Source organism: Salmo salar, chromosome 23, assembly GCF_965601325.2.
Source record: "Salmo salar chromosome 23, fSalSal1, whole genome shotgun sequence".
Lineage (NCBI taxonomy): Eukaryota > Metazoa > Chordata > Actinopteri > Salmoniformes > Salmonidae > Salmo > Salmo salar.
Window position 1 is genome coordinate 6,918,915 of NC_138313.1, and position 144,179 is coordinate 7,063,093.

The 144,179-nt window shown below is 42.7% G+C and overlaps 2 protein-coding genes across 5 annotated transcripts; one reads left to right on the plus strand and one right to left on the minus strand.

The window, feature by feature from the left end:
- Positions 1-6,319: 6,319 nt before the first annotated feature.
- On the plus strand, positions 6,320-52,806 carry LOC106584005 (protein Niban 1). Of its 2 annotated transcripts, none has more exons than XM_014168735.3 (15): positions 6,320-6,603; positions 30,657-30,787; positions 31,008-31,136; positions 31,319-31,439; positions 34,014-34,178; positions 34,670-34,785; positions 35,308-35,412; positions 35,509-35,671; positions 36,884-37,071; positions 37,333-37,479; positions 41,384-41,494; positions 41,629-41,736; positions 48,648-48,759; positions 48,912-49,120; positions 51,975-52,806. In XM_014168735.3, the coding sequence occupies exons 1-15, from the start codon at positions 6,549-6,551 to the stop codon at positions 52,005-52,007; spliced, it is 1,893 nt and encodes a 630-aa protein (XP_014024210.1). In that variant the 5' UTR covers positions 6,320-6,548; the 3' UTR covers positions 52,008-52,806. The 2 variants fall into 2 exon arrangements, with proteins under 2 accessions (XP_014024210.1, XP_014024209.1); XM_014168734.3 differs by having other exon boundaries at positions 6,322-6,603; positions 51,986-52,806.
- Positions 52,807-54,791: 1,985 nt separating this feature from the next.
- Positions 54,792-99,900, minus strand: LOC106584006 (kinesin-associated protein 3). Of its 3 annotated transcripts, XM_014168740.3 has the most exons (21): positions 99,687-99,900; positions 98,603-98,734; positions 97,512-97,654; positions 90,315-90,367; positions 90,016-90,157; positions 89,134-89,233; positions 88,512-88,636; positions 88,153-88,251; positions 87,782-87,960; positions 82,620-82,782; positions 76,387-76,487; positions 72,739-72,847; positions 72,537-72,649; positions 68,213-68,378; positions 66,003-66,128; positions 65,622-65,720; positions 63,027-63,112; positions 60,300-60,489; positions 59,008-59,101; positions 56,708-56,757; positions 55,506-55,597 (listed from the first exon to the last, which is right to left on the minus strand). In XM_014168740.3, exons 1-20 carry the CDS (start codon positions 99,725-99,727, stop codon positions 56,745-56,747), a joined length of 2,274 nt encoding a protein of 757 aa, XP_014024215.1. In that variant the 5' UTR covers positions 99,728-99,900; the 3' UTR covers positions 55,506-55,597; positions 56,708-56,744. The 3 variants fall into 3 exon arrangements, with proteins under 3 accessions (XP_014024216.1, XP_014024213.1, XP_014024215.1); XM_014168741.3 differs by lacking the exon at positions 56,708-56,757 and having other exon boundaries at positions 54,792-55,597; positions 59,012-59,101; XM_014168738.3 differs by lacking the exon at positions 56,708-56,757 and having other exon boundaries at positions 54,792-55,597.
- Positions 99,901-144,179: the final 44,279 nt, after the last annotated feature.

Sequence of the window (144,179 nt, forward strand, 5' to 3'; positions counted from 1 at the left end):
TCATTGACTATAACTGCCTTTGAAGTGAGGGATCTAACATTAAGTAGTCCTATTTTGAGACGTGAGGTATCACAATCTCTTTTAATAATGGCAGGAATGGAGGAGGTCTTTATACTAGTGAGATTGCTAAAGCGAACACCGCCATCTTTAATTTTGCCCAACCTAGATCGAGGCACAGACACGGTCTCAATGGGGATAGCTGAGCTGACTACACTGACTGTGCTAGTGGCAGACTCCACTAAGCTGGCAGGCTATTTCATTGTAGAGCTAGAGGAGTTAGAGCCCTGTCTATGTTCGTAGATAAGATGAGAGCACCCCTCCAGCTAGGATGGAGTCCGTCACTCCTCAACAGGCCAGGCTTGGTCCTGTTTGTGGGTGAGTCCCAGAAAGAGGGCCAATTATCTACAAATTCTATCTTTTGGGAGGGGCAGAAAACAGTTTTCAACCAGCAATTGAGTTGTGAGACTCTGCTGTAGAGCTCATCACTCCCCCTAACTGGGAGGGGGCCAGAGACAATTAATCGATGCCGACACATCTTTCTAGCTGATTTACACGCTGAAGCTATGTTGCGCTTGGTGACCTCTGACTGTTTCATCCTAACATCGTTGGTGCCGACGTGGATAACAATATCTGTATACTCTCTACACTCGCCAGTTTTAGCTTTAGCCAGCACCGTCTTTAGATTAGCCTTAACGTCGGTAGCCCTGCCCCCTGGTAAACAGTGTATGATCGCTGGATGATTCGTTTTTAGTCTAATACTGCGGGTAATGGAGTCGCCAATGACTAGGGTTTTCAATTTGTCAGAGCTAATGGTGAGAGGCTTCGGCGTCTCAGACCCCATAACGGGAGGAGCAGAGACCAGAGAAGTGTCGGCCTCCGACTCCGACTCGCTTAATGGGGAGAACCGGTTGAAAGTTTCTGTCGGCTGAATAAGCGACACCGGTTGAGCATTCCTACAGCGTTTCCCTCCAGAAGCCATGAGAAAGTTGTCCGGCTGCGGGGACCGTGCGAGGGGGTTTATACTAACGTTACTATCTGTACTTACTGGTGGCACAGACGCTGTTTCATCCTTTCCTACACTGAAATTGCCCTTGCCTAACGATTGCGTCTGAAGCTGGGCTTGCAGCACAGCTATCCTCACCGTAAGGCGATCATTCTCCTGTATATTATAAGTACAACGACTGCAATTAGAAGGCATCATGTTAATGTTACTTAGCTTCGGCTGTTTGAAGTCCTGACGAACCATGTCCAGATAAAACCTCCGGGGTGAAAAAGTTGAATGAAAAAAGTTGAGTGAGGGAAAAACTAAAAATATACGGTAATGAAAAAGTAAAAACCGTGAAGTAGCAAAGTAAGATCGGCAACAAAACGCACAGCAGCACGTAAACAAGTCTGCAAGTTGTGACCAAGTTGTACTCCATCTCACTAGATCAGAACAGGATGGATCAACAGTGATTGATATTACTGGTTTTTATCCAATAAAAAAGGATAGTTGTGTTTTGCTGCGTAACACACTTAAATTATTTGTCTTCCAATATGATGTGGATCATTGTCAGGTTATTTGATATATATACGCTTCAGTTACAAAATAACACCATGGTCTTAACAACATTTTAAATTGTTTTTAAATGTGTAGAATGTGTTTGTTTTGGGTATACACTTGTAAGTTAACTTATGTAATTAGACAGTCACAGAGGATTCTCTTCTGAATAACTGGTCAGTGCATAGCACTTTCCATTCAGTTTCAGCTTATCCATTGTTCACTAGATATATCAATGTAATTACACCCAACACAATGTTGAAAACAGAATGCTTCCCACCACTAGATCACATAACTAGATGTGAGCTGGACGTGATCCTAACGCTGCCACCAATGTAGTGGAAGAAAGTGAAAGCTGCAACAGACACTCTAACCAGGGTTCATTGGTGGCAAAGTGAGCACTAATGGCAGTTGCATTGAAAGCCTGGTAAGCCCTTGGGCAGTGGCAGTAGACCTACAGTGGTAGCATATGCCTTGTTACAATAGCCTAAGTATATAACATGATTGAGACAACCATAATAATCCCCATGAAACGGCCTTGGAAGTAACATACGTAAGTGTAAATCAAATAAAATGTTATTGGTCACATAGATGTATTTAGCAGATGTTATTGTGGGTGTAGCGAAATGCTTGTGCTTCTAGCTTTGACAGTGCAGTAATATCTAACAAGTAATATCTAACAGTGTCACAACACATACCCAAAATACACATAAATCTAAGCAAGGAATGCATTAAGAATATATATACATATACACTACCATTCAAAAGTTTAGGGTCACTTAGAAATGCCCTTGTTTTTGAAAGAAAAGCTAATTTTTTGTCCATTAAAAGTGACATCAAATTGATCAGAAATACACTGTAGACTTTGTTAATGTTGTAAATGACTATTGTAAACGGCTGATTTTTTTATAGAATATCTCCATAGGCGTACAGATGCCCATTATCAGCAACCATCACTCCTGTGTTCCAATTGCACGTTGTGTTAGCTAATCCAAGTTGATCATTTTAAAAGGCTAATTGATCATTAGAAAACCCGTTATATCTGGAGTATTTCTCCTGTCTTATCCGGTGTTCTGTGTGAATTTAAGTATGCTCTCTCTAATTCTCTCTCTCTTTCTCTCTTTCTTTCTTTCTCTCGGAGGACCTGAGCCCTAGGACCACGCCTCAGGACTACCTGGCCTGATGACTCCTTGCTGTCCCTAGTCCACCTGGCCGTGCTGCTGCTCCAGTTTCAAATGTTCTGCCTGCGGCTATGGAACCCTGACCGTGCTACCTGTCCCAGACCTGCTGTTTTCAACTCTCTAGAGACAGCAGGAGCGGTAGAGATACTCTCAATGATCGGCTATGAAAAGCCAACTGACATTTACTCCTGAGGTGTTGACTTGTTGCACCCTCGACAACTGTGATTATTATTATTTGACCATGCTGGTCATTTATGAACATTTGAACATCTTGGCCATGTTCTGTTATAATCTCCACCTGGCACAACCAGAAGAGGACTGGCCACCCCTCATAGTCTGGTTCCTCTCTAGGTATTTTCCTAGGTTCTGGCCTTACTAGGGAGTTTTCCCTAGCCACCGTGCTTCTACACCTGCATTGCTTGCTGTTTGGGGTTTTAGGCTGGGTTTCTGTACAGCACTTTGAGATATCAGCTGATGTAAGAAGGGCTATATAAATACATTTGATTTGATTTGATTTGAAAACCCTTTTGCAATTATGCTAGCACAGCTGAAAACTGTTGTTCTGATTAAAGAATCAATAAAACTGGCCTTCTTTAGTCTAGTTGAGTATCTGGAGCAGCAGCATTTGTGGGTTCGATTACAGGCTCAAAATGTCCAGAAACAAATAACTTTCTTCTGAAACTCGTCAGTCTATTCTTGTTCTGAGAAATGAAGGCTATTCAATGCGAGAAATTTCCAAGAAACTGAAGATCTCGTACCACGCTGTGTACTACTCCCTTCACAGACTGGTGCAAACTGGCTCTAACCAGAATATAAAGAGGAGCGGGAGGCCCCGGTGCACAACTGAGCAAGAGGACAAGTACATTAGAGTGGCTAGTTTGAGAAACAGACGCCTCACAAGTCCTCAACTGGCAGCTTCATTAAATAGTACCCGCAAAACACCAGTCTCAACGTCAACAGTGAAAGAAACAAGCCTGAAACCTTGAACAAAGACTGTTGACATCTAGTGGGAGCCATAGTAATTGCAATCTGGGCGATGGATTTGGATATGCCCCTATACTTTCCATTGTAAGAGCATGGGCTCTTAAAAAAAAGAATTCTGGTTGTTTTTTCTTTGGATTTTCTCCTACCATATCTATTGTGTTATAGTCTCATGCATTATTTTTAACATTTCTACAAACTTCAAAGTATTTTCTAACCAATGGTACCAATTATATGCATATCCTGGCTTCAGGGCCTGAGTAACAGGCAGTTTACTTTGGGCACGTCAGTCAGGCGGAAATGGAGAGAAAAGGACCCTAGCCTGATTTTAAAATGACATTCATAAATTTTCAAGCCAAGCCTTCGATACTGGGTAAGCCTACAGGATAGGGAGGGATGTGTTTTCTGTTTGTCGAGATTGACATAGTTTATTTATTGTAGTGTTGAAAACCCAGACCATGATAACAAAGTGCCTGAAGTAGGTGTTTTGTTTATTGGTTGTGTGATGCATTGGCACAGAAACCTGTTGGTGGAAAATTTGTTGCATATACAGTGGAGAGAACAAATATTTGATACACTGCCGATTTTGCAGGTTTTACTACTTACAAAGCATGTAGAGGTCTGTCATTTTTATCATAGGTACACTTCAACTGTGAGAGACAGAAAATCCAGAAAATCACATTGTATGATTTTTAAGTAATTAATTTGCATTTTATTGCATGACAAAAGTATTTGATACATCAGAAAAGCAGAACTTAATATTTGCTACAGAAACCTTTGTTTGCAATTACAGAGATCATACATTTCCTGTAGTTCTTGACCAGGTTTGCACACACTGCAGCAGGGATTTTGGCCCACTCCTCCATACAGACCTTCTCCAGATCCTTCAGGTTTCGGGGCTGTCGCTGGGCAATACGGACTTTCAGCTCCCTCCAAAGATGTTCTATTGGGTTCAGGTCTGGAGACTGGCTAGGCCACTCCAGGACCTTGAGATGCTTCTTACGGAGCCACTCCTGGCTGTGTGTTTCGGGTCGTTGTCATGCTGGAAGACCCAGCCACGACCCATCTTCAATGCTCTTACTGAGGGAAGGAGGTTGTTGGCCAAGATCTCGCGATACATGGCCCCATCCATCCTCCCCTCAATACGGTGCAGTCGTCCTGTCCCCTTTGCAGAAAAGCATCCCCAAATAATGATGTTTCACGGTTGGGATGGTGTTCTTGGGGTTGTACTCATCCTTCTTCTTCCTCCAAACATGGCGAGTGGAGTTTAGACCAAAAAGCTCTATTTTTGTCTCATCAGACCACATGACCTTCTCCCATTCCTCCTCTGGATCATCCAGATGGTCATTGGCAAACTTCAGACGGGCCTGGACATGCGCTGGCGTGCGCTGAAGGATTTTAATCCATGACGGTGTAGTGTGTTTCTAATGGTTTTCTTTGAGACTGTGGTCCCAGCTCTCTTCAGGTCATTGACCAGGTCCTGCCGTGTAGTTCTGGGCTGATCCCTCACCTTCCTCATGATCATTGATTCCCCACGAGGTGAGATCTTGCATGGAGCCCCAGACCGAGGGTGATTGACCGTCATCTTGAACTCCTTCCATGTTCTAATAATTGCACCAACAGTTGTTGCCTTCTCACCAAGCTGCTTGCCTATTGTCCTGTAGCCCATCCCAGCCTTGTGCAGGTCTACAATTTTATCCCTGATGTCCTTACACAGCTCTCTGGTCTTGGCCATTGTGGAGAGGTTGGAGTCTGTTTGATTGAGTGTGTGGACAGGTGTCTTTTATACAGGTAACGAGTTCAAACAGGTGCAGTTTTAATACAGGTATTGAGTGGAGAACAGGAGGGCTTCAGAAAAACTAACAGGTCTGTGAGAGCTGGAATTCTAACTGGTTGGTAGGTGATCAAATACTTATGTCATGCAATAAAATGCAAATGAATTACTTAAAAATCATACAATGTGATTTTCTGGATTTTTGTTTTAGATTCCATCTCTCACAGTTGAAGTGTACCCATGATAAAAATGACAGACCTCAACATGCTTTGTAAGTAGGAAAACCTGCAAAATCGGCAGTGTATCAAATACTTGTTCTCCCCACTGTATTTTATATAATTACAAATGTGGCATCAACATTTTTAAAATCTGATTCCCCCTAGCTGATCATTGTCTGCAACCAGCTCTGATCGTGAAGTAATGCAACAGGCAGGGCGAGTGAGCTCATCTGTGGTGGTCAGCTAACTCTGAACCTTCAGACGTAGCCCTGCCTGGCATCAACTGTGCCACAATAGCATGTTGCAAAGGTGATATCAACATTTTAAAACGTAGGGTCGCTACATTTATTGTTATTCGTGGTCGTAAACATTATATTGAGTTTATTACAAGGGGAGGGTCATGTGAAAATATTTTTCAATTTGGGGAGGGGGTGATATTTTTTATGACAGCTTGAGTTGGACAAGCCCCCCCCTAAATTAAAGATTGATTGAGGCTGCCTGCTCCCATTTTGTGGGAATCGGCTGTCTGATGTCTTGTATTTTCCAAACCAGACTGAGGTTATTATTTTGCCTCCTGGCGTGAAGCAATACGAATCTACATCTTTAGGGGCCGATGAATAAACGAGATGATGAACGAGAACGAGGAAGTCGCGCTTGTGGGATGGGGAGTTCACAATAACAGCTGGACTGTCCACTCTATCCACGCCCGCTTGTCATTGAATGACAGTCACTGAGCAGGAAGACAGAGAGAGGCGTCTCCACCGTGCGGCGCCACGATCGATGCGACACAGTACACCTGAGGAGTGAACCATACCTGCGGAGAGTAGACTCTTCTCCAAAAGCAGCCCGCCAACATGGGGTTATCGCCTTCTAGTCTCCTAGATGAACATGGATCCAACTACATACGAGGTAAAGGAACACTTTTCCAAAATGATTACGTGTGCTCATACTTTGTCTGCTCCAGACGCGGTTGCGTGGTAGTCTATACCTGCGAGAGTGGCAAGGTTATGCCACTCTGTTTTCCGCTGACAAATTTTACAAACCAATTTATTGAAGTTTTTTTTTCATTCACACCGTCTTCAATATTTTGTTCCACTGTCGCATAGGCTGCTACCCACTGGGCACAGACGTGAGTATAACGTCTAGTTTTGATTTAGGTTCATTTGGTTGAGTTGTCAAATAAGGTTAATTCAACACAATCAACAAAAAATGCCGTCCTGTTTTTGGATTTAGGTTAAATTGGGTGTAAAAAAATCCGAAATTCCCTTATGTTAATGACTTTTTCAAATACAATCAGTTTTCCACATTGATTCAAAGACATCATATATTTTGGGGGGGTTGAAATGACGTGGAAACAATGTTGTTCAACCAGTTTTTGCCCAGTGGTTAGCTTGATTTGGTCTTTCTCAGTGGAACTGTTTTTTTCTATTCATCATATCTTATCACCTGATATGCTTGGTCAAGAAAATACAAATACAGTGCCTTCGGAAAGTATTCAGACCCCTTGACTTTTTCCAAATTTTGTTACGTTACAGCCTTATTCGAAAATTGATTACCAAAAAAAATCATCACCAATCCACACACAATACCCCATAATGACAAAGCGCAAAAACAGGTTTTTAGAAATTTTTGCAAATATATTAAAAATTAAAAACATAAATACCTTATTTACATAAGTATTCAGACCCTTTGCTATGAGCTTCGAAATTGAGCTCAGGTGCATCCTGTTTCCATTGATCATCCTTGAGATGTGTCTACAACTTGATTGGAGTCCACCTGTGGTAAATTCAATTGATTGGACATGATTTGGAAAGGGTACACACCTGTCTATATAAGGTCCCACAGTTGACAGTGCATGTCAGAGCAAAAACCAAGCCATGAGGTCGGAGGAATTGTCCGTAGAGCTCCGAGGCAGGATTGTGTCGAGGCACAGATCTGGGGAAGGGTACAAAACATTTCTACTGCATTGAAGGTCCCACAGGAACTCCATCATTCTTAAATGGAAGAAGTTTGGAACTACCAAAAACTCTTCCTAGAGCTGGCCGCCCGGCCAAACTTAGCAATCGGGGGAGAAGGGCCTTGGTCAGGGAGGTGACCAAGAACCGATGGTCACTCTGACAGAGCCCTAGAGTTCCTCTGTGGAGATGGGAGAACCTTCCAGAAGGACAACCATCTCTGCAGCACTCCACCAAATCAGGCCTTTATGGTAGAGTGGCCAGACAGAAGCGACCTCTCAGTAAAATGCACATGACAGCCCGCTTGGAGTTTGCAAAAAAAGGCACCTAAAGAAACAAGATTCTCTGGTCTGATGAAACCAACATTGAACTCTTTGGCCTGAATGCCAAGCATTGCGTCTGGAGGAAACCTGGCACCATCCCTACGGTGAAGCATGGTGGGGGCATCGTGCTTGTGGGGCTGTTTTTCAGCGGCAAGGACTGGGAGACTAGTCAGTATTGAGGCAAAGATGAATGGAGCAAAGTACAGAAAGATCCTTGATGAAAACCTGCTTCAGAGCACTCAGGACCTCAGACTGGGGCGAAGGTTCACCTTCCAACAGGACAACGACCCTAAGCACACAGCCAAGACAACGCAGGAGTGGCTTCGGGACAAGTCTCTGAATGTCCTTGAGTGGCCAAGCCAGAGCCCGGACTTGAACCTGATCGAATGATCTGGAGAGACCTGAAAAAAATAGCTGTGCAGCAATGCTCCCCATCCAACCTGAGAGAGCTTGAGAGGATCTGCAGAGAATAATGGGAGAAACTCCCCAAATACAGGTGTGCCAAGCTTGTAGCATCATGCCCACAAACAAATTAAAAAGGAAAGAAATTCCCCAAATTAAGTTTTAACAAGGCACACCTGTTAATTTAAATGCATGAAGCTGGTTGAGAGAATGCCAAGAGTTGGCAAAGGGTGGCTACTTTGAAGAATCTAAAATCTAAAATATATTTTGATTTGATTAACACTTTTTTGGTTACTACATGATTCCATATGTGTTATTTAATAGTTTTGATGTCTTCACTATTATTCTACAATGTAGAAAATAGTAAAAATAAAGAAAAACCATGGAATGAGTAGGTGTGTCAACTTTTGATTGGTACTGTATGTTTGACTAACACTTGAGGATCCTACTAAGTAAAAAGATCAAATCACCAATTGCTTGGTCAATGTCATCTGAGAAAGATCAAAAGTTCAAAATCTGCAGGAGGCGTGGATGGTCACTGGTGTGATGTGATGTGGCTGTAGGATACGTCATGCTACATCACTAGCCTGAGACAGACTGGAGATATGGAGAGAACAGCAAATAAATATACATCGGAGCATAGGAGGATGTCATGGGAATTATACAGTAGCCTCATAGAACCTTCCTGAAAGAACCTTTTGGAGTTTCACCCTAGTCCTGGTTCTGCTGTTTGTCTGTATCTGGCAGGGCTTTATCAAGTCAGGTCACCCCTTCTAGCCTTGCAGGCAGCTGAAAAGTGAGAAGCAGTCAAAAGGTTCCTGGATCTGTTTTACCTTTCTCTATTCAGGTTACCATGGTGTCTATTGAGAAACATATGGGTGGGGACTGTGGACAAAGGATTATTATCTCTCTCTTTCTCTCATTCATTGTTTGTGTGTGTGTGTGTGTTAGCAGGTGCTAATGGACAGTGCTTTCGGATGTTAAGCTTTGGCCATGTCATTCTCTACCATAAACAACTATCTGAAATGAATAATAACATAGATTTGCATAATTGTACATTAATAGTGATGCGCCGATATGACATTTTTGGCCGATACCGATATCCAATATTTTCCTTGCCCCCCCAAAAAACGATATCGATACCGTTAACCGATATTTAAAATTTTAGCTGCCTTTTAAGCATTCTAGTACAGTTAAATATTTAACACACACACATGGACGCAGCGGTCTAAGGCACTGCATCTCAGTGCAAGAGGTGTCACTAGTCCCTGGTTTGAATCCAGGCTGTATCACATCCGTCCGAGTTTGGCCGGGGTAGCCCGTCATTGTAAATAAGAATTTGTTGTTAACTGACTTGCCTAGTTAAGTAATTTTACACACACACACACACACACACACACACACACACACACACACACACACAGACACACACACACACACAGACACACACACACACACACACACACACACACACACACACTGACCAAAACGTTATTTTGTTGGCATTTACATATGTCCCCATTACCAGTAAAACATAATCAAAACCTCTTTCTTTCACTTACTTGCTGTGCTGTTTCGTTGTTCATTTGTTTAGTCGTTTCATTCTCAACCAGGATTTCATCATACATGTCAAGCAGTGAAATTTCAGCTCTGTCTGTCCATGGCCTCTCTTCCTCTGTGCGCACTGTCACTGTGTCTGTTTCCATCTTGTCCAGCTGTGTATGTAACATTTCACATAAACCCTGTTTCTTGTCTGCATCGAAGTAGCGGTCCTTGTACATAGCATCGAGCATGGTGGCAACACAGTAAAGAGAGAATGCCACCGAATCGCTTGTGCACAGTCTGTCGGCAGTTTTGCTGAACAGGCTTTTCAATGCCACGACAGAGCGTATCACGTTGTTCGAATGGAGCTAGCTAGTGTGTTCATGTTTCCATGTTTCAAACATGTTCTGAAATGCCATTGAAATGGCAGCAGCGGTATGACAAGCAGCACATTCATGAGCATGCAATACGACTTTCCTCAGTACGAAATCCTTGACGACCCACTGTGCTGTCAGACTCAGCATGCTCATGGGGCTGATATCGCTGGTCCAAATGTCAGTCGTGAAGCTAATAGCAGTTACTGTGTAACTCCGGTAGGACAACATCTGAAAAATAGCGCACTTGGTAGTGTGTAACGATGTTCGACCAGTCGTCGAAAGCCAACATCACCCACGACAGAGAACGGTTGATTGTCAAGGGCAATGATTTACATTATCTTGCCGTTAATGGATTTCGCCTTTGAATTGTCTCGCGGAAATTTTCTTTCTCTTTCAAATGACTGCTCGACTTGTTGACTGCTCAATCCACACAGCAGACATTGTGGACTAGGTCAGGAATGCTGTGTTGCAGGTGTAGCGCTACATTTTACGTGGCATCATTACGTCATGTACCTACGTTATATAGGTATGCACATCAGCTTTGACATCAGTTTTGCACATTGGCGTTAAACTAGACATTGGGCCGATTCCGATATGTTAACCGATATACCGTGCATCCATTCAAATTGATGCTAAAGATTCCTTTACATATATGATATGACAAAGAAAAAAGGTCAGATGAAAGTATGTGAGTTAAGTCCGTCACTGAGGTGTAGATCAGGGTTTCGCCCTAGCAATACACAGCTGATTTACAGGTTTTGGGAAACCCTGCTCTAGATCAATGTAAAGACCCATCCCCTGGAGAGTGAGATTTCTCCAAGGTTAAGGAAACACTCACTGTTGAGAGGCCAGGTTAAGACTGAATAGATAGAGAGAGAGACTAGAGAGAGAGAGACTAGAGAGAGACTAGAGAGAGAGAGAGAGAGAGGCTAGAGAGAGAGAGAGAGAGAGAGAGAGAGAGAGATGCAAGGACTGACCATCCATGATATCAAAAGGATAGTTTTAACCATGTTTTGAAGCTATACAGTGTTTATACAGTGTACAAACAATGGACTAAACAAGCTTATTTTGGGTTCTGATGGGGTAAGACCATTGATAAGCGAATGAAGCATTTATAAGTTAGATTCTTCAAGAATCTATGGCTACATATTACTAATTGTACTGTTCACAAATTGATAGCATAATTTATACATAATGTCTTAACACATTATCATAACCATCTACACAAATTATGTAACGTGATCACATATAACCATGTCTCATCACTGTTTTATTGTGACTAATGAGTCACAAGAGCTGGATAGTCTGCTGACGATTTTTTTCACACAAAAAAGGGTGTGTTTCGGCACTGCACAGCTTTAGCATTATCTGTGCCTGACTTACCTATCCAATTACGTCTACAATTGGGGTAGGTAAGGTGTCTTATTGAGAAGTTGAGAAGTACCAAAGATATTGCCTATGTGGAAGAATTTAGCAACCGACATTGTTCTAATCTATTCTGAATTCAGCTTTCATGTTCGTTGAACCGAACTAACATCATATGTGTAACTTCACATCAAGAAATGCTCATGTCAGAAAACTCTCCGAATTGCGATCTGCAATTACACCCTTCTTGAAAAAGTGGCTGTTTATAAATGAAAGTGACTCTGTTTTAATTTTGATTGAACCGAGCCAAACTACACTGATTCAGGTGAAGGGAGAAATCCTCATTCTATAGGGCCAAACATTAAAGGAATGCCGGCTGGTATGTAAATGTCAGTTTTCCACACAGGCAAGCTGCAATGTGTTTTTGTTAACATGATGCCAATGTATGGTACTGCTACGACACAAGACACATTCCCATTATCAATGACCAGGTTTGGTTCAGTAAGACTTTGTATGACAGTGGTGCTGTTGCGCCTTCTTCACCACACTGTCTGTGTGGGTGGACCATTTCAGTTTGTCGTTGATTGTCGAGGAACTTAAAACTTTCCACTTTCTCCACTGCTGTCCCTTCGATGTGGATGGGGGGTGCTCTCTCTGCTGTTTCCTGAAGTCCACGATCATCTCCTTTATTTTGTTGACGTTGAGTGAGAGGTTGTTTTCCTGACACCACACTCTGAGTGCCCTTACCTCCTCCCTGTAGGCTGTCTCTTCGTTGTTGGTAATCAAGCCCGCTACTGTTGTGTCGTCTGCAAACTTGATGATTGAGTTGGAGGCGTGCATGGCCACGCAGTCGTGGGTGAACAGGGAGTACAGGAGGGGGCTGAGCACGCACCCTTGTGGGGCCCCAGTGTTGAGGGTCAGTGAGGTGGAGATGTTGTTTCCTACCTTCACCACCTGGGGGCGGCCTGTCAGAAAGTCCAGGATCCAATTGCACAGGGCGGGGTTTAGGCCCATGGCCTCCAACTTGATGATGAGCTTGGAGGGTACTATGGTGTTGAACGCTGAGCTGTAGTCAATGAACAGCATTCTTACATAGGTATTCCTCTTGTCCAGATGGGATAAGGCAGTGTGCAGTGTGCAGTGTGATGGCGATTGCATCATCTGTGAACCTGTTAGAGCGGTATGCAAACTGAAGTGGGTCTAGGGTGGCCGGTAAGGTGGAGGTGATATGATCCTTGACTAGTCTCTCAAAGCACTTCATGATGACAGAAGTGAGTGCTACTGGGCAGTAGTCATTTAGTTCAGTTATCTTTGTCTTCTTGGGTACAGGAACAATGGTGGCCACCTTGAAGCATGTGGGGACAGCAGACTGGGGTAGAGAGCGATTTAATATGTCCGGTAACACACCAGCCAGCTGGTCTGCGCATGCTCTGAGGACACGGCTAGGGATGGCGTCTGGGGCAGCAGCCTTGCAAGGGTTAACATATTGAAATATTTTACTCACGTCGGCCACGGAGAAGGAGAGGGGGGGCGCAGTTCTTGTTAGTGGGCCGCGACAGTGGCACTGTATTATTCTCAAAGTGGGCAAAGGAGGTGTTTAGTTTGTCTGGAAGCGTGACATCGGTGTTCGTGACGTGGCTGGTTTTGTTTTAGTAGTCCGTGATTTCCTGTAGACCCTGCCACATACGTCTCGAGTCTGAGCCGTTGAATTGCGACTCCACTTTGTCCCTGTACTGGCATTTTGCTTTAATTGCCTTGCTGAGAGAATAACTACACTGTTTATATTCAGCCATATTCCCAGACCTCTTTCCATGGTTAAATGCGGTGGTTCGCGCATTCAGTTTTGCGCGAATGCCGCAATCCATCCACAGTTTCTGGTTAGGGTAGGTTTTAATAGTCACAGTGGGTACAACATCTCCAATGCACTTCCTTATAAATTCACTAACTGAATCAGCGTATAGGTCGATGTTATTCTCTGAGGCTGACCGGAACATATCCCAGTTTGCGTGATCAAAACAATCTTGAAGTGTGGATTTCGATTAGTCAGACCATCGTTGAATGGTTCTAGTCACTCGTACATCCTGTTTAAGTTTCTGCCTATAAGACGGTAGGAGCAAGATGTTGGTTGGATTTGTCGAAGGGAGGGCGGGAGAGAGCTTTGTATGCATTGCGGAAGTTAGAGGAGCAGTGGATTACCCCCGCACGTAGTGCAATCAATATACTGATAGAATTTGGGTAGCCTTGTTCTCAAATTTGCTTTGTTAAAATCCCCAGCTACAATACATGCAGCCTCAGGATATATGGTTTCCAGTTTACATAGAGTCCACTGAAGTTCCTTGAGGGCCGTCGTGGTATCTGCTTGAGGGGTAATGTACACAGCTGTGATGATAACTGATGAGAATTCTCTTGGAAGGTTATATGGTTGGCATTTGATTGTGAGGAATTCAGGGTCAGGTGAACAGAAGGACTCGAGTTCCTGTATTTTGTTATGATTACACCATGAGTTGTTAATCATGAAGCATACACCCCCGCCCTTCCTCTTCCCAGAGAGGTGTTTATCTCTGTCGGCGCGATGCATGGAGAAGCCCGGTGGCTGTACCGATTTCGACAACATATCCCGAGAGAGCCATGTTTCTGTGAAACAGAGAATGTTACGATCTCTGATGTCTCTCTGGAAGGCAACCCTTGCTCGAATTTTGTCTACCTTGTTGTCAAGAGACTGGACATTGACGAGTAGTATATTCGGGAGTGGTTGGCGATGTGTACGTCTACGGAGCCTGACCAGGAGGCCTCTCCGTCTGCCCCTCCTGCGGCGCCATTGTCTTGGGTCGGCTTCTGGGATTAGATCCATTGTCCTCGGTGGTGGTCCAAACAGAGAATTTGCTTCGGGAAAGTCTTATTCCTGGTCGTAATGTTGGTAAGTTGACGTTGCTCTTATATCCAATAGTTCTTCCCAGCTGTATGTAATAAGAATTAAGATTTCCTGGTGTAACGATGTAAGAAATAATACATAAAAAACAGAATACTGCATAGTTTCCTAAAGGACTCGAAGCGAGGCAACCATCTCTGTCGGCACCATCTCACAAGTGATAGGCTAATATTGTAACTCATCAGACTATTCTTGATTTAATCTTGTCTTTACATTAGAGGTTGACCGATTATGATTTTTCAACGCCAATACCGATACCGATTATTGGAGGACCAGAAAAGGCCGGCACCGATTAATTGGCCGATTTAAAAAAATAAATGTATTTGTAAAAATGACAATTACAACAATACTGAATGAACACTTATTTTAACTTAATATAATACAACAATAAAATCTATTTAGCCTCAAATAAATAATTAAACATGTTCAATTTGGTTTAAAAAATGCAAAAACAAAGTGTTGGAGAAGAAAGTAAAAGTGCAATATGTGCCATGTAAAAAAGCTAAGGTTTAAGTTCCTTGCTCAGAACATGAGAACGCAGGACACGCTAGATAAACTAGTAATCTCATCAACCATGTGTAGTTAACAAGTGATTATGTTAAGATTGATTGTTTTTTATAAGATAAGTTTAATGCTAGCTAGCAACTTACCTTGGCTTCTTGCTGCCCTCGCGTAACAGGTAGTCAGCCTGCCACGCTGGCTCCTTGTGGAGTGCAATGTAAGGCAGGTGGTTAGAGCATTGGACTAGTAACCGGAAGGTTGCAAAAACGAATCCCCGAGCTGACAAGGTAAAAATCTGTCGTTCTGTCATTGAAAATAAGAATGTGTTCTTAAAACCTCTTACATCTAGACGTTCCGCTAGCGGAACACCTGCTCCAATATCCAATGATAGGCGTGGCGCGAATTACAAATTCCTCAAAAATACAAAAACTTCAATTTTTCAAACATATGACTATTTTACAGCATTTTAAAGACAAGACTCTCCTTTATCTAACCACACTGTCCGATTTCAAAAAGGCTTTACAGCGAAAGCAAAACATTAGATTTTGTCAGCAGAGTACCCAGCCAGAAATAATCAGACACCCATTTTTCAAGCTAGCATATAATGTCACAAAAAACAAAACCACAGCTAAATGCAGCACTAACCTTTGATGATCTTCATCAGATGACACACCTAGGACATTATGTTATACAATACATGCATGTTTTGTTCAATCAAGTTCATATTTATATCAAAAACCAGCTTTTTACATTAGCATGTGACGTTCAGAACTAGCATACCCCCCGCAAACCTCCGGTGAATTTACTAAATTACTCACGATAAATGTTCACAAAAAACATAACAATTATTTTAAGAATTATAGATACAGAACTCCTTTGTGCAATCGAGGTGTCCGATTGTTAAAATAGCTTTCGGTGAAAGCACATTTTGCAATATTCTGAGTAGAAAGCCCAGCCATCACGGCTAGCTATTTTGACACCCACCAAGTTTAGCCCTGACCAAACTCCGATTTACTATTAGAAAAGTTTGATTACCTTTGCTGTTCTTCGTCAGAATGCACTCCCAGGACTGCTACTTCAATAACAAATGTTGGTTTGGTTCAAAATAATCCATAGTTATATCCAAATAGCGGCGTTTTGTTTGTGCGTTCAAGACACTATCCGAAGTGTAAATAAGGGTCACGCGCACGACGCATTTCGTGACAAATTTCTAAATATTCCATTACCGTACTTCGAAGCATGTCAACCGCTGTTTAAAATCAATTTTTATGCCATTTTTCTCGTTAAAAAAGCGATAATATTCCGACCGGGAAAGCGTGTTTATGTACAAAAGAGAGAGAAAATAAAAGCATGGGATCCCCTCGTGCACGAGCCTGAGTCTCATAGTACTGTGACTGGCCACTATCCAAACGCGCTAATGTTTTTCAGCCAGGGGCTGCCTCGATACATTCAGCTTTTTGCCGCCTTCTGAGAGCCCATGGGAGCCGTAGGAAGTGTCACGTAACAGCAGAGATCCCCTGTATTGGATAGAGATAATCAAGAAGGCCAAGAAATGGTCAGACAGGGTACTTCCTGTACAGAATCTTCTCAGGTTTTGGCCTGCCAAATGAGTTCTGTTATACTCACAGACACCATTCAAACAGTTTTAGAAACTGTGGGGTGTTTTCTATCCAAAGCTAATAATTATATGCATATTCTAGTTTCTGGGCAGGAGTAATAATCAGATTAAATTGGGTACGTTTTTTATCCGGACGTGAAAATACTGCCCCCTAGCCATAACAGGTTAACTGACTTGCCTAGTTAAATAAAGGTGTAAAAAAATAAATTAATAATAAATAATAATTAAAAATCGGCCACAATCGGTGTCCAAAAATACCGATTACCGATTGTTATGAAAACTTGAAATTGGCCTTAATTAATCGGCCATTCCGATGAATCGGTCGACCTCTACTTTACATACACTAAATAATAAATGTGTGACATTTATTTTGATTTAGAATGGACCATTATCATGCACCTGTCTCGAAACAGGGGCAGTCGGAAAAAATGCATGTCATCTATTCACTTAAATAGTGAATGGAGGACGCTATGCCCCGTAGTTAATTTTCATGCCAGCCAGGTAGGCTATACTAATGTTATAAAGATAAGCAATGCTCTTAATATTGGGAAATTAATAAATATATTATGCCTAGCCTATAGAAAGCTGATGGGATCATTCTCCTTTTAATAGAAGCCACCACTCTGTTTTCTCTCGCAATTGCATAGCCTATAGAAATGTTGCGCAACATGAGCTCATGGGCTCTCATTAAGTGTTTGATTAGATTTTTGATTACATTTGCAATGCTGTCAGAGTGATTAGAGGGATAATAGAGTGCTGAGTACCAGGCAGTTAGCAAGTTTGGTAGACTAATAATGACCATCAGCAGCATCAGAGCATGGAGGAGCCTTATTACCACAACTAAACGGTCACGTGGAATTTGACTGCCTTCATGACTTGTGACCTCCTGTGTGGCGGTAATACGGTCACCGCAACAGCCCTAGGCACACTACGTCATTTCAACATGGATAATTGGGTAATATTTTGATAAAGAAAAACCCTTGAATGAGTAGGTGTGTCCAAACTTTTGACTGGTACTGTACATTTAGGTGGAAGTGACCAAATCCATTTGAGATTCTGTGCAGATTATTACAGCAATTGTGATGATCTCCAGAGTCCTGTGAGGACCTACGTATGCTATCTTGAACATGCCCACAAACTGGTTGAATCAACATTGTTTCGACGTGGAGTCTGTGGAACATACTTTGGATTTGAAAAAAGCATCAATTGTTTAGAGGGTAGAATTTCAATTTCAATCATTCTTATGATAGCACATTGTCACTGACTATTACAAATGTAATAGCTGGGCTGTGCTTGGTTTAAACCCTGGATGGGAGACCGAAGGGTATCTGTAGATAGAAAAATGATCCAGTGGGAGGTGCTGTCCAGCCTATTGTTATTTTCTGATAGTGGATAAAACATTGAAGATCTGACGTAGTTAAGGGTACGAATTCAACATATTCTATATAAAGTTTGTCTGTTGAAATTTGGTTACCATGATGACAGTCCTGTGTTTGAAATTTCACCCTCAAAACAGGCGATGACTTTTCTCAAATCCAATGTATTTTCCAACAAGATTCCATGTCACAATACATTGACACAATGTCGATTCAACCAGTTTGTGTCCAGTGGGCTGTGACCTCTTGAGCAAGAGAGAGTGCAAGTGTCAGAGAGACCCAGAGAGAGAGAGAGAGCGCAAGTGTCAGAGAGACCCCGAGCGAGAGCCACAGAGACTGGATGACTTTGGGCTCAATAAAGAGAAAATGTAAAGCTTCCAAAGCTCGTAGTGAAACCGGGAGCAGTATCACACCCCAATAAATGTGAGCTTAGCAGCTCAGGTCTGGCTAGGACCAGGTGGTGTTTAACATATTTGTTCTCCACTATCCTGAACTACTTATACATTGTCTTGCAGGTTGTAATTCTAAAGTTGTGCTGCATACAGTAGTTGTAAAGAAAATACACTTATTGTCCACAAAAGCCCTCTTACTCAACATCCCAGGCGTTTCCTCATTGTGAGGACAAAGATGTTTATTATAGTACACAGTGCAGAGATATTTTTCATTGGGGAAATATTAGACTTGCTTCTGGCTGTCATTCAATATCAATGTTCTTATTACACACATGAATCCCAGCATCCCATGGCACCCTGCTTTGTCATGTCTACTACTGCTGAAGCCTGCAGTGAAAACATGTCACAGTCAATACATCACTTGAGGTCACCAGTACAGCAACACTATTGCTAACTGATACTGAGGAGCAGGTCATGACGATAATAGAACACCTCACAATCTCATCTGAGCACAGAACCTTTTTTACTGTGATAACACCTACTCCACAGAATTAGGTTCCAGAACCTCCTTTCCATAATGCAATAAATGGGGTTGTGGATGGATGTAAATGGTATAGCCTGTTGAGCTTGCCCTCCTTCAACAGAACACAATTTACACACAGTTGAAAACTCCCCCCTGTGAGCCAGCTCTGGATTGGCCAGCCTGATCGCTGGAAGCTTAGTATGTAAAACCACAACTGTTTATCATTATTTTACCTTTCAAAGCTCAGCAGATATGCAAACGCTATGTGACAGGCTGGCAGCCAGCGGGGGAGTGTGACTAGTAGGGTTGCACATTGAGGAATATTCAGGTACAAACTTTCCCTGGGAATAAACAGAAATATGCAAAAAATATTTTTTGCATTGGATATATTTCCATATCAAATGGAGACATACAAACCTTTTACCTTAAGTAGACGATTGCAAATGATTAAATCCTTCCAATAGAAATAAATGTAGTTACAAATTGAACTTTAATGAAATTAGTTGACTCTTCACATGGGATGATTTCACTGAACAAAAGGGAATATTAAATGATCCATCGCATCTCCCAAAAACATTTTCAGCATACATCTGTTAAATGATAGTCTAGAAACTAAAGCTCTGGTTGTCTTCCTCTCGGGCTTCGATGTCTTCTCCCTGGACCTCCTCAATGTCCACCTCTTGAACATCAGACTGAGGCCTCAGCTTCACTGTCACTTTCCAACCTTGAGGATAGATCGTTGTCCGGCTCAAAAATCCTCAAATTTTCCCAGATGGCCACCAATTTTTCAACCCTTGTATTGGTCAGCCTGTTGCGTGCTTTGGTGTGTGTTCCCAAACAAGGACCAGTTGCGCTCTGAGGCGGCTGATGTTGGGATTTGGAGGATGATGAGGCAACAGGGGAAAGAGCCTCAGATCCACAAAGTCCCTTTCACCAGGTGGCTGGTGAGATATGTTGGCACGACTGCCATATTGCATCTCCATCCCAAAGCCCTTGTGTTACGCACGCCTCTTGGAGGGAACGCAAAACCCTGCTACACTCACCTCCCCATGGAGTGAAAGAGGTATGTGACTGTAGATGCAGGAAAGGATAAGAGGCAGAATATATTACCGTTAACAGGGAATTTATTTCTTCACACGGTAATTTGGGGAAAAGGGTCTGGACAGAACCAAAGTAAAGAAAGTAAAAGAACCCCTTCTACCTACAACTCAACTAACTAGCACACTAACCAAGTACAGGGGATGGGTCGCTCAGGTCTTACCTAGTGTGCATAGACATAGTACATACTAGTATATCTATGCCCGCAGGCCTCCTGCCAAAGCACTCCCAAGGTGCCTTCCCCCCTGGGATCAAATGAAACAGAATAATACAAACTTAAAGTGAACAATTTCACTAATCAAAAACACAGTCCTATGGCATACACAAACATCAGCAGTACCGGCTACAAAATCATTTACAAAAATTCATACAGACCAACAACAAAATACAGGACATACCAAGAAGCTCCCTCCTCCTAAAAAAAAAAAAAAAAAAGAACACTGGCTTTTAAAGCTGCAGAAGGAGTCGGTAATTGAAAACAGCTGTATCTCCTGACGAGAGGGCGGGGTCAGAGCTCCAATCATCAATGGGGCCAACCAATCAGCTTCTTAGGACTACAGGAAGCCATTTCCTGAAATACACACATAAACACATACAAACCCACAACAACACAGAAACTGGGGAACGTAACACCTTGCTTGGAAGTGTACCTCGCCAGGCTACCAAGAACCTTGCCCACATCCAGGCCTAGGTGGCGCGGGACACGGTAGTGATGACACAATAGGCCTTGTTGATCTCTACACCAGACAGGATGCTCTTGCCAGCATACTTGGGGTCCAACATGTACAGTACACTGTGGCGTATATGGGCTTCAGGCAGAAGTCTTCATGCTTTTTGATGTATTTCAGAACTGCAGTTTCCTCTGCTTGGAGCAACAGTGAAGTGGGCAGGGCAGTACAAATTTCTTCTCTTACATCTGCAAGCGGAGTCTGAACATCAGACAGGATAGTATTGTCTCCCTCAATCCGTGCAATGGCTACTGCTATAGGTTTCAGGAGTTTCAGGCTGCTTACCACTCTCTCCCAAAATACATCATCCAGGGGGATCCTCTTGATGGGGCTGTCCATATCGGCAGACTGTGATATGGCCATTTCTTGGAGAGACTCCTTCCCCTCCAGGAGACTGTCAAACATTATGACAACACCACCCCAACGGGTGTTGCTGGGCAGCTTCAATGTGGTGCTCTTATTCTTCTCACTTTGCTTGGTGAGGTAGATTGCTGCTATAACTTGATGACCCTTCACATACCTAACCATTTCCTTGGTTCTCTTGTAGAGCGTATCCATTGTTTTCAGTGCCATGATGTCCTTGAGGAGCAGATTCAATACATGAGCAGCACAGCCAATGGGTGTGATGTGAGGGTAGGACTCCTACGCTTTAGACCAAGCAGCCTTCATGTTCGCAGCATTATCTGTCACCAGTGCAAATACCTTCTGTGGTCCAAGGTCATTGATGACTGCCTTCAGCTCATCTGCAATGTAGAGACCGGTGTGTCTGTTGTCCCTTGTGTCTGTGCTCTTGTAGAATACTAGTTGAGGGGTGGAGAAGATGTAGTTAATTATTCCTTGCCCACGAACATTCGACCACCCATCAGAGATGATTGCAATACAGTCTGCTTTCTCTATGATTTGCTTGACCTTCACTTGAACTCTGTTGAACTCTGCATCCAGCAAATGAGTAGATTAAGCATGTCTGGTTGGAGGGGTCTATGCTGGGAGAAGAACATTCAGAAATCTCTTCCAATACACATTGCCTGTGAGCATCAGAGGTGAACCAGTTGCATACACAGCTCAAGTATGACATTCATCAGCATTTCTCTGACTACGTTTCTCCATTGAGTCAAAAAAACTTCTGATTCCAGGAGGACCATGAGCTGTTGCTATCGATAAGGTGTCTGATTCATCATTTTTCACATCAAATAGAAGTAGAGGGACTTTTGGCAGAGGTTGCTTGTTGTGAGCGCTGAGGGAACTTTATGCACTTGGCCAGATGATTCTGTATTTGGCACAGTATTTGCAAATGTACACAGCTTTTCCTTCTGAATTTGCTGTAGTGAAATGTCTCCACACATCAGATAGTGCTGTGGCATTTTCAAATCAAAGTCAAATCAAAGTTTATTTGTCACATGTGCTGAATACAACAGGTGTAGACCTTACAGTGAAATGCTTACTTACAAGCCCTAACCAACATTGCACATTTTAAGTAAAAAATAGGTATTAGGTAAACAATAGATAAGTAAAGAAATACAAAAGAAAAGAAAACAGTAAAATGACAGTGAAAATAACAGTAGCGAGGCAATATATAGGTGGTACCGGTACAGAGTCAATGTGCGGGGGTACCGGTTAGTTGGGCTAATTGAGGTAATATATACATATAGTTAAAGTGACTATGCATAGATGATAAACAGAGAGTAGCAGCAGCGTAAAAGAGGGGGTTGGCGGGTGAGGGGTGGCGGGACACAATGCAAATAGTCCGGGTAGCCAATGTGCGGGGGGCACCGGTTAGTTGGGCTAATTGAGGTGATATGTGCGTGAATGTATAGTTAAAGTGACTATGAATAGATGATAAACAGAGAGTAGCAGCAGCGTAAAAGAGGGGTTGGCAGAGGGGGAGTGGCGGGACACAATGTAAATAGTCCGGGTAGCTATTTGATTAGCTGTTCAGGAGTCTTATGGCTTGGGGGTAAAAGCTGTTGAGAAGCCTTTTGGTCCTAGACTTGGCGCTCCGGTACCGCTTGCCATGCGGTAGCAGAGAGAACAGTCTATGACTGGGGTGGCTGGGGTCTTTGACAATTTTTAGGGCCTTCCTCTGACACTGCCTGGTGTAGAGGTCCTGGATGGCAGGCAGCTTAGCCCCAGTGATGTACTGGGTTGTACGCACTACCCTCTGTAGTGCCTTGCGATCGGAGGCCGAGCAGTTCCCGTACCAGGCAGTGATGCAACCAGTCAGGATGCTCTCGATGTTGCAGCTGTAGAACCTTTTGAGGATCTGAGGACCCATGCCAAATATTTTCAGTCTTCTGAGGGAGAATAAGTTTTGTCGTGCCCTCTTCACGTCATTTTCCTGTAAATATTAGAAGAAAATGAGTAAAAAAATTATAAATACAATTCCATGTACAGATAAATATTTAAGCAGTTAGATTAAACTACTCGTCTGTAAGATAAATGTTTTAAAATGAAACATGTATGGAAAGCAGGCTCAAACAAGCTAAAACCCACATGGTAGCAAAAACTAACTAGCAGTTATTGTTAACAAGTTAGAAATGATTTAAACACACTTTGCTGTAGGCTGCTATTTACTAGTTAACAAAAAAGTATTCATGTCATATAAAATATATTCACCCCATCCAGTATTGTAATCAAAATTTACCAGAAAGCATGTAGTCCTTGGCTCCGACAGTGTAGTAGTGTGGGCTCAATAGCATCTCATTAGTGTGCAAGATCTTGAGAATCAGCTGTACATGTGATGGAAGAGTGCACTGCACATGTGATGGAAGAATGCACTGTGCATGCAGAGGGTTACAATTCCATTGAATTGGGGATAGTTTAACCAAAATATGCCACAAGACCTAGAATTGCCTTATCCCACAAAAAAATGTTCACTGTTATAAGCTAACTTTTTTATAAATTTAAGCAAAATTCCCCCAAATTCCAGGGCTTAACTTTGAAAAAATTGTGAAGATTTACCAGAAAGTTTCTGACTCTTTGCAACCCTAGTGACTAGCAGTTTGTCTTGTTGACACAAGCACACACACACACACACTACTTCAGAGGCTGAGCATAAGGTCCTCAGAATGTCGCCCACACAATGACTTTGAGACGTGACAGAAACATTCATTTGTGTGACAAAAACATTCACTTTCCTTTACTAAAACGTGACATGAACGTCAAGTATGCTTTAGCATCTTTACTCTCTAGTCTAGGGAGAATGGCTTTATAGATTAGGTTATATGGATCAAGTGTTTGCGAATGTGACATGTCATGTAACCTACCTACCACTTGTGGGAGTTCATAGTCACACACTATTTACAATGCCATCAGAAAGTATTCATACCCCTTGACTTCTTCCACATTTTGTTGTATTACAGCCTGAATTCCAAATGAATTAAACCATTTTCTTCTCTCACCCATCTACACACAATAACCGACAATTACAGCTGTAAGTCTTTCCGGGTAAGTCTCTAAGAGCTTTGCACACCTGGATTTTACAATATTTGCCCATTATTTGTTGAAAATTCTTCAAGATCTTTCAAGTTGGTTGTTGATCATTGCTATAGTGCCTTGCAAAAGTATTCATCCCCCTTGGCGTTTTTCCTATTTTATTGCATTACAACCTGTAACTTAAATTTATTTTTATTTGGATTTCATGTAATGGACATACACAAAATAGTCCAAATTGGTGAAAAAATAACTTGTTTCAAAAATAAAAATGAAAAAATGGAAAAGTGGTGAGGGCATATGTATTCACCCCTTTGCTATGAAGCCCTTAAATAAGATCTGGTGCAACCAATTACCTTCAGAAGTCACATAATTAGTTAAATAAAGTCCACCTGTGTGCAATCTAAGTGTCACATGATCTGTCACATGATTTCAGTATATATACAACTGTTCTGAAAGGCCCCAGTCTGCAACACCACTAAGCAAGGGGCACCACCAAGCAAGCGGCACCAGGAAGACCAAGGAGCTCTCCAAACAGGTCAGGGACAAAGTTGTAGAGAAGTACAGATCAGGGTTGGGTTGTAAAAAAATATCCAAAACTTTGAACATCCTACGGAGCACCATTAAATCCATTATTAAAAAATGGAAAGAATATGGCACCACAACAAACCTGCCAAGAGAAGGCCGCCCACTAAAACTCACGGACCAGGCAAGGAGGGCATTAATCAGAGAGGCAACAAAGAGACCAAAGATAGCCCTGAAAGAGCTGCAAAGCTCCACAGTGGAGATTGGAGTATCTGTCCAAAGGACCACTTTAAGCTGTACACTCCACAGAGCTGGGCTTTATGGAAGAGTGGCCAGAAAAAAAGCCATTGCTTAAAGAAAAAAATAAGCAAACAAGTTTGGTGTTCACCAAAAGGCATGTGGGAGACTGCCCAAACATATGGAAGAAGGTACTCTGGTCAGATGAGACTAAAATTGAGCTTTTTGGCCATCAAGGAAAACGCTATGTCTGGTGCAAACCCAACACCTCTCATCACCCCGAGATTACCATCCCCACAGTCAAGCATGGTGGTGGCAGCATCATGCTGTGGGGATGTTTTTCATCGGCAGGGACTGGGACACAGGTCAGAATTGAAGGAATGATGGATGGCGCTAAATACAGGGAAATTCTTGAGGGAAACCTGTTTCAGTCTTCCAGAGATTTGAGACTGGGACAGAGGTTCACTTCCAGCAGGACAATGACCCTAAGCATACTGCTAAAGCAATACTCGAGTGGTTTAAGGGGAAACATTTAAATGTCTTGGAATGGCCTTGTCAAAGCCCAGACCTCAATCTCAATTATGACTTAAAGATTGCTGTACACCAGCGGAACCCATCCAACTTGAAGTTGCTGGAGCAGTTTTGCTTTGAAGAATGGGCAAAAATCCCAGATGTTAGATGTGCCAAGCTTATAGAGATGTACCCTAAGAGACTTGCAGCTGTAATTGCTGCAAAAGGTGGCTCTGCAAAGTATTGGCTTTGGGGGAGTGAATAGTTATGCATGCTCAAGTTTTCAGTTTTGTGTCTTATTTTGTTTATTTCACAATAAAAAAAAATATGTTGCTTCTTCAACGTGGTAGGCATGTTGTGCAAATCAAATGATACAAACTCCCCAAAAATCCATTTAAATTCCAGGTTATAAGGAAACAAATTAGGAAAATTGCTAAGGGGATGAAAACATTCGCAAGCCACTTTAGCCATTTTCAGGTCTTGCCAAAGATTTTCGAGCAGATATAAGTCAAAACTGTAACTATGCCACTCAGGAACATTCACTGTCTTCTTGATAAGAAACTCCACTGTAGATTTGGCGTCGTGTTTTAGGTTATTATCCTGTTGAAAGGTGATTTCATCTCCCAGTGTCTGGTGGAAAGCAGACTGAACCAGGCCTTCCTCCAGGATTTTGCCTGTGTATAGGTCCTTTCCATTTATTTTTTATCCTGAAAAACTCCCCAGTCCTTAACGATTACAAGCATATCCATAACATGATGCAGCCACCACTATGCTTGAAAATATGGGGAGTGATTCTCCGTAATGTGTTGTATTGGATTTGCCCCAAACATAACACTTTGTATTCAGGACAATGAATTGCTTTGCCACATTTTTTGCAGTATTACTTTAGTGCCTTGTTGCAAACAGGATGCATGTTTTGGAATATTTTATTCTGTACAAGCTTCCTTCTTTTCACTCTGTCAATTAGGTTAATATTGTGGAGTAACTATGATGTTGTTGATCCATCCTCAGTTTTCTCCTATCACAGTCATCCTCACTATTTTTAACCACTTAAATGTAACTAAACATAATCAAAAATGTAATCTACATAATCCCCAAAAGTTATTATTTATCATGAGAGGGCCATAAACAATAGCTAGTAATGCTGCGTACTCCAAGAAAGCTTAAATTCTCACCTTTCTGATAAAATATTTATAAATTGCAGTCACTTTTGAGGACACAAGCTCAAGTACACAGTACAAATATGATAAAAATATGAAAACATTAAATATTTGATATTTTGTATTTCCTATTCAACAACACTGTATGAACAAGGCTTGAACGTTTTTATAGTGCGGAAAGTATTCAGACCCCATGACTTTTTCCACATTTTGTTTTGTTACAGCCTCATTCTGAAATTAATAGAAAACAATTCTTACAAATGTATTCAAAATAAATAACTGAAATATCAAATTTACATAAGTATTAAGACCCTTTACTCAGTACTTTGTTGAAGCACATTTGGCAGCGACTACAGCCTCGAGTCTTCTTGGGTATGACGCTACAAGCTTGGCACACCTGTATTTGGGGAGTTTCTCCCATTCTTCTCTGCAGATCCTCTCAAGCTCTGTCAGGTTGGATGGGGAGTGTTTCTGCACAGCTATTTTCAGGTTTCTCCAGAGATGTTCAATTGGGTTGAAGTCCGGGGTCTGGCTGGGCCACTCAAGGACATTCAGAGACTTGTCCCAAAGCCACTCCTTCGTTGTCTTGGCTGTGTGCTTAGGGTCATTGTCCTATTGGAAGATGAACCTTCACCCCAGTCTGAGGTCCTGAGCGATCTGGAGCAGGTTTTCATCAAGGATCTCTCTGTACTTTGCTCCATTCATCTTTCCCTCAATCCTGACTAGTCTCTCAGTCCCTGTCGCTGAAAAACATCCCCACAGCATGATGCTGCTACCACCATGCTTCACCGTAGGGATGGTGCAAGGTTTCTTCCAGACGTGACACTTGGCATTCAGGCCATATGTTGGTTTCATCAGACCAGAGAATCTTGTTTCTCAGGGTCTGAGAGTCTTTAGGTGCCTTTTGGCAACTCCAAGCGGGCTGTCATGTGCCTTTTACTGGGGAGTGGCTTCCGTCTGGCCTCCATCTCCACAGAGGAACTCTGCAGCTCTGTCAGAGTGACCATTGGGTTCTTGGTCACCTCCCTGACCAAGGTCCTTCTCCCCCGATTGCTCAAGTTTGGTCGGGTAGCCAGCTCTACGAAGAGTCTTGGTGGTTCCTAACTTCTTCCATTTAAGAATGATGGAGGCAACTGTGTTCTTGGGGACATTCAATGCTGCAGAAATGTTTTGGTACCCTTCCCCAGATCTGTGCCTCGACACAGTCCTGTTTCTGAGCTCTACGGACAAATCCTTCAACCTCATGGCTTGGTTTTTGCTCTGACATGCTCTGTCAATTGTGGGACCTTATATAGACAGGTGTGTGCCTTTCAAAATCATGTCCAATCAATTGAATTTACAACAGGGGGACTCCAATCAAGTTGTATAAACATCTCAAGGATGATTAATGGAAACAGGATGCACCTGAGCTCAATTTCAAGTCTCGTAGCAAAGGATCAGAATAATACGTTTTTATTTTTGCAAACATATCTAAAAACCTGTTTTCGCTTTCTCATTTTGGGGTATTGTGTGTAGATTGATGAGGAATAAAATGTGTTTGATTCATTTTAGAATAAGGCTGTAAATAAACATTTGTGGAAAAAGTCAAGGGGTCTGAATACTTTCCAAATGCACTGTATATGCTTTTTTAAATATACCATAATCAATTTATAAATAAAATGAATAACTATAAGATTTCACCTTCCTTATAACCGTAAAATACATATTTGTATGTTTAGTGTTAGAGAAAATGTCCGTATTTTCTAAAGGTCTTTCTTGATCAAAACGTCTGCCCCCATCGCTGTGAATGTCTCACGGAGCTCAAGCTTGGATTCCTGAACTCGCCAGGAACTCACCTTTTATTTCATATTAATATTGTCCGTCTATGACAAACAGAACGTGTGTTTTGTTAAAAATCTATGAATTGTTTTAGATGAATGGCTATAAATTGATCTGAATGTGTTACGGTGATGAAAGCACTCTCTCCTGCTGCGCTACAATGTAAGGATTACAGGCATGTGCTTTGTCAATGTGATTTAAGGTTCAGCCAGGAGTTGATGGAAAGTCGGAAGAGCGAATTAAATGGTAGGAGGGACATCCCATCTTTCGAATTTCACATCCTACGTCACACAGGCTCAGAAAATATACTACTGTGTCCGTGTAAACCAGGGCTATCGCTTAATGCAAGATCTACAGTGTCCACAAATCGATTTTTAAACAGGGTACCTCACATCTATGCGTTAACGTCACCATTGGCCTCATGGTGAATCCCTTAGCAGTTTCCTTCCTCTCCGGCAACTGAGTTAGAAAGGACGCCTGTGTCTTTATTGTGACTAGGTGTATTGGTACACCATCCAAAGTGTAATTAATAATGTCACCATACTCAATGGAATATTAAATGTGTTCTTTTGTTATTTTTACCCTTCTGCCAATAGGTGCCCTTCTTTGTGAGGCAATGGAAAACCTCTGAAAAGTTGAGTAAACTAAAAAAGGCTGTGAAACCAGTTACTTAGTAATAATAATTAGTTGAAACAACTACATTTTTTTACAGTGCAGCCTGCCCCAACACCAACATTATACACACCTGGAGAAGGGTGCTGCACACACACGTAGAGAGACACACCACACACACACACCTGAGAAAAACACTCACACAACTCAAACAGGTTGGCCTAGGTAGGTCAGGGACATCCAGGTATATCAGGTTGCAAGGTTATGAAATCTAGGTAGTAAGCTTATCATTTGTTTGATACAAACAATCTTTTCATTCACACTCTAATGTATCCATACGCACGCACACACAAACAAGAATCTTGAATGAAATGGAAGCAATTGCATTACAGGTTGGGTCATAGCTCTCGCCCACGAGGAACGGTAGGAAATCCACTCCCGTAGCCAGGGGAATTTGTATACCAGAAATTATTTATTTTACTTATGTGTGTGTAAAATGTTACTGTTCTCAGATGTTTTATTAATAGATTTTAGATTTCTTTGCTAAATGCGATGTCAATTTTTTTGCTGGAATGGATTGTTCATATCCTGTATATTTGACTGATATGTGGTTGTCTCACCTAGCTATCTTAAGATGAATGCACTAACTTTGATGTTGATAAACCTAGTAGCACTACTTATTTCTATAAAAGTGAGGCGGTTATATACTGTAACGTTATGCAAAAAACATGATTATTTGTCTCTCTAAAATGAAACCATCAAGTGATAGATTTGAACCAAATACATGTCTGTCATTGAACAACCCCATGTCATGATTAGATAGTGAAAAAAATCTATCTATTTCATAAGTTCTTTAAACAATAAAATCTAATATGCCAACTTTAAATATATGAATTATCATTGCCTTTACCAATTCTTCTACTAGTATTACTATTACATCTGCTACTACATACTGTACACTGAATGTACAAGACATTAGGAACACCTTCCTAATATTGAGTTGCACCCCCTTTTGCCCTCAGAACATCCTTAATTCGTCGGGGCATGGACTCTACAGGGTGTCGAAAGCGTTCCACAGGGATGCTGGCCTATGTTGACTCCAATGCTTCCCACAATTGTGTCAAGTTGGCTGGATGTCCTTTGGGTTGTGGACCATTCTTGATTCACATGGGAAACTGTTGAGCATGAAAACCCAGTAGCGTTGTAGTTCTTGACACAAACCGGTCCACCTAGCACCTACTACCATACCCTGTTCAATGGCTCTTACATATTTTTGTCCCGCCCAAATACCCTCTGAATGGCACACATACACAATCCCTGTCTCAATTTTCTCAAGGCTTAAAAATCCTTCATTAACCTGTCTCCTCCCCTTCATCTACACTGATTGAAGTGTATTTAACAAGTGACATCAATAAGGGACCATAGCTTTCACTTGGATATACTTGGTCAGTCTATGTCATAGAAAGAGCAGGTGTTCTTAATGTTTTGTATATTTAGTGTATAATGCCATTTACTGTATGTTTGGGTGATGTTGTTTTGTAGGTTGTGCAGAGGCGGAGTTGAAAGAGTTCAGTCCCCACTACAGGACACAGTACTCTGTGGTCTTCTTCTCCCAAATCCAGGATGAGCTGGAGCAGCCAAAAGAGAAAATAAAACAGCTCCTCAAACAGAGGGTAAGGGGGTGTGTGTGTGTGTGTGTGTGTGTGTGTGTGTGTGTGTGTGTGTGTGTGTGTGTGTGTGGGTGTGTGTGTGTGTGTGTGTGTGTGTGTGTGTGTGTGTGTGTGTGTGTGTGTGTGTGTGCGTGTGTGTGTGTGTGTGTGTGTGTTCAATGAATCTCTCCATTGATTACCGCTGAGGACATGGTATCATGACATAATCTCTGTGTTGATCCAGGGTCCTCCGGAGGCGGGGGAGGTGCTGTATGAGGAACAAGTCCTTCATTTTGAAGCAACCAGGAAGTGGGAAGAGAGGTACGTGGTGGTGCGTGGCAACTACTGTCTGGAGTGCCACAACAGCTTTGAGGTGAGCAGAACACTCTTATGACACTCTTTTTAACAGCCATAAGGAGGACATAGTCATTGGGGAGACATTTTGTCTGAATAGGGGAATGAATAAGCAGCATAAGGAAAATGTATACAGTATTTGAGCTAAATAAATAACAGAAAAATGGAAATAGCCCTCGTGCAGTGACTTCTTTCTTCCAGACCTTTGTGAAGGGTGTGCCCCCGCGCCACAAGCTGCTGCCAACAGGGGGCACAGTGCTTACCACAGAGGAGAAATACATGGCCATGGTGGACAAATGCTTCCCTGTTTCTGAAACCAACAGTGAGTATATCATGTAATAGGATGTCCGTTTTGGGCATCGCCTTGAGCTCATCAATTTTATTATCCAGAGATTGGACATTAGCGAGTAAAATACTCGGGAGTGGTGGGTGGTGTGCACGCTTCCTAAGTCGGACCAGAAGACCGCCTCAAGTACCTCTTCTCCTGCAGCGTTGTATTGGGTCAGCATCTGGAATAAGTTCAGGTGCTCTGGGGAGAGCAAACAAAGGATCTGCTCCAGGGAAGTCGTAATCCTGGTCGTAATGCATTTTTTACATTATTTTTTTTTACATTTACATTTACATTTACATTTTAGTCATTTAGCAGACGCTCTTATCCAGAGCGACTTACAGTAGTGAATGTATGCATTTCATTTCATGTATTTTTTAAATTTTTTTTGGTGGAAGTTCTGGTGAGTTACAGCCGCACTAATATCCAATAGTTCTTCCCGGCTGTATGTAATAACACAAATAAATTCCTGAGCTAATAACTTAAAAAAATTGTACGTAATCAAACAAAATACTGCACCGTTGCTTAAGAGCTAGTCGCGATGCTGCCATCGCCGTCTGCGCCATCATCCGATGCAGGTCATCTGATGCAGCACTCCATCACTCTCCTTCTTGGTCAAATAGCCCTTACACAGCCTGGAGGTGTTTTTGAGTTATTGTCCTGTTGAAAAACAAATGATAATCCCACTAAGTGAAAACCAGATGGGATGGCGTGTCGCTGCAGAATGCTGTGGTAGCCATGCTGGTTAAGTGTGCCTTGAATTCTAAATAAACCACTGACAGTGTCACCAGCAAAGCACCCCAACACCATAACATCTCCTCCTCCATGCTTCACGGTGGGAACCACACATGCGGAGATCATCCGTTCACCTACTCTGTGTCTCACAAAGACACAGCGGTTGGAACCAAAAATTGCTAATTTGTACTCATCAGACCAAAGGACAGATTTCCACCTGTCAAATGTCCATTGCTCTTGTTTATTGGCCCAAACAAGTCTCTTCTTCTTATTGGTGTCCTTTAGTAGTGGTTTCTTTGCATCAATTTCGACAATGAAGGCCTGATTCAGTCTCCTCTGAACAGTTGATGTTGAGATGTGTCTGTTACTTGAACTCTGTGAAGCATTTATTTGGGCTGCAATCTGAGGTGTAGTTTATTGACGATTTCTGAGGCTGGTAATTGTAATGAATGTATCCTCTGCAGCAGAGGTAACTCTGGTTCTTCCTTTCCTGTGGCGGTCCTCATGATAGCAAGTTTCATCATAGTGCTTGATGGTTTTTGCGACTGCACTTGAAGAAACTTTCAAAGTTCTTGACATTTTCCGTATTGACTGACCGTCATGTCTTAAAGTAATGATGGACTGCTTATTTGAGCTGGTCTTGCCGTAATATGGACTTGGTATTTTACCAAATAGGGCTATCTTCTGTATACCAACCCTACCTTGCCACAACACAGCTGATTGGCTCAAACACATTAAGAAGGAAAGAAATTCCACAAATTAACTTTTAACAAGGCACACCTGTTAAATGAAATGCATTCCAGGTGACTACCTCATGAAGCTGGTTGAGAGAATGCCAAGAGTGTGCAAAGCTGTCATCAAGGCAAAGGGTGGCTACTTTGAAGAATCTCAAATATAAAATATATTTTGATTTGTTTAACACTTTTCTGGTTACTATATGATTCCATATGTGTTATTTCATAGTTTTGATGTCTTCACTATTATTCTACAGTGTAGAACATAGTAAAAATAAAGAAAAACCCTTGAATGAGTAGGTGGGTGTGTGTGAGTATGAATGTGTATGGCTTAAGTTACACGCCCTGTCTGTTGCTACACAACATTGCGAACTCACAATGGTAATCCCTTCTCGCAGACAGTCTCTATGTAGGGTTTGCTTGGTTTCCTACTTGTCTAGTGAAATGTCAATGCAAATACCCTGGAAACTGGCCTAAAACCTGTTCAAACCTGCCCACAGGGACACAGATGCGTAGGGAAACCAGTCTTTATAGCCGGACTGATAATACCATTCCATCCACTGAGCACTGACACATGCTGTGTCTCTCTGTTGGCAGATTCTTTCATTTTGTTTCTGTTGCCATTCCGAACACTTATTTTGAAAGTTGCCAAATTTCAGTCGAATACTTTGTTGTTCCCAACTCCCACCTCAACTGCTTTTAGATGTGTAGAGAGCACAGTGAGTGGGTGTTCGTTTTTTAGTCCTTGCTACTCTGGGAGAAGCAGCATTACCTTTCCTATTACAGACGGTCACAAATGCAGATAAAGGCTGTTGTTTTTATCACATTTGATCATATGTTTTCTCATGAGAGATGAATACTACCTTAAAATAGATACTTGATCATCAAATGTTTCGTCCTTTGGAATAGCCAGTGTGTTCCTCTAGAAAAACCAGGCAGGCTGGTGTGCGTGTGTGTGTGAGGGTGAGTGTGTCTGTCTGGGTGCGTGTGTCTGGGTGGGTGGGTGGGTGGGTGGGTGTATGTGTGGCCCAGCATGATGTGTGTAATAGTAATAGCCAATGTGGTATGACCAACATGATGATGTGTGTTTCCATTGCAGATGTGAATGAAAAGTTTGCCCCTCCTATAATCGGCATGCCTGGACAGTTCCCTGTGTACCTCAGGCTTCCGTACCGTAGGGATTACTACTTCTGCTTCCGACAGGATGCTCGCCAAGCTGAATTCCTCTCCATCCTCTCTGACTGCATCCGCCACCAGAACCAAGGTAACTAACCAGCCAGAACGAACGGTTACCATGGTAGCAGGTTCGCCACACCAGCACTGAAGCAAAGATGCATAGGCATAACTTTTAATAACATTTTCATGTAGGGTCTCCTGGGGGAGGAGAGCAAACACAAAGCTCAGTCAGAACTAAGGCCAGGGCTGTGCTCCAATTCTCTACCGTTCACTCTGAAGTGTGCAGTCACTTACCCCCCTCTCTCGTGTGTATGGGACATTGGGACATAGTGGAAACTCCCTCTAGCCCATATTTTCACCATGTTTTGTTAGTGCACACTTTGTGGAGACAAGTGGGCAATTGGAACACAGCCCAGATCTGACTTCCTTGTTAAAAGACAGAGAAGCATCACACATTTCTTCCCACTCCTGTCTTCTCTCTACCTTTCTCTCTCTCTCTCTCTCTCCCTCTCTCTCTATCTCTCTTTCTCTTTTGCGCTCTCTCTCTTTATCTCTCCACTTTCTCTCTCCTTTTCTCAGACTTCCTAAAGAAGAAGACAGTTGAGGTGCAGGCCTTCCTCAAAGCAATCCACCTCTATAGACAGGAGAAGGGCAGCTATGACTCCTGGAAAATGCTGATTGGCAGTGACGTCAGGGTAGGTTACTGGGTCAGCTTCTATGCTTAAAACACTCACATCAGCAGATACTGATTCCCTTGACACTCTTTCTCTCTCTACCCCCCCCAATCCCCTGTTAGTTGATGGCAGTATAATTGGGCAATTGTGTGGTCAGGGAGCATTTGTGATAGCTGGTTAGGCTACCAGGAAGTTAAGTTAGAGGTGCAGGAAACAACCCCTATTACTGCAAGGAGGCCGCCACTGTCCTACTGCACTCGCACACCTCCGCATTCACTTATTTGTGCGTGTGTGTGTGTCTGTTCTCACACCTCTCTCATCATAGCTTAGTACATGCGTTGAATGTTTTCAACGCCAAGTGTAGAGATGTTGCTCCCAGAGAGTTTTGCTCTGTAGTTTCACCATGTGTTTGCAGTATTACTCACCTGCATGTTTTTCAGGGGTAAATCAATCTGCATGTTGTCATATGATTTGGATGTTTGATATGCATGGTTCGTAAGATTTGTACAAAAACATTGTGTGTTTGTGTTTGTGTGTGTATAGGTATTGGCCAACCTGGTTATGGAGGAGCTGTTGCCCTCTTTGGAGAAGGACATGCTTCCTCATCTAAAAGCCAGGAAGACAGAGAGGAAGAGAGTGTGGTTCGCTGTGAGTCACGCTACCAATACTAAAGTATGATGATAATGATGCGTGTGCGTGTGTTTATTTCCTTAAATCCTAACCCCTGTCTATTCTGCACCACAGACAGTAGAAGCGGCCTATTTCCTGGTGCAGGAGTGTCTATTTAAGGGTATGTCTGCTCTGAAGGAGGAGTGTAGGAAGGCAGCTCACCAGCAGGAGGTGCTGATACGCTCTGATATGGACCAGATCCTCAACTCCAGAACCTACCTGGAGGGAAAACTACGAGGTACCGACTAACCCTGGAGAGAGAATCAATCCAAAATCTGCCCCCATACTATACTCGTATACGGGTAGGGGTTAGGGGTTCATTTAGAAATCAGCAAGAGAGTTAGGGCTATGCAGCTCTCAGTCACTACAAGACAAACAAATGCAATCCGTTACTTGTAATTTGTCACATGATACTGTTTTACATGAATGCATCCATATGAGCATGAACATGGCAGGTTAACTGCATGTATTTGTGTGTACTTGTGTGTGTGTGTATAACTATACTTGTGGGGACCAGAAGCCCCCACAAGAATAGTGAACTAACAAAAAATTTGACTAACTGGGGACATTTTGTTTGTCCCCACAAGGTCAAATGCTATTTCTAGGGGGTATAAGGTTAAGGTTAGAATTAGTGTTAAGGTTAGAATTAGGTTTAGGGTTAGTGTTAGGAGCTAGGGTCAGTTTTAGCGTTAGGAGCTAGGGTTAGGTTTAGGGTTAACGTTAGGTTTTCGGATTAAGGTTAGGGGTTAAGGAAAATAGGATTTTGAATGGGACTGAATTGTGTGTCCCCGCAAAGGTTAGTTATACAATAATGTATGTGTGTGCGCACATGTTCGTGCGTGCTTGCGTTTGCGTACGTGTGAGATTGTGTGTGTCTGATTTCAGGGGGCTGGGTAGGCCTGTTGGTGATCCAGCAGGGCTTAGGTCAGGGTGTGGTATTGGGGCGTTGGTGTACATTATTCTTTTGTTCGATTCAGTGTTGTTGACACTGATACCTAGCTAACTCCCTGTGAGAGTGAATGTCTCTGTGGGGACAGTAAATGCCACCCAGCAGATTTGATGACTGTACACTGGACTTTATTAAATATTCATGCCCAGGCAGTTTATACATAAGCCATGCCAATACCCTCCAATGAACGAGTTACAATTATCCATTTTAGTCAGCAGCACTTAAGATAGATAACTTGTTTTATATACATTAAACGCTGTTTTTATTGCATTAATGGAACAGGAGCACTATAGATTAAATCCAGAGAGAGCTTAAACTATGATTCAATGTACAGTACTGTATCTTGTTCTATTGACCAAGTCCTAGCTTGTGGTCTGATGCATGAACCTACGAATGTATCTGTCCTCCTGTAGCCAGTTTATCAGAGCAGCTAATGAATGTATCTGTCCTACTGTAGCCAGTTTATCAGAGCAGCTAATGAATGTATCTGTCCTACTGCAGCTAGTGTATTGGAGCCAGCAGAGAAGTTCTGTTCGGAGGGCGTGCAGCCCTACCTGGCCTCCGTACTGGAGGAGCTGATGGGACCAATCAGCTCAGGGTTCCAGGAAGCACGGCTCCTGAGTGACAGCCAGATGGACCAACTGTGTCAGGACTTCCAGGAGGGCGGGGTTACCAATGAACTCAAGCAGGTGCAAACTTCCTCTCCTCTTCTCATAAACAGTCCTGTCTGAGCTATCATTTACTCAAACTATTGACCCCCACTTTGTCTGTTGATCCCGCTTGCTCTTTCTTCTCACCTTTTCCCTCTCTCCCTCACCCCTTTTTTCTCTTTCTCATCTATTCCCTTTTTTATCAAACTCCATCACCTGTCCTCCCTTTCTGTTGCTTCCTTTTTCATCACCCTCTCTCTCCTTCCTCTCATCCCCCTCTTCCCCTCTCCCTCTCTCCAGGCCCTAGCTAAACTGAGTAGGCCCAATCTGTTGAGTTGTTACCAGAGGATCAATTCTCTCCACGACCAGCTGCACGACCTGCAGGAACGCTTTGGCTTCTCCAACATCAGCAGCCTGGTCCACAGCACCCAGATAGACCTACAGCAGGTAAACATTACGCGCACACTAAGTGACTAACTAAGATTTTCCACACTTTAATACTCATCAGACAGTCTCAGTTGTTGTGAATCCGACAGAAAGTGTTGACCTGTTGATGGTGATGAAAAATAATAGCTACAGAACCAGTAAAAGGTTTGGATACACCTAATCATTCAAGGGTTTTTATATATTTTTACTATTTTCTGCATTGTAGAATAATAGTGAAGACATCAAAACTGTGAAATATGAAATAAACACATATGGAATCATGTAGAGACGAAAAAAGTGTTAAACAAATCAAAATATATTTTATATTTGAGATTCTTCAAAGTAGCCACCCTTTGCCTTGATGACAGATTTGCACACTCTTAGCATTCTCTCAACCAGCTTCATGAGGTACGTACATACCCCAACCAGAAGCCATGGATTACAGGCAACATCCGCACTGAGCTAAAGGCTAGAGCTGCCGCTTTCAAGGAGCAGGACTCTAACCCGGAAGCTTATAAGAAATCCCGCTATGCCCTCCGACGAACCATCAAGCAGGTAATGCGTCAATATAGGACTAAGATCAAATGGTACTGCACCGTCTCTGACGCTCTTCGGATGTGGCAGGGTTTGCAAACCATTACAGACTACAAAGGGAAGCACAGCCGGGAGCTGCCCAGTGACACTAGCAGACCAGATGAGCTAAACTGATTCTATGCTCGCTTCGAGGCAAATAACATCGAAACATGCATGAGAGCATCAGCTGTTCCCGGAAGACTGTGTGATTACGCTCTCTGCAGCCGATGTGAGTAAGACCTTTAAACAGGTCAACATTCACAAGGCTGCAGGGCCAGGCGGATTACCAGGACGTGTACTGTGAGCATGCGCTGACCAACTGCGAGCATGCGCTGTGCTCAAGAACACTAAGGTAACCTGCCTAAATGACTACCGACCCTTAGCACTGAAGTGCTTTGAAAGGCTGGTCATGGCTCACATCAACACCATTATCCTAGAAACCCTAGACCCACTCCAATTTTGCATACCACCCCAACAGATCCACAGATGATGCAATCTCTATTGCACTCCACACTGCCCTTTCCCACCTGGACAAAAGGAACACCTATGTGAGAATGCTATTCATTGACTACAGCTCAGCGTTCAACTGAAGCCATCTATTTTGTGAAGTGCACCAGTCCCTCCTGCAGCAATGCACCCCCACAACATGATGCTGCCACCCCCGTGTTTCACGGTTGGGATGGTGTTCTTCGGCTTGCAAGTCTCCCCCTTTTTCCTCCAAACATAATGATGGACATTGTGGCCAAACAGTTCTATTTTTGTTTCATCAGAACAGAGGACATTTCTCCAAAAAGTACGATCTTTGTCCCCATGTGCAGTTGCAAACTGTAGTCTGGCTTTTTTTATGGCGGTTTTGGAGCAGTGGCTTCCTCCTTGCTGAGTGGCCTTTCAGGTTATGTCGATATAGGACTCGTTTTACTGTGGATATAGATACTTTTGTACCTGTTTCCTTCAGCATCTTCACAAGGTCCTTTGCTGTTGTTCTGGGATTGATTTGCACTTTTCTCACCAAAGTACGTTCATCTCTAGGAGACAGAACGCATCTCCTTCCTGAGCGGTATGACGGCTGCGTGGTCCCATGGTGTTTATACTTGCGTACTATTGTTTGTACAGATGAACGTGGTACCTTCAGGTGTTTGGAAATTGCTCCCAAGGTTGAACCAGATGTGGAGGTCTACAATTTTTTTTTAGGTCTTGGCTGATGTCAGGATATGCGTGAATGGCTGTAGGAAGTCAGGCGCAGGAGAGCAGATAGTTGGTAGCAAGACAGAGCCTTTTATTTGGCGACCCAAAAGCACATGGCACAAACTAACACGAAATACAAATAAGGGTTTAACATAACACAGCTTAACCAGCCTAACGTGCGCATACATGAACAGATAAACAATACCACACAAAGACATGGGGAAAACAGAGGGTTAAAACACAACACATAATGAGGGAAATGAGAACCAGGTGTGTGGAAAAAACAAGACAAAACAAATGGAAATGAAAAATGGATCGGTGATGGCTAGAAGACCGGCGACTTTGACCGCCGAACACTGCCCAAACAAGGAAAGGCATCGACTTCGGCAGAAGTCGTGACAGCTGATTTCTTTTGATTTTCGCATGATGTCACGCAAAGAGGCACTGAGTTTGAAGGTAGGCCTTGAAATACATCCACAGGGACACCTCCAATTGACTCACATTATGTAAGTTAGCCAATCAGAAGCTTCTTAACCCATGACATCATTTTCTGGAATTTTCCAAGCTGTTTAAAGGCACAGCCAACTTAGTGTATGTGAACTTTTGACCCACTGGAATTGAGATATATTTAATAATAGGTGAAATAATCTGTCTGTAAACAATTGTTGGAAAAATGATTTGTGTCATGCACAAAGTAGATGTCCTAACCGACTTGCCAAAACTATAGTTTGTTAAGGATCCCCCCCTTTTTTTCAATTTTCGCCTAAAATTACATACCCAAATCAAACTGCCTGTAGCTCAGGGCCTGAAGCAAGGATATGCATATTTTTGGTACCATTTGAAAGGAAACACTTTGAACTTTGTGGAAATGTGAAAGGAATGTAGGAGAATCTAAAATAATAGATCTGGTAAAAGATAATACAAAGAAATAACCAACTGTTCTTTTTAATATTTTTGTATCATCTTTGAAATGCAAGAGAAAGGCCATAATGTATTATTCCAGCCCAGGTACAATTTAGATTTGTCCACTAGATGGCAGCAGTGTATGTACAAAGTTTTAGACTGATCTAATGAACCATTGCATTTCTGTTAAAAATGCTGTATCAAGACTGCCCAAATGTGCCTAATATGTTTATTAATAACTTTTCATGTTCAAAATGATGCACTCTCCTCAAACAATAGCATGGTATTCTTTCACTGTAATAGCTACTGTAAATTGGATAGTGCAGTAGGTCAACAAGAATGTAAGCTTTCTGCCAATATCAGTTATGTCTATGTCCTAGGAAATGTTCTTGTTTCTTACAACCTCATGCTAATTGCATTAGCCTTCGTTAGCTCAACCGTCCCATGGAAGCGACACCGAACCAGGAAGAAGATAACAAGACATTTGTGGAGAGGTTGAAAAATGAGTTTTAATGACTCCAACCTAAGTGTATGTAAACTTCCGACTTCAACTGTAAAAAATAATTTTTAAGTGGCTGTCCCGGCCAAGTCTCTCATCGAAGGCATTGAGTTCCTCCAATGTAAGCATTGGCAGTATAGGTTCTGTACATGTACATATTACCTCAACTAACCGGTGCCCCCGCACATTGACTCTGTACCGGTACCCCCCTGTATATAGTCTCACTATTGTTATTTTACTGCTGCTCTTCAATTACTTGTTACTTTTATTTCTTATTCTTATCCGTATTTTTTTTAACTGCATGGTTGGTTAGGGGCTCGTAAGTAAGCGTTTCACTGTAAGGTCTTCACCTGTTGTATTTGGTGCATGTATTCAGCACATAGGGGCGGCAGGTAGCCAAGTGGTTAGAGCGTTGGTCCAGTAACCAAAAGGTTGCTAGATCAAATCCCAGAGCTGAGAAGGTAGAAATCTGTCTTTCTGCCCCTGAACAAGGCAGTTAACCCACTGTTCCTAGGCCGTCATTGTAAATAAGAATTTGTTCTTAACTGACTTGCCTAGTTAAATTTAAAATGTTTATTTTTAAATGTGACTAATAAAATTGGATAATTTCATAGTTTTGATGTTTTCACTACATTCTACAATGTAGAAAACAGTAAAAATAAAGAAAAACTGAGTAGATGTGTCCAAACTTTTGACTAGTACTGTATGCACGGTGTGTCATTGACTGATGAGCTCCCGGTTAATTCCTCCATGACCTGTGTTCAGCTGGTGGAGAATGCAGCGTACACATTTCATCTGCTGCTCTACAAGGACATAGAGGACAACCCAGGCAACGCATGCTCTGCCATGGAGAAGTCCAGGCACAGGGTGCTCAAGGTACACTGCTTATTCATTATTACACATCTGTGTCTAAAGCACAGTTACTTCACAGGCATACAGAGGAACTCACTGAGACGAGCACTGATCAAAATGAATGTTTATTTGCTGATTAAACTCTCTATGTGTTGCAGCAATATGACTATGACAGCAGTACGGTGAGGAAAAGGATCTTTCATGAGGCCTTGGTGGGGATCACTCTCCCTCACATCAAGAAGACCCTGGCCCCCACTTACAAAACAGTGAGTCAATACACACACTTTACCCTTTAACCTAACACTAGAACAAATACACATAACCTGGCCCCCACCTTGTAGCAACTTATAATGTAAAAACTGCCAATGATGTAATAACAGTTAATAATGTAGTATATTTTGCATTTATAATGTAATAAATGTTGATAATGTAATAAATTGCCAATAATGTAATAAATATGCTCAATGCTTAACGTAATAGTTTTTCACATAATGTAATAATTAAATTATTATTATTACATTCTGCGTTGATTATAAAGTGGTAAAAAAAAAAGTGATCAATAGTGTAATAACTCACGTCAACACCCTTAAGGCAGTGGTCACCAAACCTTTCTGAGCCAAGATCACTCAGGCCGGGATCTACCGCTCAGAATTGGTTAAAAACTATTAAAAACAGTTTTGTAGCAATGAGGTTTGTGCAGTAGGCTATAGTCCCAATACATTATGACTGCGTATTGGTTATGCTTGAATTGCCCTGGCAATGTTGTTCTTCTCAGACCATTTCAAAATTATATTTCAAAACTTCAGGTATATGATCACACTGGTAATAGATCATAGTTTGTTATATTAGTTGTGAGACACAGTTGAGTGATCATAAATTGAAGTATATCATTTGCTTTCATTATTTTACTGGACTGATGGTGCCTGCATCTGACGGTCAGTCTCAGCGGAGGGAGAGCATCAGAGGGTCCGCCTCTGCTTCGAACACACCGACTGTGTAATTGCGTTTTGGTACACCAGAAGTACATTCATTTCCAATGGAACGCTGAGTTTGCCTTGCAGCATTTCGTTGCAGAGCCAGTTGCAGTGCGTTCGGTGTGATACATACGTTCGATTTATCGAATATATGCATCAAATTGTATGCGTAGACTTGACAGAAAGTAGCAAAATGTGAATGTTGAATTTTTGTTGCACACATATACAGTAAAATATGTGGGATTACATAATAAAAACAGTTTGATTGCATAATTTCTTTACCTATTTTATTCATTTATTTGCCAAGTAGCATACATATGTATTGTGAGCCTATAAAATAATTTCCTTTCAAAATGCATAATTTTGGAGCGAAATGCAATAACAAATAGCCAAGATAGCAGAGAGTAGTCTCTTTGAGACAAACGTTGAGGAAGTGGTCTTGATTGCGCTGTTGGGCCGGGACCAGCCCCGTCGAAAGTGCAGGTCTATGTGGGTCCAGAGATGGTTGAAGTTCCGAAAGCAAAGTTCCACCGTCTCATCCAAGAGCTTCGTCTATTTGGAGAGGAATTTCGAAGTTACTTTCGTCTGGACCAAAGCCAGTTCGATCACCTGCTCCAGATGGTTGGAGGCTGGATCGCCCAGATGGATCCCAACTACCGGGAGTCCATCAGCCCAGTTGAAAGCCTGGCGATTTGTCTCCGGTAAGCTCAATTCTAGTGAATTTTTTAAAGCCTTTGATACTGTAATTGATTGATATTAGATATATTTTATGTGCAACCTAGCTAGCTAAAGGGCTCTCTAGTTAATAGCCCTCATGTGACATCAGATGTACTTTTACAGAATGTTCATTAGGACTATAACTTTTCCCAAAGTTGGTTTTAAAATATTTTTTAATGATGCAATGTTACCAAATGAAAAGAAAGTTGGGGTGCCTTCTGCCCTGATAAAGGTTGGCTAGTCTTCTCCAGGACCACTTGTTGTTCAAGACAGTTACAGTCATTCATGACATTCTTATTGGAATCACATACACTCTTAGAAAAAAGGGTTCCTATAAAGTGTCCTTCTTTCCCCATAGGATAACCCTTTTTGATTCCAGGTAGAACCCTTTGGGGAAAAGTTTATACATGGAACCGAATAAGGTTCTACCTGGAACCAAAAAGGGTACTACTCTACCTGGAACCAAAAAGGGTTCCTCAAAGGGTTCTCCTATGGGGACAGCCGGAGAACCCTTTTAGGTTCTAGATAGCACTTTTTTCTAAGAGTAGAGTTGGCCTGGGCTACAGTTTATTGATACAGTCATAGACTGAATTGTACTGTTTCAAGGCATTGTTAATGAGGGTTGATGAGTATTACAATATAATTTGTAGAGCACAATAAACTGTAATGAGGTAGGTACACTACTGGTCAAAAGATTTAAAACACCTGCACAGATTCAGTTAGGTAAAGGAAGCAAACTAGCAATGTCGAAACTGACTACCTGTGCTGTGCCTCCTTATTAATACATATACAGAACCAATCAAAAGTTTGAACACACCTACTCATTCACGCGTTATTTTTTATTTGTACGATGTTCTACATTGCAGAATAATAGTGAAGACATCAAAACTATGAAATAAGACATATAGAATCATGTAGTAGCCAAAAAAAGTGTTAAGCAAATCAAAATATATCTTATATTTGAGATTCTTCAAAGTAGCCACCCTAATGCGTTTGAGCCAATCAGTTGTGTTGTGACAAGGTAGGGGTAGTATACAGAAGATATCCCTATTTGGTAAAAAACCAAGTCCATATTATGGCAAGAACAGCTCAAATAAGTGAAGAGAAACGGCAGTCCATCATTACTTTAAGACATGAACGTCAGTCAATATGGAACATTTCAAGAACTTTGAAAGTTTCTTCAAGTGCAGTCACAAAAACCACTAAGCGCTGTGATGAAACTGGCTCTCATGAGGACTGCCACAGGAATGGAAGACCCAGAGTTACCTCTGCTGCAGAGGATAAGTTCAATAGAGTTACCAGCCTCAGAAATGGTCAATTAACTGCACCTCAGATTCACAGAGTTCAAGTAACAGACACATCTCAACATCTTCAGAGGAGACTGTGTGAATCAGGCCTTCATGGTCAAAATTCTGCAAGTAACCACTACTAAAGGATACCAATAAGAAGAAGAGACTTGCTTGTGCCAAGAAACACGAGCAATGGACATTAGACCGGTGGAAATTTGTCCTTTGGTCCGTAGTCCAAATTGGAGATTTTTGGTCCCAACCGCATGGGTGAACGGATGATCTCCGCATGTGTATTTCCCACCGTAAAGCATGGAGGAGGAGGTGTGATGGTGTGGGGGTGCTTTGCTGGTGACACTGTCTGTGATTTATTTAGAATTCAAGGCACACTTAACCAGCATGGCTACCACAGATTTCTGCAGCGATACGCCATCCCATCTGGTTTGTGCTTTGTGGGACTATCATTTGTTTTTCAACAGGACAATGACCCAAAACACACCTCCAGGCTGGGCAAGGGCAATTTTACATAGAATTAGAGTGATGGAGTGCTGCATCAGATGACCTGGCCTCCACAATCCCCTGACCTCAACCAAATTGAGATGGTTTGGGATGAGTCGGACCGCAGACTGAAGGAAAAGCAGCTAACAAGTGCTCAGCATATATGGGAACTCCTTCAAGACTGTTGGAAAAGCTTCCAGGTGAAGCTGATTGAGAGAATACCAAATACCAGTGTGCAAAGCTGTCATCAAGGCAAAGGGTGGCTATTTGAAGAATCTCAAATATAGAATATATTTTGATTTGTTTAACACTTTTTTGGTTACTACATGTTTCCATTTGTGTTATTTTACAGTTTTTATGTATTCACTATTATTCTACAATGTAGAAAATAGTAAAAAAAAAAAAAACAAAGGAATGAGTAGGTGTTATAAAACTTTTTACCGGTATTGTATATGAGTAGATAGAATATGTGCGTGGAATTTCAAGTTCGTCACAATATTGATAAATGTTTTGAATTTTATTTCACATTCTTGGAGACCAACTGTCTGGTTGGTGAATACATGCCTGTCCCCAAGGAGAAAGACTGGAGGGCCATCGCTGCCGAGTTCCTGGAGAGGTGGAATTTTCCCAACTGTCTTGGCTCCATTGACGGGAAACGTAGTAATCCTGGCTCCACCCTGCTCGGGTTCGCAATTCTACAAATACAAAGGTACATATTCAGTTGTACTCTTGGCTGTTGTAGATGCCATCTGCTTCCGGTGTCGTGTTTCCGTGTCGTCGATGTTGGTACTTACGCCAAGGGAAGTGATAGTGGGACCCTCCAGGACTCTGCCTTTGGCCAGGCACTTCAGGATGGCACCCTGGAGACTCCACCACCTGCATCACTCCCTGGGGCTAAAGACCTGGGACCCGTTCCCCACGTCTTTGTCAGGGACGAGGCCTTCCCTTGAGATACAACCTCATGAGGCCCTACGCTGGACGCCAGCTGCCATTGCCAAAGCCTGTAACGATCTTTAACAAACAACTATCCAGGCCAAGGTTAGTTGTTAAATGCGCCTTTGGGATTCTTGACAACCCGGTGGAGAATGTATTGGAGAGTGCTTGGTCTCAGCCCCTCAAATGTCAATGTCTGCGTGAAGGCCACATGTGTTCTCCACAACTACCTGCGGAGGTCATTCCAGGAGCCGCTCCGGATGGAGATGGGCACGCCAAATGGTCACCTACCTTATGTCACCAGGGCAGGTGCCAACAACGCCCCCAAACAGGTACTCCAGGTGAGGGAGAAGCTGACCACCTACTTCTCATCGCCAGCACGTAAAGTCCCATGGCAGTATGCCGTGGAGTGAAACAGCTCTTTTAAGAGCCCCCTAACACCAAGGTTATTTTAAGAACCATCCACCGTTGTCCATGAAATATATTTTTTTCCCCAGATATTTTTATGTCTCATTGTCTCTCTTCATTTGGAAGTTATATTTAAGTGAAATTTGGGAGTAAAGACCACACATTAACCCCTTCCCTCTCCCATTAAAATCAGCATTATACACACCTGGCATGGTACATCAGGTGAGAAGGAGCTCTAATTAAGGTTATACGACATACAGTTAGTATGATAACAATGGACCGTAGGTAACCTAGGGACAATACAAATAGTAAAGTTTACCACCATCTTCACTGGTCTGACAAAATGCAGGTTAGGAAGAGAGTGTGTTTTTACTTTAATCTGGTCTTAGATCTGCAAAGGTGTAGGGAAAAAATAAACAGATTAAGTCTAAATGAGATATTAATAAACAAATGAAACAACTGACTATGAAAACATTAGACTTTAATACTTATTCAAGTACAGGAAAGAACATGACAGGTATGTGTGTTGTAAAAATGTTACCAAAAATAAAAACTATTGAAAGAGGTGTGTCCATGTATGTGCGTGTAAAAATACAAAAATGTATGTGTAGCCTGTAATCTGTAAGAGAACAACAAGAGCATGTATTGTTGGCACAACTGCAGACAGATACAGGGACTACTCATAAAGCCTAGACAGTAGGGGAACTTCAGACATGGCCATAAAGAGAGAGAGGGCAGGGCTGTCTGAAAAAACTAAAAGTGAATGTGTAGCCACATTACAGGTAAACACACATTTCACCTTTAGTCTTGGAAAAGAACAACAAGAGCATCTGAATTCTCCGGTGTGTCAGTTTCAATTCAGTCAATTTTCATGCAATCTATGTACAACTAATAATGAATGCTGTCCTACAGTAAGTATTGAGAAACTATTTACTTTATGAATTCCATGAAGTTTATACTAAAAAGCCTACTAAGAAAGGACATAATAAGCGGAATAAGGACAGTTAGAAAATCTCAAGTGAGGACACTTGGAAAATATAATTTGCATTTCCTTGATTCCTTGCGTCCTCTCCTCACCTGCTCAAAACCCGTTGGAGGAGAAGGTCAAAACAACAACCAGACAACTCTCCTCTTCCTGTCCTTCATGTGAGCTGGTTGGCTAAATTGACTCCATCTTTGGAAGGGAAGAGAAAAATAACACTTACAAGCATTACATAAAATAACACCATAAAAGGTGAGATTTATGTTAACGAAATACTGCTTGTATAGTGTAGTTAGTGGCATAATATTGGAACAGTATGGTAACATTGGTAATTATTGCTGTTTACTCATGGAATTTGTATTTCAGATCAAAAGATGAATATGACAGGCAAATATTTAGACAGCAAACTTGTTTTAGGATATTTTCTAACCCAGAAACAACAGCTTTACATTTGCCTCATATGAATCCTTTGATCTGAAATACCAATTAGCCTACATGAGTATACTGTAAAAAATTACCTACTTTACTTCACTGTCGCAATACTTAATACACTACCTGTGTTGTGGAGACAAAAAACGTAACATTGAACTCGGCATCGAAAGCAGCTAATTAATTTTAACCTTGACTGCTGCTTTTCTTTGCTGAGGCAGCCTCTTTAGGGTTGCCACCAGGCTGATGGCAAAGAGGGTCTCTTCCTCCTCCTTCCTGTGAGCATCAGGTTGGGCTGCATCCCTCTCGACAGCTTGGAGGAGCCTCTGCTGAAATGAGTGGATCTGGGGGCTGGTACCTCCGATGGCGCCTGGTGTGACTTTATTCCTCTTCGTGTCTCTCCTCGTTTGTCTCCAAGGCCACACCTTGTTCAACAAGGTCCTCAGTGGTCACTTCCGTGAGTGTCATAATAATCTCAGGTGGTCCTAGATCCAGAGCTGCTTCCTCCATTTCATCATCTTCCATGGCTGCACCAGTGGTGGTCATACTTGTGGATGATGTAGACGTTGTAGAGGGTCTCGCTGCACCGGTGATGGTCGCACTAGTAGATGACAGAGGGTCTCGCTTGTATGGGTAAAAGAGAGTGAATATTACATTATTGGTTAAAGTAATTACACTATTACACATCCAAAAGTTCTTACATTATTAGCTCCTCTTCCATTATTGGCATTTTATTACATTATCAGTTGCTACACACCTGCAAAACAGTGAGTCTCTCAGCTAGCCTTCAAAACCCTCAAGAAAATGGGGGGAAAGCCAGCATAAATTATACTGCCCCAAAAGAATAGTGTTTTGAGAGCACAACAAGCCTTTACATATTTTCTTGTGTCCTGAAATCTCATTATTGTTTAGAAAATCACAGGTTGAAACGGTTGTTTCTGTGTCTTTAGGAGCTGCAGGGTCTTAAACAGTTAGTCTGTGCAGACTATTCCAACTTTGTCCATGTTCACAATATCTATGAGGGCATTTTGCTGCAGATTCTGAACAAGGAAGTCATCAAAGGTATTGTTTCTACTAGATATCGGAGTTATTCATTTTATCTTATTCAATTGTAATACACATTTTAGGCATTACTACAATGTTACTCACTCTGCTCACCCACACCAATATTATTAGTGCGCTTGCTTTTAAACATGTCTCTGTTTGCTCTACAGTGTTGGAGGAGGCAGCCAGGCTGAAGAAACACAATCTGTTCACAGACACCAGAGACCTCCTGAGCCAGTCCAGCTGCTCCAGCCTCTTCTCCACCCCTTTCATCCCCAGCAACCCAGCCAGGATGCTAGGCTTCCACGGACAGCTCCAGACCCAGCCTGAGACCCCTACCTTTATCCAGACCCACCCTGAGACCCAGCCCGAAGCCGAGGTAACAGCCCAGCCCGCCTCTCCTCTTCAGGGCAATGGCCTGGTGGTCGGTGGGGGTGCACAAGGGTAGGGCTGTGGCAGTCATGACAATTTGTCAGCCGGTGATTGTCAAGCAAATAACTGCTGTTCTCGGTATTTTACCGTTAATTAACATAAACACATTTAGCATCTCCCGGCCTCCACACATAGCCTACAAGCCACTGATGCAGACCTTTGGAACATCTACATTTTAAAAAGTCTAATAAATCCATGTAATATAGCCTACACCATCACATTAAATCCATTATTTATTTTAGACAGGTCTAAAGAAACATGATATCTAGAAAATGTAGTCTATTTCAGAAGAGCAGAATAGCATATTCTGAGTTATCCTTATGTTAGGCCCTGATCTAGCTATGCCATATGGCTGTGGGCTACATTAGTTCATTTAGCAGACAAGATTTGCTTAGAATTTAGTGGCATTATTTCATATTATTCTATAGTATGAAGAATACAATTGAACATAGCTGAAGAAAATAGAAAGGATATTTTGTCCAAACGACTTGAGGCAGTGCGCACATGTGGCTATTCTGTGTTGAGCAGAAAACAAAGAAACAGGTACTTCTATATGCATAATTTGCGATTAGATTTTTAGCACATTCTAATGCTGCATAATGCAACTCTAATGATGATTTGAAAAAAGTTGCATGAAAGGTACATCAGTCTCTCATTCACAATTTGACAAGCACTTGATAATGCCTTGAATTTCCCGGCTACATCCCCTTTGTGTGGCCATAATGGCCTCTGAAAAAATCCATTCCTTTTGCGACCAGGGGCCGTTATGCCCTTGGGATGAATATTATAATTATAATTCCCTTCTCCCTGCTTCGTGCTGAAGCACCTCTCATTCACATGGCTCTCTGTCACGTGATCGGGTCTTTATTACAGGCTACAAATGAAGACAGACACATCCGGTGAAGACAGACACATATTGAAGATATTGAAAGAACTGTCCACATTTAATTTTCTACAGCCAACAAGATGTGTAGGCCTGATGAATAGCAAAAGCACTAGCCTATGTCAATTTACTATCCCAATAATACAAAAGTTGACCTATTCTGTGCGAGAAATAAATATTCCAAACATAGTCTGGGACTGTTGTGGGATGCGATAGATCCCAAATGAATACAACCACTAGCATAAAAAAAAACTGTTTTAAGCAATGAGCCTGACGCAACAGATGAGAACTTTTAGCTTAAGATGATGATAAACTGTTAGGCTATTTCTTACATTATAAGCGCAACAATGTGCACACGGCAGTAGGCTACAAATGCGATTATGCATTTTTATTATAGGTCTTATTATCAAGGTGCATTTTTATGGTGAAAATTATCTTCCCCAAACTTGACACATGCACTGTGTGTGTATGCCAGTTAGGCTCTACACCCGTTGTAACGCGGATTAATGTGCTTCATTTTAAGAAGTTATTTGGCCACTTTAGTTGTGATACAAGCCTATAGGCGTATGGGCTAGGCTACACGAAGTGTGTGACTATGATTTTAAAAAGTTGCACAAAAAAAGCATGTGCTGTTTCTTTTTTGCCTTAAGCTGGGCATCATTCACAAGTGATAATAGAACAGGGGCAGCGGGACAAAATACATGTCATTTATGCAATTAAATAGCAAATGGAGGACGCTTTTCTCGTGGTTCATTTTCATGCCGGCTAGGTAGACTATACTCTTGTTGTATAGAGAACCAACTGAGATAGTTCAATGGGACTCTCCAGTGCCAGCCGAGACAGATAAAGTGGCTAGTCCTGCTACAACGGAAACAGCTCAGGTGGACATCCCTGTCCTAACTGAGACAGCTAAAGTGGACATCCCTGTCCTGAGACAGCTCAAGTGGGCATCCCTGTCCTAACTGAGACAGCTCAAGTGGACATCCCTGTCCTAACTGACAGCTAAAGTGGACATTCCTGCTCTAACTTAGACCACTCATGTTGACACAGGCCCTCCGGCTGAGACAGAGAAGGTAGACAATCCAATTGCCTCTGAAATAGTGACGTTAGAAGAGCCAGTCGCTGTTTAAATAGAGAAAGTAGGGACACCGACCGAGGCAGAGACATCCATTGAAGTAGACACCCAACCACAGTAGCACAAAGCAAAGCTCCTTCCCCCAGTCCGGACCCTGTCCCTGACCTATCTCCTGTCCCTGTTTGTGTTGTCAACCATGTAGCTGTCATTGACCCTGTAGTTGTTGAAGATTCAGTAGCATGGCTTCTCTCACAATCCAATTTGTAAGTCGCTCTGGATAAGAGCGTCTGCTAAATGACGTAAATGTAAATGTAATCACCACTACTGAGCCAAAAGCTGATAGAGAGAGCAGTCCTCCTCACAGTGACCCAGCAGTGCCCTCTAGTGGTGAGAAGCCTGTAACTGCCACCAGCAGACTCTAGACTTGCTGCAGCAGTAGAGACCAAAGATGTGGAGGAGCCTGTGACAGCCCCATCCATCCCCGATGATGGGGATGAGGACTTGGTTACAGATAGCGAGTCGGCCCCCATCACACATTGAGACCCCTAATGATGATGTTACAGTGGAGTCAGGAGCAGCAGCCCCCGCTAAGGAGGTCAAAGTGTCACTGAGCAGCAGAGAGGAGATTAGCGTTTCTGTGACCTCTGACCTTGCATTAGAGGTCAGTGTGAGTGAATCACCTGTCAGCATCACCACCGAGCCCCTTATAGAAGTATCAGAGGGTGGACCCTGTTCCCCCTAACCCTGTCGCTGAAGCAACATTAGGCGTTAACGGTGAAGCTAGTGTTGAAGTCACTGCATGTTCTGATTCAACCATAGCATCAGCAGCCAATGTGAATGTAGTCCCTCCACAGCCCCAGCCACCATCCCTGCTGAGCCAAAGAGGCCCTCCAGGCTGGGGAGCCCGCTGAGCCTGCCCCCAAGGCCCTGGACTGTGTGAAGGAGATCCGGGACCTGGTGGTGGAGGAGTTGGAAGTGAAGAAGATGGTGCAGCGTTACCCAGGTAGTCATGACCTATAAGAGAGTGGTAACAAAGTAAGGGGCCTGATATCATACAGGGAATAAAGGATGACAAGGGCCCATTTTTTTTATCACTGTAATTGTGAGGAGTATGGAAATGTGATAGACTATACCCGTGCTGTTGTAGAAACCGACTGAGATTACCTTCACTGTCAAAAAACAAAGTAATTTTTATACAAGCATAAAACTGTAAGTTTCCATAAAACTGGTCAAATATGAATGTATACAATTGTGTTTGTGAGAAGATCAATGTGGTGAGATCTGGGCATAACTGGATTATCAAATTTGGGACCAAGGAAAGCATCAAATTGACTATTGCAATTGTGTGGAATGAACTTCATTTGTGTCATAGATTTTTATATGTATTTTAGATGATTTGAGAACAGTTTGATATATGCCAATTTAAGTTGTTCAATATTAAATCAAGAACACTGCCGTATATTGAATCGGTCTGAGTAGCAATGGGAGGGTTCTACATATGGAGGGTTTAGGGATTTTCTGTTCTATGTACAGCTATCCCAACAAGAGATACATCATGATTTGAGGAGCTAATGTTTTTTCCAAGTATATTATTATACTGTATACACGTAGGCCTACTGCATTGATTCCATGAAGAAGAATGAGCCATTTCCAATGGACGTGGTTGCTATGGAGACTGGTCTAGTGTCTTTATTTCTGAATGACCTTTAGCCGTGTTGAAATGTCAACACCATCCAGTGCCTGTACATAACATTTTGCACTGGCAGTTTGGGAAGGGGCTATGCATATTCACTGTATATTTAACAGTTAATTGCTAGCTAAATGTAATTAATTGATTGTTTTCAGCTAGTTTTGTGCTCCATAAACTCAGCTATTAACCCTTCAGTGCAAAAGGAAGACAAACACAGTAAATGTGTTGTATTTCTTTATAGTCAAATAAAAGGGTTATTTTATTTACATAAATAACACACTGGACAGCTGGCTGGTTTTTCTAGACTTCATACAGTATTTTCTAGTTTCTCAGACTCTAAAATTGTTCATGAATAAACCAAATTATTGCCACCCTTGATAAAGACTGTATAAATTAATAATACATATACTGACCTACACTGAGTGTACAAAACATTAGGAACATCGGCTCTTTCCATGACAGACTGACCAGGTGAATCCAGGTGAAAGTTAAGATCCCTTACTGATGTCACTTGTTAAATCCACTTCAATCAGTGTATATGAAGGAGACAGGTTATAGAAGGATTTTTAAGCCTCTAGACAATTGAGACATGGATTGTGTGTGTGTGCGCCATTCAGAGGGCAAGACAAAAGATTTAAGTGTGCTTGCTCTATTTCCTCTACGGCATAAGTACCTTATGGTTGAAGACTCTTCTTTGAGTCACAAAAGTGCATTGAAATCGCATACTTTGAAGAGGTGTGTGTCCACTTGGAGACACCAGTTAGTCCTCTTACTCAAACCCTTATGTTTTTGTCTTATGTTGCACCTACCCCACATTTTCCAGGAATAGTCTTATGTTACTTAATGTATCCAGAGTATTTTCAGATTTCATTATCAACAAATGCAGTGAAAAGTACAGTAAATGTAAAATGCACATAAAATCAACAGTGTAGTGTTTGGATTGAGTCTTGTGTCAGGTGAACTGTTGTGTACTCACCTTTGGTCTAATAATTTCCCCATTATCTCCAAACTGTTCCTTTTCAATTGCTACCATGCTTATGCATTTAATATTTATTCTGTAAGAAACATTTAAATGTATCACTATAGGCCATTTCCCTCGAGTATAAATGGTTGAAATGAAATGAACTTTATTTATTTTACCTTTATTTAACTAGGCAAGTAGGTTAAGAACAAATTCTTATTTTCAATGACGGCCTAGGAACAGTGGGTTAACTGCCTTGTTCAGGGGCAGAAAGACAGATTTCTACCTTCTCAGCTCAGGGACTTGAACTTGCAACCTTTCAGTTACTAGCCCAACGCTCTAACCACTAGGCTACCCTGCCGCCCCAGTGCAGTTCTGTGTTTCATATATACTTACACACTATGAGGTTGGGATAATACTGTGAAATTATGATAATGCCCTTTTGGTGTAAGAGCTGTTTGAAAAGACCGCTTGAAATTGCTGCCTGTTTTGGTGGGATGTAGTTTTGGCATTCCATGGTGACATCACCATGCGGTAAATTAGTTAATAGATCAATAAGAAAAACCTCTGCCAATTTCCCTCCCCACTCAGACATCCCCCAGACAGTCTGAGCTAAATTCTAGCTTGAGAGCCCTTTGCAATAGTTAGATTTGTTTATTTTTGACTATTTTAATTGAAAACAATCATAGTAAGGTACTTAATTGTTATACAGTAATGATTTGATAGGGAGATTAAAATGGCTGTATCAGACCTTTAAAAAAGTTGAACGTAATATTTACATTTTTAAAGGGTGCCATTCATTTTGACACGTATCTTCTTGAGAATTGTTTTGATTATTTATTATACAAAATCTATTTCTGAGCAATTGTACACGTATAAAATATAATTTTCAAAACAATGAGCATACAATATAGCTCAGTATTTGTATTATTTATTTTATACCCTTTTCTTTGCTCATCTTTATCGAGGGTGGCAAGGACTGTACAAGGAATGGTCACATCAAACAATGTCCGTTTTCAACACTTTATTTTAAATATTGCACCACAGAAAAATGTGTTCTGATGAGCACCAGGCACAATGAAGAGACAACACAACAAATTGTTAATTTATATAAAAGAAAACAATTAAATAAACATAAATTACTGAATGTTTGTACAAAGGCAAAGAAGTAAAACGGTCAGTCTCATGAATGAGGTCACCTATAAAAAGGACTGTCACAGCATGCAGCTGTTGGACTATAAGAATAAGACTCACACTGTGCAATACCAACCAACCACCTCTACTTCGGAAATGTAATGCGTGGAAAACATCCTATGGAAACAAAGCAACGCTCATCCTGTATAAGTTAAGACTAAAGTTAAGTAAGTGTTCTTACATTATGGTACATGCTTATAGTGAACACATTTGAGATATATGCAAATATATTCCAATTAAAGCTCAAAACAAATTGCCATTTTTTTATGACCTTAACTAGAAAAAGAAAAGCGTTTGGGTAGCTTAAGATGTAATGGTAGCATTCAATAAAACAGCAACATCATCACTGCTAGAGCTTGGAATAGAGCACTTGAAGCGACTAGCTGTTAAACACACAGTCGTGTTGATACACTCATCACTACACACCTTAGCGTAGCGAGCTACACAGGAGATAGCTGTAGTCAGTCTGTGCGGTGTAGTGAACCCAATTTGACCTGGTTGATCTGGAGGCCGATTCCAGCCTAGCTGTAGAAGAACTGCTCTTCTGGCCGGAAGCCAGAAGCCGTGGCAGGGCGCTGTCCAGAGGTCACCGTCGACTGTCTGAACGTATCGATATTCATACTGAAGGGTTAGAAACACACACGTCAGCCCCACAGGAGTCGACATCACGTGAGATGGTTCTAAATACCACCACTAGGTGGCATTCTGAGACAGTGAAACATACAAGGACACAAACAAAACAAGGTAAAAGGCGTCGTAGTATAATGGAACGTTAAGTAAAAGCTCTTTAAAAACGTAATGTAATATTAAATCTGCTCTAATACAGGGTTCTGACATAACAATGAAGCTCTGTGACAGGGAACCTGTAGCTGCAGGGGTAAACAGTGGAGGCAGCCAGTGAGGCAACTACATAAAAACAGCTAAAATGTCAAAACACAGCTCCGTTAGAGACCAACAGCCAGACCTGTCTAACCGGCATGCCCTCACTCCACCCCTCCACCCAGCAACCCCAGCCTATTTGGAGGATGATAAAGGGGCTGTAGCTACAACCATACAAATCAGTTACCATGGGGATGTGAACACAGAGAAAGAAAGGCTGGACGATTTCACGGTTGGTCGTCTCTCTGCTATGACCAGCTGGTCGGACCGTTCAGCTGTGCAGTGGGGTCAGCACGACCATCTTGTTACCTCGGACTGGGCGAGTTAACCAAACAGAGTGATGGATAAACTGCACCTCGACAAACGACAGCATGTCCCCTTCTCTTGGACTCCACCCTCAATCCTTCTCTCTCTTGGTCTATACACTGTCAGTTGCTGGCTGGCCGGGCCGACATCCTATGGCTCATTAAAATACGACCTGTTTGCTTTGCCCCTGTGAGCGCCCATAATGATGTGTTGTTTTTAGCCCAAATCACTTCCAGTGATCAGTTACACACTCTGTACCCCCTCTTCCTCGTGCCCCCTCCCAACCCCTACCTCACTGGACAGGAATATGTCTTTTTCATCTCCGCTCGGCTGTCAGGGGGGGATTTGAGAGGCAGGCTAAAGGAGGCTAAGAGAAACACTGGAGAAACACCAGAGCTCTGAGTCAGACAACCTGCTTGGATAGCTTGCTGCCTCACAGCCTGCCTTGATAGCACTGTCTGACTGCCTGCCTGACCTGCCTGGATAGCTTGCCTGCCTCACAGCCTGCCTTGATAGCACTGTCTGACTGCCTCCCTCACAGCCTACCTGGAAATCCTGCCTGCCTCACTGACCATCTGTCTGACTACATCCTGGGCCTGGGAGAAAGAGAGACAGAGACACAGCGGGACCTCAGGTCAGCGCCTGCAGTCTGGTTCTGGTGGTGATGAGGAAAGGATTAACACAGTGGTATTCAAACGTCGGGGTCGCGACGGAACTGCAGCGGGGTTTGAGTAAATGTATTTATTTTTATTTTGATGAGATGAAAATGCAATGAATTGAAGGTTGATGTAAAAATCCAAATTTACAGATTTTATGGTTGTGTCATTAGATTTGGGGTGTAGTGGGGTTTTTCTTTGGGGGAAAAATGGGTTCCCAAAAAAGTTTGAATACCACTGGTTTAAAATGAGCACATTACGATAAAGAGGGTCAGTTGATCAACAATTCACTCACACACTTCCTCATACAGTAAGTAATATGAGACATGTAAATCAGCTCGTCTCTCACCTCATTCCAGGCATGCGTGTGTGTTGTGACATTTTAAGAGAGGGAGGGTTATGTTAGCAGACAAAGGGCCCTCGTTTTTCCACCCTGGTACTACAGGCCCCAGTGAACCCAGGGTGAGGTATGGGGACACATTCTACAGAGATCATAGTGCACAGGAAGAGAAGCAGGCCTTTTTCCTTTTTTTGCTCCCGACCCTCTGCTCCCTCATATGTCTGTCCCCTCCCACCTCGCCCGAGATGCTTTGATCTCTCCCCTGGCTGTCACTCCTCAAGTTACAGCTACCCACTACACAAGTGCTAAATAACCAGCTCCCCCTTCCCCCCCCTCTTTCTCCGTCTCACCTGATTGCAACGCCGTTCTGTTTTCCTTTAGTTTTACATTCCTTAACACTCTTGACTGTCAATCACTGACAGTCCTTTCAAAGCGCTCATTGATTTTCCTGTCTGCGTGTTGTGGGGGGGGTCAGAAACCCTCTAATCTCACGCTGTTGTGCACCTCTAGTGAAACCCAGACACTTCTCTTTCCACACGGGGACACGAACGGCGCCCTCGCTCAGCCTCTGTCGCCTGGCCCACTGTGGCTGCTGGGACTTATTTTAACTTTCTTTAAAATAAAGGACCCGCTCCTTCCCAACGACCCGGGACTAGAGACATTTTATATAGTTCATATGAAATAGCTCATTATGATATTTATACAAATAACAGTGATTGTATTAAACCCATTTAAAAGACCCCATTCACACCATGTTTCACACACAGTTTTAAATAAGCGCTGGAGCTGGCTTTGATTATTGTGTTAACCTGGACCACTCCAGAGTACACTGGCCAAATTAAAACACTCTTATAGATGCCAATTCCCCCAGCTTGCTCAGTATATTTAAAAGGTATCAGTTACAAAGAAATTTGGAAAAAAAGCCTCCTACTCGCTTGCTCTCTCTCTGTTCCCTTCCCTCGCTCTTTGCTATCTGTTTCTCCTTCCCTCCCTCCCCTCTCCTTCATCCATTTGAAAGCTGAAATAACTGTTGCATGGATTCAGCGCATTGTCCTGCTATCTGCTCTACACAGCAAGCCTCTCAACAGCAGTCAACACAAACATACTCCGACAGGAAAAAAACTTTCATCGCACGCAAGATGTTTGATAATAAAAAAGACAAATTACTTTAAATAAACTCCCCATTTCCTCACCTATTCATCATTTTAACAGCATATCAAATTACTTAAACTTGACATATTAGGCCTGTTTAAGACAGCAAAAATCAAAGGATAATATTTGTTTTATGATAAATATAAATAATTATTTCATTGCAGGCTGTATCTGAGCCTCAACAGTGTAGAGCAGAGAGTGTGTTTATTCTCAAAGCTCCAGTATTGCTGTTGATGGCCTTCTGGGATATTGGAGGACTGTTGACACAGCCCCTGCCCCTGGTTCAATAACAAAGATCAGCGAATACTGGAGAAGAATAACACCGTTCACCAAGAAGCAGAGACTGAGGCTGAGACTGGGATGGTTTGCTACGGGGTCATTGTCCTGCATCAGGACAGCCTGTCAGTCCCATGTGGCTCGGTAGGTAGAGCATGGGTTGTGGGTTCGATTCCCACTGGGGGACCAGCACGAAAAAGTATGAAAATGTATGCACTCACTACTGTAGGTTGCTCTGGATAACAGTGTCTGCTAAATTACTCAAATGTAAATGTTAATGCAGGAGAAAGACAACCAGCCCTGCTGTGGTTCTCCAGCCGATGGTGGGGTGGAGGGGGGAGAGGTGCAGCTCACCACCAAGAGGAGCCTCTAGGGGATGGGGATAGAGGTGCAGTCCAACCCCTGACCTACTCTGAGCTCACCTGCCTGGGAAGCCTCCAGCCTGGCCCATGTCTCCATTCTGGTAGTCTATGAAGAACTCTGGGCTGATGGTACTGTCTGCTGGGATGATCCCATCTGGGGAGAGAGACATACAACTCTTAAGTTAGAGACAAGTTTTCTATTGAGTGTCTCATCTCGCCCTCTCTCACTACCTCCCTCGCTCTCCGTACCTGCGCTGTGGAAGAGGTTGAGTCTCTCCAGTATCCCTCTCTCGCTCTTTACCCCTCTCCCACCCTCCTCCTCTTTCTCTCTGTACCTGCGCTGTAGAAGAGGTCAGGTCTTTGCCCCCCTTCCTCCTTCTCTACCTCCCTCCCTCTGTAGGGGAGCGTGGGGTAAGTTGAGCCAAAGGGGTAAGTTGAGCCACCCTTGTTTCCAGGAAACCATACAGAAAATAAATAATTTGACCAAATATTTAGGAAGAGGTCATCATTTCATGGAGTCTGTGAAGGAAAAAGTGGTAAGCAAGTTAGGTCCAAAAAACGCATTTTTACCAAGTCAAATTAATTTGTGTTAGCGGTTTCATGATGCTTGTATCTAAAGCCAAGTTGATCATATTTTTTGTTTGTATACATCAGTTGGGGTCTCTATAAGCTTCAATATAAGGTCATAAACCTGTGTGGGTTAATATAGTCAAAATGTTTGCCTTGTGTAAGTTAAGCCAATGGCCATTGGGTAAGTTGATCCAATGGTTGAGCCAATGGCAAGTTGAGCAAATTGAAGTGTTTTCTTCCCAGGCGTAATGCATGGCATTATCACTGGGATATGAGGTAACAGGACCTGGCCTATGTACGATAAGTGTTTAGAAAAAGTGTTTGTCAGGTGTTAAGCCTGTGTTAAAAGATGCTTAAAATTATTTAATGACAAAAAGCGATTGGAAATGTATTGACTTTTGTTTGGGAACTAAAGATAGACATGGTTAAAACAAGGTAGTGGTAATATTTCATTCAGTACAGAAATTTGTAGGTGGCTTAACTTCCTGTTTAAGTTGTTCCAAGAGACCACTTTTTTTGGACAAGCTATGTTTTCAAAACTGTAATGTTGACATGACTTCTGATTATTTCCAGGGACACACAGCATCCTGAAATGTATGTAGATATCTTCGTTAGAAAAAAATACTATATTTCCCTTGACTAAGTGATGCTGAATGTAAAAAAATGGCTCAACCCCACTCTCCCCTACCTGCCTCCCTCCCTCCGTACCTGCACTGTAGAAGAGGTTGAGTCTCTACTGAATGTTTCTGCTTCCCTCTCTCCTTCTCTACCTCCCTCCGTACCTGCACTGTAGAAGAGGTCACGTCTCTCTAGAATGTCTCCGTTGTGCATGAAAGGTTCCCCATCGTCTCCGTACATGAATGGTTCTCCGTCGTCTCCCATGGCTCTGTTGTCCACCATCTCTAACCACTGGGAGTTGTGCCAGCGGAACTTCTCACTCTGGATCTTCCTCCCCCACTCTTCATCATACTCCTACAGCAGGGAGAGAGAGAGAGCGACAGAGCGCGCGAGAGAGAGCGACAGAGCGCGAGAGAGAGAGCGACAGAGCGCGAGAGAGAGAGCGACAGAGCGCGAGAGAGAGCGACAGAGCGCGAGAGAGGAGTATGGGTTACTGGAGGTTCACACACACAGATAAAAACAGACCGAATCATACACATGAATACAAGCACACAGGCAGGCATGCACACACACACTGAAAGCACTATAATGGAAATCCACCATCTTCAATTGATTGAATCCCAGCCTTAGTAGCAAACAGATACACTCTGTGTAAACGGAGAGAGAATCCACCGAACTGGAAGTGTAATTGGCTGTAGAAGAGTGGCTGGCAGGGAGTCAGCTAAGGCTGGGGGACCAGCCGGACCACTGACCGCCATATTGGTCCATCTCAGCAGGGAGGGCCAGATCCTCCACAGACTACTAGGGCATCCCACAATGCACTGCTCTGTGTGCCTGCACCCTACTGATGCTGTTACTAATAAAAACCTGGCGTGGTGAGATGGATGGGACTGCGATGGGGCTGTGTGAGTGTGTGTAGAGCTTGGCCGAGGAAGGCTGAGGAGGAACACAGATTCTGTTTTCCTTTCTCTGCGTGGGCCATTTGGGAGAAAGACCCTCTTTGAGCCGCTGTGCTCCACTCGGCCAAGCCCTGCAAATTAATCATCCAGACGCAAAGCAGAGCCCCCTGGGCACTGACAGCCACCCAAGGCCCAGGCCTCAAACGGGACCATTGTCACATCGCAGGGCCGCTCTCCGTCCCCAAAGTGGCAGTGACACTTTTTGTCAAGCTGCAGATTTATCACGTCTAAAGCGGCTTAATGACTACACGGCTGACTTCCCCTGGACCATTAGTCTGTAGTAAGGGTTTTATATGAAGCTTAATCCATCATAACGAGAGAGCTGAGCTAATGACGTCTCAGAGGCAAGGAGCCAGCCGATATAAAACAGTACTCATGGCATTTCCAATGTTCCTCCTCAGAGAAAACCCGAATCTAAGAAATATCCTCGTGAATTACCCTTCTGTCTGACTTAGTAGAACCATCTAAACGTAGGTTTTTCTTTCTCTGTGGGATGTGTGTGTGGACACAATGATCAAAAGGGAAATATTCAAGAACGTACAATAAGGTAGCCTGCAGCTCTGCTAAGGTAGGCTGCAGCTCTGAAGACGAATGATTGTGTGTGTGTGTGTGTGTGTGTGTGTGTAGGGTCTGCTTTTTCACTCACGTACCGCGTCCTGCTACGACACTCTCCAGAGCCTGTCCTGGTCTTTCATGTGGTTCACGTCTTAATAGTTCTCACTGATAATTTCAATGAAACACTTCCTCTCCCCCCACTACTAGCTCCACAACCCGGCTGTAATCTATAGCTAATTACACTGATCTCAGGCCTGTGACAGATCACACCATGACTGGGACATAACCACACAGGAATTGAATGTACCAGTCCTTTCAATCTAAATGTTACAATTAGAGAGATAAGTAATGCATCTTTGTAAGTACATTGTTGATTATGCCATTATCTGGAGTTTTTCCTGGCTAGAACAGTTTTTCCGGGCCTGCATTAAACAGGGATGGATCAGGACAACATAGAGAATCTGGAAAACCAGAATTCTGGCCAGTTTCAGTTAGAAATGAATGGGAAGAAAATGTCAGAATAACCATACTTATGTTCTAAATAGTAGGCTTCTTGAGTATGCGAAAATATGTTTTATATTGTGTGAAATTTCAAAAATGTAGCATGCTTTAAATGCCAGGATTACAGTTGAAGTTGGAAGTTTACATACTCTTCCAAAATGGACAATGACCCCAAGCATACTTCCAAAGTTGTGGCAAAATGGCTTAAGGACAACCAAGTCAAGGTATTGGAGCGGCCATCACAAAGCCCTGACCTCAATCCTATAGAAAATTTGTGGGCAGAGCTGAAAAAGTGTGTGCGAGCAAGGAGGGCCTACAAACCTGACTCAGTTACACCAGCTCTGTCAGGAGGATTGGGCCAACATTCACCCAACGTATTGTGGGAAGCTTGTGGAAGGCTACCCGAAACATTTGACCTAAGTTAAACATTTTAAAAGGCAATGCTACCAAATACTAACTGAGTGTATGTAAACTTCTGACCCATTGGGAATATTATGAAATAAATAAAAGCTGAAATAAATAATTCTCTCTAGTATATTTCTGACATTTCACATTCTTAAAATAAAGTGGTGATCCTAACTGACCTAAGACAGGGAATTTTTACTAGGATTAAATGTCAGGAATTGTGAAAAACTGAGTTTAAATATATTTGGCTAAAGTGTATGTAAACTTCCGACTTCAACTGTACATACTCATTTCGGCTTTTCATCTCTTAAAATTCACTGCACACTATTGTGGCAGAGAAATGTCTTTTGACACGTGTGTTTGACAACAGCTGATAATCAGAATCAGGAAAGTGTTCTACAAGAATTAACAAAATGGCGGAGAACAAGCACAATTGCTTACTGCATACGTTTTTACTACACAGATACTTACAGCGATGATGTCCAGTGTGTTGTCACAGACTTTGCGTATCTCTGCGTTCTTGTCATGCATCAGGTCAATGAGGTAGGCGGGAGCCTCTGGAGAGAGTGAGTCAAGGAGAGGACAACAGAGAAAGGGAGGGATGCATTCTACACTTTTTGGGGGGGATCATTTTGCTGTTCCTTCTACTCAAACAGATCATTCAATAGTGTCTCTTTAATCAAGATCACAGTTACGGTATGGTATTTGAGGGAGAAAGAAACGAGAGAGAGGAAATACTGCTTTTGCTCTTTAATTTATAGGAAGCAGACATGAGACAGTTGCCCTGTGGCCAAACGAACAACTATTACATTTCCTGTGATGAGAGAGAGATATGGTAAAGCAGAATAACTCGCCCAAAGCAGACCACTTGGTAGAGATCCCTCTGTAATATTCTCCATAAAATTAAAACATTTATCAAATACAGTATTACTGCAAGCTATTTGTAATTGTATGCCTGTCACCTCAGATCACGACTGTGCAGTGTGGAGCACTGATGTCATGGATGGGGTAACTGAGCTTGCCGTGGAAACACACATTGAAAGAAGCAGATGGGATATAGGGTGATACTATTGGTTACCATGGTAACATAACAACAGGGTAACATAACCTAACGACAGGGTAAATAAATAAGGACTACATCGAAAGCCATTTAGGAAGATATTTGAGGGTTATTTGGGCTGTAATTCTGAGGTCTATATCGAGGTAAATGTAGATATATTGTGGCATATTGAGGTAAACCGGAGTATACTGCAGTAAACGAGGCCATATTGAGGTAAACTGAGATAATTGAGGTAAACAGGGATATTTTGAGGTAAATTGAGATGTACAGTATATTGGGATAAACTGGGATAAATTGATGTAAAATTACAGTAGATATATTGATGCATCCTGAGGTATATACAGTTGAAGTCGGAAGTTTACATACACCTTAGCCAAATACTTTTACCCTCAGTTTTTCACAATTCCTGACATTTAATCCTAGTAAAAATTCCCTATCTTACGTCAGTTAGGATCCTCACTTTATTTTAAAAATGTGTAATGTCAGAATAATAGTAGAGAGAATGACTTATTTCAGCTTTTTGTTCTTTCATCACATTCCCAGTGGGTCAGAAGTTCACATACACTCAAATTAGTATTTGGTAGCATTGCCTTTAAATTGTTTAACTTGGGTCAAACGTTTTGGGTAGCCTTCCACAAGCTTCCCACAATACGTTGGGTGAATTTTGGCCCATTCCTCCTGACAGAGCTGGTGTAACTGAGTCAGGTTTGTAGGCATCCTTGCTCGCACACACTTTTTTAGTTCTGCCCACACATTTTCTATGGGATTGAGGTCAGGGCCTTGTGATGGCCACTCCAATACCTTGACTTTGTTGTCCTTAAGCCATTTTGCCACAACTTTGGAAGTATGCTTGGGGGTCATTGTACATTTGGAAGGCCCATTTGCGACCAAGCTTTAACTTCCTGACTGATGTCTTGAGATGTTGCTTCAATATATCCACATCATTTTCCTTGCCTCATGATGCCATCTATTTTGTGAAGTGCACCAGTCCCTCCTGCAGCAAACCACCCCCACAACATGATGCTGCCACCCCTGTGCTTCACGGTTGGGATGGTGCTCTTTCTCTTGCAAGCCTCCCCATTTTTCCTCCAAACATAACGATGGTCATTATGGCCAAACAGTTCTATATTTGTTTCATCAGACCAGAGGACATTTCTCCAAAAAGTACGATCTTTGTCCCCATGTGCAGTTGCAAACTGTAGTCTGGCTTTTTTTAATGGTGGTTTTGGAGCAGTGGCTTCTTCCTTGCTGAGCGACCTTTCAGGTTATGTCAATATAGGACTCGTTTTACTGTGGATATAGATACTTTTATACCCGTTTCCTCCAGCATCTTCATAAGGTCCTTTGTTGTTGTTCTGGGATTGATTTGCACTTTTCGCACCAAAGTACGTTTATCTCTAGGAGACAGAACGCGTCTGCTTCCTGAGCGGTATGACGCCTGCGTGGTCCCATGGTGTTTATACTTGCGTACTATTGTTTGTACAGATGAACATGGTACCTTCAGGCGTTTGGAAATTGCTCCCAAGGCTGAACCAGACTTGTGGAGATCTGCAATTATTTTTCTGAGGTCTTGGCTGATTTCTTTTGATTTTACCATGATGTCAAACAAAGGCACTGAGTTTGAAGGTAGGCCTTGAAATACATCCACAGGTACACCTCCAATTGAATGTCAATTATCCTATCAGAAGCTTCTAAAGCCATGACATCATTTTCTGGAGTTTTCCAAGCTGTTTAAAGACAGTCAACTTAGTGTATTTAAACTTCTGACCCACTGGAATTGTGATACAATGAATTATAAGTGAAATAATCTGTCTGTAAACAATTGTTGGAAAAATAACTTGTGTCATGGACAAAGTAGATGTCCTAACCGACTTGCCAAAACTATAGTTTGTTAACAAGAAATTTGTGGAGTGGTTGAAAAACGAGTTTTAAAGACTCCAACCTAAGTGTATGTAAACTTCCGACTTCAACTGTATTGAGGTTTATTGTTGTAAGAGGGAGGATACGGGTGTCCTTGATGATGACATCCCTGGTGGCTTGGTGGAACACCATCTTGTAGAAAACATAGACGATCTGACACACAAACTCATCATCCTCCTGTTGGGCTACAGGCAGAGAGAGGTGAAACAGACGATCTGACACACAAACTCATTGTCCACCTGTTGGGCTTACATACACAGAAATACTGTATGTACATACAATCCCTCAACCAGCAAGCTAATACAAGTCGATGTACTGTATGTTGTTTCATACATTTCACTCCATTTCATCATTACTCCTCATATTGTAGCTCACATAGCATGTCAGTTTGATCATAACTTGCTGGCATTTTAGTAGGATAACCCTCCTTCTAGCATGTGCAGGCCTGGGCCTTATCTACTACCTACCATTGAGCAGCTCGATGAGGGCAGATATAATGCCAGACTTGGCCATCATGGCAGCACAGGAGCCGTCCATGGACACCGTCCCTATCATGATTACCACCTCTAGGATCAGGTCATCCTCTGCCGAGCCTGGTGGGTTGGGGGGCAGAGGTCAGGGGACACAGAGATTAAAGCTGAGAAGGGAAAAGTCACTGTGTGTGTGTGAGATCGCTGACATCATTCAATGATGTAGGATCAGTCAGTGAAACTGATAGAGTGATGAAGGTTATGGGTTAGGGGTTGGAGAAAGCCATGGGATAGAATTTGTTCAAATTGAAAACTTGTGGAATGTCCGTACAGTATTTGCTTGTCTCAAGTTCTTCAGGCTGAATGCACCTGTAAGTTGCAGCACCAGTCGTCCTTCCCCCCTTTTCTCGCTCTCCCTCCCTTACTACCTGGTTTGAGGCGGTCTTTGAGACCTACCTGGTTTGAGGTCTTTTTTTTAAACCTTCATTTAACTAGGAAAGTCAGTTAAGAACAAATTCTTATTTTCAATGACGGCCTAGGAACAGTGGGTTAAAAACCTCTTACATCTAGACGTTCCGCTAGCGGAACACCTGCTCCAATATCCAATGATAGGCGTGGCGCGAAATACAAACTCCTCGAAAATCCAAAAACTTCCATTTTTCAAACATATGACTATTTTACACCATTTTAAAGACAAGACTCTCCTTTATCTAACCACACTGTCCGATTTCAAAAAGGATTTACAGCGAAAGCAAAACATTAGATTGTCAGCAGAGTACCCAGCCAGAAATAATCAGACACCCATTTTTCAAGCTAGCATATAATGTCACTAAAAACAAAACCACAGCTAAATGCAGCACTAACCTTTGATCTTCATCAGATGACACTCCTAGGACATTATGTTATACAATACATGCATGTTTTGTTCAATCAAGTTCATATTTATATCAAAAACCAGCTTTTTACATTAGCATGTGACGTTCAGAACTAGCATTCCCACCGAACACTTCCGGTGAATTTACTAAATTACTCACGATAAACGTTCACAAAAAACATAACAATTATTTTAAGAATTATAGATACAGAACTCCTTTATGCAATCGCGGTGTCCGATTTTGAAATAGCTTTTCGGTGAAAGCACATTTTGCAATATTCTGAGTAGATAGCTCGCCATCACGGGCTAGCTATTTTGACACCCACCAAGTTTGGTACTCACCAAACTCAGATTTACTATAAGAAAAATTGGATTACCTTTGCTGTTCTTCGTCAGAATGCACTCCCAGGACTTCTACTTCAATAACAAATGTTGGTTTGGTTCCAAATAATCCATAGTTATATCCAAATAGCGGCGTTTTGTTGTGCGTTCAAGACACTATCCGAAGGGTAACGAAGGGTGACGCGCCCGGCGCGTTTCGTGACAAAAAATGTCAAAATATTCCATTACCGTACTTCGAAGCATGTCAAACGCTGTTTAAAATCTATTTTTATGCGATTTTTCTCATAAAAAAGCGATAATATTCCGACCGGGAGTCGTTGTTTTCGTTCAAAGACTGAAAATGAAAACATGGAGTCGTCTCGTGCACGCGCGCGCCAGTCTCATTGTTCTCAGATCGACCACTTACCAAACGCGCTACTCTTTTTCAGCCATGGCCTGCAAAGTCATCATTCAACGTTCTGGCGCCTTCTGAGAGCCTATGGGAGCGTTAGAAAATGTCACGTTACAGCAGAGATCCCCTGTTTTGGATAGAGATGATCAAGAAGGCCAAGAAATGGTCAGAGAGGGCGCTTCCTGTTTGGAATCTTCTCAGGTTTTGGCCTGCCAAATGAGTTCTGTTATACTCACAGACACCATTCAAACAGTTTTAGAAACTTTGGAGTGTTTTCTATCCAAAGCTAATAATTATATGCATATTCTAGTTTCTGGGCAGGAGTAATAATCAGATTAAATCGGGTACGTTTTTTATCCGGCCGTGAAAATGCTGCCCCCTATCCATAACAAGTTAACTGTCTTGTTCAGGGGCAGAATGACAGATTTTTACCTCGTCAACTTGGGGATTCGATCTTGCAACCTTTCAGTTACTAGTCCAACGCTCTAACCACTAGGCTACCTACCGCCCCACCAATGCCCCCTTTGAGGCGGTTTCTAAGCCTACCTGGTTTGAGGCGGTTTCTAAGCCTACCTGGTTTGAGGCGGTTTCTAAGCCTACCTGGTTTGAGGCGGTCTTTGAGGAAGGGCACCAGGTTGTACTCCTTCAGCACCAGTTCCCAGTCCAGGTCAGGGATGGTGAGGTTAGCCAGGGTCCCCAGACACTCAATCACATACTCTTCCCTCTCCTCCACTCCCGTCTGAGCAGCCAAGTCACCTACGTAGTCCTGAGGGGGGATCAGAGGGAGGTCAGTTACCATAGAGACAGAGGTAAGGGTCCAACACCACAATGTTCTGTTCCAATAGAGCAGAGGTTCCCAAACATTTTTGGTCCACGACCCCATTTTGATATAAAACTCTCACGAACCCAACCATGTGAAAAATGATGGAATTAACAGCCAATGTTTACTTTTTTTAAAATTGGGGCTTTGACAGTAAATTGCAAATTAGTCTGACATCATTTATCTTATCTCACCACCACTAATGAGATAGGTGTGCTTGATGCATGTTGCGTCAGAGCTTCTCAAAGTCAGGGTCCGTGGTCGACAGTGTGCATCTCATCTATCCAGTCACATCCAACCTGGATCGATATTTGTTTTTAATGCAGACGAGAGCACTGAATAAGTATACCATGAGTTTTAATGCTCGGAGGGAGACGGAACAGTATTCCCTTTTGAGTTATGAACCAAAATTCCTTCATTGTGACCCATGAATGCGTTGTCTGCAGCATTCGGTCACTTGACACCTCGATCAGCTGTTCGATTTCCCTTACCGGCATGTCAACTGAGCCAAGATAACAGTCTAACAGATTTTGCTGATTCGGTCACTCATCTGAATATTTTTTGTGTATTTCCCCTGCATGCTTGCGTTCATTTTCCCAAATATGTCTGTTAAATAGGCAAGGAGACATTTTCTTTTCATTACTCAGAAAGTCAACAAAGTCTGTTTTTTTTACATCCATTGACAACAGTTCCTCTCTCAATTTGAAAAATCTTTCCAACACTCCCCCTCGATAACCACCAAGCCTGGATGTGAAATATAACATTGTCATGCTCTGACCCCATATCGCCACATAGTTTTGTGTACAGGCATGCGCAATGTAGTTTGCAATCGAAGTTACCTGCCGCATATCTCCGAGTTCTGTGCTCAGCTTTTTTACCACCAGTTGCTCTCGGTGGATCATACAATGCGTCCATACGGCAGAGGGAGCAACCTCAGTTGCCAGTGAAACACATTCATAACTAGAGTGTAGAGGCCTGCCCATCGTCCCATCTGTGCAAAAGCCCACCATTTGATCCCATATCAATATAGCCACAACATCGCCTGTGCCGTTTCACGCTTGGGAATTGTGAGGCAGAACAATATGTCCTCGTGAATATCATCTCCCAACATGTAGCGAACAAAAATCAATGCATCTCGGCCCTCACAGCTAACAAGTTTTTGAGTCGTTCAGTCAGTTTCCTCTTGATTGCTAGTTATAGCATCAATTCTTAGTTGCACAGTGTTATCTGACAAAGGTATTGATGTGAGCTTCTGTGCATTAGCCTCCACACACATTGTTCTCACCATATCAATTGTGTCCAGTAATATCAAAGGTTCTGCAATAGCTTGTGGTTTCATAGCGTAGGTGGCTTAGCCATTCACTGTGGGAATGATTAACCTCTATGGGCTAGGTTGCGTCCCACCTACTCAACAGCTAGTGTATTCCCGTGGCGCGATATTCAAATACCTCAAAAATGCAAAAACTTCAATTTTTCAAACATATGACTATTTTACACCATTTTAAAGACAAGACTCTCGTTAATCTAACCACACTGTCCGATTTCAAAAAGGCTTTACAACGAAAGCAAAACATTAGATTATGTCAGCAGAGTACCCAGCCAGAAATAATCAGACACCCATTTTTCAAGCTAGCATATAATGTCACATAAACCCAAACCACAGCTAAATGCAGCACTAACCTTTGATGATCTTCATCAGATGACAACCCTAGGACATTATGTTATACAATACATGCATGTTTTGTTCAATCAAGTTCATATTTATATCAAAAACCAGCTTTTTACATTAGCATGTGACTAGCATGTGACTAGCATTCCGACCGAACACTGCCGGTGAATTTACTAAATTACTCACGATAAACGTTCACAAAAAACATAACAATTAATTTAAGAATTATAGATACAGAACTCCTCTATGCACTCGATATGTCCGATTTTAAAATAGCTTTTCGGTGAAAGCACATTTTGCAATATTCTCAGTAGATAGCCCGGCATCACAGGGTTAGCTATTTAGACACCCAGCAAGTTTAGCACTCACCAAACTCAGATTTACTATAAGAAAAATGTTCTTACCTTTGCTGTTCTTCGTCAGAATGCACTCCCAGGACTTCTACTTCAATAACAAATGTTGGTTTGGTCCCAAATAATCCATTGTTATATCCAAATAGCGGCGTTTTGTTCGTGTGTTCAAGACACTCTCCGAAAGGGTAAATAAGGGTGACGAGCATGGCGCATTTCGTGACAAATAAATTCTAAATATTCCATTACCGTACTTCGAAGCATGTCAACCGCTGTTTAAAATCAATTTTATGCCATTTTTCTCGTAAAAAAGCGATAATATTCCGACCGGGAAAGCGTGTATACGTACAAAGAGAGAGAAAATAAAAACATCTCGTGCCCTCGTGCACGAGCCTTGAGCCTCAGAGTACTCTGACCAGCCACTATCCAAACGTGATAATGTGTTTCAGCCTGGGGCTGCCTCGATATCATTCAGCTTTTTCCCGGGCTCTGAGAGCCTATGGGAGCCGTAGGAAGTGTCACGTTACAGCAAAGAGCCTCAGTCTTCAATAAAAAGAGCCAAGATGAACAACAACTTGTCAGACAGGCCACTTCCTGTTCAGAATCTTCTCAGGTTTTTGCCTGCCATATGAGTTCTGTTATACTCACAGACACCATTCAAACAGTTTTAGAAACTTTAGGGTGTTTTCTATCCAAAGCCAATAATTATATTCATATTCTACTTACTGGGCAGGAGTAGTAACCAGATTAAATCGGGTACGTTTTTTATCCGGCCGTGTCAATACTGCCCCCTAGCCCTAACAGGTTAAAGTGCAACGGTCAAGTACGGCCTTTTACCGCGATTTAAGGGCACTCTCTGGTTGAAATGTAACTTTTAGATTTTAATAATTTTCATTTAGATTTTTAAGGTCAACTACATTACAATGATTGAGAGACAAAGACGATATTATAATATTTTTATGGTATTATTTTTACCAGGATTTTTGAAATTCTTCCGCGACCCCATTTTCATATCAGGCGACCCTGCATGGGGTAGATAGAGCCTAGCTATGGATTCAGCTACTAGAATAAGAACAAGCATAGATATGGAGTCAGTAATCTACGAAACCCAGAACTAAAATCTTGCGTAACTGTGTCCGATGCTCAATTAAGTTCTGGGAGGAGACTAATGCGACTTGCAGTCTTCACCCTGAGAGAAACGCTCTGAAAGTTTCAAGCAGGGCCAAATGTCCCCTCCCCTTTCGAAATTTGAAAGATGCGAGCACCTGCGAAATCATGATTTATCCAAATGATCAGTGACGAAAAATCACCGTACCGGAAAAAGGTTCATTGTTCGTCTTGCATCCCACAGTCTGTTGACAGTCTCTATTACCATATTACGTGCATCTGTCCATGAGAGATTATGGATTCAGTGATACTATTATAAGAACACAGATCATGTTAGCCTGTCTAGCCTTATCTGCCTATATCAGGGATGGGAGCTACAAAAAAAACGGAACTCCTCACGAGCGGCAGCAGTGGCTCATGGGTCTGCATATCCACATCCATACCCACACACATGCAGTCAGAGCCGGCCCAAGCCTTTTGCCCCCCCCCCCACACCCCTTTCCACCCCACCTTGCGAGCAAGACATTTTAGTGGCCCTCTTGACAGCAGAGAGAACAAATGTACATTTTAGAGTTAATTTCCTGCCATTTTACACATTTTGCCATGGGGCGTAGAGAAAATGTTGCAATGTTATAACTCATTTCATGCAATTCTACTCATTTTGCAATGGGGTGGGGAGAAATGTTTGCAGATTTTAGTGATAATTAAGTGTCTGTCAGTGACTGACGTAAGAGAAAAACTGCTGAAGCAATAACACATTTCGAAATTGGCACATTGTGTATTCTACTATTCTAACTCGCAACAGTAAGAACCACGACTGAGTTCAAAAATATATATATATATATATATATATATTATGATCCGCAGGCCTACAAAAGGGGGGCCCCCAGGCGACAGTTGCCCATCCCTGGCCTATATCTATACTGAGCATGATTAAGCTCATCAGTGTTAAAGACTGAGTGTGAGTTTAGTACGCACTATGAAGAGGTTCTTGGTGGGTCCGTCGTGTTGAGAAACGTTCCTGATCATCTTCATGGTCAGAACATCCTTTAGCTTCAGACCCCTCTTCATCAGCATCTTCAGACCATTACCTAGGGACGGAAAAACAGGATTAGATGTGTGTGTGTGTGTGTGTGTGTGTGTGTGTGTGTGTGTGTGTGTGTGTGAGTGCGTGTTTTACCTTCACAGATGACCTGTGCATTCCTCTTGTTGGCAGCCAGGTTGATGCAGAAGGAGATGAGCTCAGGGTCCATGGGGCTCTCACCACAATCAAACAGCATCTTCATCAACTGTAAAGCAATCAAATAATACATAAATCAATCAATTCATCATCAATTATTATAGCTGCCAGAAGTCAGTCAGTGTCTTATGGGTGTCTCTGTTCCCAAACCTTTCTCTCTATTTGAGGATGGATGCATGCTTGGTGACATCATTGGTTGAATGGATGAATGACATCACCACCATGTTGATGACACTGGTCTACATATCGTCCATACAGTCATTTAGTGGGTCGCCATGGTGACACACACTGGGTTAACCGCAGAGTACGGAAACAGGAAGGCCTTTTCTGAAGTGAGCAGATAAGTAGAGAGTATAGGCACAGTCATTTCTGTCTAATCAGGTCTGTGCCAAGACCCTGCAGGGGACTACTGAGAGGGCTTGCAAACAGATGAAGGAGAGAGGTGGACAGAGGGAGATGGAAAGAGAGGACATTCCATGCCGGCTTGCAATTTGTCCATTCCTCCACAATCCAAAGGCCTCTGATTCATATAGAGCATCCTACAGTCTCCTTCAATTACGTCAAAAGACAGTAAGCTTCAGGTCCTTAGTGATGATGATGGTGGATGTGTTTGTATTTGTACGTGTGTGGAGGGGGACGGTGAGGGGGGAGACGTGATGAGGGGAGCAGAAGAGGTGGCTAGGCCACCAGTTAACGTCCTGGAAGTCAACTACAGAGAGAGGTGCAGGTCCAAAAAGGAGTTGCCCCCAGCCCTTGCCCTCTGCTCCCCCTCTTTCCCTGCCCAGTCTCCCAGTACTCCTGCTCTGATTTAACATTAAACAGGAAAGGCTTTAAGCAGGGGCACTGCAGGTCCGCTCCCTGTGAGGAGTCAGTAGTGTGCAATCCTACTAACACACACACACACACACACACACACACACACACACACACACAGGCCTCGCATCGGGTATCACATACCAGGGGCCCTGGACCCCAAATCAGCCCCGTCTAGACTGTCTGGCACCTGCCTCTGCTTATTTACCACAGCATAGCCAGAGGAGGCTTAGCGCCACACTACACAGCACGCAGAACCTCCATCACTCCCCTCCAGCCTCCACTCCTTCCTTCCCTCCACCCCTAACCCTGCACACCCCTAAAGCCCCTTCCTCTCCCTCATAACCCCATGTCAGGCCTCTCCCTCCCAGCCCAGAGCTGACCACACCAGAAGTGGAGAAGGGGAAAGGATTGGGTCAGGTCTTGCCCCAGGCCCAGGGGGAGAGGTAGAGAGGAGAAGGGCAGAAAGTAAAGGAGTAGGGGAGGCAGAGAAGAAAAGGTTGAGCTGGCCAAAGGGCAGGGACAGAGCAGAGGTAGCCTGATGAGGAAGCCTGCCCAGCAGGAAATAGGGAGGGAGGATGGAGAGGAGATTGGCTCCAGGTAGGACTGGGCGATATGTCCAAATTATTCGTCATATTTTCTACATTTGACGGTATGACAGTATTTGAAGGTATTTTATGTTTTTGAATAATAAAAGTTCTAAATATTCTTTGAGTAGTGCATGACCCTAGGGTGGCAACACATACATTATAAGTGATTTTGATGGGGCTTTCTCCATTCTAATTGTTGTAGTGTTCAATCCAACTTCAAACAAAAATGATTATCAGTATTTTCATACATTTCTGCATTGCCTGCACTTTTGTTATCATTTCCACAAAGTGACCTTCAGGGCTGCATGATATGGGCAAAATTCTATAGATGGAATATAGTGGGCAGCACCTTGAATATATTGATGTTTGACATGATAACAAATGAATAAGCCAGGAAATAATTATTGGGTAGGAACCAAAAGTGCTGGTCAGTGTTTCCAGGTGACCCTTAATTAGAAGTGACATGTATTCTTACCTCATGTAGCTAGCAAACATTAAAGACAGTACAGTATGAAGATGGGCAGAAACTGCTTCTCCAATAGAAATCCCCGATCACACTTGTAGGCGATGTCATGGTGACGTTGGCTAGCTAAGCTCATGCACAAAAATACGTCATTGGGTCTAACATTCGCCTCGCGGCAAACTGCGGATGCGCAGGCCGTCAAATCAAAGGCTTTCCTTAGATATAAAGCTGTTTTTGACAGAAATTAAAACGTGTCAGTTTGTCACATTCACGAGGCTAGAGTAATAACATGTTCAACTACTTAAGACTTTGCTCGAATCTAGGTTCTGATTATTCTTTTTTTAATTAACAACTAAGGAAGAACGTTTCACTTCTCATTGACTTCCCAAACTGGTCTGCTTTGTCTGTTTCGCAAGCGTTCCCGGAAGTCTCGCAATGATGCGCCTCTGGCTACGTTTTCTCTGACTATTAGTACATTGCTGCCAGCTAACTAGCGATTAGCGGCTAACGAGATTTATTTTAGTCACAACTTTGCTAAGAAAAGACAAACTAGCAGATAGTAGTTTGCAGACAGTAAGATACACAAACTAATAGTCTCATTATAGAATGCTTGGGGAAAGCAGCATGTCACCAACATGTTGCATCTATCTGACCATGCAGACTGCAGAGCGAACAGCACGAAAGTGCTCGTTGACTCTGTGGTCAAGCAACTGCTCTCTTGAGTGACAGGGGGGCAGGGCTTGGTGTGGGAAGTGGCATGCAGCAGGAGGGAGAACAACAACTCAAGTAGAAAACGGAGTAAACAAAAAAATGTGTTTACATTACACACATCAAAGTTACGTATCATATTTAACAAACCAAACACTGATATACCATTATAGAAGGCAAAGTAAAAATCCAAACCAATCTGTACATCAATACCCATATATAGTAAAATACTGTAAACTGCCCAGCGCTAGCTAAAGGACCATCCCTAGAAACAGAGAGAGAGCCTGGGGTCAAAGGCCACTTTCCAGTCATGCTGTTACCCAACATCCCCTCTGACACTCTGACCCCGCGGGGCAGATCTACTGGCGACATGACCCACTAAACAAACAACCCTGTTTATGAGCATCTGGCCCCCATTTACACCCAATCTCACAAGACAAACAGAATAAGCATTTAAGTAATCTACCCATGATGAAAGACAGAGGCAATCAGACTTCACTCAATCAATATGACATCAGTTTCATCCCGACATCACTAACATCATGTACACTTAAAATATAGATATTCCCTATTAGTGCAATCTACGTACACTAAATAGGCCTATACTATAGAGAAGATGGAGAGAAAGTCCTTTTTCACTGAGGGCTGGTTAGATGAATGACGCAAGGCTTTCTCCAGCGCTCCAATAAGTGGAAATAAATAAAAAAACATGGAGCTGTCATCAGTGAGACTGAAGGCTGAGCAGCCGCCCTTTGGCGATGTGGGTTCAAATGTAGCATGCCCCCCCCCCCTATTCCTACCACTCTATCCATTCCTCCTGCTCTCTATTCCTTCCGCTCTCTCCATTTCTCCCACCCTCTCCATCCCTTTCTATCCCTCCCTCTTTCCATCCACCCTTCCCTCGCTACACCCCTTTTTCTCGTGCATAATTCCAAGGCTGTTAGCCTCGATGCTAATGCTGTCTGGTCTGTGGCCCCAGCCCCCGACCCTTGAGTATACACTACCCAGTCTTACCTGTGGTATGCAGTCCGTGTAGGCAAACATGGACTTGAATCTGTCGTCCACACTGATGTGGTACAGAATGCACATACACAGCTGTCTCTGGCTCTCGTCAGCTGAAACATAAACAGAGTGAAGAGAAGCACAGAGAGGGGTAAATGGATGAATGAATGAGGAGCTGTACTTACTTTCTGCTTCATGGAGATTCAAATGTCCAAAAGTCTTGGACGAGGCTAGTGCACAACATACAGTACGTCCATTACAATACAGCTTAAAACCACCTCTCTAGGATGATATGGTTTAGGAGTAAATCTAGTCATTTAAAGACAACGAACACATTTTCTTATTGCAGGTCTATAAGAGGTTATTTTACAGCAGTCTAAAGAACATGGCTCTGACTCTATGATTCAGTGCTAATCTGTCAGGCAGCTCTCTGAGTGTTTATGACTTTGGCCCAAACCACTGCAGGGTGACTGCAGGACGCTCCAGAGAGGCAGCTCACCAACATCATGGGGTTAGGAGTCTGAAGGCCTAGGACCTTGTTTCATGAACACTAGTTTCTAGAGGGAGAGTGACTGCAGTGACCGACCACACTGGGTAAGAACTAGGGTGATGAAGGACCACAGATCTAACAGACCAGACCGACCCAGTCCAGTTCTAACTAGTCCCAACCTAACCCGTGGTCAGTGACCATGCAGGGCAAGCAGCCTTATCACATACAGTAGCAGCCTACTGGTACCAGATGTGCTCACTGAACCCCTGGAAACAAGAGAAAAGAAACGGCTTGGAGGTTTAATTGGGAAAACAGGAGGAAGCATCAATTTTACTGCCTTTAATAAGTTAAAGCTACACTGCTCAGGCCCTTGCAGTGCTGCGATTGGCCCACACGTGCTTCTCATTAGTGGAGCCCTCAACCTATACCTTAACACATACGCTCACACACTTGTTGCCTCACATGAGCTCTCTCCCGCTCTCTCTCCCCCCCTCCTGACCTGGAAAAGTCCCTCACTACACCGGTAGGAACATGGAGGATCCTTTATTGGGAAGGAGAGAGACGCCATTAAATGTTCTAAACACCACTAGAACCCCACTGAAAAAAGAGCGGAGAGCCGTTAACAATTAACTTGAGTGTTCAGGGGCAGTTAGTGAGAGAGCTAAACTCCAATTACACCCTGCTCTGATTTAAAACCACCCAACCTTCATAAAATCATACCACCATGCATTAGTGGCGCCTGGGGCAGGTCTGTGGACAGTATACTATTCTGTTGTTAGTGCAATTTACTGAGAAAATAAGAGTACTTTTCAGTCTTCAAAGAGAAAACCCATAATGCACATCAAATGGCTTCTAAGAAAAGGTCCATTGTGAAATTGTCCAAATGGTATGATTCTGGAGTAAATTGGGAGTAAAACATGGTACTCTCTGGAGACAAGAGGGATATCTCTGGACAGTACTTCTACACAGAAAACAGGACAGAGCTAATAGGATGATTAAGAGGACTTCAATTCTACGCAGTTTGAAAACCACACTGACACACATACTGAACACCCACACACATACTAGGGATGTGACAAATGGGAAAAGATTCTTAAGTTTAAACTGCCATCTGTGGGGGGGTTTCTGTGAGAGAATTTTATTTTTTTGAATTCCAAGTGAACTCACTATGCAGCTGCACTGCTGCCAGCAATGGTTTGGGTCTCATGGTGCATCCCTTTCAGATGGTTAAGCATTGCACCTATAATACCTTTACTGTACCTCAATTCCACCTCGCAAAGTTTGCATTTCCTTTACACCCCTAACACATACTGTGAAACAGTAGCCCAACGTTTAAGAGAAATTGGAGAGAGTGAATCTTACAAGCGAACACACCGGAACACGCTCTAAATGATATCAAATTGTATTAGTCACATGCGCCGAATACAACAGGTGTAAACCTTAGTCAAATGCTTACTTACGAGCCCCTAACCAACAGTCAATTTTCCCCAAAAATAAAGATGAGAATAAGAGATAAAAGTAACAAGTAATTAAAGTGCAGCAGTAAAAAAATAACAATATATAACGGGGGTGCTGGTACAGAGTCAATATGCGGGGGCACCGGTTAGTTGAGGTAGTACGTACATGTAGGTAGAGTTATTAAAGTGACTATGCATAGATGGCAACAGAGAGGCAGTGGTGTGTGGGGGGGGGGGCAATACAAATAGTCTGGATAGCCATTTGACTAGATGTTCAAGAGTCTTATGACTTGGGGCTAGAAGCTGTATAGAAGCATCTTGGACCTAGACTTCGCACTCCGGTACCGCTTGCCATGTGGTAGCAGAGAGAACAGTCTATGACTAGGGTGGCTGGAGTCTGACAATTTTTAGGGCCTTACTCTGACACCGCCTGGTATAGAGGTCCTGGATGGCAGGAAGCTTGGCCCCAGTGATGTACTGGGCCGTTCGCACTATCCTCTGAAGCGCCTTGCGTTCGGAGGCCGAGCAGTTGCCATACCAGGCAGTGATGCAACCAGTCAGGATACTCTCGATGGTGCAGCTGTAGAACCTTTTGAGGATCTGAGGACCCATGCCAAATCTTTTCAGTCTCCTGAGGGGGAATAGGTTTTGTCGTGCCCTCTTCATGACTGTCTTGGTGTGCTTGTACCATGTTAGTTTGTTGGTGAAGTGGACACCTAGGAACTTGAAGCTCTCAACCTGCTCCACAGCAGCCCCGTCGATGAGAATGGGGGCGTGCTCGGTCCTCTTTTTCCTGTAGTCCACAATCATCTCCTTTGTCTTGATCACGTTGAGGGAGAGGTTGTTGTCCTGGCACCACACAGCCAGGTCTCTGACCTCCTTCCTATTGGCTGTCTCGTTGTTGTCGGTTATCAGGCCTACCACTGTTGTGTCATCGGCAAATTTAATGGTGTTGGAGTCGTGCCTGGCCGTGTAGTCATGAGTGAACAGGGAGTACAGGAGGGGGCTGAGCACGCACCCCTGAGGGGCCCCAGTGTTGAGGATCAGCGTGGCAGATGTGTTGTTGCCTACCCTTACCACCTGGGGGTGAACCGTCAGGATGTCCAGGATCCAGTTGCAGAGGGAGGTGTTTAGTACCAGGGTCCTTTGTGGGTACTATGGTGTTGAACGCTGAGCTGTAGTCAATGAATAGAATTCTCACATAGGTGTTCCTTTTGTCCAAGTGGGAAAGAACAGTGTGGAGTGTGATTGAGATTGCGTCATCTGTGGATCTGTTGGGGCGGTATGCGAATTCGAGTGGGTCTAGGGTTTTCAGCATGATGGTGTTGATGTGAGCCATGACCAGCCTTTCAAAGCACTTCATGGCTCACTTATGTATATGTTACATTTCAGTTTTTTCATTTGCAAACATTTCTAAAAACCTGTTTTTGCTTTGTCATTATGGGGTATTGTGTGTAGATTGATGAGGGGGAAAAACGATTTAATCCATTTTAGAATGAGGCTAAGGTAACAAAATGTTGGAAAAGTCAAGGGCTCTGAATACTTTCCGAATACACTGTATAGTAAGGATGTGCATCTTTCCCTTTCAAGTCGATTCTATATGTATCTAGATACACAGGCTCCGATACAATACAGGAAGTTACGGTTTAGTTTGAAACAATTCGGGTTTGATTAGAGAATGAATTGATGCGAATCGGTTTGATGCGATTTGTTGCATAAACACATTCATTTTCCATTCTAAATTAAAATCTGCTGCTCATGGCATTCATGAGCTGGGGTTCTCTGAGCTGTATCTGTCTGGGCTGACTTCTGTGCGTGTGTACATTTTGTATGTGTGTAAGTGATGTATGTCTATGGTGTATGTATTATGTAGGCACCTGAGCTGAGCAATAAGGAAGACTAGGCATCTACCACCCCACTACCACTATCAGATTAAGGGAGAAATGTTGCCTGTTTTCCGTCCCTTCCACTTAAGTTCTGAAATCACCATCACCCACTAATTAACTTGTCATTTTTGCACCTTCCTAATATTGAGTTGCAACCCCCCCCCCCCCCCCCCGGCCCTCAGAACAGCCTCAATTCGTCAGACATGGACTCTACAAGGTGTCGAAAGCTTTCCACAGGGATGCTGGCCCATGTTGACCCCAATGCTTCCAACAGTTGTGTCAAGTTGGCTGGATGTCCTTTGGGTGGTGGACCATTCTTGATACACACAGGGAATTGTTGAGCGTGAAAAACCCAGAAGCGTTGCAGTTCTTAACACAAACGGGTACGGATTGCACCTACTACCATACCCCGTTCAAAGGCACTTCAATGTTTTGTCTTGCCCATTCACCCTCTGAATGGCACACATACACAATCCATGTCTCAATTGTCTTAAGGCTTAAAAAAATCCATATTTAACCTGTCTCCTCCCCTTCATCTACACTGATTGAAGTAGATTTAACAAGTGACATCAATAAGGAATCATAGCATTCACCTGGTCAGTCTATGGTCATGGAAAGAGCAGGTGTTCAGTGTATAGCACAAGTTTGGATTTCACCCACATCGAAAAATCGAATGGTTATTACGTTTTTATGGAGTGAGCTTCTTTTCTCCTCCCGCTTTGGCCATGCAGTGCGCCTTCGCAAAAGTGATTGCTGTCCTCGTTATAAAATGATAAATCAACTTTACCCTGTATATCTAAAAATGACCATAGACCCTGTTTAAAACAAAACTATCAAAACTATTACTGTAGGTGAAAATTAACAATCAAAATAAAATATATTGTAAGCCCCGTTCACCAGGTACAGCCAGATGAGAGTTGTCTTCAGTAGCTCATGTCAATTCCGGGATACCACCATTTTCAACAGCGCATAGATAATAATGACCTAAAAAATTACATAGGTTGTCACTCAACAGGGACTAGCTTCAGGGGGAAGCTTGTTCCAACATTTGTGGTGCCAGGACAGAGAAGAGCTTCGACTGGGCCGAGTGGGAGCTGCCCACCCATATGGGTGTGAGGGCCAAGAGACCAGAGGTAGCAGAACGGAGTGCTCGGGTTGGGGCGTAACATACCCTCTCTTTGCAACCCTAATTTAGACAGTGACTCCAAAATGACATTTTTTTGTGTCACTTTTATTGCAAGTAAGAATAGAAAATGTTTGAACATTCATTACATGAATGTGGATGCTACCTTAATTCTGGATAATCATCAATGAATCGTGAATGAGAAAGTTAGAGAGACAAAGATCATACACCCCCCCCCAAAAATGCTAATCTCCCTCATTATTAGTAACAATGCACCTGCATTTGGGGCGGCAGGGAGCCTCGTGGTTAGAGCGTTGGGCCAGTAACCGAAAGGCTGCTGGATCGCATCCCCAAGCTGACAAGGTAAAAATCTGTTGTTCTGCCCCTGAACAAGGCAGTTAACCCACTGTTCCCTGGTAGGCAGTCATTGTAAATAAGAATTTGCTCTTAACTGACTTGCCTAGTTAAATAAAATAAACTTTCTCACCATTAGTCATGATCCATTCATTATTTTTCTTAAACACTGCATTATCAGGATTGGTGTTCAGAGACATCTTATATACTCAGTTAGAAAGAAAATTACTTCAGTCACCATTCACCACCAAAACAAAATGCAAATGCATCCAACATGTTGGTAGAGTCACGCTTGATTTAGTCATTGCGTGCGAGAATATGTGACCTACACTATTAAGTGAAATTTGTCCAAATACTAGATGTAGGCTTTAAAGAGCTTTCATTTCTAAACGGTAAATCAGATATGTATGAAAATACTCTCAAATAAGACAACTTTCTGTACCGTCACCTAATAGGAAACATCTGATCTCAAATAAAAAATGCTGGAGTAGAGGCAAATCAACAAAGAAAATGCATCACTGTCCAAATACATACGTTGGGGAATGTATTCGGCTATGTTTAGCCTAAGCGTGGACTGGCATGCACCTGCATATCATGTGTGTGCACACAAGTGCGTGTCTCATTCATAAAGTAAAAATCCTGTAGACCCCTCAGCCTTTCCGGACAGATTCTGCAAAAACAACATTTATGCTGCGGCCCAGCGTATTATTCTAACAAATATATTATATTAATTATGCACATTACCCAACCTTCCCTGAAGAGGTTTTAAAAGGCCCATTACAGATGCTCCCAGCCGTGCCACATGACCCCCTGGACGAGCTAACACACCAGTCACACACAGGATCTAGTTTCAGGAGTAAGCCTCGCTGGCTCTGGTTCTGCTGGCCATTACACACATGTACACACATACACAGTTGTGTCAGTGAGTAGTGTACCTAGCAGTGAGGAGAGTTTGGGGATGAGTCCAGCCTGAACCATCTGGCTGCGGAGGCCTGTGTCAAAGGAGAGGTTGAGGAGCAGGCGCAGTGTAGTGTTCAGTAGGTCTTCATGCTTACAGGGCAGCAGCCTGGCCAGTTTCTCCACAGCATACGTCTCTGCCTGAACACCAGAGAACAGAGGAGACAGTGAGGGAGACATTGTCTCCAAGTCATTTAACACAACCCAATATAAATGTGCACCGATACACACCCTACTTCAACAACCAATCCCACCATGAGACCACAATGATACTTTCTTTGACGTCAGACAAATCAAATCACATTTTATTGGTCACATACACATGGTTAGCAGATGTTATTGCGAGTGTAGCGAAATGCTTATGCAGTTTCCTAAGGACTAGAAGCGAAGCTGTCATCTCTATCGGCGCCAACTTTAACAACACAGACTTCACCTGTGTTGGGGGTCAATTTCATTTTAACTCCGTTCATTCAATGAATTACTTAAAACTAATTCAACTTATTTTGTAATTTGGTAAGAATGTTGTCCTGAATGTACAGAGATAGCAGTGTTGACTAGATACACAGTGTTGACAGGTAGGTGCAGGTGTTGAGCAGACGCATCAAGGACCAGTCTATAAGGCACCACGAAGAGTAGCAAACCAGATGGCCTGCACACTGGAGGTGTGTGTGTCAATTACACTGCTACTGTGTTCAAAGGTAATCCACTGACACCAATACAAATTGTCTGCACAGTAATCAACTACAGTTCTAAAGCCATCTTACAACTGTTATCTGGTGTTGAATACAAACGTGTAATAAGTAGAATGATGACAAATCACTAACTAATTATCTTTTTGTAGCTAATCAGCCTGCAACTAAAACCGTCCCCTGAGATAAAGTGATACTCTGTGAATAACATGTTGAGAGCACTACTCTTCTGTTCTGCTGGACTCATGTAGACAATGGGCAAGAACCCCTAAGGGTTCTTTTATCAGAGTCAAAGATACACTAAAAGGAAACAAAAAAATAAAATAAAATAAAAACTGTTCCTAACTGAGTCTGGCTTTAATAAAAAGGCACACAAACTGGCTGAGATTGGATCCAGGTGGGACTGCAGTAAGACAGGGAAGTAAAGCAATGATCACTGAAGTCCTACAACTGTACTAGAGAAGGCATCAAAAGTAACTATCAAAAGTAACTAACTAAATGTAAACTAGTACAAAATACCACAAATACCACAAAATAATAAAAATAGTATTATTATTATACATTCTCAATCTACAGTAAGTCAGAGGACCTGAGACTTTGTATGTACAGTGAGCTTCAAAAGTATTGGGACAGCGATACATTTGTTGTTGTTTTTTCCTCTGTACTCCGGCACTTTAGATTTTAAATGATTCAATGACTGAGGTTAAAGTGCAGACTGTCAGCTTTATGTTGAAAGTATTTTCATCCATATGAAAAACCATTTATAAAAAAAACAGCACTTTCTGTACATTTGCCCCCCCAATTTTAGGGAACCAAAACTATTGGGGCTAATACACCTACAGTGCATTCAGAAAGTACCAAGATCCCTTGACTTTTTCCACATTTTGTAATGTTACAGCCTTATTCTAAAATTGATTAAATCGTTTTTCCCCTCTCAATCAATCTACACACAATACCCCATAATGACAGCAAAAACAGGTTCTCATAAATAATTGCAAATTTATTTGAAATTTTTAAAATGGGGAGTCGCTACACAGCAATTGTCAGGTCTCACCAGAGATGTTTGATTGGGTTCAAGTCCAGGCTCTGGCTGGGCCACTCAAGGACATTCAGAGACTTGTCCCGAAGCCACTCCTGCGTTGTCTTGGCTGTGTGCTTAGGGTAGTTGTTCTGTTAGAAGGAAAACCAGTGCCCCAGTCTGAGATACTGAGCATTCTGGAGAAGGTTTTCATCAAGGATCTCTCTGTACTTTGCTTCATTCATCTTTCCCTCGATCCTGACTAGTCTCCCAGTCCATGCCGCTGAAAAACATCACCACAAGCATGATGCTGCTTACACCACCATGCTTCGCCAAAGGGATTGTTTTGGCCAGGTGATGAGCAGTGCCTGGTTTCCTCCAGACGTAACGCTTGGCATTCAGGCGAAAGAGTTCAATCTTGGTTTCATCACACCAGAAAATCTTGATTTCTCATGGTCTGAGAGTCCTTTAGGTGCCTTTTGGCAAACTCAAAGTGGGCTGTCATGTGCCTTTTACTGAGGAGTGGCTTCCGTCTGGCCACTCTACAATAAAGGTCTGATTGGTGGAGTGCTGCAGAAATGGTTGTCCTTCTGGAAGGTTCTCCAATCTCCACAGAAGAACTCTGGAACTCTGTCAGAGTGACCATCAGGTTCATGGTCACCTCCCTGACAAATACCCTTTTCCCCAAATTGCCAGCTCTAGGAACAGTCTTGGTGATTCCAAACTTCTTCCTTTTGAGAATGATGGAGGCCACTGTGTTCTTGGGGACATACAATTTTGGTACCCTTTCCCAGATCTGTGCCTCGACACAATCCTGTCTCGGAGGTCTACAGACAATTCCTTCAACCTCACGGCTTGGTTTTTTTCTCTGACATGCACTGTCAACTGTGGGACCTTATATAGACAGGTGTGTGCCTTTCCAAATCATGTCTAATTAACAAAATTTACAACAGGTGGACTCCAATCAAGGATGATCAATGGAAACAGGATGCACCTGAGCTCAATTTTGAGTCTCATAGCAAAGGGTCTGAATACTTATGTAAATAAGGTATTTCTGTTTTCTATAAATTTGCAAAAATGTACATTATCGGGTATTGTGGATAGATTGCTGAGGGAAAAATGTAATTGAATCTATTTTAGAATAAGGCTGTAACGTAACAAAATGTGGAAAAAGGGAAGGGGTCTGAATACTTTCCGAATGCACTATATGTGTATCAAAGTAGTCAAAACTTTATTTGGTCCTATATTCCTAGCACGCAATGATCACATCAAGTTTGTGACTACAAACTTGTTGGACGCATTTCCTATTTGTTTTGGTTGTGTTTGATTATTTTGTGCACAATAGAAATGAATGGTAAATAATGTAGTCACTTTTATTGTAAATAAGAATGTAATATGTTTCTAAACACTTCTACATTAATGTGGAAGCTACCATGACTATGGATAGTCCTGAATGAATCGTGAATAATAATAATAATAATAAAGTGAGACGCACAAATATCATACCCCCAAGACATGCTAACCTCTCACCATTACAACAGGGGAGGTTAGCATTTTTGGGAGGGGGTATGATATTTACAATAAAAATGACTCCAAAATGACAATACATTTTTACCATTCATTTCTATTGGGCACAAAATAATCTGAAACACAACCAAAACAAGCAACAAATGCATTCAACAAGTTTGTAGAGTCACAAGCTTGATGTAATCATTGTGTGCAAGGAATATTGGATAAAATACTAAAAACATTTGACTACTTTAATACACATAAGAAAACTTGTCCCAATACTTTTGGTCCCCTACAATGGGGGAGACTATGTACACTGAACAAAAATATAAAAAGCAACATGCAACAATTTCAAAGATTTTACTGAGTTACAGTTCATACAAGGAAATCAGTCAATTGAAATAAATTCATTAGGCCCTAATAATCTATGGATTTCACATGACGGAATACAGATATGCATCTGCTGGTCACAGATAATAATTTTTTTTTAAATAAAAAAATTGGGTGTGGATCAGAAAACCAGTCAGTCTCTGGTGTGACCACTATTTGCCACATGCAGCGTGACACATCTCCTTCGCAAAGAGTTGATAAGGCTGTTGGTTGTGACCTGTGGAATGTTGTCCCACTCCTCATCAATAGCTGTGGGAAGTTGCTGGATATTGGCAGAAACTGGAACATACCCGTCATACACGTGGATCCAAAACATTCCAAACATGATCAATAGGTGACGTGTTTGGTGAGTATGCAGGCCAAGGAAGAACAAGGACATTTTCAGCTTCCAGGAATTGTGTACAGATCTTTGCGACATTGGGCCGTGCATTATCATGCTGAAACATGAGGTGATGGCGGCGGATGAATGGCATGACAATGGGCCTCAGGATCTTGTCACGGTATCTCTGTGCATTCAAACTGCCATCGATAAAATGCAATTCTGTTTGTTGTCCGTAACTTATGCCTGCCCATACCCTAACCCCACCATGGGGCACTCTGTTCAAAACATTGACATCAGCAAACCGCTCACCCATATCTGCCATCTTCCCGGTACAGTTGAAACCGGGATTCATCTGGGAAGAGCACACTACTCTAGCGTGCCAGTAGCCATCGAAGGTGAGCATTTGGCCACTGAAGTCAGTTACGACGTGGAACTCAGGCCAAGACACTGGTGAGGACGTCGAGAACGCAGATGAGCTTCCCTGAGACGTTTTCTGACAGTTTGTGCAGAAATTCTCCAGTTGTACAAACCCACAGTTTCATCAGTTGTCCGAGTGGCTAGTCTCAGACGATCCCGCAGGTGAAGAAGCCGGATGTGGAGGTCCTGGGCTGGCGTCATTACATGTGGTCTGCGGTTGTACGTACTGCCAAATTTTAAAAAATTACGTTAAAGGCGGCTTATGGTAGAGAAATGATCATGAAATTCTCTGGCAACATTCTCTGGTGGACATTCCTGCAGTCAGCATGCCAATTCTACGCTCCCTCAACTTGAGACATCTGTGGCATTGTGTTGTGTGACAAAACTGCACATTTCAGAGTGGCCTTTTATTGTCCCGAGCACAAGGCACACCTGTATAATGATCATGAGGTTTAATCAGCTTAATGATATGCCACACCTTTCAGGAGGATGAAGTATCTTGGCAAAGGAGAAAAGCTCACTAACAGGGATGTAAGAAAATGTGCGCACAACATTTTAGAGAAATAAGCTTTTTGTGCCTATGGAACATTTCTGGGATTTGTATGAAAATACCCTGAAATTAAAGCTGACAGTCTGCACTTTAACTGAAGTGCTAGGGTAGAGCCAAAACAACAAAAAAGTAGTCACTGTCCCAATACTTTTGGAGCTCACTGTATTTTTTTGGAGCTCCTGTACCCCTCTCCCTACATCCCTCCCTCTTCTCTGCCCCTCTCCCTCCGTCTTTCCCTCTCTTACCATGTCATTCTTATTCTCCAGGAAGATACTGAGCTTCTTGAGGAAGGAGACCACCAGCACCAGCAGCTCCTCGTCTTCCCGGTCCAGGGTCTTCACCAGGGTGTGGACGATGTTCTTGTTTCTCATCTTCAGCTCGGTGCGCGTGTCCTCAGCAAGGTTCAACAACAGGTGCAGAGCCACTGGGAAGCAATAGTGAGAGGGGACTGTAGAATCAAATAGTGATTCAACTTGATATTACTATGTAATAACCAATGTAGTTGGTAATTACTATGTAATTACATCACTGCATTATCAAGCACTAATAGTGCTGTCTGTAACAAACATCACTACCCCTCTGCTAGACATGGTAGTGTGCTACACCGTTACTGTACCTCGTAGAAGCTGCTCCTGCTTGATCAGTAGACCTTGGTACTTCTTGAAGGCTTTCTCATGCTCCTTCTTCACATTCTGGTTCTTATGGTCATCGTCACGTGAGATCAGTCAAGGAAGGAGTGTTACTGTATTGAACCAATGAACTCACTATATAGTCGTGTTTTATAATCAGCCAGCACTGAGGGCAGAAGGAACCCTGAGGCATTGACCCTGTCTATGTTGTTTTCGTTGTGTTGGACCCCAGTAAGACTAGCTGTCGCCATTGGCGTCGGCTAATGGGGACCCTAATAAAATCTAATCAAATCAAGCAGCAAGATATGTAACATTTAGGTGACCTTTGACTTCAGCTAAAGGATATAGGCTGCAGCCTTCTTCTGCAGTTCGTCCTGCCAGAGGTCGTACCTCTTCAGCTCGTGTTCAATTATGTTCATACAGAGGGCTCCGATCTTATAGTGGGTCACCTGCCCATGGAACTGGGAGAAACTGGGGAAGGGAAGAGAAAGGGTTTACAAGGCTTCCACTTATTCAAAAGTGCATTTCGTTCATTGTTATGCAACACCTATTTTTTAGCACAGTCGGATGCTCAGATTGAAATGATCCTATCAGCTGAGAGCTTAGTCCAAAACGTCAACTGCAAAAAAAGGACAAGAAAGATTGCGTAAAACAGTATCTCATCTCCTACTCATAATCAGCCAGACACAAACCAAATCATTTCAAAACCAAACAGCACTGCCACGGAGCGGGGCCAAGAAGGACTATCAGCTTTCAGAACTACGTAGATCCTCTCACAACTCAAATCGCTCTTGACAAGTAGTTTAATTATTATTCTATCAAGGGTAATTAGTGTTTCCCAACCCCCAAGGTTGGAAAGTAAGGTTTTGTCATATGTTGTCATAGTTATGCGATTGCTGTCAGAATGAGAGAGAGCAGAACATGAAAACAAAAGAAGAGGTTCTGGCGAGGGAGAGGGAGTTGTATACCTGGAGAAGCAAAAGAAGACGTAGATGATGGTGGTTGCCAGGTCAACGCTCTGTTTCCAGTCCTCCCTCAGAACTCTGGCCAGGGCTCCCAGGGCTGTCTCTGATGAGCAGCAGACGCCACACAGGTCAGAGAGAAAGCAAGAGAGAGGTGGGGAGGTGAGAAGAGAGAGTGAGGAAAGTGATAGATATATATATATATATATATATATGTGATGTGTGTGTGGGGGGGGCAAGGGGAGTGATTGAGGAAGGAGGGGGATTATTTGAAGTATGTTAGGATTTGAAAGGGAAGTATGCAGTTGGGGTGGAGGTGGGCAGGTAGTGGAAAGAGTCTAGCATGGAGATGACAGTCAGCTTGGGGTGGGAGGTTAAGGTAAGGAATCTGGGGGAATGTAAAGGGTTCCAGGCTCCCATGGCTTGAGCTATGGGTGATCTTCATTGTAAAGATACATATCACATTGTTCCATTTCCCCTGGCCATCTCCACTTTCCTCACTGACCCGAGGTCTCATGGTTCACATGCACGTTCTACCGTTATCAACGTCTGACCATGTGATCCGTTACGACAGACAAAGTGAGCCTGTGATGCATAGTGACAGTTACAAAATGAAGCCATGCCATCATTTGACAGCTGTAATGGATGAGGACCCTGTGCTGTTGTGAGAGAAAACAGCTCTGTCGTCAGGGAAGGGAATAGGAAGGACTAGTGCTAGGCTGTGTTTTCTTATGAACGGGATGGGCTGGTGAGAGAGTCTGTAGATTATATCAACCAATGACACTAGAGTTTGTCTAGCCTGGCCTGTACAGCTTTTAAACACCCAGCAGAACAGAGAAGATGATTTCTCGGGAACGTAGCATTGTGACAGATGGGAAAGGAACGTACCATTCTGCAGGAGCTCCTCCAGGTTGTCTGGGTTGCGGGCAAGGTGGAGGATGAGGGTGGCACCCCTGACCTTCTCTGGGATGTCCTCATACAGCAGCTCCACATAGTGATCTATCCTGTTGATGTTGGCCTCCTCATCCAGCTGAGAACAGAGATACAGTATAGGTGAGGAATGGCGAGGGTTAAAATCATACCGACATAATACTGTGATAATCGTGCTACAAACACACAGAAACAGACTTGGACACGAACAGCCACACAGTCAGACACGTACACACATTTGAAGATGCTCTGCTTACCTCCAACCCCTCAAATGGTGCGAGGTCTCTCGGCGAGTGTTTCTCTCGTTTGTCTGTGAGGAGGACAGGACAGCATGTGCACTAGTAAGCATGATAAAGGTGTATTTACACAATGAATCACGGGCAAAGTCATTCAGATCAAATCAACTTTTATTGTTCAAGTACACATACTGTATTTTGCAGATGTTATCGCAGGTGCAGCGAAACGCTTATGTTTCTATACTTCTATCCAACAGTCTCCCACACCTACTCATTCAAGGGTTTTTATTTATTTTGACTATTTTCCACATTGTAGAATGATAGTGAAGACATCAAAACTATGAAATAACACATATGGAATCATGTAGAAACCCCAAAAAGTGTTATCCTCTGCCTTGATGACAGCTGTGCACACTCTTGGCATTCTCTCAACCAGCTTCATGAGGTAGTCACATGGAATGCATTTCAATTAACGGGTGTGCCTTGTTAAAAATTAATTTCTGGAATTTCTTTCCTTAATGCATTTAATCAGTTGTGTTGTGACAAGGTAGGGCTGGGCGATATGGCCAAAATATTATATCATGGTATACATTTTTTTTTTAAACTGACGTTTTTTTTTGTTTTTATAATAAATGTTCTACAATTGCTTCATGAGTTGTGAGTGATCCTAGGGTGGCAACACATATATTCTAAGTGATTTCAATTAGTCTTTTATACTGTTCAATTCAACCAAAACAAATTTCAGCACTTTTATAATTTCCTGCACTCAACTGCAGTGGTGGAAAAAGTACCCAATTGTCATACTTGAATAGAAGTAAAGATACGTTAATAGAAAATGACTCAAGTAAAAGTGAAAGTCACCCAGTAAAATACTTGAGTAAAAGTCTAAAAGTATTTGGTTTTAAATATACTTAAGTATCAAAAGTAAAAAAAAACAGTTGGCACCATTTTCTTATTTACGGATAGCCAGGGGCACACTCCAACACTCAGACATAATTTACAAACAAGGCATGTGTTTAGTGAGTCCTCCAGATCAGAGGCAGTAGATTACCAGTAATGTTCTCTTGACAAGTGCGTGAAATGGACCATTTTCCTGTCCTGCAAAAAAATCTGAATGTAACGAGTACTTTTAGGTGTCAGGAAACATTTATGTAGTAAAAAGTACAATATTTTCTTTCGGAATGTAGTGAAGTAAAAGTAGTCAAAAAAAAAAAATAGTAAAGTACAGATACCCAAAAAAAATGACATAAGTAGTACTTGAAAGCATTTTTACTTAAGTACTTTACACCACTGTTCAATTGAGATCATTTCCACACTGCCACATGGGGCTGCACGATATGGGAAAATAATCTAGGACTTATTTTTAACCAAATGTTGCAATTGCGATTTGACTTGTGAATTAGAGCAAAACTGTTGGAATCATGGAAATAGATTGACTATTCTAATTCTATAGCTAGAATATAATAGTGGGCACTTGGAATACAGTGTAGTTTGAGATGACAACGAATTAAAATGCCAGGGAGGAGTTATTGTGACAGGGTTGGAACTAAAGTGTTGATAAGTGTTTCCTAGGGGACCCTATAAAGCTTTGGTTACATTGCATGTTCTCTCTTAGCTAGTTCATGTAGCTAACATATTCCTCTTTGATTTAGAAGATACTGTTGCACAAACAACATGCTGATTTAGGTCTACACCATCACTGGTATTATCAGGCTGTATTAGCTAGCTATGTTTGCTCTTACTCAGTACATTTATTAGCTAGCTAGCTAGCTATTAGCATTAGTGGCTAACAACTAGCGTCTCACAAGATTAAGGGCAACTTGCTAAGACAAGCTAGCTGTTTGCTGATGTAAGAAACAAAAACAAATAGTGTCATTATAGAACGCTAGTGGATTTATATTAAAACAGCATTATTGTCATCAACATTGTTGCATGTGCTGCATTGACCATGCAGACTGAAGGCAAGTGTATTGTGGTTGAGGAACATCAAATGCGCTCCTTGAGTGACAGGGGGCGTGGCTAGGTCTGTGTGGAAAGTGGCACAGAGAGAAAGAGCGGAAAGATATGACTCAAGTAGCGAACTATAAAAATAGACTTTACACATGGCATATCACATTTAACAAACCAAACATTCAAAAACCAGTCCCTGCATCAATACCGGTATACCGCCCAGCCCTAGGTGGTATACTAACCAGTCCTCGACTAACCGGTGCCCCCGCACACTGACTCTGTACCAGTGCCTCCTGTACAGTTGAAGTCGGAAGTTTACATACACTTAGGTTGGAGTCATTAAAACTCGTTTTCAACCACTCCACAAATGTCTTGTTAACAAACTATAGTTTTGGCAAGTGGGTTAGGACATCTACTTTGTGCACGACACAAGTCATTTTCCCAACAATTGTTTACAGACAGGTGATTTCACTGTATCACAATTCCAGTGGATCAGAAGTTTACATACACTAAGTTGACTGTGCCTTTAAACAGCTTGGAAAATTCCAGAAAATTATGTCATAGCTTTAGAAGCTTCTGATAGGCTGATTGACATCATTTAAGTCAATTGGAGGTGTACCTGTGGATGTATTTCAAGGCCTACCTTCAAACTCAGTGCCTCTTTACTTGACATCATAGGAAAATCAAAAGAAATCAGCCAAGACCTCAAAACAAATTGTAGACATCCACAAGTCTTGTTCGTCCAAGGGAGCAATTTCCAAACGCCACGTTCATCTGTACCAACAATACTATGCAAGTATAAACACCATGGGACCATGCAGCTGTCATACCGCTCAGGAAAAAGACGTGTTTGGTCTCCTAGAGTTGAATGTACTTTGGTACGAAAAGTGCAAATTAATCCCTGAACAATAGCAATGGACCTTGTGAAGATGCTGGAGGAATCAGGTGGTTTGCTGCAGGAGGGACTGGTGCACTTCACAAAATAGATGGCATCATGAGGAAAGGAAAATTATGTGGATGTATTGAAGCAACATCTCAAGACATCAGTCAGGAAGTTAAAGCTTGGTCACAAATGGGTCTTCCAAAAGGACAATAACCCCAAGCATACTTCCAAAGTTGTGGCAAAATGGCTTAAGGACAACAAAGTCAAGGTATTGGAGTGGCAATCACAAAACCTTGACCTCAATCCTATAGAAAATTTGTGTGCAGAACTGAAAAAGCGTGTGCGAGCAAGGAGGCCTACAAACCTGACTCAGTTACACCAGCTCTGTCAGGAGGAATGGACAAAAATTCAACTTATTGTGGATAGCTTGTGGAAGGCTACCCGAACATTTGACCCAAGTTAAACAATTTAAAGGCAATACTACCAAATACAAATTTAGTGTATGTAAACTTATGACCCACTGTGAATGTGATGAAAGAAATTAAAGTTGACATAAATCACTCTCTCTACTACTATTAAACTGCTGTTTAATTATGTTACTTGTATTTTACATTTTTTACTTAACTTTTTTTGTTCTTAAAACTTCTTAAAGAATTGTTAGTTAAGGGCTTATAAGTAAGCATTTCACTGTAATTCTACACCTGTTTTATTCGGCACATATTTGATATATGCAAGATAGCTCTATTTGGTAAAAGACCAAGTCCATATTATGGCAAAAACAGCTCAAATAAGCAAAGAGAAACGAGAGTCCACCATTACTTTAAGACATGAAGGTCAGTCAATCCGGAAAATGTCAACAACTTTGGTTTATGAGGACAACCACAGGAAAGGAAGACCCAGAGTTACCTCTGCTGCAGAGGATAAGTTCATTAGAGTTACTAGCCTCAGAAATTGCAGCCCAAATAAATTCTTCAGAGTTCAAGTAACAGACACATCTAAACATCAACTGTTCAGACGACACGGCGTGAATCAGGCCTTAATGTTCGAATTACTGAAAAAAATTAGATTTTTGGTCCCAACCGCCATGTCTTTGTGAGATGCAGAATAGGTGAACGGATGATCTCCACATGTATGGTCCCCACCGTGAAGCATGGAGGAGGAGATATGATGGTATGGGGGTGCTTTGCTGGTGACACTGTCAGTGACTTGTTTAGAATTCAATGTACACTTAACCAGCATGGCTACCAAAGCATTCTGGAGCGATATGCCATCCCATCTCGTTTGCGCTTAGAGGGACTATCATTTGTTTTTCAACAGGACAATGACCCAACACATCTCTAGGCTGTGCAAGGGCTATTTGACCGAGGAGAGTGATGGAGTGCTGCATCAGATTACCTGACCACCACAATCACCCGGCCTCAAGCCAATTGAGATGGTTTGGGATGAGTTGGACCGCAGAGTGAAGGAATAGCAGCCAACAAGTGCTCAGCATATGTGGGACCTCCTTCAAGACTGTTGGAAAAGCATTCCAAGTGAAGCTGGTTGAGAGAATGCTAAGAGTGTGCAAAGCTCTCATCAAGGCAAAGGTTGGCTACTTGGAAGAATCTCATATATAAAACATATTTAGATTTATTTAACACTTTTTAGTTACTTTATGATTCCATATGTGTTATTTCATAGGTTTTGATGTCTTCACTATTATTCTACAATGTAGAAAATAGTAAAAAAATTAAGAAAAACTCTGAAATGAGTAGGTGTGTCCAAACCTTTGACTGGTACTGTATGTCAGATGTCAATAGTGGCCGGGAGGCTGTCTTCTCTCAAATGAGCCATTGATCATATTTTTGCAATATTCCTACTTGAGGTCGACCAGCATGGCCGATTAATTAGGGCCGATTTCAAGTTTTCGTAACAAATCGGTAGTCAGCATTTTTTGACGCCGAATATGGCCGATTACATTGCACTCCACGAGGAGACTGCGTGTCAGGCTGACCACCTGTTACGTGAGTGCAGCAATGAGCCATGGTAAGTTGCTAGCTAGCATTAAACTTATCTTATAAAAAACAAATCTTAACATAATCATTAGTTAAACTAATAATATTATCAACCATGTGTAGTTAACTGGCTTGTCCTGCGTTGCAAATAATCATTGCGGTGCCTGTTAATTTCTCATCGAATCACAGCCTACTTCGCCAAAACGGGTGATGATTTAACAAGCGCATTCACATAAAAAGCACTGTCGTTGCACCAATGTACCTAACCATAAACATCAATGCCTTTCTTAAAATAAATACACAAGTATATTTTTTTAAACCTCAATATTTAGTTAAAAGAATTTCATGTTAGCAGGCAATATAAATAGGGAAATTGTGTCACTACTCTTGCGTTTTGTGCAAGCAGTCAGGGTATATGCAGCAGTTTGGGCCACCTGGCTCGTTGCGAACTGTGTGAAGACCATTTCTACCTAAACAAGACCGTAATTAATTTGCCAGAATTTTACATAATTATGACATAACATTGTAGGTTGTGCAATGTAACAGCAATATTTAGATTTAGGGATGACACCCGGTTCCCTATTTCACTGAAAGAATAAATGTTTTGTATGTTTTCGAAATGATAGTTTCCGGATTTGACCATATTAATGACCTAAGGCCCGTATTTCTGTGTGTTTATTATAATTAAACTGTTGTGTGGGATTACTGACGACAGGATACAAAAACGCTTGTTAGCAAAGCCTAATCTCATGTTTGAGAATACACTCAAACTGGCCCAGGCCATGGAGTCCGTGAATAGAAATGCACTGGATTTGCAGGCCATACTGCATGCCATACAGTAAAAGAGAGCAGCTCTGAGCTCGCTGAGTTTCAAAGAAGGGAAAGCCGCGGGGCAGCCCGTCCGGTTAATAGAGACTGTTATAGTTGCAAAGGCAAACACAAAGCGGTTGAAACATGAAAAGTTTTATGCATGTTGGATAATATGACACATTGTGAGGGCGTGCCACAATTAGAAAAAGCTACGGGCTACAGAAAATAAAATGAACAGAAGAAAACCGAATACCTCGCGACGCTCTAACTACCGCTCAAATTAAGTAATAGAAAGTGAGTGCGCAGACACAGAGCAAGCGCTCTCAATGTACAGTGTACAGGGGGTGAATATGAAAAAGGTGAAGCCTTTTATTGTGGAAATGGGAATAAATGGATTTAAGGTACCGTTTGAAATAGACACAGGATGTAGCGTCACACTGATGAACAGATCCCAATTCAATGAGAAGTGGAGAAAAGGTGAAGTGGACAAACTGAAAGACATCCCCATTAAACTCAAAACGTACACAGGGGAGAAAAAAATAAAAAAAATAAAAAAATAAACTCTCCTCTGCCTCCCATCTCCTCTCCTTCTACGTCATTTCAGGTCACAACTTTGCTACCTGACAACTTTACGGTTTTTACTTTTTAATTACCGTTTATATTTTTAGTTTTTCCCCTCACTCAACTTTTTTTCATTCAACTTTTTCACTCCGGACGTTTTATCTGGACATGGTTCGTCAGGACTTCCAACAGCCGAAGCTAAGTAACATTAACATGATGCCTTCTAATTGCAGTCGCTGTACTCATAATATACAGGAGAACGATCGCCTTACGGCGAGGATAGCTGTGCTGCAAGCCCAGCTTCAGACGCAATCGTTAGGAAAGGGTAATTTCAGTGTAGGAAAGGATGAAACAGCGTCTGTGCCACCAGTAAGTACAGATAGTAACGTTAGTATAAATCCCCTCGCACGGTCCCCGCAGCCGGACAACTTTCTCATGGCTTCTGGAGGGAAATGCTGTAGGAATGCTCAACCGGTGTCGCTCATTCAGCCAACAGAAACTTTCAACCGGTTCTCCCCATTAGCATGAGGTTGTAAGTAACAAAAAAATCGCAGGACATAAGCTTTCTGCCCATATCAGATATGTCAAAATTATTGTTAATCTAACTGCACTGTCCAATTTACAGTAGCTATTACAGTGAAATAATACCATGTTATTGTTTGAGGAGAGTGCACAATTATGAACTTGAAAATCTATTAATAAACCAATTAGGCACATTTGGGCAGTCTTGATACAACATTTTGAACAGATATACAATGGTTCATTGGATCAGTCTAAAACCTTGCACATACACTTCTGCTATCTAGAGGCCAAAATCTACAGAATCAACTTCCGGTAGACAGGTGTATCGCCAATATGCTCAACTGAAAGGATACTGTTTGTTTACAGTATACTAAAATGAGCTAAACGTATGTAGTATGTACTCATTAAGTATGTAGTATTAGTATGGGTATTCAAACACAGCTTATGTCTGTCGGCACCATCTTGCAGGGCCAGGCATTACCATGATGGAACCATTACCTGACTTTTTGCGGTTCAGCAGGTAGAAGAGCAGTTGCTCCACCTCGGGTAGTTTAGATGGATGAATAAGCCTGCATTCTTCCACCACTTTCCGAGCTAGGGAGGCAATGTCCGTGTTGGCGTTCAAGCTTTTTAGGCGGATGCTGCAAATAGAAAATACAGATGCAACATCATTTTGAGACATTTTCTAAGAAACAACATTGCTAGTTCCAATAACTCTTCCATGCGACAGGGAAGGAACGATAGTTTTGGTCTGTATTTCCCCTGGGACCCTACTTAGTGGTGAACATGTAAAATGGTACAAAAGCACCCCTTTTCAGGTGAGTGACTGAAAAACAACATTAATCGTAACTAGTAGCTTAGTAACATTAAGTTACGTTAGGTTAGCCTCTTTTAGAATCCAAGAGTGAAATACTTACTCTCGTCTCTAACATGTAGGCTCAGCATTCCCGAACAGTCCCGTTAAAAGTCAGAATGTTGAACAAACTTTATTTCAAATTATTTTACCTGTTGTCTGCCGATTCTGGCCCTATGTCGGAGGTAATCTGAGACAAAATATCCACAGGGAAGTGTTATAAACCCGACCTTCAGTACACTGGTCTGTATATTGGTTTTTCACACGTGACAAACACTTGCCCAATATGGCCAAGCCTAAACAAACCACAGCCCGAACATTGTCTGAGGCAATAAGCTGACAAACACTTCCAGCTGATTGTGAGGAAACGTGATTTGGTTGACTATGTTCAGTTACATTCGGCTATTGTTTACATACATTGCATCATGTGCAATCCGTTAGGTGATTGAAAATACAAGTGACAGAACCTACCAGCACCGCAAAAAGCACCACAACATTTTTTGGGTAAACAACAATTTCTTGTGGATACCCTATCTCCATCTCCTACCATCAATAGGACCAACATCACAGAAAACCGGTAAAGTGTAAATATAATTTTTTTCAACATTCTGGCTTGTAGAGACTCTTGCTTTTTTTTAGGCAGTCTCTTTCAGACTGAATAGCCATGGAGTAACCATGGTAACAGTCTGATGTTTAAGCAAACATCAGACATGTGTGTAGCTAGACCCTTGCTTACATTTTCTGACACTCCTTGCGTTCCCCAACCATCGGGTCTCCCATCTCACCGAGGATAGTTGCCTCCAACTCATACTGAACGATGAGGGCTTTCTCTGTCGGGTGGACATCCAAACTCCCTCCTTTCACTTTCCTATGGAATTAGATAAATGGCCAAGTGTCACATGAAGTGATCATGATGGAGAACCGGATGATAAACCAGTTTTGATTTACAACATTTAGTTTCAACTACTAAATTGTTAGCTAGACAGTAAGCTTGAAGCATATACTTAAATACAACATGTATTTTTTCATATCATTTTAAGACAATTGTCACATTGTTAAATGTCAATAACAGCTGATTGCTAGCCATAATTTGGGTGTAATCATTATTCCAAACAGTTGCATTTTCAACAAAAAACTGAGTTTCTATTGGAAAAATTAAGGTAGGTGCAGCAATGGCTAGAAGGGATCCAGCTTTTGTCAGATTTGACTTACACAGCAGGTTTCGATAATTAAAGTAGCCGCTTAAGAGAATTCGGTTAAGGTTAGGAAAAGGGTTAGTTAGCTAAAATGTCCACCCAAAATTGAATTCATTTAATTTAACAGAAGCTGAATCCCTCCTAGCCATGACCGGTAGGACCCTCCCCATTTTTCGTTCCGTTTAAGAAACGTTTCGCAACAGAATAGGCGTAATGAATACGCCCCTGGGTGGGTATAATTTGTGGTACGTTCCAACATGAATCTGTTCCAAAAACTTCGTAAAGTACAAGGTTGCCCACAAACAACGCATACACATGATCATTCACCTAGCTAACTAGCTGCCGAAAAGGCATCAACTCACCACGTAGCTTATTCTTAATGTTTGTCAATAGGCTACCAGAGACATTTTTTTTTAAATAAACGTGGTGAGTGAAAACTTAATGAAATGGCCCCCTCCAATCTTACTCGGCCGCGATACAAGTTTGTATGCGTTGTTTGTTGGCAACCTTGTTATTTGCGAAGCTTTTGGAACAGATTCCTGTTGGAACGTTCGACAAATTATATCCACCCTACGCCCCTGGCTAGCTAACGTTAGCTGCTAGTTAGTTGCTTGCAACCGTTACCTTTTCAAATACCGTGCATCTTCTGCTTGCAATTTTTCCATTTCGGAAATAATGGAAAACTCATATAAAATGTTCTTTTACAGTAATTTCAAAAGAACGACTGGATTTGTTAGCTAAATGTAGAGCTCTCATCGTTTATGCTTTTGCTTTGTGTTGCTAGGGTGAGACTGTCATCCCAGCATGCAAAGCAGAAAATGAGAGAAAAAGCATAGCCCGTGAAATGCGGACAAGAGAGCAACTTATCGCCATCTGTAGTTCTGGAGGAGAACATGTACAGCTGGAAAGGGATTCAGTTACAGGTGGGTCAGGTTTGTTTATCCGTTGACTGGGTTTAGCAGATACTGTATGTTATCCATTGTCCAGTCCACATATGTTGTTCCAGCCAGAGACCTCATGAAGGAACAACATGCATTATGTTATCTCTGGTATGACATAGTCAGGTAATGGATTCTTCAATTTCACACTTTTGTTGGATCTGATTTGTCCAGTTTTTCTAATCAGTGAAATTGAGTGCTTTTCCTTTAATCTAAGGAAACATCTTCCATATGTAGACCATTTCCTTTGTAACCAGCTGGTGATCTATTTTAATCCTTTTTTTATTAAGTTCAAGCCTGTGTTTGATTGGTTGGACATCTTTTTTAAGTAGCGTAGCTAACATGATGGACGTCCCAACAGAAAGTTCTGGTCACTGAGGTCACAGGGTTAGGTGACATTGACAATGGAATATACAGTTCAGGATGTAAATATGTGAACTTAGTGGCTAAATGTTATGAAACAGCTCAGAGCTAGGGAAAATGAATTATTCAAATCCATTTTCTCATCTGGCTATTACACTGGAATGGACTCCTTCAACCCTGTTTTAAGATACATTGTGTATAACAATTCAACAGTCTGAATGCAGTCCATAAATAATGATTGCACATATGAAGGGTACAGAAAATTAGATATAGTTGAGTTATACTGTAAACCCTTTATCATCTTAACAGTCTGAACAGTCTAGTCAACAAGTCATTAATATTGACAGCACATGTGTTAAAGGGACAGAACATGTGATTGCACAACTTGAGCTAGCTGATTTTAGCCTTTCGAAGTGACAGGTGATGTCATCACTCTGAAATTTGAATCCGTAGGCGAGAAGGCTACACTGGTATTTATTTTCTGATTGAAACAGAATTTACTGGCCATTGGACAACATATGAATTCTATGGGCAACACATTGCCTTTTACTATAAAGTCACCTGAAGTGAGTGAAAGGATGGGCGATGTTTACAGTTTGCCAATGCACATACGGTTATGTGCTGGCCAAGACTAGCTTACTGTAAAATATATGTAGGAGTGTTTAATGAGGAGTGTTTGATACTATTTACCATAAAGCCATTTGCATAGGATTGGCCATGCAGACTTGTTCTTTTTCTGATATCCTCTGCAGATCATGGTGCATCAACATCCAAGTCATTATTAAAGGCTATGTACAGTATGTGAACACTCGCAAGGGACGATAGTGCTTCTTTTTGGGATCTGAAATGTTGATTGAGCATGGTGACACGTACACATTGGGGATCTCCCTGGAGACATATGAAGGTAGATTCTTGAACCATAAGTCAGACTGACTGACACATATCTGGACCAGAAGTTCAGAGACAACAAAAACTGAGGCTAGGGCGATGCTTCAGCATCTGACTATAGGCAGAAAATAAATGTCAAAGAGTTTGAGTTTTGGACCGGGTGTGCCTTATCATGTGTTATGTCCAAATGTCTCTATTCAAAGCTTTAAATATAAAGAAATATTTACATGTTGTTGAGTGAATGCATGCATGGTCTAACATACATTTAAATGACTTATCACTCACTGTGTAAATTAGGCTTCTTGAGACAAGAACACTGCATATGCAGTGCATGCTATGTCTAGATACAAACATGAGAAGACATTGCTAAAAAATAACTGCTACATTATATGGCTGTAAGTGCCGGGTGAATGTATGGTCCGTCTTGTGTGCTTCTGGTATTTGTGGGTTGAAAGCTCTAATACCACTCGGCATGCCTGCTGTTTTGAGGGAGGAGGCTTCTTCTGAAACAGATAGCTAGCACCCCTCCCTCTGTCCCTGGCTCCTCTCTCACCCCTCCCAAGCCAAAGGCTCAAGCAGGTGACCCGTTAAGCCGGGGTCAGTTTTCAGCACCATCTCAAGAGGGAATCCCAGCCTATCCCTTTTTTCCACGCTGCCTGAAGCTACCACCCGACACCAGGATCCACAGACATAGCAGCACCACAGAAGCAACAACACTCTCACACTCGGTTCACACACACTACTCGCTCGCTAGACTGGACACACACAGAGTAGGGACACTGCCACAGGCACACTAGGTCACACACACAGACTGTTGGTTCACACATAGCTTGCTCGCTGTGCTGGACACACACACAGGGTAGGGATGTCTTCGAGCCTGGTGACACACAAAGAGCAGGGATGTCTTCCAGCCCTCGACCTAACATGGAGTTCCAAGCTCTCCACCAGGCCCATCGGAACCGCTGTAAGAACACAGATGCGTACATGTGTCGCCACAGCCTGTCCTTCCATCTGCACCACACCCTGAGGACTGAATTATTTGCCAGCTTCCTGTACCTGCTGGAGCAGATCCCCCTGGGTAAGGACAGAGGCGCCACCAACCGCCCTCATGGGGCTCTGGGCATAGTGAGGGGGGATGGGTGTGTTTGAGCATGATGTGTGCACTTTAAAGGGTAAACGAACAGGAGTCTTACCATACAGGCAGAGCTACAGTGTGTACTGTAGGCTGTAAATGATCTATGTGGGTATATAATATATGAGACAATCTGTTTTAATGGGACGTCTCTACATTAATAAATGTTTAAAAAAAAATATCCAGGTACAGTGTGTGCTTGCTGGCTGTCTGATATTGCACCATACTGTCCAGCTCCTATAGCAGAGATAATGTGCACCTAATCTAATTTATAGCCCTCAAAGTTATAACCCTGATTCAGGTCCTATAATCAGTTGAAAATGTCTCCACCATCTAACCATACTGACCATCCCACCATTATTATGATCAAACAAGAGATGGAACATATGCCTCTAAATGATTGATAATATACGAAAAAGATAGTAGCACTGTGTAATGGGATACTACTACTGTACTTACAGTGGCCTTGCTTAATGAAAACTTTATTTCTCCAATGAGTGTTCAGTGGGTAAAACCAACCTGTCCAAAACACGCCCTATCAATGGCATGGTATGTGAACTGTGTAAGCATTAACTCTGCCCTGTCATGAAGTGTGTAATTCACAACAGTCAGTTTCATAGTCATATTATTTACACATGCAGCCAGGAATTGTTATGGGTTGAATAAAGGCCTGTTTTTATGTCTTCATAAATGTTACATTTACACAGGCAGCCAAATCTTAATTTTTTACAAATTGGTCTTTTGACCAATCAGATCCTCTCTGAAAAGTAGCTTATGTGGAAAGAACTGATGTGATTGGTCAAAATACCAATTAGTGGGAAAAAATATCATAATTGGGCTGCCTGTGTTTGAGACAATTCCATATTTTCTTGAAGGGGAACAGAAACCAATAGTTGTCATATCAATCTTGTTATCAGATAGAGGTACAGACAGCAAAAAAAATGTATTCCATACAGCTCTGTAGTCTCATAGTAGATTGATTGTTTCAACAAGATGAAGAGGGCAAATTCAGAACAACAGTGAAATTACAAATCTGCATGTAAAAACAGTAGGTGACCTTTTGTACAATATGTGGTGAAATTCAGGCCTTTGGTAAGAGAAGACATATACAATGTGTTTGTCCAAACAGATGGAGGTACAAAGTCTAGGAACAAGAAACACTATCCTTCCACTAATGAGATTAACAAATTAAGGGTGATGATAGGGGAAGGTGGCCGTAAAATGGCAGCTGACTGACAGAACGACACCTTTAACACACACATCTCTTCCACACACTCTCTCTCTTTCTTCCCCTCCTCTGAGATGTCTTGTCCTTGTAACTATACTTAACCCTCTTTCCTCAAGGCGTCCCTATAAGGTCAGATGACTGAGTGTGTGTGCACGCCAATATTGTATCAGAATACAGTCTCTGTGCCAAACCTGATGCCTTGTGATCCTGAAACATTTCTCGGATAAAATGGTCTGCCAAGTGAACCCCTGATTCCAGAGGTCATGAATGTGCTTGGCATCCCTCTGGGCACACACTGGTTGTTTCAACGTACTGTGAAGTGGAATCAATGTGGAAAATAAGTCATCAATCAGTACTGTTTTCATCCAATTTCAACCAGCGTTGTAGAAATTGAAAAAAGGGTAAAACTTAACCTTAAATACATTGACTTACTCTGACTAACAGGTTGTTACATTTATCTAATTTCAACATAATCATCAGAACTACAGTATGTACAAGTTGAAATTGTTAAATTCCACATAGAAATGTTAAACATATTTTTCATCATATATTCAATATACATATATTGGGTGGTTGAAATTGTTTAATTTGAGATTTGATTAGATATATTTTATTAGACCTTGTTTATGTTGATAGTAAAATGGTATGTTTGAATCAACGTCATTGTTTCAACGTCATATCAACCTAAAAAAAAGGAGTACATATAAAGTTGGAAGTTTACATACACCTTAGCCAAATACATTTAAACTCAGTTTTTCACAATTCCTGACATTTAATCCTACTAAAAATTCCCTATCTTAGGCCAGTTAGGATCACCACTTTATTTTAAGAATGTGAAATGTCAGAATAATTGTAGAGAGAATGATTTATTTCAGCTTTTATTTCTTTCATCACATTCCCAGTGGCTCAGAAGTTTACATACACTCAATTAGTAATTGGTAGCATTGCCTTTAAATTGTTTAACTTGGGTCAAACGTTTTGGGTAGCCTTCCACAAGCTTCCCACAATAAGTTGGGTGAATTTTGGCCCATTCCTCCTGACAGAGCTGGTGTAACTGAGTCAGGTTTGTAGGCATCCTTGCTCGCACGTGATTTTTCAGCTCTGCCCACACATTTTCTGTGGGATTGAGGTCAGGGCTTTGTGATGGCCACTCCAATACCTTGACTTTGTCGTCCTTAAGCCATTTTGCCACAACTTTGGAAGTATGCTTGGGGTCATTGTCCATTTGGGGGACCCATTTGCGAACAAGCTTTAACTTCCTGACTGATGTCGTGAGATGTTGCTTCAATATTTCCACATAATTTTCCATCCTCATGATGCCATCTATTTTGTGAAGTACACCAGTCCCTCCTGCAGCAAAGCACCCCCACAACATAATGCTGCCACCCCCGTGCTTCACGGTTGGGATGGTGTTCTTCGGCTTGCAAGCCTCCCCCTTTTTCCTCCAAACATAACAATGCTCATTATTGCCAAACAGTTCTATGTTTGTTTCATCAGACCAGAGGACATTTCTCCAAAAAATACAATCTTTGTCCCCATGTGCAGTTGCAAACCGTAGTCTGGCTTTTTTATGGAGGTTTTGGAGCAGTGGCTTCTTCCTTGCTGAGCGGCCTTTCAGGTTATGTCGATATAGGACTCGTTTTACTGTGGATATAGATATGAAGATGCTGGAGAAAACAGGTATCTATAAAGGTCCTTTGCTGTTCTTCTGGGATTGATTTGCACTTTTTGCACCAAGTTATGTTCATGTCTAGGAGACAGAACACGTCTCTTCCTGAGCGGTATGACGGCTGCATGGTTCCATGGTGTTTATACTTGCGTACTATTGTTTGTACAGATAAACGTGGTACCTTCAGGCATTTGGAAATTGCTCCCAAGGATGAACCAGACTTGTGGAGGTCTACAATTTTCTTTCTGAGGTCTTGGCTGATTTCTTTAGATTTTTCCATGATGTCAAGCAAAGAGGCAGTGAGTTTGAAGGTAGGCCTTGAAATATATCCACAGGTATACCTCCGATTGACTCAAATGATGTCAATTAGCCTATCAGAATCTTCTAAAGCCATGACATCATTTTTGGGAATTTTCCAAGCTGTTTAAAGGCACAGTCAACTTAGTGTATGTAAACTTCTGACCCACTGGAATTGTGATACAGTGAAATAACCTGTCTGTAAACAATTGTAGGAAAAATATCTTGTGTCATGCACAAAGTAGACATCCTAACCGACTTGCCAAAACTATAGTTTGTTAATTGACAAGAAATTTGTGGAGGGGTTGAAAAACGAGTTTTAATGACTCCAACCTAAGTGTATGTAAACTTCCGACTTCAACTGTATATTGAAATACAATGTGAAGCCACAGTCCAACGATTTCTGCCTGAAAAGTGACTCCTACTGGTATATGAGCTTTGGAAACAATCTGTGGTCGTTTGAGCTGAGCTATCATGTCAACACATTTAGACAATGATCAGCTTCCGTACTTATTTGCATAGAATAGATTGTCTGTTATATGTGTTATTCATAATATACAGTGTATATACTATGCAAGCAGAAGATACATCTCCTTCAAATGTTGATATTTGGTTGCATTTCCACTTCAATATCCAGTTTATATACATATGAATGATTGATTTGTTGGATTCAAGTCTCCATCTCAACCAAAAATCAAATTTAAAGAATAGCACTTAATCAAATCAAACATGAAATGCACTTCAAATAAAGTTTGATTTGAGTTAGTCCTATTCTTCAACTTCGATGTCTGTTTGAGATGGAGACATGAATCCAACATATGAATAACTTACAGATAAAATTTGAAATCAACCAACCATCCTTCATACAGAAGACCATATCCAAATGTAAAAGTGTATTATTCATATCATGAATTTGACATCCTATGTATAAGGCTAATGGTAACTACTTCTAAACTTCCAAAGATCCAATCAACCTTGGATGAATGACAGTATACCTAGCTACAAGTTGAAATGATGCTGTCCTTTGTTGGGCAAATCAGATATCAATGTAGTCCACATAAATCCAACCTCACTCCGGATTTACTTTCCCATCAGCTTGTGTAAGAAAAGTTAGAACTGAAGTTAGAACTGAATTTGGTAAAAGGGCTTTTATGTACTCTGCACCATCGTCTTGGAACGCCTTACAAAATACTTTTAAACTGGAAGAACTTGTCCCGATTGGTATTTTTAAATCACTGATGAATGATCGAGACTGATTCCCTGACATGTCAATGTTTTTAATTTGCTGTTTTGATTTTGTTATACTCTTGTGAATTCTATGGTTTTTACTAGATTACTTGTAGTTTTCATGTTGTTTGTCTGTAATTTTTGTAATGACTTGGTTCTGCCTATCTTGGCCAGGACGCTCTTGAAAAATAGATTTTAAATCTCTATTTAACCAGGAAAGGCTCATTAAGGTTATATAAAATAAAATAAAAAAATAGAGGAATTACTTTAATTCTGGTATTTTGGTAGTCTACACAATTAGTATGTAAGATGATCAATGTTTAAATGTGTTGACATGATAGCTCAGCTGAATCGAACACAGCTTGTTTGCCAAGTGGGGTACATAGAGGTAGGCATCTGGATGGTAGACTTCTCACTGAAGTGCACTACCCCTCATATACCAGTAGGAGTCAATGTTCAGATTGGAATTGTAGGACTGTGACTTCAAATCAAATCACATTTATTTATATAGCCCTTCGTACATCAGCTGATATCTCAAAGTGCTGTACAGAAACCCAGCCTAAAACCCCAAACAGCAAGCAATGCATGTGAAAGAAGCACGGTGGCTAGGAAAAACTCCCTAGGAAAAACTCCCTAGAAAGGCCAAAAACCTAGGAAGAAACCTACAGAGGAACCAGGCTATGAGGGGTGGCCAGTCCTCTTCTGGCTGTGCAGGGTGGATATTATAACAGAACATGGTCAAGATGTTAAAATGTTCATAAATGACCAGCATGGTCAAATAATAATAATCATAGTAGTTGTCGAGGGTGCAACAAGCACGTCCGGTGAACAGGTCAGGGTTCCATAGCCGCAGGCAGAACAGTTGAAACTGGAGCAGCAGCACAGCCAGGTGGACTGGGGACAGCAAGGAGTCATCATACCAGGTAGTCCTGAGGCATGGTCCTAGGGCTCAGGTCCTCCGAGAGAAAGACAGAAAGAGAGAATTAGAGAGAGCATATTTAAATTCACACAGGACACCGGATAAGACAAGAGAAATACTGCAGATGTAACAGACTGACCCTAGCCCCCCGACACATAAACTACTGCAGCATAAATACTGGAGGCTGAGACAGGAGGGATCAGAAGACACTGTGGCCCCATCCGATGATACCCCCGGACAGGGCCAAACAGGCAGGATATAACCCCACCCACTTTGCCAAAGCACAGCCCCCACACCACTAGAGGGATGTCTCCAACCACCAACTTACCGTCCTAAGACAAGGCCGAGTATAGCCCACAACGATCTCCGCCATGGCACAACCCAAGGGGGGGCGCCAACCCAGACAGGAAGACCACGTCAGTGACTCAACCCACTCAAGTGACGCACCCCTCCCATGGACGGCATGGAAGAACACCAGTAAGCCAGTGACTCAGCCCCTGTAAAAGGGTTAGAGGCAGAGAATCCCAGTGGAAAGAGGGGAACCGGCAAGGCAGAGACAGCAAGGGCAGTTCGTTGCTCCAGCCTTTCCGTTCACCTTCACACTCCTGGGCCAGACTATACTTAATCATAGGACCTACTGAAGAGATAAGTCTTCAGTAAAGACTTAAAGGTTGAGACTGAGTCTGAGTCTCTCACATTGGTAGGCAGACCATTCCATAAAAATGGAGCTCTATAGGAGAAAGCCCTACCTCCAGCCGTTTGCTTAGAAATTCTAGGGACAATTAGGAGGCCTGCGTCTTGTGACCGTAGCGTACGTGTAGGTATGTACGGCAGGACCAAATCGGAAAGATAGGTAGGAGCAAGCCCATGTAATGCTTTGTAGGTTAGCAGTAAAACCTTGAAATCAGCCCTTGCCTTAACAGGAAGCCAGTGTAGGGAGGCTAGCACTGGAGTAATATGATCAAACTTTTTGGTTCTAGTCAGGATTCTAGCAGCCGTATTTAGCACTAACTGAAGTTTGTTTAGTGCTTTATCCGGGTAGCCGGAAAGTAGAGCATTGCAGTAGTCCAGCCTAGAAGTAACAAAAGCATGGATTAATTTTTCTGCGTCATTTTTGGACAGAAAGTTTCTGATTTTAGCAATGTTACGTAGATGGAAAAAAGCTGTCCTTGAAACAGTCTTGATATGTTCTTCAAACGAGAGATCAGGGTCCAGAGTAACACCGAGGTCCTTCACAGTTTTATTTGAGACGACTGTACAACCATCCAGATTAATTGTCAGATTCAACAGAAGATCTCTTTGTTTCTTGGGACCTAGAACAAGCATCTCTGTTTTGTCCGAGTTTAAAAGTAGAAAGTTTGCAGCCATCCACTTCTTTATGTCTGAAACACAGGCTTCTAGCGAGGGCAATTTTGAGGCTTCACCATGTTTCATTGAAATGTACAGCTGTGTGTCGTCCGCATAGCAGTGAAATTTAACATTATGTTTTCGAATGACATCCCCAAGAGGTAAAATATATAGTGAAAACAATAGTGGTCCTAAAACGTATCCTTGAGGAACACCGAAATTTACAATTGATTTGTCAGAGGACAAACCATTCACAGAGACAAACTGATATCTTTCCGACAGATAAGATCTAAACCAGGCCAGAACTTGTCCATGTAGACCAATTTGGGTTTCCAATCTCTCCAAAAGAATGTGGTGATCGATGGTATCAAAAGCGGCACTAAGATCTAGGAGCACGAGGACAGATGCAGAGCCTCGGTCTGACGTCATTAAAAGGTCATTTACCACCTTCACAAGTGCAGTCTCAGTGCTATGATGGGGTCTAAAACCAGACTGAAGCAACTTCGCATTCTATTTCAATATACCTCTTTATTTAGGTTGATGGCATGACGTTGAAACAATGATGTTGATTCAAACATACCATTTTACTATCAACATTGAAACAAGGTCAAATAAAATATAATTTCAACCACCCAATATTGAATATAGGGTGACAAATATTTGTCCTTTTCCTATTTGGAATTTTCAACACAATTTCAACATATTCATAGTTCTGACGATTATGTTGAAATTAGATTGATGTAACAACCTGTTCGTCAAGTTAAATCAATGCAGTTAAGTTGATGTTTTACCCTAATTTCAATGTTTACAACGCTGGTTGAAATGAGATGAAACAGTACTGAACTAAAATACAAACGCAACATGCAGCAATTTAAAAGATTTTACTGAGTTACAGTTCATATAAGGAAATCAGCCATTTTATATAAATTAATTAGGCTGTAATCTATGGATTTCACATGACTAGGAATATAGATATGCATTTGTTGGTCACAGGTACTTTAAAAAAAAAACAGCAAAGCACAGGTACTCACAGGCACAACGGACATTGGAACAATAATCGACAAGACAATGGTGAACAAAGGGCACACTTAAACAATGACTAATCAGGGGAGAATATGGGGACCAGGTGTGCGTAATGACACAGTTCAGTTCCTAGAGGCCGGTGATGTAGACCTCCGAAACTGGTGCAGGGAATGAGTAACAGTACCGGAGGGATCCATGACACATCTCCTTTGGAAAAGAGTTGGTCAGGCTGTTGATTGTGGCCTGTGAAATATTGTCCCACTCCTCTTCAATCGCTGTGCGAAGTTCCTGGATTTTGGCGGGAACTGTCGTACTAGTCGATCCAGAGCATTCCAAACTTGCTCAATGGGTGACATGTCTGGTGAATATGCAGGCCATGAAGAACTGGGACATTTTCAGCTTCCAGGAATTGTGTACAGATCCTTGCGACATGGGGCTGTACATTATCATGCTGAAACATGAGGTTATGGCGTTGGATGAATAGCACGACAATGGGCCTCAGGATCTCGTCATGGTATCTCTGTACTTTCAAATTGCCATCGATAAAATGCAATTGTGTTTGTTGTCCATAGCTTATGCCTGCCCATACCATAACCCCTCCGCCACCATGGGGCACTCAGTTCACAACGTTGACATGAGCAAACAGCTCACCCACATTTTATTTATTCATTTTATTTCACCTTTATTTAACCAGGTAGGCAAGTTGAGAACAAGTTATCATTTACAATTGCGACCTGGTCAAGATAAAGCAAAGCAGTTCGACAACATACAACAACACAGAGTTACACATGGAGTAAAACAAACATACAGTCAATAATACAGTAGAAAGAAATACGTCTATATACAATGTGAGCAAATGAGGTGAGATAAGGGAGGTAAAGGCAAAAAAAGGCCATGGTGGCAAAGTAAATACAATATAGCAAGTAAAACACTGGAATGGTAGATTTGTAGTAGAAGAAAGTGCAAAGTAGAAATAATGGGGTGCAAAGGAGCAAAATAAATAAATACAGTAGGGGAAGAGGTAGTTGTTTGGGCTAAATTATTGATGGGCTATGTACAGGTGCAGTGATCTGTGAGCTGCTCTGACAGCTGGTGCTTAAAGCTAGTGAGGGAGATAAGTGTTTCCAGTTTCAGAGATTTTTGAAGTTCGTTCCAATCATTGGCAGCAGAGAACTGGAAGGAGAGATGGCCAAAGGAGGAATTGGCTTTGGGGGTGATCAGAGAGATATACCTGCTGGAGCGCGTGCTACAGGTGGGTGCTGCTATGGTGACCAGTGAGCGGAGATAAGGGGGGACTTTACCTAGCAGGGTCTTGTAGATGACCTGGAGCCAGTGGGTTTGGCGACGATTATGAAGCGAAGGCCAGCCAACGAGAGCATACAGGTCTCAGTGGTGGGTAGTATATGGGGCTTTGGTGACAAAACGGATGGCACTGTGATAGACTGCATCCAGTTTATTGAGTAGGGTATTGGAGGCTATTTTGTAAATGACATCGCCGAAGTCGAGGATCGGTAGGATGGTCAGTTTTACGAGGGTATGTTTAGCAGCATGAGTGAAGGATGCTTTGTTGCAAAATAGGAAGCCAATTCTAGATTTAACATTGGATTGGAGATGTTTGATGTGAGTCTGGAAGGAGAGTTTAGAGTCTAACCAGACACCTAGGTATTTGTAGTTGTCCACATATTCTAAGTCAGAACCGTCCAGAGTAGTGATGCTGGACAGGCGGGCAGGTGCAGGCAGCGATCGGTTGAAGAGCATGCATTTAGTTTTACTTGTATTTAGGAGCAGTTGGAGGCCACGGAAGGAGAGTTGTATGGCATTGAAGCTCATCTGGAGGGTTGTTAACACAGTGTCCAAAGAAGGGCCAGAAGTATACAGAATGGTGTCGTCTGATTAGAGGTGGATCAGAGAATCACAAGCAGCGAGAGCATCATCATTGATGTATACAGAGAAAAAAGTCGGCCCGAGACTTGAACCCTGTGGCACCCACATAGAGACTACCATTGGTCCGGACAACAGGCCCTCGGTTTTGACACACTGAACTCTATCAGAGAAGTAGTTGGTGAACCAGGCGATGCAATCGTTTGAGAAACCAAGGCTATTGAGTCTGCCGATGAGGATGTGGTGATTGACAGAGTCGAAAGCTTTGGCCAGGTCAATGAATACGGCAGCACAATATTGTTTCTTATCGATGGCGGTTACAATATCGTTTAGGACCATGAGCGTGGCTGAGGTGCACCCATGACCAGCTCTGAAACCAGATTGCATAGCGGAGAAGGTGCGGTGGGATTCGAAATGGTCGGTAATCTGTTTGTTGACTTGGCTTTCGAAGACCTTAGAAAGGCAAGGTAGGATGGATATAGGTCTGTAGCAATTTGGGTCAAGAGTGTCCCCTCCTTTGAAGAGGGGGATGACAGCAGCTGCTTTCCAATCTATGGGAATCTCAGACGACACGAGAGGTTGAACAGGCTAGTAATAGGGGTTGCAATAATTTTGGCAGATAATTTAAGAAAGATAGGGTCCACATTGTCTAGCCCGGCTGATTTGTAGGGGTCCAGATTTTGCAGCTCTTTCAGAACATCAGCTGAATGGATTTGGGAGAAGGAGAAATGGGGAAGGCTTGGGCGAGTAGCTGTGGGGGATGCAGTGCTGTTGACTGCAGTAGGGGTAGCCAGGCGGAAAGCATGGCCAGCCATAGAAAAATGCTTATTGAAATTCTCAATTATAGTGGGTTTATGGGTGGTGACAGAGTTTCCTATCCTCAGTGCAGTGGGCAGTTGGGAGGAGGTCATCTTATTCTCCATGGACTTTACAATGTCCCAGAACCTTTTTCAATTTGTGTTGCAGGAAGCAAATTTCTGCTTGAAAAAGCTAGCCTTGGCTTTTCTAACTGCATGTGTATATTGGTTTCTAACTTCCCTGAAAAGTTGCATATCACGGGGGCTGTTCGATGCTAATGCAGAACGCCACAGGATGTTTTTGTGTTGGTTAAGGGCAGTCAGGTCTGGGGAGAACCAAGGGCTATATCTGTTCCTAGTTGTAAATTTTTTGAATGGGGCATGCTTATTTAGGATGGTGAGGAAGGCATTTAAAAAAAATAACCAGGCATCCTCTACTGACGGGATGAGGTCAATATCCTTCCAGGATACCAGGGCCAGATCGATTAGAAAGGCTTGCTCGCTGAAATGTTTCAGGGAGCGTTTGACAGTGATGAGTGGAGGTCGTTTGACCGCTGACCCATTACGGATGCAGGCAATGAGGCAGTGATCACTGAGATCTTGGTTAAAAACAGCAGAGGTGTATTTAGAGGGCAAGTTGGTTAGGATGATATCTATGAGGGTGCCAGTGTTTACGGTTTTGGGGTGGTACCTGGTGGGTTCATTAATAATTTGTGTGAGATTGAGGGCATCAAGCTTGGATTGTAGGATGGCTGGGGTGTTAAGCATTTCCCAGTTTAGGTCACCTAGTAGCACGAGCTCTGAAGATAGATGGGGGGCAATCAGTTCACATATGGTGTCCAGAGCACAGCTGGGGGCCGAGGGTGGTCTATAGCAGGCGGCAACGATAAGAGACTTGTTTTTAGAGGGATGGATTTTTAAAAGTAGAAGTTCAAATTGTTTGGGAACAGACCTGGATAGTAGGACAGAACTCTGCAGGCTATCTCTACAATAGATTGCAACACCGCCCCCTTTGGCCGTTCTATCTTGTCTGAAAACGTTGTAGTTAGGGATGAAGATTTCAGAGTTTTTGGTGGACTCAGTCACGGCTAGGACATCCGGGTTGGCAGAGTGTGCTAAATCAGTGAATAAAACAAACTTAGGAAGGAGGCTTCTAATGTTAACATGCATGAAACCAAGGCTATTACGGTTACAGAAGTCATCAAAAGAGAGCGCCTGGGGAGTAGGAGTGGAGCTAGGCACTGCAGGGCCTGGATTCACCTCAACATCACCAGATGAACAGAGAAGGATGAGGATAAGGGTACGGCTAAAAGCTATAAGAATTGGTCGTCTGTGACGTCCGGAATAGAGAGAAAAAGGAGCAGGTTTCTGGGGGCGATAAAATAGCTTCAAGGTATAATGTACAGACAAAAGTATGGTAGGATGTGAATACAGTGGAGGTAAACCTAGGCATTTAAGGATGATGAGAGAGATATTGTCTCTAGAAACATCGTTGAAACCAGAAGATGTCATAGCATGTGTGGGTGGAGGAACTGAGAGGTTGGATAAGGTATAATGAGCAGGGCTAGAGGCTCTACAGTGAAATAAGCCAATAAACACTAACCAGAACAGCAATGGACAAGGCATATTGACATTAAGGAGAGGCATGCTTAGCCGAGTGATCAAAGGGTCCAGTGAGAGTTAGATAGCTAGCCGAGCCATAGGTAGCAAGCTGGTAGAAGATGGAGGGAGGTCTGTTTTTAGCCACCTTGTGTGTTTCCGTCAGTAGATTAGGGGGGTTCCGTGTGGTAGGGGGGACCGGTCCAAATTGGCAAAATAGTTATAGTTATAGTGGCCCAAGAAAGTTGTCTGATAGACCTATTCAGACAGCAGCCGATAAGATAGCTAACGAATTAGCGGGCCGCAGATGGGCATTCAGGTTACGTTGCGACGGAGGGGCGAGTTGGATAACTCCCTTGGGCAGATAACGTTGGTGGTCCAGTCGTGAAGGCCCGATGGGGCTCTGCATCGGCAGTAAAAACGGGTCCGGATAGGTGGTTGTAGCCCAGGAGTGGCTGAAGGAACTCTTCAGCTGGCTAGCTCCAGAATAATTTATGTTAGCTCCAGGACCGACGTTTGCCAATAGTCACTCAGGTAGCAGCTAGCTCGCTGCAAGATCCAGGAGTAAATGTCCAGAGCCTGCGGTAGAATTCCGGGGATATGGAGAGAGAATAGGTCCGGTATGCTCTGGTCTGAGTCGCGCTGCACAGAAACTGGCGATAGCTTTTCGAGCTAATGGATAGCTGAGGACCGCTAACCGTGGCTAGCTGAACTCCAACGTTAGCCAGTGAAATGGCTAACCTCTGGCTAGCTTCTGTTGTGGATTTCAGATTTGAGGTAAATAATACATTTTATTTATTTTTTTTAATTGGTGAGGCGGGTTGCAGGAGAGTGTTTTTAGGTTGAGTTTTTAGAAGAAAAAAATATATATAAAAAGATATGCGAAGAAAGTATATATATATATATATATAATATATATATATATATATATATATATATATATATATATACACACACAGACACACGGGACACGACAGGAGGAGAACAAAGAACGTATGAACTGCTACGCCATCTTGGAACGGAATGACGCCATACCAGGATTCATCCGTGAAAAGCACACTTCCCCAGCGTGCCAATGGCCGTCAAAGGTGAGCATTTGCCGACTGAAGTCGGTTATGACTAAACTGCAGTCTGGTCACGGCCCTGGTGAGGACGACGAGCACACAGATGAGCTTCCCTAAGACGGTTTCTGACAGTTTGTGCATTAATTCTTCGGTTGTGCAAACCCACAGTTTCATCAGCTGTCCGGGTGTCACGACTTCCACCGAAGTTGGTCCCTCTCCTTGTTCGGGCGGCGTTCGGTGGTCGACGTCACCGACCTTCTAGCCATTGCTGGTCCACTTTTCATTTTCCATTGGTTTTGTCTTGTCTTCCATCACATCTGGTTCCAATTCCATCAATTACATGTTGTGTATTTAACCCTCTGTCCCCCCCCCCCCCCCATGTCCTTGTCCGTAATTGTTTGTTGTAGTGCTTGTGCACGGTATGCTGGTATGTACCGGGTTTTGTTTGACCCATTTATTTGTATTATTCTGTTGATGGTGGTTTATGGTTATTAAATACAACCATTGGAAATCAGTTTCCGCTCTCCTGCGCCTGACTTCTCTGCCGCCAGTAGCATCGCATTACACCGGGTGGCTGGTCTCAGACGATGGGCTGGCGTGGTTACACGTGGTCTGCGGTTGTGAGGCCGGTTGAAAGTGCTGCCAAAAATTATGTTAAAGGCGGCTTATGGTAGAGAAATGAACATTCAATTCTCTGGCAACAGCTCAGGGGAAACTTGAGACATCTGTGGCATTGTGTTGTGTGACAAAACTACACTTTTTAGAATGGCCTTTTATTGTCCCCAGAACAAGGTACATCTGTGAAATGATCATACTGTTTAATCCGCTTCTTGGCAAAGGAGAAATCTATTTGAGCACCACATTTCAGAGAAATAATATTTTTGTGCATCTGAATAATTTCTGGGTTCTTTTACTTCAGCTCATAAAACATAGGACCAACACTTTACATGTTGCGTTTATATTTTTATTCAGTATATTTTACATGTTTGTTTCACGTCAAACTGTACTTTGAAAAATTACATTGAAACAATATTGATTCAAACAGTGTCTGCCAGTGGGATGGGCCGACCCTCAAATTGTCTGCTTTGTCTTGGTTTTAACCCCTGATTAACTCCTGATTTTTTTTGTAGGTGGCCATGGAAATCCCACTCCTGGAACTCTGCCCAGTCAGGTGCCTTTTAGTGTTTTGGAGACCATCCAGCTGCATGGAGGCAAATGACGTTATAATGAGACGACAGAGCAATGTTGCATCATGGTGTCATAAATTTAGCCGTGGCACGTCTTTAGCTGCCAATCGCACCGCCCCCTCTGACCCACATCCTCTTTAAACATGTCACTTAAGCCCGGAGAAATGTCTGTTGATTCTTTTGGATTTAATGAGCTCTTAGAACATAGGGCAAAAAAAGTTCCCTCTCACTGTAAAGACTCTACTCACGAAAAGCTACAACACATACAGAAACATATACATTTTACTGAAACTGGTGAGAAAAAGCATACTTCAGTGTCAAAATTCATGCAACAACAGCATGGGCTTGAATAACAAAATGTATAGTAAATGTGTGTACTTATTTACAGTGCATTTCTTGCCATTGGGCTCATACAGCACATACCAGTGGCGGTCAGTGCCATTTAAGATGAGGGAGGATGATTATTTTGTTATGTTTATGAACATGGCCTTATTTCTATTACAGTACTTAACTATGGCCATGTGAAAAGGTCAATGATGTGTAACAGACTCTTCAACTAATGTGTGTGTGTGTGTGTGTGTGTGTGTGTGTGTGTGTGTGTGTCACAGTCAAGTAGAGAAGCAGTTCTAGTACAAAGCGCAGAAGTTCTACGAGGACGTGGAGCCGTCAGAGGGAATGATGGGAGATTTCATTGAGATCTCCCACGTCGACCTAGAAGGCTCCAGGAACTTTCTGAGCAGGTTTACTGTAAGTCTACTAAAGAACACGTGTCACTGAAATGACACTTCTAGCTTGGATTATTATTTTTTATTTTATTTTTTTGCCTTTATTGAATACTCTATTGTAGTGAATGCTGTATTCGTGCACACAACAGAGCTTATATGTGTCACAGAACCCAAGATGATATTTCTACTGTTATCTGTGTATTGCATGAAATGCATAATCTTTCTGGTATAAAAATATCTTCTCCCATGAGCCAAACCTTTTGTCATCTACAAAGGTGGACGCACCTTCGCCCAAAACACATTATGTACTGTAGCTAATGGTCATCTTGACCACCTGCCAGACCAGCTGTATAATAATACGTGCCCAGATCCCAGATGTTAATCCCCATGTACCCTGTGTAAATGTTACACTCGTCTACATTCAGTATGCATGGTCTTAGAGTGTGTGTGTGCGTGTACTTACATGAATGTTAATGGGAATGTGTGTGACATGGAAACAGGTCTATTTATAGTGTCATCTGGTGTATTTCTCATTGTGATCTGCTGGGATTTGGGGGTTAAAGGAAGTAGAGAATACATGGGGCGGACTTTGTGAGCCTAATGTTAACACACTCATACCAATTTTACGCAGCACCTAAGATATCACTGCTACTGTCCAGTATACTGCTACCGTACATGACAGATAGAGGATACTGTCCATTGTGATGATCTGGCCTACACCTGTCTACTGTACCTTTTGTTGCCAGCAGAGTTCTATACTGATTCCAGGAGAAGACTATAATAATCTGCAAACAATGTTTACATTTCATTTGTTACATTTAAAGGAGCAATCAATTTTGGATGTATAAATTAATATTTACCCATTGATTCTTGAATATTATAACTTAGAAATGCCTCATGAGCTTCGTTCAACCATCAGAACCCAAAATATAATCTTGTTTAACTCCAATGTTTGTAAACAAAGTAATTGTAAACAAACACTGAAAGCCCTCAAAACATGATTTAAACTATAATTTTGATATCATGGATGGCCAGTCCTTGCATCCATAGCTCTGTCTTTGAATTTGAATGTGGTTACATTTCTCCAGCCCCATCCTCCCCACTTTTTACCGAAACAGTGGTGGGAGTAATCTTTCTTATTTTTTTTAACTGCTGATTGCCGCTTTAATCAGTCACTAGAAAAATCTAGGCAAAGCAGGGTGACTTTGACAATGATGCTTTTAGGTAACAGACTCGCTGTTTCCATTCAGTAATCAGACTAGTGATGTCAGATGTCCTCACACAAATGCCACACTGCTTTGTCCAAATGTCAAAGGTCCTGCAGATGACTGATATAGCGTTACTTACACAACACACTGTCTCAATTTACACATCATGCATAGGGCTGTGGCGGTCATAAAACTTTGTCAGCCAGTGATTGTCAAGCAAATAACTGCCGGTCTCATGGTAATTGACTGTTAATTAACAAACACATTTAGCATCTCCCGGCCTCCACACATAGCCTACAAGCCACTGATGCAGACCTTTGGAACATCTACATTTTAAAAAGTCTAATAAATCCATGTAATATACCCTACACCTTCACAATAAATCCATTATTTATTTTAGACAGGTCTAAAGAAACATGATATGAAGAAAATTTAGTCTATTTCAGAAGAACAAAATAGCATACTCTGAGTTGTCCTTTTGTTAGGCCTTGATCTGGCTATACCATATGGCCAGTGGCGATTTTAGCATGTAAATCTTGGTGGGGCAAGCAAAGCCACTACACAACACAACACTAAACAATACATTCATTAGACTATAATGGTGACAAACGGTTCCCACAAATTGTTAGGGCCTACATAAAGCTGTCCCAACAGCAGAGTCCCATCAGCAGTCCCAACACCTTACCACTGTTACACCTGGCTATCAACGGAACCTTGTCTGACAGCGAAACAGTTCATTCAGCCTCATTTACTGCCTTTTCAAAAAACATAGCTGATATGGCTGACTTGCTTAAACAAATGTGGTTTCTACTGACAGTTGAGATGTACAAACTATGGCATAAGGGGATGACGAGCGGATAAGAAGCAATCCGTAATTTCACTTTAAGACATCAATGAGCAAGCTACGAAGGACGTACCTAATATAACTATTTGTTAAGCACTTTGGAAATGTACAGTGACAGAATTCAGAAAATGGGCCATTCTTACACCATTCTCCCTGTACACCAAGTCAGAACCGTAGGATAAATAAAAGTTGCAGATAAGGAAAGCTCTTACAATATTCGATGATGACATTTATCTAAAACAGGTTATAGACTACATGTGTAGGCTAACAGTAGGCTAAGTTATAAGGGGGAAAGCGGACAAATGTATTAGGGTGAGGCACATGGGCTACTAACAGCTTACTACAAAACATACACTTAGTATTACTTTCTTAGCTACAGTATACATATCTCCCTGTGTCACGTCTACTCCCGCTCCTCCCCTCCGGTGTTCGACGTCGCCGGTATACTGACCACTGGTCCTGGGATCCATCATTATGCACACCTGCAGATCGTCATGATACTCACCTGGACTTCATTACCTTCCTGATTATCTCCCCTATATCTGTCACTCCCTTGGGTTCCCTTCTAAGTCAGTATTGTTTCTTTGTTCATCATTAAACTCCACTGTTAAGTTGTCTCATTTCATGTTTGTTGTTTTATTAAACGTTTCATCTTCACCTGCCTCTCGACTCAGTGTGTCCGTTACACCCTGGCATATTACATCATTTATGCAGCAGCATTCAAGACATTTTTTGACTCACCTTGTTGTGCTGTGCTCACTTGAACAGAAAGGTGGTGCGTCGGTCCTTCGTGGGCAAATTTTGTCTTCAAGTCTGGCATTCTCTGGATTTATGGTGCTTTCAAGACAACTGGGAACTCGGAAAAAACAAGGTTGAATCATGATGTTAGTGATATTCAGGTTGGAGCTCTAGAAAGAGGCCTGAGTTCCCGACTTGGAATTCCGAGTTGGATGACTGTTCAAAATGTAATTTCCCAGTTCCTAGTTGTCTTGAACTCACTGAAGTCTTGTCACGACTTCCGCCGAAGTCGGTCCCTCTCCTTGTTCAGGCGGCGTTCGATGTCACCGGCTTTCTAGCCACCGCCGATCCACTTTTCATTTTCCATTTGTTCTGTCTTTGTCTTATCACACCTGGCTTCACTCACCAATCACTTGTTTATTATTTAACCCTCTGTTCCCCATGTTGTATTTGTGAGTGATTGGTATTTTGTTATGTGGATTATTGTCAGGCGTTGCACTTTTGTTTTAGACGGTGTTTTGGCACTTGTATGTGTTATGTGCTGTCATTTAGTAACCGGTATTAAAGTGCACCTGTTTATATCACTCCGCTCTCCTGCACTTGACTTCGCCTCCCATATACACGCATTGCAAGTCTGAGATTTCCAAGTTTCCAGATGTTTTGAAAGCTTCAAAATTCATGCTGGATTGACAGCATGGCCAATGTTGAATGTTAAACCCAGAATTGGACCACACATCCACTTCACTGAATAGCAGGCTAGTGATTGTTTTACAATGCTTGCAGTTAGCCACTGAGTCCTTCCAAACCACTCATTGTTGAATTGGCGATTTCAAACTTGTTGTGTAATGTTCATGGCCGATGAGCACCGATACGGTTTATCTATAATTTATCTTCATATGACAAGGATTGAAAAGGATTTGCTAATATTTTGAAATTATGTTGACACAATCAGTCCAATCTACTGTAGATATGACGTCATTTTATCTGTGGCCAATGACTTTGAGCCTTCTTAGATGGGCACTTCAAATGTAACTACACTGTATGACAGCATCCAAGGGGCTTGAATTTTCGAGCTCTCCCTGTAGATTTTGCGATGACGTAGTGTCCCCATGAGTGACTGAACACTGAGCCAATCATGGTGCAACTAGAGAACATTACCAACCCTTAAGCTCCCTATTTTCTGCTGGCTGCCCCACCACCACAGAAAGCACAGAGTTAGGCTGAAACACCTGCATTTTGGAGCTTTCTTCCTCAAGAAAAAAAAAAGAGACCATGTTTGTATGTGGCTTTATTAACTCAATGATACATTTTTTTACATTGTTTGCAAACTGATATGTGACACGTATTAATGCCAAAATAACATGCAAAACAGGCACACAAAAAATATATATTTAAAGTACCAGTCAAAAGCAAGATGGTGCCGACAGAGATGGTTGCCTAGCTTCACCTCCTCAGGAAACTATGCAGTAATTTGTTTTTTATGTATTATTTCTTACAATGTTTGCCCAGAAAATCTTAAGTGTTATTACATACAGCCGGGAAGAACTATTGGATATAAGAGCAACGTCAACTTACTAACATTACAACCAGGAATATGACTTTCCCGAAGCAGATCCTTTGTTCAGACCTCCACCCTGGACATTGGTGATAATCCCAGAGGCCGACCCAAAACAACGTTGTCGCCGCAGGAGATGCCTCCTGGTGAGACTTAGAAGGCGAGAACACCATCCACCGCTTCCGAGCATACAACTTGCCAATGTCCAGTCTCTAGACAACAAGGTGGACGAAATTATGAACGAGTTAACTTCCAGAGAGAAATCAGAGATTATAACATTCTCTGTTTCACAGAAACATGGCTCACTCGGGATATATTGTCAGAGTCGGTACAGCCACCGGGTTTCTTCATGCGTCGCGCGACAATAACATCGACATATACGCTGACTTGGTGAGTGAGTTATTAGGAAGTGCATTGGAGATGTTGTACCCACTGTGACTATTAAAATCTTCCCTAACCAGAAACCGTGGATTGATGGCAGCATTCGCACAAAACTGAAAGCGCAAACCACCGCATTTAATCATGGCAAGGCGACTGGAAACATGACCGAATACAAACAGCGTAGCTATTCCCTCCACAAGGCAATCAAACAAGCAAAGAGTCAGTATAGAGACAACGGCTCAAACACGAGACGTATGTTGCAGGGTCTACAGACAATCATGGATTACAAAAAGAAAACCAGCCACGTCGCAGAGATCAATGTCTTGCTCCCAGACAAATTAAACACCTTCTTTGCGCACTTTGAGGACAATACAGTGCCACCGACACGGCCCGCTACAAAAGCTTGTGGGCTCTCCATCAATGTGGCGGACGTAAGTAAAACATTTAAACGTTTTAACCCTCGCAAGGCTGCTAGCCCAGACGGCATCCCTAGCCGCATCCTCAGAGCATGCTCAGACCAGCTGGTTCGTGTGTTTATGGACATATTCAATCAATCCCTATCCCAGTCTGCTGTCCCCACATGCTTCAAGATGGCCACCATTGTTCCTGTTCCTAAGAAAGCTATGGTAAGTGAACTAAATGACTATCGCCACGTAGCACTCACTTCTGTCATCATGAAGTACTTTGAGAGACTAGTCAAGGATCATATCACCTCCACCCTACCTGATAGCCTAGACACACTCCAATTTGCTTACCGCTACAATATGTGCACAGATGATGCAATTGCCATCACACTGCACCCTGCCCTATCCCATCTGGGCAAGAGGAATACCTATGTAAGAATGCTGTTCATTGACTACAGCTCAGCATTCAACACCATAGTACCCTCTTAACTCATCATTAAGCTTGAGACCCTGGGTCTCGACCCCGCCCTGGACTTTCAGATCGGTCACCCCCAGGTGGTGAAGGCAGGAAACAGCATGTCCACCCCGCTGATCCTCAACACTGAAGCCCCACAAGGGTGTGTTCTCAGCCCTCTCCTGTACTCCCTGTTAACCCATGACTGCATGGCCATGCACGCCTCCAACTCAATCATCAAGTTTGCAGACGACACTACAATGGTAGGCTTGATTACCAACAACGACGAGACAGCCTACAGGGAGGAGGTGAGGGCCCTCGGACTGTGGTGTCAGGAAAATAACCTCTCAATCATCAAATCAAATGTATTTATATAGCCCTTCTTACATCAGCTGATATCTCAAAGTGCTGTACAGAAACCCAGCCTAAAACCCCAAACAGCAAGCAATGCAGGTGTAGAAGCACGGTGGCTATGAAAAACTCCCTAGAAAGGCCAGAACCTAGGAAGAAACCTAGAGAGGAACCAGGCTATGATGGGTGACCAGTCCTCTTCTGGCTGTGCCGGGTGGAGATTATAACAGAACATGGCCAAGATGTTCAAATGTTCATAAATGACCAGCATGGTCAAATAATAATAATCACAGTAGTTGTCGAGGGTGCAACAGGTCAGTACCTCAGGAGTAAATGTCAGTTGACTTTTCATAGCCGATCATTCAGAGTATCTCTACCGCTCCTGCTGTCTCTAGAGAGTTGAAAACAGCAGGTCTGGGACAGGTAGCACGTCCGGTGAACAGGTCAGGGTTCCATAGCCACAAGTAGAACAGTTGAAACTGGAGCAGCAGCATGGCCAGGTGGACTAGGGACAGCAAGGAGTCATCGTGCCAGGTAGTCCTGAGGCATGGTCCTAGGGCTCAGGTCCTCCGAGAGAGAGAAAGAAAGAAAGAAGAAAGAGAGAATTAGAGAGCGCATACTTAAATTCACACAGGACACCGGATAAGACAGGAGAAATACTCCAGATATAACAGACTGACCCTAGCCCCCCGACACAAACTATTGCAGCATAAATACTGGAGGCTGAGACTGGAGGGGTCAGGAGACACTGTAGCCCCATCCGATGATACCCCCGGACAGGGCCAAACAGGCAGGATATAACCCCACCCACTTTTCCAAAGCACAGCCCCCACACCACTAGAGGGATACCTTCAATCATCAACTTACCATCCTGAGACAAGGCCGAGTATAGCCCACAAAGATCTCCGCCACGGCACCACCCAAGGGGGGGCGCCAACCCAGACAGGAAGACCACGTCAGTGACTCAACCCACTCAAGTGACGCACCCCTCCTAGGGACGGCATGGAAGAGCACCAGTAAGCCAGTGACTCAGCCCCTATAATAGGGTTAGAGGCAGAGAATCCCATTGGAGAGAGGGGAACCGGCCAGGCAGAGACAGCACGGGAGGTTCGTTGCTCCAATCAACATCAACAAAACAAAGGAGATGATCATGGTCTTCAGGAAACAGCAGAGGGATTACCGCCCTATCCACATCAACGGGACAGTAGTGGAGAAGGTGGAAAGCTTCAAGTTCCTCGCCGTACACATCACTGACAAACTGAAATGGTCCACCCACACAGACAGCGTGGCTAAAACCCTCAAACTTCTACAGATGCACAAACGAGAGCATCCTGTCGGGCTGTATCACCGCCTGGTACGGCAGCTGCACCGCCCTCAACCGCAAGGGTCTTCAGATGGTAGTGGGACAAACTACCTGCCCTCCAGGACATGTACAGCACCCGATGTCACAGGTAGGCCAAAAAGATCATCAAGGACAACAGCCACCCAAGCCGTTGCCTGTTCACCCCACTATCATCCAGAAGGCGAGGTCAGTACAGGTGCATCAAAGCTGGGATCGAGAGACTGAAAAACAGCTTCTATCTCAAGGCCATCAGACTGTTCAACAGCCATCACTAACATAGAGAGGCTACTGCCACTTTAATAAATGGATTTAATAATGCTATCACTAGTCACTTTAAATAATGCCACTTTAATAATGTTTACATATCCGACATTACTCATCTCATATGTATATACTTTATTTTATATCATCTATTGCATCTTGTCTTTGCCGAATGGCCATCGCACATCCATATATTTAAATGTACACTACCAATCAAAAGTTTGGGGTCACTTAGAAATGTCCTTGTTTTTGAAAGAAAAGCACATTTTTTACCATTAAAATAACATCAAATTGATCAGAAAAACAGTGTAGACATTGTTAATGTTGTAAATGACTATTGTAGCAGGAAATGGCAGATTTTTTTATGGAATATCTACATAGGCGTACAGAGACCCATTATCAGCAACCATCACTCCTGTGTTCCAATGGCACGTTGTGTTAGCTAATCAAAGTTTCCCATTTTAAAAGGCTAATTGATCATTAGAAAACCCTTTTGCAATTATGTTAGCACAGCGGAAACTGTAGTGCTGATTAAAGAAGCAATAAAACGTCTCAATTCACCGTATCCGCCCATGTCGGCCTTGTGGATCTGCGTTGGAAAGTGGCATAGCTAAAGAGCTGTTTGTCAGACCAGGAGACATCCTGAAAATCATTCTTCTCACAAAAACGTTTGAATCGTAAGAACGTTTTGGCCTACAAACTAATATGACCACTCTATGGAAAGAGGAAACTCTCACGAACACGATGCTGTTCTCCATTTTACTCTAGTTCCCCACAGGACTCATCTGAATGTAACCCAGTACCGGTTTAAAAAAAGAAGAGAAGTATTTGTGTCAAAACAAAGTGTTAAATATGTGTCAAGAAAAACTAAAATATTTCCTGAGCTTTCTTATATCTCCTAAATATAGGACACTTCAACATTATTATTTTATTACTGTCTGTTTTGAAATTATGACTAGGCGTTGTAAAGTTATGAAACTAGGCATATGTCACACGTCACTACTTCACAGAAGAGGCTTTTGAACCTAAACATACATTTTATGGGGCAGAAATGCCTTCTGGAACATGTGAACTTTCATGTGCCCAAATAACAAACTTGTATTCCATCTGTAAATACATATAACAATTTTCAATTACGAGCCTAGTTGGTTTAGCCACAGAAAAAGACAAATCTTCCCGCTAGCCATGACTGGCTGAAATAATCGATGGGCTGGATATACCGGGAGATGAGTTTGGATTGGTCTGCCATGTAGCATGCTTCTGTTTATAACGTGAGCTGCTCAGTACGCGTTGATACAGTAGTGCTTTCTACCGCACTGTTTTTTTAAATATATAACGTTAGCTATCAAAAACGACAAAAGTTTTGCTAATTTTCTTAACAACATTGATGCCCTGAATTCCAATTGATCTATCAAAAGATCAGTTGGAAAAAGTGACATGCTACTTTCTGCACACGCCACAGTCAGTGTGAACTGGAGTGACTTGACACAACACTGGCCAAACAAGGTAGCTACAAACAAAACAAAAAGTTAAATGGTTCCTGTCTGCCGTGAAGCGTTCATCCATGTATACGGGTAAGAGTCTAGCTACATTTTCAGATATTATACGTTTCTAATTTAGTCAGAAAGTAATTTTAATTGCATGTTAAATCATACTGTTAGCTAGCTAGCTAACGAACGTTAGCTTGCTGGCTCGCTAGCTAACGTTAAACATAAGATCTGTCTAGTAATATTATTCAAATCAGAAATCTATTTGCATTCTTAGATATAGCCAAATATTAGCTAGCTAACATTGTACCTAGTTGGTTAGCTTTAGCTACCTGCAGATTCATACTACAGCTATGAGAATGTTTGTATTGGTTGGTAGTAGTATGAGCTGGGATAATGCCGGTTCATTGTTTAGCTAGCTAGCTAGCTACATGTTTAAACAAAATACTACATGTCTAAACAAAACACTTCGCTAAATGATTACATGACCCATCAATTTAGACAAGTGTGTCAGGTAATAATAATTATGAAATATTTTTATCTGGACACTTTGTTTTTTATGTTGTTACTATGCAAGTAACCATTCACTGTACTGTTTACACCATCTGTATCCTGTGCATGTGACAAATCAACTTTTTATTTTACTTAGTGTGTGTTTACCAAAGACAGTAATGTGAAGAACAACATGACCTGCTCCAAAGTCAGAGTAAGATATAGGCCAAGGACTAGATAGTGTATTTTTACCTGGTGTTTTTCCTTATTGTAGGCTACTACCTTTACCACTTTTAGTCTTGAAATATTTGGTTGTTTAGTGAACTAATCACTCTGTTTAGTAAATTACCTTACATGTGAATACTTAAAGAGATGGGTGGAGCTAAGGCTTAAGAGGGTGTGAACGATGTTGAATGGGTGTAGACAAAGAAGAACTCTCCAGTAGGTGTACCAAATCACTCAAGGGCCATTTCCTCAAAAGTAGGGTTACAAGTTTAACTTTCAAAGCAGAATTACTTTCCCATTATTCTTTAACTGCAGTGTATGATATACACTTTTCTAGCCCTGAGTCTCTACTTTTTTCTAATATAAAAAACACAATTTCAAATTTTGCTAAGACCGAATCGAGGTGTTCGGTCACCTTTATGAATGTGTTATTCAATGCATTTCCATGGGCTATAGTAGTAAAGGCAAAACATTTTTACCATAGACTCTCAGGCACTTCTCCTGGGGGATGGGGAGTGGAGTGTGCAACATGTTTTATTGATTGACGTTCTATAGTTAGTTGAAATGCAGTATGTTGTGCTGACTTTAAACTAAAGAGTTTCATGGCAAAATAAGTAATATAATATGGCACGCTGATGTATGTTGCATTCAAGCTTATTAAATGAAACTGTACAATGTAAACTCTGGTCTCGCTGTATTTCTTTGAGATCATACAAAACAATTCAGTATAATTACATAGTTTGGACTCTGAGAAGTTCCTAAGAGCAAGTTTTCCTATAATTGCATACCTTAGTAGGCTAGCAACTATACGGAAATAGTTGTATGAATTTAGTTTTTGTAAATGCTTTCACTCAGAGTATGTTTCTCATTATATTACTGAAACAAAAGCTAATAGGATTAGAGATGGGTAATCATAGTTGGCTAATGTAATCAGGTCTAGGATGTAAACACTGGACCATTTACCTCAAAGTAGTACAGTTACACTACATCCTCCCAGCCAAGCCATCAACTGACCAAGCTGCAATCTTACTGAGCACAGCACAGAGAACAAGAGATAATTGAGATCCCCTCAAATGGTTATGATCATGCTCCTAAGTATTATTTTTTCTAGCTAGCTATCAGTAGAAGAACGGCATTGTTTAAGTTAATGACTTTCAGCTGGGGCCCTAAGGAGGAAGGGGAGTTGAATACTTCCAGATTGGGGTTTGACGGATAGACAGTGCTCACTTTCATATCTGTCTTGGCGTCGGTTCAAGTCTGTCAGGTTCTGTTGGCATAAAACACATCCAGGAGTCGCTTTGAATATTTAGCGTGTACGGCTAGCTGACTACACAGGAGTGAGTTTGGGTTGTACAAAAGTTGCGAGGAGCTGTTCCTCCTTAAAGCTGTATGAAAGGATGGGTTGTCAATGACGAGTGACTGAGACCCTTGAAAAAGAAAAAAAAGAAATGTATCAAAGTGTTGAAGGCAAGAACTCCCATCTGAAAAGTGATGGCAGGGATTATCTATACGGCTTTTTGGGGGGGGGTCAGAAAGAGTCTTTAGAGATATGAATAGCCCATATACATTCCCCACATCCCGTATGAATTAAAGATCAAAATGCCTCATCGTGAAATTTTGATGTATTTTTTTTCTCTTTGGCAAATAGCAGCCAAATGTGCTGTCACCTTGTCAGAAGTGGTTAGCGTCTGTGACAGTCAGGGCTATCATTCCTAATACTTCTCAATGTCCTCTGTGGTGGCCCAGCAGCAGTTTTAATATATTAGCTGAACTAACACTAATTTGTCCAGTCACGTCAGCAGTGGAGAACATTGGGCCCTGGTCCAGACTGACTATATCTAACCCAGCAAAACTCAGACACGATAAAGGGCATGGGGGTTTACTCACTAAAATACCATGTTTGGGAAAAGCCTAATGACCGAGAGACACATGCCACAGCAGAGAACAATCCACGTCCAAGCCAAAAGCTGCTGTAGTGGGGAAATGTCAAAATATGAGTAATAACAAGAATGATGTTTATGCTGTTATGAAAGAGTGGTTTCATTTGAATTATGCAATAGAGACTTAAATAGATGGTGTGGTGGTTAGAGGAGCTACAGTGTCTTTCGTCAAGTGAAGAATCCGACAACAACGATAGGGTCATTTTTCTAGTTTCCAGAACTGGTCCCATGAAGTGCCAGACGGTCTGTGCTTTGATCCTGAATAGAGTGAGCCTTTGTGCGTTCTACACTGAAGGGAAAGTTCAGCCCTCTGAGCCCAGCCAGGATGCTCAACCAGGGATAGAGAGAGATGGGAGAGGGAAGGTTCGCCTTGCTTTCCCTCTGAGAATTCAGACCAGAGGAATGTGCTTTTTTTGCATCACTTGTTCTCAGTAAATCAAGTTACAGAAAGAAAGTGGACCAATGATTTTGGCCCGGCTCTTCCTCTATGGTGAGACAACAATATTTCTCCAGTAAACCACTGGCGTAGCGGAAACCCCCGCAGAGCGGGGGGGACCGCGAGTGCCCATCATCTCACACCTATGTCAAAATTCTATAAACATTTTTTATATATAATTTTGACAGTAACCATCCTTTTTAATTTCCACATGTAGCAAGCAAAGTGTTTGTGTTGTCCAATCTACATAGGTAGTAGGTGAGTCAGACAGACAATGTAGTTGTCATGCATGTAATTATCTATTTCTCAGCGGCGCTGTCTGCAGTCCGCCTCGGCCTCCTCACCTAATTGGATATTAAGTGAAAGAAATGTAGGCGAATCAAGTTGAACTTGGATGAAGAGTGAGTGCGTTGTTCAAAATGGATAATCAAAAGGCAAGAAAAATAATCACCGTTCCTTTTTAAGGACTCCTAACCAACTGTGATGTTTTGTTTGTTTTTTCGCATTGTTTGTAACTCATTTTGTACATAATGTTACGGCTACCGTCTCTTATGACCGAAAAGAGCTTTTGGACATCAGAACAGCAATTACTCACCTCAAACTGGACAAAGATTGTTTCTTTAATGACTCCGACTCGAAGGATATACTGCTTCCTGGAGACCGGGTCCAAATCCCTGTCATTAGCGTGAAGAAAAGATGGAAATACAGGGGGCGGAGGGCTGGGTGCCTTGTGAGAATTTGTTGGCAAGTGAGTAAACCACCACTACCCTCTGTATTATTGGCCAACGTGCAATCATTGGAAAGAAAACTGGACGATCTACGATTAAGGCTATTCTACCAACGGGACATTCAAAACTGTAATATCTTATGTTTCATCGTGACTTGGATGAACGACGACACAGATAATATAGAGCTGGCTGGCTTCTGTGTTTCGGCAGGACAGAGCAGCTACTTCTGGTAAGATGAGGGGCGGGGGTGTGAGTCTATTTGTAAATAACTGCTGGTGTGCAATGTCTAATATTAAAGAAATATTGAGGTATTGCTCGCTTGAGGTAGAATACCTCATGATTAGCTCTAGACCACAATATCTACCAAGAGAGTTCACATCTATATTATTTGCAGCTGTCTATTTACCACCACAAACCAATGCTGGCACTAAGACCGCACTCAACGAGCTGTATAAGGCCATAAGCAAGCAAGAAAATGCTCATCCAGAAGCGGTGCGCTCCAAGTGGCCGGGACTTTAAAACAGGCAATCTTAAATCCGTTTCATACCAGCATGTTACATGTGCAACCAGAGAAAAAAAAAAAAAACTCTAGACCACCTTTACTCCACACACAGAGATGCATACAAAGCTCTCCATTGCCCTCCATTTGGCAAATCCATAATTCTATCCTCCTGATTCCTGCTTACAAGCAAAAACGAAAGCAGGAAGAACCAGTGACTCGCTCAATACGAAAGCGGTAAGATGACGCAGATGCTACGCTACAGGATTGTTTTGCTAGCAAAGACTGGAATATGTTCCGGGATTCATCCAATGACATTGAGGACTGTACGCTCGTCGGATGTGGCAGGGCTTGAAAACTATTACATACTACAAAGGGAAACCCAGCCGCGAGCTGCTCAGCGACGCGAGCCTACCAGACAAGCTAAATGCCTTTAATGCTCGCTTTGAGGCAAGCAACACTGAAGCATGCATGAGAGCACTGTTCCGGACGACTGTGTGATCATGCTCTCTGTAGCCGATGTGAGGAAGACCTTTAAACAGGTCAACATTCACAAAGCCGAAGGGCCAGATGGAATACCGGATGTGTACTCAAAGAATGCGCGGACCAACTGGCAAGTGTCTTCAATAACATTTTCAACCTCACCCTGGCCAAGTCTGTAATACCTACATGTTTCAAACAGACCACCATAGTCCCTGTGCCCAAGAAAGCGAAGGTAACCTGCCTAAATGACTACCGCCCCATAGCACTCACGTCGGTAGCCATGAAGTTCTTTGAAAGGCTGGTCATGGCTCACATCAACACCATCATACCAAAACCCTGGACCCACTACAATTCATATACCACCCCAACAGATCCACAGATGACGCAATCTCAATCGCACTCCACACTGCCCTTTCCCACCTGGACAAAAGCAACACCAATGTGAGAATGCTGTTCATTGACAACAGCTCAGCGTTCAACACCATAGTGCCCACAAAGCTCATCACTAAGCTAAGAACCCTGGGACTAAACAACTCCCTCTGCAACTGGATCCTGGATTTCATGACGGTCACCCCCAGGTGGTAAGGGTAGGTAACAACACATCTGCCACGTTGATCCTCAACACTGGGGCCTCTCAGGGGTGCGTGCTTAGTCCCATCCTGTACTCCCTGTTCACCCATGACTGTGTGGCCAAGCACGACTCCAACACCATAGGCCTGATCACTGACAATGATGAGATTTCCCTATAGGCTGAGGACAGAGACCTGGCAATGTGGTGCCAGGACAACAACCTTTCAATGTGAGCAAGACAAAAGAGCTGATCAGCCCCCATTAACATTGAGGTGACTGAAGAAGAGTGGGTAGAGAGTGTCCACATCACCATCAAACTATCATGGTCCAAACACACCAAGACAGTTGTGAATAGGGCATGACAACACCTTTTCAACACCAGATCCTCAAAAAGTTCTACAGCTGCACCATCGAGAGCATCCTGACCGGTTGCATCACTGCCTGGTATGGAAACTGCTCGGCATCTGACCGTAAGGCGCTACAGAGGGTATGAGACTCAAAATTGAGCTAAGGTGCATCCTTGAGATGTTCGTACAACTTGGAGTACACCTGTGGTAAATTAAATTGATTAGACATGATTTGGAAAGGCACACACCTGTCTATATAAGTTGTCATAGTTGACAGTGGATTTCTGATAAAAAAAACCAAGCCATGAGGTTGAAGGAATTGTCCATAGAGCTCTGAGACAAGACTGTGTCGAGGCACAGGTCTGGGGTAGGTTACCCCAAAAGATTCTGCAGCATTGAAGGTCCCCAAGAACACAGTGGCCTCCATCATTCTTTAAAAAAATAAGTTTGGAACCACCAAGATTCTTCCTAGAGCTGACCGCCCGGCCAAACTGAGCAATCGGGGGAGAAGGGCCTTGGTCAGGGAGGTGACCAAGAACCTCATGGTCACTCTGACAGAGCTCCAGAGTTCCTCTGTGGAGATGGGAAAAACTTCCAGAAGGACAACTATCTCTGCAGCACCCCACCAATCAGGCCTTTATGGTAGAGTGGCCAGACAGAAGCCCCTCCTCAGTAAAAGGCACATGACAGCCCACTTGGAATTTGCCAAAAGGCACGTAAAGACTCTCAGACAATAAAAAAACAAAATTCTCTGGTCTTATCAAACCAAGATTGAACTCTTTGGCCTGAATGCCAAGCATCACTTCTGGAGGAAACCTGGCACGATCCTTATGGTGAAGCATGTTGGTGGCAGCATCATGCTGAGGGGATGTTTTTCAGAGGCAGGAACTGAGAGACTGGTCATGATTGAGGGAAAGATGAACGGAGCAAAGTACAGAGAGATCCTTGGTGGGACTGGGACAAGCACACAGCCAAAACAATGCAGGAGTGGATTTGGCTTTGTCATTATGGGGTATGGTGTGTAGATTTAAATCAAATTTTAGAGCAAGGCTGTAACGTAACAAAATGTGGAAAAGGTCAAGGAGTCTGAATAATTTCCGAATGCACTGTTGCTATCTTTTGGTAAACACACTGTCAATCAATTTCACATGCCATGGTAGTCACTGCTACACTGGTAGCTACTTTCAGCAGAGTAAACATATTTGTTTGTTCGTTCTATCTTTGACTGACATTAGCTATAATGTAAGCTAGCTCATGTTACCAAATAAAGAGAGTATCTCAATTTATTCCACCCTTGTCTAGAAGTAGAATTGTCGATATAGCTAACTCACTCTCTGTGTTGGTAGCAATGATGAATGTGTATAAATCGTCTGTGGTTGTTTGGTTGGTCAGTTGGTTCTCAGCCAGTCTCAGCTATCTTGCAATCTTGCTGCCAATTTAGTGACCTTAGTTAGCTAACAGCAAGCTGACAATATTGAAATGTCCATGTTATGTATGCTTAGCTAGCCAGTCTGATAGATATCAACACAATTAGTGGGTGGTTAATTTATGTATGGTTGTGTATTTTGTTGTAGGTGATACAGAAACTGATTCCACCAACATGCCCTTCCAACCCCTAGCTCTGCACAAGGTGAAGGTAAGTTGACCAAAATATTTACAAGCTGACGGCTAAGTTAGCTCAATTTACAGTAAGCATGGTATAAACATGAATTGGTTTCACGGGTTCCCCCGGTACTGCTGCTCATACCGTTCACCAGCTCCGGAGGTCTACGTCACCGGCCTTCTAGGTGTCACTGAATGGGTCTTGTCACGTGTATTTATTAGAGGTTTACACCTCGCTCTTTGTTTGGCTTACAGCCCCGTGTTTATATATTTATGTGTTTGCATTGGGCTTCGTCGCCGTCATGTCCATGACGTACGCTATTTTGGGTAGAGAAATAAAAAACCCGAATTCATATTACTGTGCCTGTCTCCTTTCATTATACAACGTGACAGAGGAATCAACCCTTCTAATGGAGACAGCGGGAAAGGCCGAGCTGGTGACCATCGTAGGGACAGTCCAGCATCACGAGGACTGTCTCCAGACTCGGCAGCACCATGGACAGCGTACTGGCAACCATCCTGCATTTGGAAGGGAATGTGCAGTTCCTCCAGTCTCCAGCACCGCTTCCGGCACCAGCTCCCACACCACCATTACCTGCCTCCGTCCCATCTGAGCCGGTCCGCGGAATAACCCTGTCCATCCCAGAGCACTTTGACGGCGCGCCAGCGAGATGCAAGGGATTCCTTCTGCAATGCAACCTGTACCTCGCTCGCTACATCGAGGCTGTCTCCGGGAGAGACTGGGTTGCCACCATCATCTCGGCACTGACCGGACATAACCTGGACTGGGGTGCTGGGGTCTGGGAAATGGGCGGACCTGAGGTCGAGTCCTATGAGTGCTTCACCATCCTCTTCTGCTCTGTGTTTGATCATCCTGTGGAGGGCCGAGAGGGGGGTGAGCGCCTACTCCGATTTCAGAGTTCACTGTTGAGTTCCGTACCATCACGGCCTCCACTGGATGGAACGGTCGGCTTTGGTAACCATTTTCCACAGCGGACTGCGGGAGGGGGTACAGATGGAGTTAGCCTGCCGGGATGACAACCTGTCACTCGACCAGCTCATCAGCATGGCGATCCAATTGGACAACCTCCTGCGGTCCAGATGAAGAATCTGGAGCCCATGGCTACACCTGCTCTGTGGCCAGAGCCGATGGAGGTGGGCTCTGCACGTTTGCCAGAGGCAGCGTGTAGGAGGAGGAGGAATCTGGGCCTCTGCTCCTATTGTGGAGAAAAGGAACATTTCTCCCAACCTGCCCTCTATCCACTAATAGGTGAGGAGGTGAAAAGCCATGGAATTCCCCTGCTCCAACCCAGGGAGGATGCAAGATCTCCTCTCCTTTTCTGTCAACTCAACCAGTGTGTTTTCCCATTTAATTCCCTGAATATCCTAGCCCCTTCACTCCCGTTAGCTCTGATTGATTCCGGAGCTGCCTCTGCATTACGCATTCCTTTGGTTCCCCTACAGTCACTCATTCCGGTTCGAGCCATGGAAAATCGTCCAATAGGGACAGGGCTCGTACGTCACATCACTGTTCCAGTTTTTCTGCTGACCCACGACACTCATTTAAAACAGTTCACCTTTTTCATTAACTTCACTAGGGTAGGGGGCACTATTTTCACCACCAGATGAAAAGCATGCCCAGAGTAAACTGCTTGCTACTCTAATTGGTAGGTTTGGATAGAAAACACTCTAAAGTTTCCAAAACTGTTAAAATAATGTCTGTGAGTATAACAGAACTGATATGGCAGGCGAAAACCTGAGACAAATCCATCTAGGAAGCGGGATTCTTTTATTTTTGTAGTTTTCTATTGAATGCCATTACAGTATCCATTGACTTAGGACTCAAATTGCACTTCCTATGGCTTCCACTAGATGTCAACAGTCTTTAGATATTGTTTCAGGCTTGTATTCTGAAAAATGAGGGAGTAAGACCACATTGAATGTGTCGACACTGCAGTGTCCCAGAGGTTTTTCATGCGCGTGACCGAGAGCACGCCTTTCTTGTTTTCCTTTTATATTGACGAAGCTATTGTCCGGTTGAAATGTTATTGATTATTATGACTAAAAACAACCTGAGGATTGATTATAAACATCGTTTGACATGTTTCTATGAACTTTACTGATACTTTTAGGATTTTTCGTCTGTCTGTTGTGACTGCCTTTGAGCCTGTGGATTACTGAACAAAACGCGCATATAAAGAGGGACTTTATCGAACAAAACGAACATTTATTGAGTAAATGGGAGTCTTGTGAGTGCAACCATATGAAGATCATCAAAGGTAAGTGATTCATTTTATCACTATTTCTGACTTGTGTAACTCCTCTACTTGGCTGGTAACTGTTTGTAATGATTTGTCTGCTGGGCGCTGTTCTCAGATAATCGCATGGTATGCTTTCGCCGTAAAGCCTTTTTGAAATCTAACACCGTGGTTGGATTAACAAGAAGTTGATCTTTAAACCGATGTATAACACTTGTATGTTTTATGAATTTGTATAATGTGTATTTCTGTTTTTGAATTTGGCGCTCCGCAATTTCACTGGATGTTGGCCAAGTGGGACGGTAGCATCCCACACCCCCTAGAGAGGTTAAAGACACCCCCACGCACCCCGTTATTTTAGGTCTTCCCTGGTTGAGTTGGCATAACCCTGTTATTTCCTGGTCCGAGAGGAGACTGCTGGGTTGGTCGCAGGAGTGTCAGGTGAGGTGTCTCGCGGTGTCTGTCAAGACCACTACGGTGGAAAGTCAGGATCAGGTTTTCTCTAAGACCCAAGGCTACACGCTTGCCTCCTCATCACCCCTGGGACTGTGCCATTGACCTGCTGTCTGACGCAGCCTGTTCATGGAGGCGACCTATGGAAAATTGCCTTTTCCACGACCATGGGGCATTACGAGTATCTTGTAATGACCTTTGGCCTGTCTAACGCTCCTTCAGTCTTCCAGGCCTTTATTACGAAGTGTTTCGGGAGATGCTGTGATGGGGCGTTGTGGTTTATATCGATGACATTTTGGTCTATTCTGCTGATCACACCCAGCATGTCTCGTTGGTCAGGTCTGTGCTGGGAAGTCTTTTCGGAGCATCATCTATATGTTAAACAAGAAAAAAGAAATTCCACCGGTCCATGTCCTTGTTGGGCTACCTCATATCCACGGAGGGAGTGGAGATGGAGGAACAACACATGAGCACAGTCAGGTCATGGCCCATCCCCAACTCCGTGAAAGCAGTCCAGCAGTTCCTGGGGTTCACCAACTATTTCCGGAGGTTCATCTGGGGCTTCAGCACGGTGGTCGCTCCTCTTACCTCCCTGCTGAGAGAAGGTCCCCAGCAGCTTTGTTGGACGGTGGAGGTGGAGAGGGCGTTCGAGATGCTGAAGGCATGCTTCACCACTGCTCCCGTGTTGGAACATCCCGACCCCTCACTCCCTTTCATCATCAAGGTGGATGCCTCCGAAGTAGGAGTCAGGGCAGTGCTGTCCCAGCGCACTGGAACCCCTCCAAAGCTGCGGCTTTGCAAGCAGATGAGCTCCACCCAGAGGAATTTTGACATAGGGGACCGGGAACTCTTGGCGGTCAAGAAGGCTCTGAAGGCGTGGATACACTGGTTGGAGGGGTCCAAAACCCTTTCCTGATGTGGACGGACCATCGCAACCTGAAGTACATCAGGGCAGCGAAGAGGCTAAACCCGAAACAGGCCAGGTGTGCTCTATTCTTCGCCAGGTTCCAATTCATGCTTTCCTGTAGGCCAGACTCGAAGAATGTGTTACATTCTCCTACATTAATTTCACATTTCCACAAACTTCAAAGTGTTTCCTTTCAAATGGTATCAAGAATATGCATTAAAAAAAAGATGTCCACATTTACACTATCACACATACACACATCTGACCACTGATGGTTCAGATAACTGAGCATCATGTCCAGTGAGAACTGACATTGACTATGTGCTCCTGAAAGGAAAGAGGAGAAAGAAAACTTAGGCTATAGCACTGCTATAATATGAATGACATGGCTGTATAAGCTAGCATAGGTAAGTATATAACAGCAAGGGCTATACACTACAGCAGGCATAAGGCAAAGTCACATGGCAATAGACTAAACAGCATATTGGACTTGTACACATGAAACTCAGATAAATGTGCTCAAATAAACATTACAGTAATGTTGAAATGTTGACATAATATATTTGCAATGAGCATGAGTTATATACAGTATGTATAATAGAAAATATCCTACCACCATAAATAAGCAATGCTAACAAACTGCTAATCGCTAACAGTCATGCAGAAATGCTCATGCATTCCAATGCAAAATGCTAACAATAGTGGGAGTGCAAGCTAGCTAACAAGCTCAACACATGGTAATTGTACACTATAAACCACAAAACTTAGCTCCACATAACATGACACAGATCTCAAGGCACTTACGTTTGATGCATGCACAATTAAACATCAGACATACAGGGATTCAGTCCACAGGAGGAAAAGTTCAACAGGAGGGAAACTGTGGAAGTGCTCATCAGGATGGGGAAAGCACGTTTCCAACCACACAGCGTGCTGGGGACATAGACCAACTGAAACTGAAGTCCCAGGAATCAAGGCTGGCGATAGGCTGAACGAGATGTGGTGATAAGTATTTGGTGAGGCCTTGACCAATAAGACACTAATGAAAGTGGAGGTCCTCTGAATAGGAGACTAAGCTGCCCGACTAGAACTAACCATAAAGGATGGCTAGAATGAGCTGACTGAAGCTGGCCATTTTACCAGGCGTGTTACCCTATGTCCCTTCCACAAAAAGTGTAAAATGCAAAGACAACAACTATGTCTTTCCAGGAGACATGCAGTACCAGCAAATCTTCTGCAAGTGGACCAAACAGTTGGTGGTTAAGAAGCCCTACACCACTTTCAGCAGAGTCTTATCGAGCTGGCCGTTCACCGCAGACAGGACAAGCCCATCGCCATATGCTCAAAGAGTCTCAGCTTCCCGAGCCCACCATTGCCAGTGTACCGAAGCCAGATAAAGGACTATGGTTGTGTTTACACAGGAAACCCAATTCTGATATTTTTTTCAAGATTGACCAATCAAATCAGTTCTGAAAAATATATTATGTGATTAAGACCAATTAGTGTAAAAAATATCAGAATTCGGTTGTAACCCTGTTCCTGGAGAGCTGCTGTACCCTCCTGTAGGTTTTTGCTCCAACCCCAGTTGTAACTAACCTGGTTCAGTTTATCAACCAGCTAATAATTAGAATCAGGTGTGCTAGATTAGGGTTGGAGTGAAAACCTACAGGACGGTAGCTCTCCAGGAACAGGGTTGGAGAGCCCTGATGTAGAACCACTATAAAATAAATATGGATATTTTCTATCAATTTTCAAAATGTGTCTGCCCTTATGGATTCACAAAATATATTTATATAAGCTGTACAGTGCTCTCTAACATCAAACAGATGCTAGACATTCAGATAGCCAAGGAATGTTTGATTATTTGTCAAAATAAAAAAAAACAGGAGAGTGTACACTATTTAATGCTAACTCAAGAGAACTGGATATTCAACAACAATGTTATATGGTAACTGTAACATACCAAAAAAATTGTATGGACAGTGTAGTACAGCTCAGTGTGTCCGAGTGAGTCTCAGGTGTAGAGACACACAAGTCAAATCAAATCAAATCAAATGTATTTATATAGCCCTTCGTACATCAGCTGATATCTCAAAGTGCTGTACAGAAACCCAGCCTGAAACCCCAAACAGCAAGCAATGCATGTGAAAGAAGCACGGTGGCTAGGAAAAACTCCCTAGGAAAAACTCCCTAGAAAGGCCAAAACCTAGGAAGAAACCTAGAGAGGAACCAGGCTATGAGGGGTGGCCAGTCCTCTTCTGGCTGTGCCGGGTGGATATTATAACAGAACATGGTCAAGATGTTAAAATGTTCATAAATGACCAGCATGGTCAAATAATAATAATCATAGTAGTTGTCGAGGGTGCAACAAGTCAGCAACTCAAGAGTAAGTGTCAGTTGGCTTTTTCATAGCCGATCTTTGAGAGTATCTCTACCGCTCCTGCTGTCTCTAGAGAGTTGAGAACAGCAGGTCGGGGACAGGTAGCACGTCCGGTGAACAGGTCAGGGTTCCATAGCCGCAGGCAGAACAGTTGAAACTGGAGCAGCAGCACGGCCAGGTGGACTGGGGACAGCAAGGAGTCATCATGCCAGGTAGTCCTGAGGCATGGTCCTAGGGCTCAGGTCCTCCGAGAGAAAGAAAGAAAGAGAGAAAGAGAGAGAGAATTAGAGAGAGCATATTTAAATTCACACAGGACACCGGATAAGACAAGAGAAATACTCCAGATGTAACAGACTGACCCTAGCCCCCGACACATAAACTACTGCAGCATAAATACTGGAGGCTGAGACAGGAGGGATCAGAAGACACTGTGGCCCCATCCGATGATACCCCCGGACAGGGCCAAACAGGCAGGATATAACCCCACCCACTTTGCCAAAGCACAGCCCCCACACCACTAGAGGGATGTCTCCAACCACCAAGTGCAGAGAACTGTACTGTAGGTACAGATTGTTACACCAGATAATGTGATTTACCCAAAATCTTGTCTATTTCAAGTCTTCTCTCATTAATTGAGACAGTTGGGTGTCCACCCTAAAGTGCTGCATGTCATGATGACAGAGACCTTGATCAATGAGTGAGAAGACTTGAAATAGACACGATGGCAGCACACGTATTGTTGGATTACTTTATGGAGCAAAACAAGTATTTATTTTAATAACAGAGCATTTTATAAATTCAAACTGACTCCTTGCAACTGACACTCCTGTTTCCCAGAATCGAGGACAAAGACGGCATCGCTAACGTTGGTCGAAAATAATCTGTGCTGCACCAAACAGTACCTATCCTGTAACTCCCAGTAATGGATACCAAATCACATTATCTAATGTAACAATCTGTAGCTAAGAGAACTGGTGATCAGCAGATGATGGGAGAGGAGGTCATGATGAAATTGCCATTCCTAATAAACATACAGTAAGTTCAGGGAATAATTGTAAAGCTTTGGGAGGAGTGTTGCCATGATCAAACTTCCATTCAGCTCCTCATGAGTCATCTGCTTGAAATCCAGCATAATGTTGAATCCCTCAACAGGGATACAGTTAGCAGGATACATTTCTTCTACTAAACTCAGCAAAAAAAGAAACGTCCCTTTTTCAGGACCCTGTCTTTCAAAGATAATTCGTAAAAATCCAAATAACTTCACAGATCTTCATTGTAAAGGGTTTAAACACTGATTCCCATGCTTGTTCAATGAACCATATACAATTAATGAACATGCACCTGTGGAACGGTCGTTAAGACACTAACAGCTTACAGACGGTAGGCAATTAAGGTCACAGTTATGAAAACTTAGGACACTAAAGAGGCCTTTCTACTGACTCTGAAAAACACCAAAAGATGCCCAGGGTCCCTGCTCATCTGTGTGAACGTGCCTTAGGCAAGGAGGCATGTGGACTGCAGATATGGCCAGGGAAATGTCCGTACTGTGAAACGCCTAAGACAGCGTTACAGGGAGACAGGACGGACAGCTGGTCGTCCTCGCAGTGGCAGACCACGTGTAACAACGCCTGCACAGGATCGGTACATCCGAACATCACACCTGAGGGACAGGTACAGGATGGCAACAACAACTGCCCGAGTTACACCAGGAATGCACAGTCCCTCCATCAGTGCAAAGACTGTCCGCAATAGGCTGAGAGAGGCTGGACTGAGGGCCTGTAGGTCTATTGTAAGGCAGGTCCTCACCAGACGTCACCGGCAACAACAACGCCTATGGGCACAAACCCACCGTCGCTGGACCAGACAGGACTGGAAAAAAGTGCTCTTCACTGACGAGTCGCGGTTTTGTCTCACCAGGGGTGATGGTCAGATTTGCATTTATTGTCGAAGGAATGACCGCTACACCGAGGCCTGTACTCTGGAGCGGGATCGATTTGGAGGTGGAGGGTCCGTCATGGACTGAGGCAGTGTGTCACAGCATCGTCGGACTGAGCTTGTTGTCATTGCAGGCAATCTCAACGCTGTGTGTTACAGGGAAGACATCCTCCTCCCTCATGTGGTACCCTTCCTGCAGGATCATCCCGACATGACCCTCCATCATGACAACGTCACCAGCCATACTGCTCGTTCTGTACGTGATTTCCTGCAAGGCAGGAATGTCAGTGTTCTGCCGTGGCCAGCGAAGAGCCCGGATCTCAATCCCATTGAGCATGTCTGGGACCTGTTGGATCGGAGGGTGAGGGCTAGAGCCATTCCCCACAGAAATGTCCGGGACTTGCAGGTGCCTTGGTGGAAGAGTGGGGTAACATCTCATAGCAAGAACTGGCAAATCTGGTGCAGTCCATGAGGAGGAGATGCACTGCAGTACTTAATGCAGCTGGGGGCCACACCAGATACTGACTGTTACTTTTGATTTTGACCCCCCCCCCCCCCTCCCCACCCCCTTTGTTCAGGGACACATTATTCCATATCTGTTAGTCACGTCTGTGGAACGTTTTCAGTTTATGTCTGTTGTTATGTTATGTTTGTTATGTTCCTACAAATATTTACACACTTTTTTGGTTACTACATGATTCCATGTGTTATTTCATAGTTTTGATGTCTTCACTATTATTCTACAAAGTTGAAAATAGGAAAAATAAAGAAAAACCCTTGAATGAGTAGGTGTGTCCAAACTTTTGACTGGTACTGTAGCTAATAGATGCTCCATCATTGAATTTGTGTTGATGAGAAGAATCACTTGAAGCCATTACATTCGCTCCGTTCCAGCCATTATTATGAGCCGTCCTCCCCTCAGCAGCCTCCACTTGTCTGCTTGTATATTTAGCAATGAATCTGGCGATAGGAACATCGCTGAAAGATGTCTAATGGCACTGTCGAACAAGGACAACCATATATCTACACCTACAGAAACGTATAGTGCGATCAGTATAGCAGAGAGTCTTTGCAAAATTCCACAAAGCAGGACTACATGTATTTTTAGATCTCCCCCCATCAATACACCGGAAGCCATCACAAGGTGTATCACGCGAAGACCTGACCTGCCTTGCTCCTGGGCAATTATGTGTGAAACACATCTCAGTGTCCTAAAAATGCCTGGAAAACAAGTCCAGATTCCCCCAGGGTGAAATTCCCCTTTAATCCAAGTCAAACAAACAGTGACAAATGACAGCATCCTGGCTGGCAGGAAAAGAGTGGTCAGGTAGTTAAAAGCTACTTCTCTCTTCCCTAACTGCTCTTTGTTGCATTGAAGAGAGTTTACTGTAAGGGTAACTGTTTTTATTGAAATGTTTGACTTTTTCGGAAAGCACAGGCTTAGGGAGTTATTGGAAAATATTGCTCACAACAAAAAGAGGGAATTATTTCCCATCTGCGTCTGGCATGGCTCTATTGGAGCTGAGCACTGTGTGCTGTACTGTGTGACTGGGGCATGAACCTCAGGCTGATTCACCGTGACTATGTTTGGGTCACGGAGGGCTAGAGTGTTCTTGGCTGCAGCAGAAGGAAGGAATAACCAAGACCGACAGGACAGCAGGGTTGGGCTCAATTCCATTTTAATTCAGTCAATTCAGGATTTAAACTGAAAATCAATGACCTCGACCTTACAGGGCAGCCTTACCACCAGAGCTTTCCTCTGATCCACGGAGGGGCAAAGAACAGGGAACCACAGGGCGAAGGTTACACAGGGTGTACATGCATGTTCCTATTGTGAATCTGCGAGTCCAGGAAGGAAGCGGCCATGGCCACAGTAGAGTATGAATGAATACATACATACGTCTGGCACTTCATTTCTTTCTAGCTGCTAGTCTCAAGGCTGTGTTTTAGCCACAAAGCCGCTCTAGCCTTTTGGAGGCCCTAAACTAGATTTGGTTGGGGGGCCCCCCACCTCACAGCAAAACATTTTTTTTGTGGTCCCCCTCTTGACAGTGGACAAAAAAAAGTAAATTTCCTGCAGTTCACATTTTCTTGCCATGGGGAGTAGAGAAAACGTTGCCGTTTTAAAGGCTCAGGACAGACAAAAGTAAGATATTAGGTATACCACCCCGTTCATGAAAATGGTTCAATACTACAGACAGTGGGTCACTTGGCTTGCTATATAAAGCAGGCAGACAGGCATCAAGGCATTTAGTTACTGTTCGAATTAATGTTAGAATGGGCAAAACGAGTGACCTAAGCAACTAAGCGTGGTATGATCGACCGTGCCAGGCGCGCAAGTTCCAGTATCTCAGAAACGGCTAGCCTCCTGGGCTTTTCACGTATACCAGTGTCTAGGGTTTATCGAGAATGGTGCGACAAACTAAAAACATCCAGTCAGCAGCAGTCTTGAGGGCAAAAACAGCTCATTGATGAGAAGTCGAAGGAGAATGAAAAAAATCGTGCAAGCTAACAGCCGGGCCACAAACAGGCATGGGTGTACCTAATAAACTG

Bases quoted from the DNA above. Each gene is read 5' to 3' on its own strand.
- LOC106584005 (XM_014168734.3), top strand. From the start codon at position 6,549: ATGGGGTTATCGCCTTCTAGTCTCCTAGATGAACATGGATCCAACTAC. The intron at 35,672-36,883 runs GTACCGACTAAC...GTCCTACTGCAG, and splicing joins CCTGGAGGGAAAACTACGAG to CTAGTGTATTGGAGCCAGCA. The intron at 49,121-51,985 runs GTAACAGCCCAG...GTCCCTCCACAG, and splicing joins AGACCCAGCCCGAAGCCGAG to CCCCAGCCACCATCCCTGCT.
- LOC106584006 (XM_014168738.3), bottom strand. From the start codon at position 99,727: ATGGAAAAATTGCAAGCAGAAGATGCACGGTATTTGAAAAG. The intron at 90,158-90,314 runs GTAAGCAGAGCA...CTCTGTTCTCAG, and splicing joins CACCATTTGAGGGGTTGGAG to CTGGATGAGGAGGCCAACAT. The intron at 68,379-72,536 runs GTGCGTACTAAA...ATCCCCCCTCAG, and splicing joins CCACCAAGAACCTCTTCATA to GACTACGTAGGTGACTTGGC.